The sequence below is a fragment of the Sinocyclocheilus grahami genome, unplaced genomic scaffold (genome assembly GCF_001515645.1).
Source record: "Sinocyclocheilus grahami isolate Dianchi unplaced genomic scaffold, SAMN03320097.WGS_v1.1 scaffold1340.1, whole genome shotgun sequence".
NCBI lineage: Eukaryota > Metazoa > Chordata > Actinopteri > Cypriniformes > Cyprinidae > Sinocyclocheilus > Sinocyclocheilus grahami.
The window spans coordinates 4,456-106,633 of record NW_015506519.1 but is presented as its reverse complement, the minus strand read 5'-3'; the positions used below and the strand labels follow the sequence as shown (position 1 = coordinate 106,633).

At 38.2% G+C, this 102,178-nt stretch overlaps 1 long non-coding RNA gene and 3 pseudogenes across 3 annotated transcripts; 3 read left to right on the top strand and 1 right to left on the bottom strand.

The window, feature by feature from the left end:
* The window catches only part of LOC107569370 (uncharacterized), a 4,850-nt pseudogene extending 4,636 nt beyond the window's left edge, over positions 1-214 (top strand).
* A 133-nt stretch (positions 215-347) lies between these two features.
* LOC107569369 (uncharacterized) lies at positions 348-2,879 on the top strand (annotated as a pseudogene).
* A 31,354-nt stretch (positions 2,880-34,233) lies between these two features.
* Positions 34,234-74,316, top strand: LOC107569376 (minor histocompatibility antigen H13-like; annotated as a pseudogene).
* Positions 74,317-89,261: 14,945 nt separating this feature from the next.
* LOC107569373 (uncharacterized) lies at positions 89,262-97,180 on the bottom strand. 3 transcript variants are annotated; one of them, XR_001606890.1, is made up of 3 exons: positions 97,033-97,180; positions 96,808-96,918; positions 89,262-89,298 (listed from the first exon to the last, which is right to left on the bottom strand). It is a non-coding gene; the product is annotated as an uncharacterized lncRNA (long non-coding RNA). The 3 variants fall into 3 exon arrangements; XR_001606888.1 differs by lacking the exon at positions 89,262-89,298 and adding an exon at positions 93,606-93,640; XR_001606889.1 differs by lacking the exon at positions 89,262-89,298 and adding an exon at positions 96,250-96,282.
* Between the last annotated feature and the right edge of the window lie 4,998 nt (positions 97,181-102,178).

The following is a 102,178-nucleotide window of genomic DNA, read 5'->3' as shown; positions in this document are numbered from 1 at the left end:
CTGCGACAATACCACAGCAGTAGCATATATCAATCGCCAGGGCGGTTTGCGCTCATCGAAACTTCACACTCTAGCTCACAAGCTTTTAGTGTGAGCAGGCGGTTTTTCCTGTCATTACACGCGACTCATGTTCCAGGCATTCTGAACAGAGGCGCGGACCTTCTATCGAGGGGGAACCCACTCTACGGAGATTGGCGCCTTCACCCTCAGATAGTGGGCTTGATATGGATGAGATTCGGACAGGCAACCGTAGATCTAGTCGCCTCGCGTGAAAACAGCCATTGTCCTATGTTCTTCTCGCTAAAGGACGTGGACGCACCCCTCTGGGTCAACACAGTGGCCCACCCATGGCCCAAAGTGCTGCTGTATGCTTTTCCTCCCCTGTGCCTGATAACTCCAACACTGGCCAGGGTGAGCGAGAAGGGCCTGTCTCTCATTCTGATAGCACCCAGGTGGCCCAAAGCACCGTGGCTGGCAGAGATAATTCCTCTGTTATGTGCCCAGCCATGACGCCTCCCCCTCCGCACAGATCTATTATCTCAAGCGAACGGGGAGATTTATCACCCACACCCGGACAGAGTAGCTCTCTGGGCCTGGCCCGTGAGAGGACAGACTTAAACATGCTAAGGCTTCCCCTGCGTGTGGTTGCTACTATACAGAATACCAGGGCCGTGTCTACTCTGTCCTTACATGGCTGTAAGTGGCAGGTGTTTGAAGGGTGGTGTGATGGGCGTAGTCTCGCATCATATCAGTGCTCAATTCTTGATATTTTGTGTTTTTTACAAGACCTTATGGATAAAGGCAGGTCTGTTTCTTCCACTATTAAGGTCTCCCTGGCGGCTATTTCTGCTCGTCATGTGGGCTTTGAGGGCTCAACGGTCAGGCAGCATCCTCTAATCCGCAGATTTATAATCCCCTATCGTTCTTTGACAGTTATCAGGAGAACTGTTCCTGAATGGGACCTCTCCATGGTGCTGGAGGCTCTGTCTCAATCCCCTTTTGAGTCCCTGGGAAGTATTTCCCTGAAGCTGCTGTCCTTCAAGACAGCTTTGCTCTTGGCCTTGGCTTCAGCTAAATGTGTCAGTGAGCTACATGCACTCCCGGTTCATTCCTCATGCACTAAATTCTCTTAGAGGAGATAAGGATTTTCTTAAGCCGAACCCGGCTTTTTTGCCTAAGTGCTTCCCTGCGTTTACATCGGAGATGGTGGAGCTGTCCGATTTTCACCCTCCACCGAGGATCAGAGGTTGAATGCTCTGTGTCCGGTTCGTGCATTACAGACGTATATGATCAGGACCAGTGCTTTCCGGAAGAGCGACCAGCTCTTTATTTCATGGGCACCCCCGCACAAAGGGAGTCCCATATTTAAGCAAAGCCTCTCACATTGGCTCGTGGAAGCTATTGCTTTGGCATATGATTCGATGGGTGTGCAGCCCCCAGGGAAAATCAGAGTAGAGACCTGCGTGGGATGGATTTTTCAGTCCCGCTCCCGCAAGATTCTGTCCCGTACCCGCCCGCAGAAATATATCTTATCTGGTCCCACTCCCGCCCGCGACATTCATGTTTTGTCCCGCTTCCGCCCGCAAAAGCCTGCATAAAAGTAATCTATATAGACTTTTTCAGTACATCAAAGAAATTTACATGAAATGGTTCTGTAAGCTCCACAACATCCCAGCATAAACACTCCCGATAAAATATTTGTTATTTAGGCTAAGCATCAACATTAACAAACCACTGTTATTTTTAACAGAAAAGCAAGCATGGGCTGCTGCGTGCATGGTTTGGCATGGCAGAATGCGAGCAGCGCTTCCTTTATTATCACTAAAAGCTGACATCTCAGTTAATCTCTATCTCAAAGTTATAACACAATAAATGTATGCATAATGAATCTTTCACAATGTCTACACTTCATGTGTTAAAATTAGAGGATTCATGAGCATGCAATTTCAGCACTGTGGTGAGTACATTCTAACTTAATAACCTCTGATTGGCCATTGTGTTCTAGAAAAAAAAATAGCTGAGTTTGTGATTGGCTACATTGCGCTACCCTTTAAACACGTGTTAATAGAAACTATGCCTAGCTTGCGCATATCAATCATTTTAATGTTAATATTAGTTATAACTTTTGTACAACAGATAAATAACAATTTATATGTTTTAGACACTTTATATTTAGATAATTTCTATTTTGCAGGAGTCCCGCGAATCATTTTATTCTCCCGCATCCCACACACACACACACGAGTCTCTTCCCGCCTGTTGCGTTGGGTCCCGCGGTACTCCCGCAGGAGTGCAGGTCTCTACATCAGAGCTCATTCCACGAGGGGCCTAGCCGTCTCTTGGGCCTTGTTCGGGGGAGTGTCACTGCAGGACATCTGCTCTGCTGCCAGCTGGGCCTCTCCCCATAGGTTTTTGCATTACTACCGACTGGATGTCACCAAAACTTCGGTAGCACATTCTGTTTTAGGGGTGGCTGTCTTCATAGCTCCTTGTTACCTTCCTCTCTTCCTCCCATTTACACATTGTAGTAAGGGAACGAAGGGTGAGTGGGCCGTCGGGCCATGCACATTCGTGTCACCAAGCGTGCATTTATTTTCCTGCCTGGGAGTTTCATATGTGTTGCTGGATTTATTTACATGTGTGGGCCTCATACATGTTTCATGTCCTGCCTGTGCACAGCAGTCATGTGTGTGCGCGTGTGTGTGTGTGTGTCAGGATTGTCAGGTGCATGATTATGGGACGTGTCAGGCACCGCCCCCTTGAGGTGACCGTCCTTCTCTGGCTTACAGAACCTTACTGTGAGTGTATTGGGCAATCAGGGAGCTGTCCATGTCTCTCCCATAGGTGAATCTCGAACACGAGATGATGAAAGGGAATAGGTTACTGTCGTAACCCCGGTTCTCTGAAACATCGAGTGGAGAGATCTACCAGCTTTGCCCCGTTTGCCGCACAAGAAGCGAATATTCTTACTGGAGAATAGCGTAGTGTGCAGGCCTTATATGCTCTCAGGTAAGGGGGTGGGGCCTTACCTGGCATTGGCTGCGCGCTTCTGTCCGTCTAGCCAGACTTGTGCAATTGGATGCTTCTGCAGAGGTCAGGTACGGGGATGCCCTTCTCATAGGTGGATCTCTCCACTCGATGTTTCAGAGTAACGACAGAGTAACCTATGGTTTTGTTGGGTGCCAGCGCATGAGGAAGTGAAAGTGCAGACAAACTAGCAAAAGAGGCATTACAAAAGGAAATAACAGTCCCAATTCCACTGGGAAAAGTTGAAGGAAAAGCATTAGTTAAAAAGAAAGGTATTGAAATATGGCAGAAATATGGTGGGAGGAAGATGGGAAAGAAAGGGGACACCATAAAATACAAAAGTCTGTCTGCTTTAAAGGGGTCATATGATGTTGCTAAAAAGAACATTATGTTGTGTATTTGGTGTAATGAAATGTGTTTATGCAGTTTAAGGTTAAAAAAACATTATTTTTCACATACTGTACATTGTTTCTCCTCTATGCCCCGCCTTTCTGAAACACTTTTGAGATGAGATTTTAACAAAGCTTAAAAGCTTTAGGGATCGGTCTGAAAAGCGAGGTGTGCTCTGATTGGCCAGCTATCCAGTGCGTTGTGATTGGCCGAATACCTCAAGCGTGTGACGGAAATGTTACGCCCCTCACCATACTGTGATGCCCTGTCCGGCCGGAGCGACGAGACAAAAGCATTCAAATCCATTATAAAAGAGGCATTTGTTGCATCCAGTGGGGACATAATTACGGATTATAATGACATACTTATAATGATTGCATTGCATCGCGCCGCATAAACATAAAACCATGTCTGCATTTGTAATCGGAGAAATGACAAACAACAAGTGCTACTCTACACTGCCCAAAACTCACGTTTGAATCATCAGTGGCAAATTCTTTAAATATAAAAAAAACGTACTTACATTCTGTGCATCAGAACAGCCGGCACTGTAGTCTACTCTCCCAGGATCAGGAAACAGTCCTCCATAAAATGTGCTGCACACATCTGAATATTTTGGTTGAACTGTTCTGGAACAGTGTTATAAATACAATTTAACCACTGATTTCTAGTCGTGTCCTCTTTTGGAAGACCAAACAAAGTAGCTTTCACAACGAAACAGCACCACACACGGCGGGCTTGAGTGAGCGGCGGCGGGATTGCGGCAACCACATGTGACGACCCCAGGCTGGATTCTGCTTCGTCCACGGTGAAAGCCGATCTGGCAATCCACAGCACGAAGTTGATGTATTTCCTCAGCGACCAGCACGGATAAGCTCTAGGCATGACGAAGCGGATATAGTCCTTTTTTGGAAGGCCAAACAAAGTAGTTTCTCTTTCACAACGAAACACACAGCTTCTTCACAGCATGGCGGCGGCAACAACAATACTACAGTGAGAATAAAAGTTACGCCTTCTTTCTTTGCGTGAACATTTGTGTGGCGTTATGCAAATCTTCCCACATCATGACATAGAAATGTGGGGGCGTTAGAATTAGCCATTTTAGGTAGGCGTGGCTGACTCTTAACTTTTATAAAGAATATCTCTTTAGATTTGAGACTTTAGTCTTTGCAACTTTACAGATCTTCTTTATGCACAAAGAGCTTGTAACACTCCAAAGAGAAAGGAAAACTTGAAATCGCACCATATGACCTCTTTAAAAAATATAGGGAAAGGAACAGGCATGAAGAAATTAATGGCAAAACTGAGAGTGGATAACACAGGACTGAATGACACCTTGTTTTTCATGGGGAAAAGGAATAATGAAAATTGTGAAAACTGTGGGGTTAAAGAAAGTGCTGAGCAGGTCATATTACACTGTATATTATATGATGTAGAAAGACAGGTGTTTCAAGACAGGGTTCAGGAGGCAGGGTGGGAGTGGAATACTGGGAACAGAAGGAGAGGGAAAGGGGATAAGGATAACCAGAAAGGAACTTTTTAAATTCAGTATTTCCCCTGCCATTATATTAGGGGGGGCGGCCCGCCCTCCCAACGGCACCTCCCGCCCCCCTTGAAGGTCAAGTTAATTAAATTTTATTTTTAACTTTTATTTCCTCTATAGCACCAGATCACAACAGAAGTAATTTAAAGTTACCTTTTCTATAGAACATGTCTATACCTTGTTCTTTTAATAAACAAACTAAATAGCCTTATGTTATTTATCTTATTTACACAACGGCATGTCATTTCTGTCTCTACGTTATGGTCACTCTCTCTGTATCGCGCACAAGTGAGCACACTCCCACTAGTATTTGTAAATATTAAGCCGCAAAAACAATATTTAAATATGAATTCTGTGTGTCTATGTGTTCTGTGTTTTGTGTACTACTCGTACTGAAGCACACACGACGCTTGCGGTGATATTAGCATCTGCCGTCTCACTAATGAGAACATAAATACATGAACAACATCTCCAGAACTGCTCTGAGAGTCACTTCATCATCATTTGACCGTTTCATTAGAGTAAAACTATCCTCAGATCACATACACAGAAATGTAAAGGTATTCACGGCAACCCGTCAAAAGAAAAGTTTGGTTTAACTTGAAGACATTGCGGCAGAAATATATTATCCCACTACTGTTCAGTAGAATGTACGTAATACTACTACTAAAATTATAGTAGTAGTAGTAGTAGTATATCATACAATATAGAATAATCATACAATATTTCTTCAATATTTTAATTGTAATATTAAATCCCCTTTATTTTCCCCAAAAATAAAATGTTTAATTTTCATTATTTAAAAAATAAAATACTGAACACAGAATTTCTGAGGGGAAAGAATCGTAAAGCTATTGTAAGAATAATTGAAACTTGTTTTTATGCTTTCAAATAATTAAGACATGCTAAAACAGAATTTAGTAAAAACAAAAAACCGTAAGGTTGGAAAAAAATAAAACATTTCATAGGACCCTAAACATGTAATTTGTGTTAAACTTTTAATAAATTGATGTTAAATTAAGTTTCATAATTTTAATTAGACATTTTTTTTGATTAATAAAATTTAACCTAAAGTCCAGAAAAATTTAAACTGAAAAAATGGAATCAATTGCCACTAATTTGAAAGTGAAAGTAAAATACACACGGCACTTTACAAGCCATTTGAAAGCGAAGAAAAGAGGGGAAACTCAAACGAACTAACACCCTACCCCCACCCCAACGGTGATACCGGTATTGTCACACGTCGATTAACCGGTGGGAAAATGTCCTCACCATCACAACCCTAGTAACTATATATACTGTCATACAACCCAGCCCTAATGGGTAGATGTGCAGACATTAATGAATAGCGATGGGTCTTATTAATTGGTAGTTGTTTGTGTGTGGGTTGTGAAATGCTGAAAACTAGTAGCATTATCTTTTAATAATAATTACGATTATCTATTTTTTTACATCTTAAGCATAGTTCTTTAGTTCTGATCAAGTTCTATCATTAAATGTACGCATATGTATGAATTGTACGTATTACATGCATGTATGCAATAGGGCTGCAACAAACGATTATTTTGATAATCGATTAATCTAACGATTGTGAGAATGATTAATCGACTAATCATTGATTATTTAGCTGATTAATCAGTAGACATTTATTGATTATTCAGCTTTTGCAATTAGTTAAAATATTGAGTTATACATATTCTAACAAATAAATTAAGGTAATCACTTCAGCTTTTGAAAGTCATTATGTAATTACAATTAAACAATTAATTTATACAAATAAATATATTTGGCACACAAAATGAGACAGCAGAGAAACTCTCTCATTCACCATTTAATTAGCTATATGATAAAGTAGCGGTATTACACATTGGGAAAAGGCCATGTTTACCACTGTGCGGCATCCCCTCTTCTTTTTATAACAGTCTGCAAACCCACTATTTTTTGCGCAGCATTGGGGGAATTGGTGATCCTCTGCCCATCTTGACTTCTGAGAGACACTGCCACTCTGAGAGGCTCTTTTTATACCCAATCGTGTTGCCAATTGATCTAATAAGTTGCAAATTGATCCTCCAGCTGTTACTTATATGTACATTTAACTTTTCCGGCCTCTTATTGCTACCTGTCCCAACTTTTCTGGAATGTGTAGCTCTCATGAAATCCAAAATGAGCCAATATTTGGCATGACATTTCAAAATGTCTCACTTTCGACATTTGATATGTTATCTATATTCTATTGTGAATAAAATATAAGTTTATGAGATTTGTAAATTATTCCATTCCTTTTTTACTCACAATTTGTACAGTGTCCCAACTTTTTTGGAATTGGGTTTGTATAAAACACAAAAAGGTTAAGTGATAAGACGTTTTATATTTGGATAAACCATTTTATTCACAACATAATCTCTCTTAAAATACCTTATAGGGTTATGATAATCAAAACAGTCCTGAGCTAGATCAAGCTTTGATCTCTGCAAACCAAACTATCACTTTAATGAAATGTTTTTTCCCACCAATAAAAAGATTTGAACATTAGCTTTAGCTCCACACTGGAGAGCTGCTTTATAACAGAAAATCAGGTTGTAATTCTAACCGAAAGCGATACTGACTCTGTTTTTTCATATAATACTGTAAAGCTGCTTGATTGAAGGCGATCTATTGCATAAAGTCAGTGCTTCCCCTAGGTTTACGGCTTGGGGGGATTTTTCTGGACTCATTTTTAATGGTAAAATTAAATTTTATTAATCAAAAAGCATTAAGTCTACTTAATTAAGATCTAGCGTGCTGGGAGAGTGCTGTAATGGTCACAAATTCAGCGAGAGTGGGATCAACAAGCCCCGGCCATCACACAGCGGCGCAGTCAGTGAGCGCCGTAACAGATGACGTCAAATCTTGCGGGATTCCATAAATAAAGAATAATGACGACTAATCGCTTCAGCCCTAGTATGCAGTGGCAGATTTAGGCATGGGCACCAGAAAAAAAAATAAATACAGAATGCTCAATCAGGTTTTTACTGCTCATTTGCATGGCACGTCAATATCATGTCACCATGTGGGTCAATAACTGCTCAGGACTTGTGCGCCCGGAGAAAAACTCTCACTCAGATGCATACGGAGGGTGAACCAACTCCAGGCTAAGGCTAAAAGTAGCCTAATGTTTACCCAAGGTGCATCATAAACCTGTCTTTTTAGCAAGTACCAGATATGGAGGTAATCATGTCATAAAATATTATAACACGACTGAATTTGTATTTAACTATATCAGTTTAATAAAAACATTGTAAGCTATGCTTTCATTTACACAGTTATTCAAACAGCGAATAAAAAAAATACAGAAAGTTAGGGGTGTGCCATTTTCAAGGATTCAAAGCGTTTATTGTCATATTATATAGTCATATATTGTCCAACTCATATCATACCATCCACGATAATACCGGTATAAATTTTTACATGATAAAAAAAAAGTGTCATATCGCGATATCAATGATATAGCGAAGCAATGACATATGGCGCATTTACGTTCCCTAGCGCGCACAACAACACCACAAACCCAACAGGTGTGTTCAACTTGAAGCAGCGCTGCACAGACTGATCGGTGTATGACATCAAAGTATCACTAGAGCGGTTCTAGAACATATTCGAGCGCACACTCTTACCTCAAAAATAGATGAGGCGCCTATCTTCAGCGAAGCGCTTCTGAAACGTGCTGTGGTTGGACCACCGCGTTGTCCAACTCATAAGCACTGCCATTTCTGTTACATATGAGAAACATCAAACAGCAAACGAAACTAAAGCGAAACTAAACCGCGCTGTTTCAGCTGCACAGCACGGAACGCAAACAAACTTGGCCAAGCTCAGAACAGCTTCACTCGAGAGCCAAAGTTGATTTCTCGACACTGTTACTACACAGATGCAACAGTGCTGCGAGATCTAGTGAGAATAATTCAAATTCTGCACAGAATTCTCTGTAATAAACAGCACTGACATACATCAGGAAACCAGAAGCGGTAACGCTAACTGTAACCGTGGTGCTGTGTTAGAAATAGTCGAATGCATTACATCATTCATTTCAGAGTTTGTACAACCTTTTGAGAGAGAAATTCAAGCACTTTACAATGGCTTTCAAGCATTTCACACAACTATTTCCAACACTTTTAAGCTCTAAAATGATCCAGTTTGAATGTTATTTTTAATGGGATGACCAAAATATACTTTGTGGTAAACAAACACTTATGTAAAATTAAAAAAATACATCAAATTACAATTATAACCAATAGACAGCAGCAGAGGAGCACTTATTGGCTTATTAGTCATTCATTTCTACTTTTTCTCTATATTTTGAAATTATAAAATCACTATTATAAAATATAAAATCATCAAGAAATCAGATTTTGTCAGAATGTTACACTTTTTTGTGTATGAAGTAAGAAAAGTCACAAAGTGCCTTGAAAAACAAACTTTTCTTCAAGTCGCTACTAAATCACACATAATCACTGAAGTTGGTCAGTTCCATATACCGTATTGGCCCGAGTATAAGACGACCCTGATTATAAGACGACCCCCCTTTTTCCAGATGTACCTTTTGGAAAAAAGCTTTTTAAAAACCAAATCTTGTTTTTTTCTCAGTAAAACACATTTTGTCAATTATTTTCATATTGCATATTTTTCCTATTTTAATTTTTGTTTTGAAAGTATGGTAAAAACTGGTAAAATGTACCAACAATCACATTTAAAAAATATAAAATTTTTGATATACCATTTTTTTTTAAAAACATGAATTAGGACATTTAGGCTATCCATCTAATAGTAGCCTACCAAAATCTTATTAACAGTAGAAGTTAAATCTTACTGTAGTCTTCAAATCTGGGTACTGTCTTACGTTTTAAAATCACAAAGAGAGTTTAGTCCCATCAGGCTAACGTGACCGTCACGACTACTTATTGGCTTATTAGTCATTCATTTAATTTAATTTCTCTATATTTTGAAACTATAAAAATCACTATTATAAAATATAAAATCATCAAGAAATCAGATTTTGTCAGAATGTTACACTTTTTTGTGTATGAAAGTCACAAAGTCACAAAGTGCCTTGAAAAACAAACTTTTCTTCAAGTCGCTACTAAATCACACATAATCACTGAAGTTGGATATACCGTATCGTCTTCAATTATTTTCATATTGCATATTTTTCCTATTTTAATTTTTGTTTTGAAAGTATGTCGTCTTCAATTATTTTCATATTGCATATTTTTCCTATTTTAATTTTTGTTTTGAAAGTATGGTAAAAACTGGTAAAATGTACCAACAATCACATTTAAAAAATATAAAATTTTTGATATACCATTTTTTTTTAAAAACATGAATTAGGACATTTAGGCTATCCATCTAATAGTAGCCTACCAAAATCTTATTAACAGTAGAAGTTAAATCTTACTGTAGTCTTCAAATCTGGGTACTGTCTTACGTTTTAAAATCACAAAGAGAGTTTAGTCCCATCAGGCTAACGTGACCGTCACGACTCATGCAGCTGTAAGGTTTTTGTATTCTTTTTTTTTTACTTGCGATCTTTACAACACGCATTACATTACGTATTTCATGGCACACTCGTTTTATGCGTATTTGGCGCCACCTATTGTTGTGGGTGTATTATTGACATATCAAAGTCTAAACCCTGAATATAAGACGACGCGTTTTTTCAGATGTATTTCCAAGAAAAAAAACATTGTCTCATATTCAGGTCAATACGGTACTAGAAGAATAATGGTACATTTAATAAGAGTGGAATATAAAATTTTTCGATATAAAAATTTGATTTTGCACCTGTTACTGTTGTTAATAAAAGTAAATTTTGTGTGTATCTTAACTCAAGCTTAGTGCTTTACTGTCAAATCTATATAAACAATAAATGAACATGGAATATTATTAGTAACTGCTCTTATTAATGCAGAACAATAGTAATTTTATGATTAAATTATCTATATTTTAATATTCCCGCACACCACCCCCAGCGCTACCAAATCTGCTCCTGGCGCCACGGTCAGCAGAACTTAGTGGCGCTGGTGCTACTGCTCTCAAATGATAGGGTGTACTCACACTAGGCACAGTTGCCTTGTACCGAGCCCGATTATCCCCCCTCCCCCGCTGGCCTGCACTCACACTATAACACTTGAAATATAACACTATAATAATATACTAATATAGCACTTGCATATTATTGCTGTTTTGTTGGTCTTGACTGCTTCTATTGTCCTCATTTGTAAGTCGCTTTGGATGAAAGCATCTGCTAAATAACAACATTTTTATATAATGTAAATAACAAAACTAAATTGAAATTTTAAAACAAGCCCCAAATCAAATAAATAATACAAATCAAATAAATATCTTCATATAAACAAAATAAGGCTTTGTCTGTGCTCTTTCCATTTAAACTTTGAGGCAACCACTGCATTTTATTCATGATCCAAACAAAGATGCTGCATACATGCAACATGAGCAGTTTTTAATCTAAATTACATTGTATAATCTCGAAATTTGAAGCAAAAAAAACAAATGGTTTGAGTTCAGTTTTGTGAAACTATACATAAAAATATCTGCATGAAACCGAAACAGCAGATGCACTCTCTGCCAGCAGGTGGCACTTAAAGTGTTTCCTGGTTTCCGCTGTAAACAAAGCAGCGCTGCACTTATGAACTTTAATATGCATTATACAGAGGCAAGATGAAAAGAAAAAAAGTCAGTAAGTTCCCCTCAGACATACATTCATATAAACTCCTACCCCTAATTGAATCATGATTTGTTTAGCATCTCAACCAATTTGAATCGTCACATATTTTAATCGATTTTCAACCGGCTCGCGGTTCATCGTTACATCCCTAGTAGTAATAGATTATGTTTGCGATGACAGTAGTAGTTCTTATGATGACAGTAGTGCACACAAAATAGTATCTGTTCCATGCTCCGGCGCGGTTAGCACTCACACTGCATGCATACCGCACCCAAGTCCAACTCAACCGTGCCCTGGCCCACCTCTTCCAACCGGGCCAGGGCGAATGAACCGCGCCCGAGTACGGCACGGAGCGCTCACACTAATCAAAACAGGCTTTGGGGATCAAACGCGCTCGGGCACGGTTCAAAAAGCCTAGTGTGAGTTAGGGGTTGCACCAACTAATCGACTTCAATGCTCTGCCATGACACTTTAAGCTTGACGTCGACTAGTCGTTGGTCCTATAGAGGGCACAACAGGATGAGAACTCTTTGAAGGAATTCCACATTTACGCTCCGTTTCCAAACAGTTCAAATGACAAATAAATGCATACTCTGAAAGCGCTCCACAAGACATGTGTGATTATATTACTGGATGCTCGAAATTGAACGGGAGAATGCACGTTTTAAACAGCTTATTGTACAGGTAAATTAATCGCTGTTCTAATCTAATGCGCTGCTGTACTGTAACGCACACACATAGGCTTCAGACAGTAGCTCGTACATCACACACACAGAATCATTCAGCGCGGAAATGTATGGTCAACACTGTTCTGTGATTTCTCAATAAAATAGCTTAGAAACTGAAAAGTTCAAGCATATATTTTTGAAATATAACACTATAATAATATACTAATATAGCACTTGCATATTATTGCTGTTTTGTTGGTCTTGACTGCTTCTATTGTCCTCATTTGTAAGTCGCTTTGGATGAAAGCATCTGCTAAATAACAACATTTTTATATAATGTACATGCAACATGAGCAGTTTTTAATCTAAATTACATTGTATAATCTCGAAATTTGAAGCAAAAAAAACAAATGGTTTGAGTTCAGTTTTGTGAAACTATACATAAAAATATCTGCATGAAACCGAAACAGCAGATGCACTCTCTGCCAGCAGGTGGCACTTAAAGTGTTTCCTGGTTTCCGCTGTAAACAAAGCAGCGCTGCACTTATGAACTTTAATATGCATTATACAGAGGCAAGATGAAAAGAAAAAAAGACAGTAAGTTCCCCTCAGACATACATTCATATAAACTCCTACCCCTAATTGAATCATGATTTGTTTAGCATCTCAACCAATTTGAATCGTCACATATTTTAATCGATTTTCAACCGGCTCGCGGTTCATCGTTACATCCCTAGTAGTAATAGATTATGTTTGCGATGACAGTAGTAGTTCTTATGATGACAGTAGTGCACACAAAATAGTATCTGTTCCATGCTCCGGCGCGGTTAGCACTCACACTGCATGCATACCGCACCCAAGTCCAACTCAACCGTGCCCTGGCCCACCTCTTCCAACCGGGCCAGGGCGAATGAACCGCGCCCGAGTACGGCACGGAGCGCTCACACTAATCAAAACAGGCTTTGGGGATCAAACGCGCTCGGGCACGGTTCAAAAAGCCTAGTGTGAGTTAGGGGTTGCACCAACTAATCGACTTCAATGCTCTGCCATGACACTTTAAGCTTGACGTCGACTAGTCGTTGGTCCTATAGAGGGCACAACAGGATGAGAACTCTTTGAAGGAATTCCACATTTACGCTCCGTTTCCAAACAGTTCAAATGACAAATAAATGCATACTCTGAAAGCGCTCCACAAGACATGTGTGATTATATTACTGGATGCTCGAAATTGAACAGGAGAATGCACGTTTTAAACAGCTTATTGTACAGGTAAATTAATCGCTGTTCTAATCTAATGCGCTGCTGTACTGTAACGCACACACATAGGCTTCAGACAGTAGCTCGTACATCACACACACAGAATCATTCAGCGCGGAAATGTATGGTCAACACTGTTCTGTGATTTCTCAATAAAATAGCTTAGAAACTGAAAAGTTCAAGCATATATTTCTTAATAACTAAATCCCACAGCTTCACTACTAGTAGAGAGACGCTTCCAGGTAGAATTAATTCACACACACAATCGCTCTCACTAATGCATTCATATTAATGTAATCTTTACTGTACTACTTTATCTGTATCTGATTTAGAATGAGCAGAAATCTGTGAGAAATATAACGACCCAAAGACAAAAGAACTGATAAAAATGAGCTGTTATAGGAGCAACAGCCATGTGGGCAGCGCTGTGTCGTATGCCATAGCTGTGCACAAGGTGTTTGTCACAGCTCCAGACTTATTTGTTCATTAATGACGTCATTAGTGACTAGTCGACTTCGACTCAACTTTCATCACATAAGAGTCGACTTCAAAAAATCAGAAGTCGTTCAACCCCTAGTGTGAGTACACCCTTAGTCTGGAGCCCTGGGGTAATAAGGTATTTTGGTCATACACTGATCGGTCTGTTTCAAGTCGAACACAGCTGCTGCCATCTTATGACAATAGATTTACACTTTGAATTAGTAGTCTGTCATCGATGACAGTAGCTCATTGGAAAAGGATAAACTCCCTTTATTTTGTTTGCACTAATAAATGCTTGAGGCTATATCGCCCACCCCTACTGAAAGTGAGCAAATCATGAGTCCGACCAATCAAAGCGGAATTCACTCTCACTCCGAAAGCGCTTGCTAACTGCAGCTGCTTCAGTGATCACGCATCAGTTATCTCTCAGAGGTAAGGCAGCAGCAGACGTTGCTTAAGGTGCAATGAATCACAATCCACAATCTAGTTGCAAAACACCTCAATACTATGATTTCCGCGATGCAGAAAACGCGGACGGAATCGCGGAATCCAGTCATATAAATGGAATTGACTGTATGACGCGGAATGTCACGGAATTTGTCAAAGTTTGGATGAATTAATCAAAAGTAGGTCAGTACACTTATAGAGTCACAATATGGACTAGTATCTGTAAATATTAAGCCGCAAAACTACTGTTTAAATATGAGTCCAGCATGTTCTGCGTGTCTCTGTGTATGTAAACGGCACAGACCAGTGGTTTTGTTTTCTACACATACAAAGTGTGCGACGCTCGCGGTGCTTTCAGCTTGTCGTCTCACTACATGAGGACATAAATACATGAACAACATCTCCAGAACTGCTCTGACTCCCTCTGAGAGTCACTTCATGAACATTTGACAGTTTCATTGGAGTAAAACTATCGTCATATCATTTACATATGCTACAGAAATGTTAAAGTTCCTCATGGCAACCCGTCAAAATATAAATTCGGGTTAGCTTAAAGAAATGATCAGAAATATACTACTGTGGTGCAGTATGATATAATACTACTCTGGGATGAAAGTTTTCCGTCGCTACGATGGATTTCCGTCAATTGGAAAAAAAGAGGGGAAAAGAAACATGTAGCACATTGTTGTTGTTCTGCCGGTGTTCTGACGATCTGTTGGTAGCATAATCTGATAGGTAGCATTATTTGTCAAAACACCAGCACACCAAAAATCCTCCCCGCCACTGCTGCAGCTTCTCACTGACAACATAATGTTACTCGCATCATTCACAGTCGGGTTATTACCAGAGAACACAGATTACAGAACTATTAATAATAATTATACTCATTCCCACAGGTTCCTCGTTTATCATTTGCACGTGCTTTTGAGTCTTGAGAACTCACTCGTGCACTCTCATTTTCTGTGGGCCCACAGATCACGATAAGGAGAGTGACAGATTTGAATAATTATTAATATTGATTTAACAGTTCAATGAACAAGTACTGCCTGATTTTGCTTTGTTTCATCAACGAAAATAGTTCCAAATAAAGTAACAGCTCAGCCGCTGCGCATCTCTAAAAGCAAACACAGCGGTGTTTCATTCATAAATGAACTGCGCTTTTGAACGAATCTAGTGAGTCAGTTATTCATGATTACCCATTCATAAAGACAGTCACTTGATTCATTCCTGAATGAATCAGCCGTTCAAACGAATCAATTGAATGAATGATTCAGTGATAAAAACATTGACTTGCCGCCACCTGCTGGTGGTTTCAGTTTCATTTTTAGCTATAATTTCAGTTAAATTTTTAGAACAAAGAACTTTTAAGGGCAATAACATTTAAACTGAATGAAAACAAATACTTAAAATAAATAAATAAAAATTAAATAAGAAAAGTTTTTAAAAAATCTCACGTCTGTAAACAAATTATTACATTTTATTCAAAGAATAGATTTAAGGCTTTAAAGTAATTTACAGTTGTTTTTGCTTTGTTCACTGTCCATTTTCATTTGTGAATAAAGAATTTTCCATATATAATGAGTAAATTCACAATATACCAAATCTTGAAGTCAACAGTATACTCATAAAAAAATAAAACATCATTTTCTTTGAGTTGCAATTCAATATTAATACTTTAACAAAAATAAATAAAAATCACACCAAAATAATTTTGTATAAATACAATCATAAAATAAATGAACAATACTCTAATTTTCCTCTTTCCAGAAAACACACTTCAAGTCAGTGTCTTTACAAAATTTTGCAACGAGCTGTTTTACAGGATAAATACGATGAACGATCTTGTATGATACTTCTCTAATTTTATTTGTGATACAAAAACGTCTGGAGATCGTAAAGCTCTCTTTCCAGTTGACATCTTGAAATTATGATCTCCAGAAACCAATGGCTAAAGGAACACTGGACATTTGGCAAATCGTTCTAAGATAATTATTATTACATTTTTGTTCTTTTATATTTATACCTTCCAGTTTTACACTGAAATCTAAATTAGGTTTTTCAACTATATCATTTTCTAATAATTTCCTAAGTTCTGAAGGAATGGCATTAATGACCATCATATACTCCTTAACAGGTATATAAAATGAAAATATTTCTAAAACCTCTGAATATGTAAGCGCATGACCATTACTACTATTCAGAAGTTGAGAAACCAACAAAACATTTGTTCTAAACCAATTAACTAAAAAAGAGACTTATTTTGGTGTGTAATGTATTTATTATTCCAGATTAAACATTTGTGAGGGGAAAAAATGTGAGGATTTGTATATAATAATCCATGATAACAATGCCTGTTTGTGAAAATTGGGAAGGTTACTCTTCTGCAGAATAGTTTTTCGCGTCCGTTGGCTTTTATTTTGAAACGCGTTCCGTTGAAATCCGTGTTGTGATTCGTACACTGCTGACATGTCTAACAGATGTGTTGTGGTCTGTGTTTTACTGGCAGGATTTTGCTTCATTTCGTGGAAACACTCGTTGATTGGTAAGACTCTATCATGATAATCATTGTTCTGGCAGAAAAATGAAAGCAGAAAATCCAGAATTTCATCATGCTAAGCTAAGCTCACTTTTAGGAGAGGAAGAAAAACATTGAAATTACTAATATTAACTTGGAATCATTACATCATCTTATTGTTTATCAAATTATGATAACTTTTTGATCCAAATGTCTTCATTTGGAATTGGATATTGTTCTTATTTTGAGATCATTGCTATAAATCTTGAAAATCAGCTTGGCTAATGCTACTGCAGTTGCAGTTGCAAGTGATAAAGTGAGCCAGGGCTGCTAAAATTCAAGATGGCAGGTGTTTTACATGTGTGATCATATTCACAATATACCAAATCTTGAAGTCAACAGTATACTCATAAAAAAATAAAACATCATTTTCTTTGAGTTGCAATTCAATATTAATACTTTAACAAAAATAAATAAAAATCACACCAAAATAATTTTGTATAAATACAATCATAAAATAAATGGACAATACTCTCATTTTCCTCTTTACAGAAAACACACTTCAAGTCAATGTCTTTACAAAACTTTGCAATGACCTGTTTTACAGGATAAATACGATGAACAATCTTGTATGATACTTTTCTCATTTTATTTGTGATACAAAAACGTCTGGAGATCTTAAAGGTTTCTTTCCAGTTGACATCTTGAAATTGTGATCTCCAAAAACCAATGGCTAAAGGAACATTGGAAAGTTGGCCAATCGTTCTAAGATAATTATTATTACATTTTTATTATTTTATAAGTATACCTTCCAGTTTAAAACTGAAATCTACATTTGGTTTTTCGAATATATCATTTCCTAATAAATTCCTAAGTTCTGAAGGAATGGCATTAATGACCATCATATACTCCTTAACAGGTATATAAAATGAAAATATTTCTAAAACCTCTGAATATGTAAGCGCATGACCATTACTACTATTCAGAAGTTGAGAAACCAACAAAACATTTGTTCTAAACCAATTAACTAAAAAAGAGACTTATTTTGGTGTGTAATGTATTTATTATTCCAGATTAAGCAACAATGCCTGTTTGTGAAAATTGGAAAGTTTTATGTGAAGCTTGCTAATATTAAAATTACAATTAAGAGGAAATTCAATACCAACTACTTTTTCAAAAATAATATTAGGGATATAATAACATAGCTTATCTTTTGAACGGATATAATTTTGTATCCACTTAATTTTAAAAATAGTGTTAGATATTTCAAAATCAAGCACATTTAGCCCACCTTGATTAAGTGGATTACGAAGTATTTATTTATCCAAATAATGATGTTTATTTTTCCAAATAAAATTATATATACATTTATTTATCTCATTAATGATACTTTTAGGAATATCTATAGCCATTGCGGTGTAAACTAGTCTGGATAAACCTTCAGATTTTGATAATAAAACTCTTTAAAGAAAGGTCTCTCTTCAGCCAAATGTTACATTTCTTTTGAATTTTGTTCATTATTGGGGTATAATTAAGATTTATTCTTATCTTTGCATATCGTAATTCCTAAATAAGTAATATAATCTTGTATTGGAATGCCACAAAATTCAGACAAGTTACTGGGTCTTTCTTTTAAAGCAAACAGTTCACATTGTTTTATATTTGTAGCTGATACTAAATAGAATTCATGAAGACACTCAAGAGCCACTTTTAATTCTTTTATGTCTTTTAGAAAAATTGCCATATCATCTGCTAACTGGGAACATTTAATCACATTATTGGCCAACTGGATACCTTGAAATGGATTGATTTTAATATGAAGATACAATACTTGCGCGAGCAATAAAGATAACAGAGGAGATAAAGGATCTCCTTGTTTAACACCTCTACCTATTGTGATGAGCGTCCCGAGGCTTCATCAGCGTCGCCCTGGAAACAAGCGAGGAGCACCTGACCATCATCATCACAGGCTGATTGGTCACAGCTGCACCTCATCAGGCGGCGGCTACATAAACCACACAAGCACTGCCATCTAGGAGGTTCCTCCATGAGACTGAGCACTAACTTGCCCTCTCATTTTTCCCCACAGAACGCAGCGTGTGACCGACCAGCCCCACAGGAGCACTGCATGGATCCTCTGCACTGGGAAGACGGAAGAGAGCACTCACGGCACCGGAGCACCCACCTGGACCTTTCTCACTAGCACCATCACCCCAATGAATCCACTCTCTGGGGTATTGATTGAGATTACTTGTCGTGTGATTCTTTACCCCGTTACACTATATTAAATCTAGGAGTGGTCCCGAAGGGTAGTTTAACAGAGCTATTACAATCCTTATATGTTCGAACTGCACGGATAGTTGTTGCCAAAACCAAAGAAATAAAGAACTTCAAATAAAAAAAATTGTGGTTTACAGTATCAAATGCTTTATAATAATCTATAAAATAACTCATCATTTAAAAAAATTGTAGTCAATCAGATCTAATATTATTGCCAATATATCTACCACGTAAGAAGCCAGATTGACAATCATCTATAATTTAAAACTAACTTTAATTGACTTGCAAATATATGTGAGTAATTTAGTATCATTATTGATAAGAGTCATGGGTCTCCAATTTTCTATATTTAATAGGTCTTCACCTGGCTTAGGAATCAATGTAATCAATCCCTGTAACGTAGTTGGCAACATTACTTTTTGCTAAATTTCTTTGAAGACATATAAAAGAAACTCTGAAATATCTTCCTTGAACTCTTTATAAAATTCACAGGTCAGCCCATTGTTGCCTGGTACTTTAAGCTTTTCAATGCTTTTATTAATTTCTTCAAGCGTTATGTCTTGATCACATATGTTTTTTTTAAGTGAATCTAGAAAAAAGCAACATTACCTATATTATTTTGGGCAAATAACTGTAGGAGAATCGTTAATCTGGAGTTTCTTTAAAGAGGAAAAATCTCAAATTCGATTCACCTTTTTCTAACCCCTTTTTCCTTGACCTTATAAACGCACCCTTAGCTTTATATTCATAGATTTGTTCTAATTGTAATTTTATTAAAATATTTTTATATTGTTCACTTTCTATTTGTTTGTCATTGGTGTGTGTGTGTGTGTATATATATATATCTATCAATTATGTTTTGAATTAAGCTGTTTCTTTTGGTTTTGGCTATTTCTTTACTACTTGAGACTGCAAATTTTCTTTAATAATTTCCCAATCTGTTCCATATAAGCCTGATATTTTAGCATTATTGTAACATCGCTTTATCACACTTTTAACATGATCCTTGAACTGAACATCTTCAAAGAGTGAATTTAATTTCCAGTAACTGAAATGAGATCCTGGAGTTCTTGTATCACCAAGGCTGATAACTAAATGGATCATTCTATGGCCACTGAAGGCACTATTTCAGTCTCCTGAATTTGATTCCCAAGTTCCTCAGATGTTAAAGTCAATTCTAGATTGTATAGATCTATCCTTATTACTCCTAGTAAAGATCTCACTCCATTCTTTATTTTACTGGCAACCACACTTAACAGTGCATTACTGCCATCATCAGGTAGCTTGGATCAGAAACGTTTCCTCTCTTAACATTTCTTTCTTAACATAGAAAAAAACAAACACTGGTGCTGCGTATTCAGCTCCTTCAGTTTATACCCCAATTCCTTTTAAATCCCAATATCCCACTGTATCCTGTATCCACTGTAATATATTCTTTCATGTTAACTTGTTTCCTTCATTCTTCCATACTACTTCTCTTAGCACTTTTTTTCTTTCTTCATCATAACCCTTACAATTAATAATCACATGCTCTACAGTTTCCCTCTGTCCACATTTCTCACACAATCCTGTTGGATGTTTAGATATTAAGTGTACTATTTCAATACTCCTTGGGACTAAATTGGCCCACTTTCTAGTATACTTTAAGTATAACAGTAGTAAACTGAGTACACAACTAGTTTAGATCAATGTTTTTAGCTTGTACTGCAAATATACTAAAAGTGAAACCCTTACAATTAATAATCACATGCTCTACAGTTTCCCTCTGTCCACATTTCTCACACAATCCTGTTGGATGTTTAGATATTAAGTGTACTATTTCAATACTCCTTGGGACTAAATTGGCCCACTTTCTAGTATATAAAAGTATACTTTAAGTATAACAGTAGTAAACTGAGTACACAACTAGTTTAGATCAATGTTTTTAGCTTGTACTGCAAATATACTAAAAGTGAACTTATAGGTATACTGATAGTTTACGAATTAAATACTTGTAGCATTTTTAGTACACTTTAAGTAGTCTCAGTAAACTACTAGTTTAGTAGTTTTATACTGCAAGTATACTCGTAAGTTTTCTTTAAGTGAACTTTAAATCATACTTTAAGTATACTACTATGTCCCTATTTAGGTATTCATTTGAATATATTTTGTTATATGAATATCTGAACATACAAACATCAAAAGAAAGAACAGGGTATCTGCTTGTAAACAAAAACATTTTATTCTAGCTTCATGCATTCTTCTTTTTAAACACTTGAATGTGGGCAAGTTTTATAAATAAATAAAAAATAAAGAAATTAACAAGATTGAGCTAAAAGCTGAAAAAAGACTATGAATTGGATTCAGAATGATAATCAAAACGTAGACAGAGTCGATCAACACCCCAAAGCTTGACAGTCATTACCTCTTCATTGGTCGACATTTTATTCCATAACGTTACTCAGTTTTGATGCTGTTTTATGTCTGATGATCGTGTTAGAATACATGTGGAAGCATCTGTTGTTTCGGTTTCTTCACTTGTGTTTGTTTGGATATTCTGTACAGAAGATGTGTACTAGCGCTCCCTACAGTATAACAATGAAAACACGGATTCTAGGGACACAAGTATAGCTCAAATATATTTATACTTTTTCCTCAATATAAGTATACTTAAATGTCATTTCAGTATATTTCTGAGAAGTACATAAAGTAGAGGTCTGCACAGGCTTTAAACTGAAGCCCGAACCCGACCCGGACCCAGGATCGTCTGACCCAGCCCGACCCGACACAGTTCAGTTTAGAGCCCGAACCCGAAATCTTTTTTTTTTTTTTTTTTTTTTCACAAAACGAATAGCCAATTTTTTTTTTTAAATGCTGTATTTCACGATTGCATGCAATGGTGAGTAAACAAATACATGTAAAGAAACAGAATCTAGAGCCTGAACCAGAAATCTTTCCCCCCACCCCCAACGAATAGCCAATTTTAAAAAATGCTGTATTTCACGATTGCATGCAACGGTCAGTAAGCAAATACATGTAAAGACACAGAATCATTAAGGCTCGGCCAGTTCACAAGGCAAAAGATAAAACACTTACCAGTTATGAAAGTTTATGAACATCAGGTGCCTCGGTCGCATAAATTCTGCCGAGTTTTTGAATGGTTGTATACGATAATTATTATTTGAAGTTTTACGGTATATCATTTATTTGAATTAGCGAGAGAGAGAGAGAGAGGGATGAAAGTTGCGTTTGTGAACCTGCGTCTGCGCGCCTCTCTCTACAAGCAATGAGGCATTACTTCAAAAACAGCGATTTTACCCCCTCATTGCAGAGAAATATAAAGTTGCGAGTCAGTAGCCTGTCGAAGCTATTTTACTAATAAAAGTTTCCGTGCTGTGTTGTCGTGTGCTATAATGTGTGTGCGTGCGTCTATGAAAGCAGCGTAGCCTAGGCTACTGCATATAGTTTTAGTTTAGCTATAAGCCCGAGCCCGACCCGAACCCAAAGCTGTTCATTAAACATTAACCCGAACCCGACCCGAAAGTATTTCGGGACCCGTCGGGCTCAGGTAGCAGACCTCTAACATAAAGCCCATTTCTGAAAAGTACATAAAGTAGACTAAAAGTATGCTTTCCTATTTTTTTGTTTAAATTAAGTATACTAACAGCACACTTGAATAAACTTCTTTTTCATAAGGGTAGTCTTGTATTTATACCAGGCCCGGTACTAGATTTTTTTTTTCTTCAAATCCTCGACTTTATTTTGCTGCGTCGACTAACCGGCAAAATACCGGAAGTGGCGCATTTCACGGACGAGAATCCATAAAACACATTATTAGACCGTTTCCCAAGGCTGCATGATATATTAAACCCATTTAAAAATCATTATTAAGCATAATTGTGAATTCACAACCGCTATGATTTAATTAAATGAGTATATGCGATGCAGTTCTAATACAGTATATGCACTTTAATTATGTTATGTTTTGTTTTTTTTATAATGAAGTGTCCTTTACATTTAGTCAGTGATTTTGCATGTCATTTTTCATGTAATTTGTCAGTTCGGTCAAATAATTGAACAAGATATAAATTTGCCATAAATGTTTGATTTCTGTCCTATAATCTCCCAAAAGTTCTTAATAACAAGATATAATTTATCTGTTAACATTAGGCTACAGAATACACACCTTTATTAAAAACATTACAATTTTGTCTGATTAGCCTGCTTATTCCGTTATTATTATTATTGTTATTATTATTACTATTTACACATATGAATGGATATGTACAACAAATTATATATAATTATTAATTATATATAATTTGTAAATGAAATTACTGACGGAAATGTTCGTTGACAGACATGGACGTGCAAGTCCTGCAGGTGCAGCACAGCTTATTTATAAATAGCCTATTTACAGACAAACAATAGCCCAGAATGAGTGCAACGGTTAAAGTTTCACATTAAGCATTGCCATCTCCCTCATAGAAAACCGTTAGCTTAAATAAAACACTTAATGTGGCTTAGCTATATGGACGAAGACAATCATATAAAAAGCCCAAATTTCGGTATGTTTATTAAAAATATGTACTTAACAAGCAGATGAGCCTAGAATATAAAGGCAACGCGCTGAATTGCAAGCATTTTCTTACTATAGAAAACCATTATAAAGAAAACTCTTAATGCGGCTTAATGGACGAACACCAAATCCTGTATACAGATAGTAAAAAATATATGTAGGCTACAGGCAAGCAGAATGGTACAGAATAAGAACGCAATGCGGTGAATTAAGCGTCCTCCCATAACCGTTATAAAGAAAACATTTAAAGGGGTCCTATTATGCTTTTTCAACTTTAGTTAGTCTGTAATGTTGCTGTTTGAGCATAAAAAAGATCTGCAAAGTTACAAAGCTCAAAGTCCAATTCAAAAGGAGATATTTTATTTAACAGAAATCCCTTCAAAAACTGCAACGAACGACTTGTTTGGACTACAACACATATTTTCCGGAATTTGTGATTATGTGATAGCTCTACTATTTCATCATCTACTGCTTGCTTAGCTAATTAACCTGCTTCTTCAGTTCCTTTAATTCCCACATGGGCTGGAACCCACATAACTCACACAAAAACAAATTCAGTATACAGTTTATTTAAAATAGGATATATTAAGTAGGCTTACTATTTATTGTAAAATTTTCCTTTGAACAAAGTGACTGATCCTTATTCTAATGCTTATTTTTTATTTATTTTATTTTATTTTATTTTTTTGGCAATTCCCACATGGGCTGGAACCCACATAACTTCTATTCTACTTTGTTTTAACTCAAAGAGATTTTGAAGGATTTCCATGATTAAATCTGGCATTGATTCTGACTTTTGGTTATCAATAATGACTATTGCTGAATATGAATCTGAACAAATGACCACATTTTGTATTTCCCTTTCCTTAATTAGTTGTACTGCTAGCAGAATAGGCATCAATTCACCTGTATATACTGACAGTTGATCACTTATTCTAGTTTTTTTCTTCATCAGTAACTTTGGCACATTAACATTCCTAAGGAATCTTAACTGATGTTACTAGTGCCATGTCTTTGTTATATATTCTTAACATCCATTCACTGTCTACTTTCTTCTTAGAAAATAAGGTTTGTGACTTCTCCACAGAAAACTTAAATCCCCATCTGTATGACCATTTAACTACCTCATCCACAGCCTTCTGCATTTCCCCATATTAAAATTATTGTTTCTTCCTCTATACCACAAAGCCCCATCATCTGCAAACAGTGACCTTCCAATGCTCCTATCCACCTTACTAAACATATCATTTATCATTATTATAAAATGCACTGGACTTATTACACTTCCTTGAGGAGTGCCATTTTCTATTATTCCTTGAGATGATATAGAGTCTTCTACTCTCACTCTTATTACTCTTTGTTTAAGGAAGTCCCTAATCAAATTAAACATTCTTTCCCCTACCCCCATCTCCTCCAATTTTATCATCAAACCCTCTCTCCATAACATGTCATAGGCTTTTTCAATATCGAAAAACACACCACTTTGATAATGTGATAATTTTCCTTCCTTTTCCAAAAAATAAACTAGTCTGTCCGTTATCATTCTCTCCATCACTTTCTCTACATGAGATGTAAGGGCTATTGGTCTATAATTAGCCGGCTTACTTGGATCCTTCCCTGGTTTCCTTATTGGCAATACCAGTGCCTCTTTCCAACTTTGTGGTAGTACCCTCATTTCCCAAACTTTATTGTAGAATTACTCATTACATTACTCTCAATGATTCCTCACTTAACTGCTTGATCATATAATAGCTGATTTCATCTTGACCAGGAGTAGTTTCTCTCATTCTCCTCAGCGCTCGTTTTAGTTCCGTCATTCCAAATGGGACATCCATTATATGATCTCTTTCCTCACTTTTGTCCAATAGATGAGGATGCTCTTTTAATATTTCCTCCCTTTCCCTCTTAAATTCTTCAGTCAGATTTTCCGTACTGTTTACTTTTATAAATGTATTACAACACATTTCTGCTTTCTCACTGTTTTCTAGTGCTATGACTTCCCCTTCATTTAAAACAGGATATTCTATCTCCTTCCTTATTCCAGTCATCCTTCTGATCAAATTCCATACCTCCTCTATTGATGTACTTTTCCCTATTCTGTCACAGAAATCTCTCCAATGTTGCCTTTTTGCCCTTCTTACCACCTCTTTTACTTTTGCTTGTTCTCTCTTATATTCCATTAAATCTAGATAGTTATGCATTCTTCTTACGTTCTTGTATGCTCTCCTTTTCCTTCTAATAGCTTCATCACACTCCTTATTCCACCATGGTACCATTTTTGTCTTTCTTCTTCCTTTACTCTTAGGAATATTACTTACTGCTGCATTTTTCAATCTCACTCCATTTGTACTCAGGTATTGCATTAAGCATTTTGTTACCTATAATTTATTTCAAATATCAAACAACAAAATGTGTGTGTGTTAGCCTGCTTAGTGTGTAATATGTATTATAGTCTAACCCTTTCTGAGGGTGTTAGCATATTCTCCATTGTGGACGTGTTCTGGTGTCAGTCCTACATTTCGAGTTTGTCTACACCATAACAGCATAAAGTTCTTAAAGCACTTAAACCCTGATAATGTGTATGTAAAGCCTACAAAATCGTATATCAATTGACACACTGTAAAATATAACAAGTTGAGAGAGCTTGAATTAGTAAGAACAAGAAAGGTCAGGTCAAGTCACCTTTATTTCTATAGCACTTTTAACAATACAGATTGTGTCAAAGCAACTGTACAGCATTAATTAGGAAAATAGTGTGTCATTAATGCAAAAAAAGGTGTAGAAAAATATACCCTATATTGATGCAAATATATGAGGAAAGTCGACTGATTAGGGCCCTATGAAATCTGTTTTATTTTTTCAAATTTTAAATTGTATTAATCAAAAAGCATGTCTAATTAATTGAAATAATGAAACTTATACAAGTTACGCAATTTATTAAAAGTTGAACAAAAATAATCTTTCGAGCCCTATGATATACGTTTTATTATTTTCTCAAACTGTTTTATTCTGTTTTATAACAAATTCTGTGTTTTCCATTTTAATGGTTTAATTAAATTTTAATAATCAAAACTTTTTTTTAACACTACTAGGACCCTATGAATGTATTTATAGGGTTGAATTTAAAGTGATTTATTCTTTAAAAAGTTTTTAATTAATGATTAGTAGTACTAGTAGTAGAAATAAGAAGTACATTCTACTGTACAAAAAAATCAGGGCTGAAAACACGGGGTTGTTAGATTTTTTTAGAAATGAAAAGGGTTTCTATATTTGATCCATTCAAAAGACTAGGAAAGCGATGTTGGCTTTTGTGATTAGCCATAATACCATCAGACTGCAGCCATTGAAAAAGGTGCGCATCCTAGTCCTCACAAAACAGATTGTGAAAGCAGACTGCGTCTCAAGTGACTCAACGTATCCATGGTTCCCTGAGGGGAGTGAACGAGACATTGCAGCTGATTAGCCACTTTAGGGAGAACTCCTTTTCTCAGAAATGCTGAAGCGTTATCCATATAGCTAAAACTGCAAATCTCTCAACTCCTTGTTACAAATATTGTAGAGCCATCACTTCTACAACAAAAGACTGCTTTTTAAATAATATTCCCGATTTGTCTCAATTCCTTAGCAAATCCAAAAGCTCAGAAAAACTTCATGGTGTAACAGAAATGATTCTCTCTTTTCTAGCACTTTAGACACGGTTTCTCCTTTACGCTTAAGGAAGATTAAGGAAAACAGTCTGACACCATGGTAAAACAAGCACACTCGCACCCTAAAGAGAGCAGCCCGGAAAATGGAGCGCAGCTGGAGGAAAATAAAACTAGAGGTATTTCATATTGCATGGAGGGAAAGTACTTCTACGTACAGAAAAGCCTTAAAAACTGCTAGATCTACTTACTTTTTGGCTCATTCATTCATTCATTCCTTTAGAGGAATACAAACACAACCCCAGGTATTTATTAAATACAGTGGCTAAATTAACAAAAAATAAAGCATCAGAAGCACAGCAGTAAAGACTTTATGAACAACTTTACTTCCAAGATCGATACTATTAGAGATAAAATTATAAACATGCAACCATCAGCCACAGTATCGCATCAGATAGTGTGCTATAGAACACGGTCTAACACTTGATGGCTGCTCTGTCAATTCCTCATCATCAGTTAGGAACCTAGGTGTGCTATTTGATAGCAATCTTTCCTTTGAAAGCCATGTTTCTAGCATTTGTAAAACCAAATTTTTCCAACTCCAAAATATATATAAATTACGACAATTTGATAATACCTAGAATATCAAAATCAACAGCAGATCCTTTTCCTATTTAGCGCCCAAACTCTGGAATAATCTACCTAACATTGTTCGGGAGGCAGACACACTCTGTCTAGTTTAAATCTAGATTAAAGACCCATCTCTTTAACCTGGTTTACTCATAATACACATTATTATATCGCATTTCTATAATTCAGATCCGTTAAAGGATTGTTAGGCTGCATTAATTAGGTCAACCGGAACCGGGAACACTTCCCATAACACCCGATTTACTCGCTACATCGTAAGTAGAATGGCATCTGTGACGGCTGAAGACTGTGACGTTTTAGTGGACAGCACAATCCAGGGCCCAGGTTATGGCGGGGCCCCTCTCTGACCACAAGAGTGGACAAAGGTTTGCTACATTTTGATTGGATCTTGGTTTACTAATATAGGCAGACTGTCCAATGCCATCAGATAAAGATGCAAGGACAACAGCCAGACACCTAAAGAAGAAGACCTCTAGCACCCAGCCTGGGAAGGACAGAACTTCTCATTGGTCAAAATGCAGTTTCTGCCCTTCACCCACTTATAGACTGATTCCTAAGCTTTTGGCCTGTGACTGCTGTGACGTCTGCTTAAAATCATGGATGATCATTGGGGTTTTATGTCTTTAGAGACCCCTCTTAGCCTTTTGACATTTGCATATAAATTACAGTCCTGGCCCCAGATTCTACATTTATATGGGTGCTAAATGACCAATGGTTCCCCCCACTATCAAGGAGATGCTAAACAGTTTCACCACTCTCGTCTCCCCATTGAACTTCAAACACATTCCAAATCTATTACCTCAAGGTTAGATTATTGTAATGCTTTATTGGGTGGTTGTTCTGGACGCTTAATAAACAAACTCCAACTGGTCCAAAATGCAGCAGCTAGAGTTCTTACTAGAACCAGGAAGTATGACCATATTAGCCCGGTTCTGTCAACACTGCACTGGCTACCTTAAATCTATTGTATAGATTTTAAAATCTTGCTTATTACTTATAAAGCCCTGAATGGTTTAGCACCTCAGTATTTGAACGAGCTCTTGTTACATTAAAGTCCTCCACATCCGCTGCGTTCTCAAAACTCTAGCAATTTCATAATACCTAGAATATCAAAATCAACTGCGGGCGGAATATCCTTTTCCTATTTAGCGCCCAAACTCTGGCATAATCTATCTAACATTGTTCGGGAGGCAGACACACTCTGTCAGTTTAAATCTAGATTAAAGACCCATCTGTTTAACCTGGCTTACACATAACACACTATTTTTAATGTTTAGGCTGCATTAATTAGGTCAACCGGAGCCGGGAAAACTATTTAAACTGAACTGAGCTGGATGATGACATCACTGAATTCAATGATGAACTGCCTTTAACTGAAAAATTAGTGTTTACTATTGTCACTTTGCATTATTGACACACTATTTTCCTAATTAATGCAGTACAGATGCTTTGACACAATCTGTATTGTTAAAAGCACTATATAAATAAAGGTGACTTGACAAAGAGACGTAAATGACCCCCGGAGCCAGGCAACAATGGGCCTGGCTGACCAGCAAACTACACTATGCTCACAATACACATAACACACACACATAAAGACATTTCTTTATTTAGACTATAATTAATCAGTTACAATTGTATCTGGTATATGCATGTGTTGTTTGTATGTTTCCCTATTGTATTAGCCTAGTTACCACTCTTTATTTGTATTAGTTAGACTCTCAATGCTTATATTCAGGTATATGAGTGTATCTCTGCTTTAAGATCTTCTAGATGTTTCGTTCTTGGTATCAAAATGATCTGCTCTTTATTCCTCAAATAATGATCTACACTATATGATCGTGAAATGCATTATTATTTTATTTATTTTATATTATATACTATTTGTAGCATATTTTGGGTAAAACTGCACCAATCCTCCAGACCAGCAATAAACATGCAAATGGGCCATAAACAGAGACAAATAAATTTTCTCCCGCTCAAAATTCATGCCTCTAATTGGCCATTCCACCCAAAAGGGGGGTGTGGATAGGAACTATCAAAAGTCAAAAGTAGCTCAGACTAATCTTGGCTCAGAAACCTCTTCTTTTTGAGACGGACACTATCCAAGACTCCTCAAAACTCTCCTCTTGAGTTTGATTTTCCGGCAGTTTTATCTTCAATTAATTTTGTTGAGTCGCTGTGGACTTTCCTATCTTCAGAGGAACCAGAGCAAAACCTCCAGCTCACTCCTAAAGAACTCATCAAGAACCTCCGTGTCTACCGCATCAGGACTCTTGTTCAGCAATCGAAGCCAATGCAAGTAACCGTTTACAACTATTTAGATGCGTGTTTAAGTTTGAGCCCCTTTTAAGGTGATTTTTGATTCTTTGATGATTCTCATTAGGTTGTGGTTAATTGATGTGCCATTCTTTTGCTCTTTTCTCTCTCTTCCTTCCTTTTCTTTATTCTGTATATATGTGTTTTGCTTAGTCTTGTTGTATATTAGCTGTAGTTTCATTTATTAAATCCCTTATATTCACAATTGATTGCTTCTGTGTGCTGCTTACAATTCGGGGTCACTGAATGTTGAACCTTGCTACATGCTAAATTACTGCTAGTACTGCATAAAAGTAGGAAAAGCTATTGTTCCTTGGCCAGGAAAATAATCTTTCCTTAAATTGATAAATGATTATATTGTCTGCTCGGTGGACGGACAGATCAAATAATTGTAATATTGATTCTACAGTTAATTCTAAGATCTAATCTAAATATTTATTATTAATTATAACCAGTTATAATTAATTATAAATATTTCCCTTTTGAGCTATTTGCTACACTGCTATAAAAATTCCTTAGGACCTCCAAGGTTTCAGCATCAGTGGGTGAAACACCCATCTTATATTTATTCAGAGAAATAAGTAATCTCCGTTACAGCGACGTGTAGTGCAACATCTTACACAAACTCAGCTGTTAATGGACAAATGAATGCATGCAGGACAGTTCAATCTTTTTCCATTATGTTTGGACTTAATGTGTTTGTAACATTGCCAAAGGTATTCTGGTTGTGGTTTGGTAAGTGAATAATGCATTGGTAAAACTTTAGTGACACTTTTCTAAATGTGTGTTTGGACTATGCAGATAAGTTCCACAGGAGGAAAGAAGGGTGGGCCACGCTATGCTCCCCTGCTCTGAGGGAAACGGAGCATGGAAATGGAGAATTGGTTTTACAATCACCTCCTCATCTGAAAGGGATAAATGTGCCCTTGCAAAAGACACTCCTTGTTCTGAGTCTCAGTCCTGTAAGGGGAGAGACTGAAACAGATCACCAACATTTTGAGAGTCCAGAGAGACAATAACAGATACCAAGTTCTGAGTCTCCAGCTTTTGAGGCAGCAACAGATATGACCACGTTCTGAGCCTGAAAGAGATACCCTGCATTCAGAGCCTTCATCCGGTGAGACAACAACAGATGCAGCACGTTCTGAGTCTCCATCCTAGTGAGACAAAGCAGATCGACCAAGTTCTGAGTCTCTAGCCCAGAGAGGCAGAAGACACACAGACAGCTGCAACAAGGTTAAGCTCCAGCAAGCAAACCTTCACTTCAAGTTAATTTCGTCTGTTTTTTTCCAGACTAAGGACCTTCTGCACCTACTCCAGGGCCACGTCTGAGCTCCAGATTCTAGGGCCCTTTGGTGCTCCAGGAGATCAGTATCCTCCAGCGCTTCGTGTTCAAGGCTGTCGAAACAGATTCCTGCTCCTTTCTCCACTGCATTGTTACCAGCACAACCAGTGGATGAAGTCACCGCCACCGGACTGCTCACTCGACCACAGAGAACGTAACTATCACTTATCCAAACCTCTTCCAGAGACCATGGCTGTTGTATATTATCAGTATATGATTTTTTCTAATTTACATTAGATGTGATATAGCTGATCAGTTAAGAACAAATAATCTCTCGATTTATTTGTTTGATGCATAATAGGGTTGTTCACCTTATTAGTTTCTGTTTATCTTTTCATAAGATGACATAACTTTGTCATAGGAACACCCAATTGAATCACTTGCATTTTATGCATCTTATGCACTTTATTCCTTTTTCCTTGATTGTATTCATTTAATAGAAGTGTTGATTACTCTTGTCAATCGTTTGTTAATAAAATCTATTTTATTACAGTTGTGTCTTCCTTGTATTGACAATACAGTAAGAGGTTCTACAAGTTAGAGATCCCACCAATCTTTCTTATCTGATGTACTCATAACCGCACCTTAAGTGACACGTGATCCAAAAATCATAATGTCATTGGTGACGTGAATACCCATCAATACACTATTTCAATACACCAACCCCCCTAGGTTGGTGAAAGCAGAATCACTACACTGTCATTGTTAGGATTGTTGATTGTGTTTGACCTCATGCCTGTTTGTGACATTGATTGTGGATTACCTGCGCTTGGATCCTCAATCTTTATGTCCCTGTGCAGTTCGTGACTCTGACCTGGGCAATACACACCAACTATATAGATCCTCAAGCCTGCTAACCAGGCACCAATTAATGACGCCAAATACCCACGCTATTCTCAGTTCAGGTAGATATGATTTTATCTATCACACCACATATACACTGTGAAATCTGAATGTTTTTTTTTCATGATTCATGATGACAAAATATGTTAAACAAGATAAATGGTGTATGCTTAATTTCACGATGAGTGTGCAATTAATCTATTGACAGCCCTAATAACAATATTAAAAATAAGGTATGTAAATTTGCCCTCAGCCAAATCTACTGTATTTGCTCTGGAACAAAGGGGAAAAAAAGAAAAAATAATTTCACGATGAGTGTGCAATTAATCTATTGACAGCCCTAATAACAATATTAAAAATAAGGTATGTAAATTTGCCCTCAGCCAAATCTACTGTATTTGCTCTGGAACAAAATCTTATCTAAATCTTACTGACCACAAACCTTTGAACGGTAGTGTAAAATGTTACAAACATTTCTATTTCAGATAAATGCTGTTCTTTTGAACTTTCTATTCATCTAATAATCCCCAAAAAGTACACAACTGTTTTCAGCATTGATAATAATCAAAAATGTTTCTTGAGCAGCAAATATTAGAATGTTTTTTGAAGGATCATGTGACACTGAAGACTGGAGTAATGATGCTGAAAATACAGCTGCGCATCACAGAAATAAACTGCATTTTAAAATATATTAAGATAGAAAACAGTTACATTAAATTGTAAAAATACTTCAAAATATTACAGTGTTTGCTGTATTTTGGATCAAATAAACGCAGCCTTGGTGAGCAGAAGAGACTTCTTTCAAAAACAAAAAAATCCCATTATGTAATTTGCACCCTGCATCCACAGACAGGAGGAGGAAGAGGAAGAAGAAGAAGATCAGGTTAGACCCCTAATAAGTATAATCCTTCTAGTGTTTAATTCATATGAAAACTCTGGCCTAAAAGCCTTCCGCTTGAGAAGCGCGCAGAACGAGTGGGCCGGCGCAGCGGAAGTGCTTCAGTGTAAACAAACCGTCGAGCGAGCCCTCGACAACGGAGAGATCACAGCTCGTTCTGATATTGTTTGCATTCAGGAAACCTGGCTTCGACCTCACCTTGATTTTATTATACCTGGATATGAGTCTGTCAGGTTTGATAGAGGTGGAAATCAAGGTGGAGGCTGTGCAACATTTGTAAGGGATGGGATATCATTTAAAAGAATAGCATCTTCAATAGAAATAGAATGTGTGATTATTGAAGTATATAAATCAGATGGGAACTTGGTAGTAATCAACTTTTACAACCCATGTAAATTATTAAGCCTAGGCGTTTTAGAGGACATAGTTAGGAGTCAAGGAAAAATATATATATATATAAATTTAAATTTTTTTTTTATTTTTTTTTATTTATATATAAAATGTAAAGTGCATTCACTGAGATATAATCCATGCTGCATCTTCCGATACATTAGGTGGCGGTATGCACCTGGTATGTCATGGTTGCAATCCGCCATAAAATTAACAAGAAGAAGAAGAAGAAGAAGCGCGCAGAACAGCGCCGCGGTAATGCTTCCTCCGGTCCATCGGGTGTCAGCACGCTTGTAAGTGTGTTTGTGTCCGAGCAGTGAAGAACACGGAGACTTCGCCGGGCAGAGATAGGAAACGTGGCCTTAAAAGAGACCCGAGCTCATCTCAATGAGAAGCACACTCAGTTGACAATCTCAGAATATCTATATATAAGGGTCACAGTATCTGAACGCGTGAAAACATGGCTGATGTGGAGCAAAGCGCAGCTGTGCCAGATGGCTCCAGTACCGGGTCGGATGCGGTGAACGGGACCGCGGGCCGCTTCGTGTCCGGCGCCGAGGGCACCGCGCTGGCGTACGGGAGCCTGCTGCTCATGGCCCTGCTGCCCATCTTCTTCGGAGCGCTCAGGTCCGTGGGCTGCTCCAAGAGCAAGGTAACGGACAGTTATTCAGACACAATCCAAATGAACGAATGTGCGAAGACGATGCACGTTAAAGTCAAGTCAAGTCACCTTTATTTATATTGCGCTTTTAACAATACAGATTGTGTCAAAGCAACTGAACAGCATTAATTAGGAAAATAGTGTGTTATTAATGCCAAGTCTTTTGGGACGTGACCTAAAGACAATGACGAGTTAATAATATTGAGAAGCGGTTCTTCTGCTACAGGTAACAACTCTTTTAATAATTTAGTGGGTACAGGATCTAATAGGCATGTTGTTGGTTTAGATGCAGTGATAAGTTTATTTACCTCTTCTTGTCCTATAGTTGTAAAGCACTGCAGTTTATCTTTTGGTGCGATGAATGAAGCTAAAGTATTATACGCTGTAGAATCTACATTTGTTATTGTATTTCTGATGTTATCTATTTTATCAGTGAAGAAATTCATAAAGTCATTACTATTAAACTGTGAGGGAATATTTAGATCGGGTGGCGTCTGGTTATTTGTTAATCTAGCCACTGTGCTAAATAAAAACCTAGGATTGTTTTGGTTATTTCGTTAAAGCCTCTTGAATATTTCAATCTTTAACTAATTACACAATCAACATTAACTGACGCTGTATGCAAACATAAATGCATTAGTATGGAGTCATTTGAAAAGTCTGAAGTGCTGCAGTTCAACGAGAACTTAACTTCTTGATTTGCCTTTGGTTTGAGAGTTGCAGGCCTGTTATAGTGCCATATGTTACCCAATACATGATCTGTTAAACTTTAATAATCGCATCCACTGATATGTTTTATGTCAATATTTACTCACCAGTGTAATTATGTAAATCCAACACCGTTTGGTTTCGCTGTGCTGTATTTCGTTCCCTCTGAGTCGCTATGATCGCTGTGCGAGAACAGACACACATCTTCCTTTCTGCTGCAGCGCTTGTTCGCAGGTTAAACAGTTACTATATGAAACGACCCGTGATGATCACCGTGGCCTCCTCTGACACTAACCTCATAACATCAGTGAGTGCTAGAAACAGGGTCATTCCTATCAACCCGACCAAAGCTCCCCTGCTCCAAGTCTAGATTTTGTCAGTATCTTTTTCTGAAGAAAGATAAACATGTATAGTGATGAAAATCAAAATATTAAATCTCATAGATAGATTTATCCACTATTTTGTAGAGGGGTCAAAATGAAATTTTTCACCAGAGAGATTGTGAATCAAATTTCAGGAGGGTAAAAATTACTTTAGAAAAACTGCAGCATATATATATATATAATTTTTTTTTTTTCCACAGGTTGTTCAAAATCTGTTAACTTCAGCAATCTTTGTTGCATTATGCCAGTGGTGACCATTCAAACATGGGGGGGAAAAGCACTTCAAGTTTTTTTTCTCCAAAGTTTGCATGCCTGTCACTCGAAATATTAAAGATAACTTCATGCCCTTCAAGAGTAAATTGTTGAGTTGTACACATGGTCAAAAACCAAATGTGGGTCACTTTGCATGCAGATGATACTTTTTTCTTTTAAAAAGGGATGTCTGAAGTACAAATAATGTTGAAACTACAAATGTATCTAATGTATCAAAACAGCTGCATTGAACAAACTTGTCTGAGTGCTATAAATATTATTTTTCCAGAGTTTGTATGCTTATAACTCGAGTAGTAACTATCATTTTAAATTCATGTTCTTAATACACTTTTTAAATTTAGTTTTCTTAATTTTTAAGGCCCAATATGGTTCAATCCCAGAGACACGAGGAGCGCGATGTGACTCAATGTCCAATTTATTGAATTTGACCCATATTCAGTAGTTGAAAACCCACTGCGATCTTTTGGCAGGGGCATGTGTGCGAAATGTTAAGCATGTTAAGGCCCCCAAAAGCTTCTAAAAGTCTGAAGAATAAAAAGCTCACTATGACCAAACATACAACTCCAGTTTGATCTCTAGTTGCCCAGATCTCAAGCCGATTGACAGGACACCTTATCTTAGGTCTTGGTAAAAGCCTAAATGGCCTTTAAAATAGTCATATGTGTGTTCATAGAGGTCAAAAGACCTCCATAGGAAACAAATGGAAAATGTATAACATTTTTCTTTGGTGGGGTAAAAGCTAAAATTCAGCTATGATACAGAAAAAAAGCACATGCAAAGTAGGTGCACACACTCTTGCTGAGGGCAGTTAGTGGCACTGACATCAGTGCATTCATTACATCAGCCCCCATGACCAAACATACAATTGCACTTTAATCTAACTCGATGCATTTAGAAGATATGAGATTCTTCCTGTTTCTTTTTTTTGGTTACTATTCTTTCTTTTTTTTTTTTATCTTTCAGAATGGTAACGCTGTTCAAGATATCCAAAATCTGTTATGTTACTGTAACGGAGCTAATTTTTTGCAATTTTTTTTAATCAATAATTGTATCTTTTTATGGTAACACTATTTAAGATAATCATTTTGCAATTTTACATCAGCTGTATCTTGACATCTCTCTTCTGGATTGCGAAAAAGTGTCAGTGACGAATGTCTTAATATCACAGAGGCTGCATTTATTTGATCATAATAACTATAGTAATAACAGTCATATTGTGAAATATTACCATGTAAAGGGTTTTCAGACTTCAGTTTCACATGATCGTTCAGAAATAATTCTAATATGTTGATTTGGTGTTCAAGAGACATTTTATTAACAATGTTGAAAACCATTCAAAAGTTTGGGGATATTTTTTTTTCTTTTAACAGAATTTAATACTTTAGCCAGGACACATTAAATGAATCAAAAGTGACAGTGAAGACATTAATATTGTTATAAAAGGTTTCGATTTCAAATAAAGGCACTTTTAAATTGTACCCTTTCACAATATTGTTGTTACAATACTGTTTTTTTAAGACTGATCTAAAGGGGATTGTGTGTCAAAATATTTTACACACAATATTAACCTTCAGAATTGGCTTTCTGTTTTTGAAATCACCCTTTAATTGTTATAATCATTACAACTTGGTTTCTTAATAATTAGAGATGCACCGATCGATCAGCCAGGGATCGGAATCGGCCGAATTTCCTCCTGATTGGCCCGGATCGGTGATCGGTCGGTCAGTCTCACTTCTTTCCGAATCGAGCCGATCCGTTTTGTTACCAGCGGCAGCGGCAATAACGTCAGCCGCGCATTCTCGCTCTCTTCTCTCCAACGACCCCTTCTCTCTCACAAACGTCTCATTCGCTCCGGTTAAATAGTGCTTGTATTGCGCATTATAGTCATTCCCGCAGATGCACCACCACTGATCTATATTGGTGGCGCGCACAATCCATGCTCGGTCTCAAACAGCTTGACTAACTGCGCTAAAACGTTCAAATACATACAAAATTGTCAAAATGCCCGTCTTGGCGAGTATCCAGTTAAACACAGTCAGTTTTGTAACGTTAAATAGTTGAGAAAGAGAACACATGTTTTGTAACAGTATATAGGGTCTGTGGATAAACTATTAAAGGGACCGCAGTCCAATATACCTGCTGCTGTCTGTCATGTTAATCAAAGAACAAAAGACAAAGAAAATCACTTTTTGCTCCTGACTGAATACGTTTTATAACTTTAATGGTAAGCATTATTCTGTATTTAAATTTTACAATGAAGACTACAGAATTGGAAAAATGTTATTTGAAACTGGATGTGTTATTTTACATTTGATTACTTTAATTTCTGTAGTATTTCTTACCTGAATAAAAACTTATTTAACCTGAAAAACTTAGTTTCATAGCTCTCTTTATTTTATTGCATTTATTTGTGCTGTTGTTTGCCCTTTTTTAAAATTTCTTCTTATTTTATTGCTGACTAGGGATGTAACGATGAACCGCAAGCCGGTTGAAAATCGATTCAAATATGTGACGATTCAAATCGGTTGAGATGCTAAACAAATCACGATTCATTTAGGGGTAGGAGTTTATATGAATGTGTCTCTGAGGGGAACTTACTAACTTTAGAAAAGTTTAGATGGTATTTCTTCTTTTCATCTTGCCTCTGTATAATGCATATTAAAGTTCATAAGTTCAGCGCTGCTTTGTTTACAGCAGAAACCAGGAAACACTTTAAGCGCCACCTGCTGGCAGAGAGTGGATCTGCATCTAATTCAGCTTTGCTGTTTCATGCAGATATTTTTATTTATAGTTTCACAAAACTGAAGTCAAACCATTCTGTTTTTGCTTCAAATTTCGAAATTATACAATCTAATTTAGTTTAAAAACTGTTCATGTTGCATGTATGCAGCATCTTTGTTTGGATCAAGATTAAAATGCAGTGGTTGCCTCTAAGTTTAAATGGAAAGAGCACAGACAACGCCTTATTTTGTTTATATGAAGATATTTATTTTATTTGTGTTATTTATTTGATTTGGGGCTTGTTTTAAAATTTCAATTTAGTTTTGTTATTTACATTTACAATTATATTTAAATTTAATTTAGCAGACGCTTTTATTCAAAGCGATTTACAAATGAGGACAATAGATGCAATCAAAACCAACAAAAGAGCAGTAATATGCAAGTGCTATATTAGTATATTATTATAGTGTTATATTTCAATTTCACAAAGAAATGGGCAGCATTTTGTCCAAGCAAAAATAGAAGGACACATTTATTTATAATTTGTCTTAAATCTCATTTTGTTAAAAAAAATTATAATAATCGTGAATCGAATCGAATCATGAAATCAAAATTGTGAATCGAATCGTGAGTTGAGTGAATAGTTACATCTCTATTGCTGACTTTTTATGTTTTTTTTTAATTTTTTTTTTAATGAAAATAAAACTTTGCATTGAAGAAAAGTAGATTTTTGTTTGTATATGCTGTCAATTATAGTTCTTAGAAGAAAAATAGGAATCGGCAAAAATCTGTATCGGCCAAGAAAATTGCAATCGGTGCATCTCTATTAATAATATTTCGCATAGGGATGCACGATATATCGGCCACCATATCGGTATCGGCCGATAAATGGTCATTTTTTCTGTTATCGGTATCGACCAAAATTTTCATATCGGTGCATCCCTAATTTCGCATGTTTCATATCCTATGTCATAGTACACAAGCTTATGGTGCACAAAGTAGACAGTGTGTGTGTATATATTGTGACCATAACCGTGTTTCTGTGTCTCTCTTTCAGAGTGCTTCAGATATGCCCGAGACCATCACAAGCAGAGATGCTGCTCGATTCCCCATCATTGCCAGCTGCACGCTCTTTGGCCTATATCTCTTTTTCAAGGTGACTTTGTGTGTGTGTGTGTGTGTCCCTTCAATCATAGTCACACTGTTACAAATTGCTTAATTTTGTGTTTAGGTTGAAGGTGTGTTATTCTCTGTGAAATGTAAATGATACAACCAGTATCTTGTTAGTTTGCAGTAAATGCAGTGTAATTCTTACTATTAACTACGATATTAACCTCAAACTCCTAATTTGCCTCTTATTAATAGTTAGTAAGGTAGTTGTTAAGTTTAGGTATGGGGTAGGATTAAGGAATCTAAAATATAGTCATGCAGAATAATCCATTAATATGTGCTCTATAATTACTAGTAATATGCATGCTAGTTAATTGGTCCTTAAAGGGTTAGTTCACCCCAAAATGAAAATTCTGTCATTAATTACTCGCCTTCATGTTGTTTCAAACCCGTAAGACCTTCGTTCATCTTCGGAACACAAATTAAAGGGGTCATATGATGCTTTTTTTAAAGATCATTATTTTGTGTATTTGGTGTAACAGAATATGTTGACATGCTTTAATGTTCAAAAAACACATTCTTTTTCAAATACCGTACATTATTGTAGGTCCTCTATGCCCCGCCTCTCTCAAACTCAAGTGCTTTTGCTTTCACCTAGAAACACACAGCGTCTCCCTGACATGGCTGCTTCAACACTTACTGAAACCACGCCGCCTTTCTTTACTGAACATTTGAGCGCATTATGCAAATATTTCCACATAGTGAGGTAGATATGTGGGGGCGTGTTGGAACGAGCCGTTTTAGGGGGGCGTGGGAGAGTCTTAACTTTTATAAAGAATATCTCTTTGGGTTTGTGACTTTAGCTTTGCAACTTCAGGGATCTGATCTATGCACAATCAGCTTGTAACACTCCAAAGAGAAAGGAAAACTTGAAATCGCATCATATGACCCCTTTAAGATATTTTTGATGGAGTCTGAGAGCTGTCTGACCCTGCATAGACAGCAACACAACTGAAATGTTCCCAAGTCCAGAAACGTAGCAAGGAGATCTGTAACATAATCCATGTGATATCAGGGGTTCAACCATAATTTTACGAAGCTACGAGAATAATTTTTGTGCGCAAAAGAAAAAAAATAACAACTTTATTCAACACTTCGTCTCCTCTGCATCACCCTGTAGTGCCATTTTGGAGAATATCAGCTGGAAGTAAACAACGTATGCTGTTCTGTGTCAGCTGCGTCACGGCGGATCTGTTTCCTACGTTGTTGTGATTTGATCTGAACGGAAACAGTGTATCTGTGTGACAGCACAGGTGACAAATTAACACAGTTTCACCGTAAAGTCAGCAAACCAATTAGGTCGCATTTTAAATGGACTGGACCATGGGGCTGGGTAAAAAAATATTAATTTCTTTATTTTAATCGATTCTCATTTTTACGAAATAATATCGATTCTTAAGTCCCAAAATTTGATTAGTCTAGCCTGTTTTCAGTTAATGAACAGAACATTGTAAGCACACCTCTCATCCAATAAATCACAGTAAGCTTTGTGCTTGCAGGGTTGCAAACTTGTCACCTTTCGGCAAAATTCGGGTTTTGAATTCAAAATGGGTCATTTGTGTGATACGTATAGATCCGGTGAGTTTTTAGAATTGTTTGGGGGAGGGTCTTTTTACAGTACCTGTAATACCAACTCAATCTTGTACCCGCTCTAATGGTACTTTTTTCAGTACCACCTCGGCTGAGCTTCCAAGCGAGCCGTACCATTACCAAAACGTGATGTGTAAACCCTGCTGATCACTGATTGGCCGGAGAGAATCGCCACTACCTGAACACTACACTGAACTTGTGACACGAGACACTAGACCCGCTAGATTAAATCAGCACAGCCAGCGAAGATCGAACGCAACTTTTTTTTTTTGAAAAAGCGCTCCTTTTTTAAACCACAAAATGGCTGTTTCGTGGTCTGTTGAGGAAGTACAGACGTTCCTCTCGTTGATAGCCGAAGAGCGGATCCAGCGAGAGCTTGATGGGATGATGTGGAATGAAAAAGTTTTTCAGGAGGTTGTGGCAGTAGACGAATTGTCTATAATACAGCCCACTCTAGAGCGGTACTAAACTGCAGTGGAAACGTTAACTGAGCCATGCCAAGCCGTGCTTTCAAAAACATTTGTGTGTTTTTATGTGTGTGCTCTGGTCTCAAATTCCTGAATGTCCCCGGTTACTGTCGTAACCTCAGTTCCCTGAGATCCTCGTTCCGAGGCATTGCGAGAATCACATGTGGGGACTCCTCCCCTTCTCCAAAATCCTGAAGTCTTATAGGATAACGCCAGTTTAACAAACTGGCCAATTGATGCTCAACTATGCAAATCGCATCCAAATACTGACCGTGGCAGGCAGTATAAATGCAGCGAGAACGGCAGTTGTGTCAGAATTGGAGACTGAATGCTGCATTACTGATCGAGCAACAAGCACGGCGATTTTCACAATGTCTCGTTCCAGCTCTCAGGGAACTGAGGTTACGACAGAGAGCAGTGAAGATCAGGGACCCGTTCTTTGTACGTTGCTTACTCGGTTAGCTGGATTTGATTGTTGATGATTTGGCATGATCTTGGATTATTTGGTTCTTTGAAGCTCATCCTGGACTTGCTGTCATAGCAACAGGTCCGTAAACTTAAACCTTCTCAGAAGCAGTTTATTTCATGTAAGAAGGATTAGATTGCATCTTTTTAAGTGGAATTAATATTTAAAATCTGTCCCAGCCACTGCTACTTTATTACAAGAGTACCCTACTAATCCAGGGACATTAATAATTTAAAATGATAATAATAATTAAAAAAATTGTATAATATTATAGTGTTGTGTAGTCTATAATACTATAGACGCAGCCAGTTTTACTCACTGAAAGATTTATTTGTGATAAAATCATTACTTTATAATTGTATTAGAGTCTTACACACATACAGTTAATCTGAGTCATGCATCAATTTGAGTGCTGACAGCTATTATGGGAGTGGATTGATGGAGCGCAGGAGATGCAGATAACTTTTTATTAATGCTGTCACATAACAAATCTGCTTCAAAGATAAAATTACATGAATTGCTAACTACAACATTGAAATAAAAACGTAATACCTGTACAAATACTAGAAATCGTGAATATAAATAATTGGGAGTCATGTAAAAAATAAAAATAAAAGTATTTATCTATTATTACATCTATTATAACATTTATGTAATTTTGTTCACTTGGCTGTTTCCTTTATAAAGGTCCAGAAATGTGTCAAGTTTTTCGTCAGGTGTCTTTAATTATATGACGTCATTATGTTGCTGTCTTGCCGCCAGCCAATCACTGCATTGCTGATCGTGGTTTCGAGTATCGATACATCTGCACTTTACGGGGAACACAAGAACGTGCAGTAATCTTAGACAACTTAATCCAGATATGTTAATCAGATCTGCAAATTCATTTGAAGAACCAAATTAGCCAGAGATCAGTTATCATGATTAAAAGATCAGGTATCTTTTAAATCATCTCAGATGTATTAAGCGAGGTACGAAGAATGGGCCCTAGGCCAGCAAGCTAAGGCTACATCAAACATGGGGTAGAACAACAGACATTACCAACCAATAGCAACGCTCACTAGGAAAGCTCGTAGCTGATAGGCACAAATTGGATACAGACTGGATCTGGTGGCTATGGTGACCTCGGAATAAGAAAGAAACGGACTAATATTAGCATAGATGCCATTCTTCTAGCGATGTAGCAAGTACATCGGGTATTATGGGAAGTGTTCCCGGTTCCAGTTGTCCTAATTATTGCAGCCTAACAATCCTTTAATGGATTTATTTTTATTTGAAATTATTTGAATATTAGAAATGTGTTAGTGTGTTGTGTGAGCCAGGTTAAAGAGATGGGTTTTTAATCTAGATTTAAACTGACAGAGTGTCTCTGCCTCCCGAACAATGTTAGGTAGGTTATTCCAGAGCTTGGGTGCTAAATAGGAAAAGGATCTGCCGCCCGCAGTTGATTTTGATATTCTAGGTATTATTAAATTGCTAGAGTTTTGAGAACGCAGTGGATGTGGAAGACTATAATGCAGTAAGAGCTCATTCAAATACTGAGGTGCTAAACCATTCAGGGCTTTATGAGTAATAAGCAATTTTTTTAAATCTATACGATGTTTAATAGGGAGCCAGTGCAGTGTTGACAGAACCGGGCTAATATGGTCATACTTCCTGGTTCTAGTAAGAACTGCTGGAGTTTGTTTATTAAGCGTGCAGAACAATCACCCAATAAAGCATTAAAATAATCTAATCTTGAGGTCATGAATTAAAATTTCTGCATTTGACATTGAGAGCATAGGTTGTAATTTAGATGTATTTTTGAGATAGAAAAATGCAGTTTTACAAATACTAGAAATGTGTCTTTCAAAGGAAAGATTGCTATCAAATAGTACACCTAGGTTCCTGACTGATGACGAAGAATTGACAGAGCAGCCATCAAGTCTTATGCCGAGTTTACACTGCATGATTTTAGCCCGATTTTTCACTCGCTGACAGGTTTTGTGAAATCGCAGACAAATGCTCCAAATCAGAGGCAAATCGGTGCTCGTTCACGCGAGTTACAATCACGCAGTGTGAATTATCAAAGATGCGATCTGAGGGAATTTGTCGACGCCCGCAATATATTTGGCATGCTAAATATCTGGACCTTTCGGCGATTCACAATCACGCTGTGTGCAATGATTTCTGACTGAAAACTACATCGGCGATGACCTACAGCCAATGAGAGACCAAGATACAGGGCAGAGGGAAGTTCGGGGAGGAGTTATAGACCAGAATATCAGTATTTTAATAGATGTATGAACAATTATATCATACAGAAAAAAGCACAAATATTTGCTTGACCAGCCACAATATCAAACTCTCTTTGCAGAAAACCCAATCCCTGTTCCCTGCATCTCCCTCCTTGCATAATGTTTTTCTTTTTCTCCTTGTAGCTGGAAATCAGATCAGACCATTTGAGGGCTATATATATATTTTTTTTTAATAATTCCAGTCTCGCTCGAGAACTCCGATCTGACGCACGCGGGTTCTCACGTTATTTCCTTATCACTTCTCGCGTGTGTTTTGTCGTGAAACGTAGTTTGCGGACCAGACAGAGCTGTCAGCGATTGTGAAGTCATGCAATGTGAATGTAATGTGGTGTTTTGTTTCATGTTCATGTTTTCCATGTCTTTTATTTTGTAATTGTTTCATGGTCCATGTTAGTGTCATGCTTCCCTTGCCTCATGTCTCTCTGCCTTGTGTATGTGTCATGTTCTGATTGGTAGTCTTAGTCATGTGTCTTGTTCCCCATTGATTTGTTCATGTCATGTGACCCTCCTTGTCTGCTATAAGTAGCCTTCATGTTCCCATTGTGCCTTTGTCGTGTATTGAATGTATTTAACCCACTGTTGGTGAGTCAAGTCTGCTTATGATATGTCTGTTCAAGTCAAGTCAAGTCTGTGTTTCTTGTTTGGATGTTTGGATATCACCTGTAAATAAACTGCACTTGGGTTCTCACTTACGCTCGCCTTCAGTGGATTGAAAGAAATATAGAGCTGAGTATCAACAGCATAACAGTGAAAGCTAACACCGTATTTCCTGATGATATCTCCCAAGGGTAACATGTAAAGCATGAAAAATAACGGCCCTAGTACTGAGCTTTGAGGTACTCCATACTAGGGATGGGCGATATGGGCTTAAAAATATATCACGATATTTCTGGTATTTATTACGATAACGATATCAAAGACAATAATTCAGGGAATCCGGTTTCTTTTAAGAAATGTATTATCATTCCTATTTTTATCCAAAATAGGGTGATCATTAACCTCCTGAGACACTGCATCCTCATATGAGGGTTTCAATATTCCTATGAAATATTATATATTATTATGAAAATCTTGTCAATTATTACTATCAATATTACACTTTTTCATTACATGTTGCCCAAAAAACACATTAATATGCAAATTCGATTTAGTTTATAGATACATTATATGTAATGAGAGAACCTGTTTGTCGCCATTTTACACATTTTGCATGAAGAAAAATGGTATATCAAATCAATCTGTTATAACATAGTTGAGAATTATCTTTATACAAAGTTTGGTTAAAAAAAATCCTAAAAACTAAAAATGTATTGGTGATTTTTAAAAAAATCTATTGTTCTGTCTATGCATGTTCAATCATGGGTTGTTGTTTTTTTTAAGAAACTGAGTCCAGATGTCCTCTACCAAGGATGTAGCATAACTTATGAATGAAATATGTTATTTTTTTTGTTTACATTTTTTTTAATGCTCTAAACAATGTAATGACATAAAATAAAAAAAATTTTCCTAAAATGTTTTGCTGGGTCTTAATGAGGTTAATGAGTTCACACGTAATGTAAAGACAGTTTAATTCATACTGGAAGCCGGAGGGCGCTCTTGCACAGAAACTCCACATATCCATAGCAGAAGAAATAATACTGATGATGCTCCAGGAACGTATCCAGTTATCGCTGAATAAAATGCACAACGGAGGTAGAGACATTTTAACTGATGAAACTTGATGAAAATAAACATACGACTGCACAAAATATATGGTTTATCTGTGTTCTTCAATCTTGGGTATTTTTATAAGGAAAGTATATTTACAATGCAATTTTAATCGACATGGCCTTTATCACTGTAGATAATACTATCATTCTGTAATATGAAACCACGTCTGGTCACAAAAAAGTATTTCAAACACTCGACTATGTCATTAAGTTAATTTGGAGAAAAAGCATGTCAATAAATTATATCTTTGTTGGACAACAGTTTTGTAAACGGGCTCATACACCTGCAAAACTGTATCGCACACGTGCTACTGTCGTACATTTATTCAGACCGATTTTTTGTGCACTGTACAGCCCTAACCAAACCAGTTACAGCTCGAGCTCCTCATTTAGCGATATAGGCTACTCCTCAATTTCACATCTGCTTTCCGTGATGTTGACGACTGCACAAAATATATGGTTTATCTGTGTTCTTCAATCTTGGGTATTTTTATAAGGAAAGTATATTTACAATGCAATTTTAATCGACATGGCCTTTATCACTGTAGATAATACTATCATTCTGTAATATGAAACCACGTCTGGTCACAAAAAAGTATTTCAAACACTCGACTATGTCATTAAGTTAATTTGGAGAAAAAGCATGTCAATAAATTATATCTTTGTTGGACAACAGTTTTGTAAACGGGCTCATACACCTGCAAAACTGTATCGCACACGTGCTACTGTCGTACATTTATTCAGACCGATTTTTTGTGCACTGTACAGCCCTAACCAAACCAGTTACAGCTCGAGCTCCTCATTTAGCGATATAGGCTACTCCTCAATTTCACATCTGCTTTCCGTGATGTTGCTTTGCACTGTCGCACACAGAAATATGTCAACAACTAGACTTTATCGTTATCGCAGGAAGACTCATTCTTATCGTGTGGAGAATTTTTACCGGTATACTGCAAACGATAAGATATTGCCCATCCCTACTCCATACTGCACTTGTGATCGATATGATACCTCTTCATTCACTGCTACGAATTGATGGCGGTCCGATAATGAATGCTAACCATGCTAATGCACTTCCATTAATGCCAACAAAGTTTTCTAGTCTTTTCAAAAGAATGTCGTGGTCAATAGTGCCGAACGCGGCGCTAAGATCCAGTAGCACTAATAGAGAGATACAACCACGATCAGAGCATGATAAGAGCAGGTCATTTGTAACTCTAATGAGAGCAGTCTCAGTACAATGATACGGTCTAAATCCTGACTGAAAAAGCCTAGCAATAAGAAGTTATAGACTCACCAAAAGCACTTGAGACGCCAAGAATGGCACATCCAGCTTGTAAAACCTTGCGAAAGTGTTCTGAGAAGACCAGCCAGCTGCAAAGCATATATCCCAAATAGATGTGCCTTTAGACCAGGGCCATGATGAAGCAATAGCCCGCATCATATGGGCTCTGACGTTAATAGGGCATTCCTGTCCCTGGCTCACATACCCCGACACAATAGAGTCCACTATCCAGTGAGAAAGCCTCTGCTTAGATAACGCTCGTCCCCTAGCACAGCCACCATAGCACACAAACAGCTGGTCAGACTGACGAAAGGTGGCTGAGCGGTCGATGGCTCCGCAGATAAAGCGAGCAAGGAAATGACCTTCACCTTAAAGGGGGTAGAAAGAGATTTAGGCACGTAGCCTGGTTTGGGCCAGAGAGTAACACTGGAGTCCCCAGGTCCAAAACTAATACAATCCTCATTTACTGAGAGTGCGTGCAAATCTCCTATGCGCTTAGCCGAAGCAAGGGCAATAAGCAGAGCAGTTTTGAGGGAGAGCTCCCTCATAGCAACAGAATCCAGGGGCTCGAACGGGGGTAGAGGGAGAACTTTCAGAACCAGAGCCAAGTCCCACAGCGGCACCAACGGTGTGTGTGGGGAATGTAATCTCCTCGCCCCCCTGAGAAATCTGACCACCAGCACGTGCTTCCCAATCGATTGCCTATCAACCGGGGAACGAAACGAAGCAGTAGCGGCCACATAAACCTTCAACGTTGATTGCAAGCTCCCGTTATCGAGCTTGTGCTGCAGAAAACGTAGAACATCCGTCACGGGGCAGACCGCAGTGTTGATATCTTCATCACAGCACCATTTCAACACTCCCCATTTAAATGCATACAAACACCTAGTAGAGGGTGCACAAGACTCCATGATCGTATCAATTACACAAGGAAGCAGGGCGCATAGCTCCTCTAGAATCCCTGAAGCAGCCACGTGCAGGCTCCACAGCTCCGGGCTGGGGTGCCATATCGAGCTGTCCGCTTGAGACAGTAAGTTCTTTCTGAGGGGAATCCGCCAAGGGGAAGCCACCAGCATCTCCCCGAGGTCCGGAAACTAAGGTTGTTTGGGCCAATGAGGATCACTGATGGTTTCGCTTCCCTGATTTTGCATACTACTAGAGGCAAAATCTTCACTGGGGGAAATGCATAAAGTCTGGATCTCGGCCAGTGACATCAGAGTGTCCCCCTTCAGCAGGGAGTGGGACAGTGAAAAGAACATTGGGCATTGTGTGTTCTTGCTCGTCACAAACCGATCCACCTCCACCTTCATGATCCCAAATCATCCGGACCGAGCTGGGATGCAGCCTCCACTCTCCGTGAGGAATTCCATTCCTCGAGATCATGTCCACTCCGCAGTTTAGGAGACCGGGGATATGCGCCGCTCTGATGGAGAGGAAATGACGATCCGCCCATAATAGAAGACTCACAGCCTGCTTGAAAAGGGTTCTGGAGCACACGCCACCCTGGCGAATTGTTCAAAACCACAGACATGTTGTTGGTGCGAATCAGCAGCTCATCAGCCACCAAGGACACCTTTAGTTCCAAGCGGTTTATGTGCCACCAGCTCTGAGACTCTGACCACAGGCCTGAAGTTGGAACGCCCTGGCACACTGCTCCCCAGCCTGTGGTTGATGCATCCGTCTTTACCACAGTGTGTGCTGTCACCAGCCCTAGGGGAACCCCCCTGCTGAACATTTATGGGTCGCGCCATTGGTCTCAGAGCGCTGACACAGCTGTGTGTGACCTTGATGCGCATACGCCCCACAGTCCATGCTCTCCACGGGACTCGATCTTTCAGCCACAACTGTAGCAGCCTCATGTGCAGAAGACCCAGGTGACAAACTGATGGGCTTGACAGGACCCTTGGCAGCCGAAGATGACCCACTATCACGGCGGGGGCTCTTGCTTGGTTCCGTGGCGTCTCTTCCCGGCCATTGCTTTTGTTGAACATCCGGCTGCAAATGTGGCACCGCGGAGGACGCAACCACCATGAAGCCCATTGATTGGCCGATGGCCTGGGCCGAGCACCTAAGTTGCCATCAGCGTGAAGTCCGTCGCTGCACGCACGTCCCTCATGGCTTGCAAGACCTGCAGCACTGCCATTTAGGGCTGAACGATTAATTGCATTTGCGATAACATCGCGATATGAGAAAACGAGATTTTTCAATCGCAGAGGCTGCGATTACACTCGGTCACGTGACACGCGAGAGTAAAGAGGTGTGTTGGACTTGAAGATCGATCGGTATATGACATCAAAGTACGGCGAGAGAAAGCATAAGGAGACGTCCATGCTCTCTTATAGCTCTCTCAGTACTTTGATGACACACCCATCGGTCTAAGCAGCGCTGCTTCAAGTCGAGCGCGGGCCATCAGCAGAAAAAGAAAATAAATAAAACGGTAAACAGCCAAAGGATGTAACTTAGAATGTGAGATGGATTGTTTTATGAAAGGGAAGAGAAAAGCCATAGATGAAGTCGCACAGACCCAGGCAGGTGCTGGTCATTTAAATGCTAAATGCAGAAAATATGACGTGGCATAGGCTTCACTCACCGTGTCTATACCGGACGCTGTAGTTATCGCGTCGCACCGCAACAGCTCTACACTGGACGCGACAAAGCGACCGGTGCAAATCATTTTAACTTTGTGTCAGTACGTCATAAATAGAACAAGGCATCGCGTCGCATCCAATGTAGACAGCGTCACTGATTATAATGGTTCTACTGTATTTTGCCGCTCGCATCCAGTGTAGACACTGTGTTTAATGTCGTTGGTGAGGAGGAAAGCCTGTGTGTGTCCTATGCCTTAGCGTACAGCATGAAACCCACAAAAAATAAATAAATAACAGAGAGAGAATAATAATAATAATAAGTTATTCTCTCTATGCTATTTTTCAATGTTTCAAGTGATGCAGGTGTTTTTTTTCCCTGTAGGTTTTTTTAATTTAAAGCATTAATTTTTCATAATGTTTAATGAAATTATTTGGTAGTCTGAGGTGGAATGGGGATTCGGGAAAGAGGGACAGATTTTTTTTATAGGTTTAAAGTAGGGCTGAACGATTTTGGAAAATAATCTAATTGCGATTTATTTTTACCAATATTGCGATTGCGATTTAATATGCTATTTATTTTTTAAGCTCTTTATCGTCTGTATTATTCAACTAAGACCGTTTTTATATTTCTGCAATCCACTTTAGTTTGTGTGATTTGTTACTGACTTTCATATTAATGTTTACTCCAGGCTATTTAAACATAATTATTACATGCTTACAAGGTTGGAAGTTCAACAAATCAGTCAATATATTGTGATTGTAGTTGTTAAAATAAAAATGTAATTCGTATCAATTCATGCATCACCTAATTTCATCGTAACATATAGGCCTGGCCTACAGAAAAGAACATTTGTTTAATCTATCTATAATAGCTAATAGACGGAAAAAAACTATCTGACAAGCCGATGTCAAAACAGAGCTGTGCTTTAAGTGATGCAGAGTAAATTCAGCATAGCAAAACTACAGCAGAAACAAGTCTGTGTTGCCTTTAGCAGCTTCTACAGGTAAAGATAACTTAAAACACTCTTTTTGATGTCGTTTTTTAGGCAAAGTTTGAAAAAAAAAATTTAATTCAATCTAAAAAATGTCAATATTTAATGCATTATTTAATTATTATACCATTAATAATTAACTTTAATTTGTAGTTAACTAAAGTATTTAAATAAATAACACTACTAGGCTGCTGGTGTCTGGGCTCAGTTTTATTTTTATTTTTTTAATGACATGAGACTTTGTGATTCCTGCACTTGCTATACTCAGTAATTTTATAATAAATCCCAGTCATCTTTGTCACCTTTTTCACCCATGATGAGTTTGCATCCCTGTTTTAATATGAAACAAAGTCTCAGATTTCAAATTCTGTCTTTTTGTTTTTACAATGTTCAAACAATAAAAACTGTTGCTCAATCAGGATTTCAACTGCTGAAAGACGTCAATATAACGTCACTGTCTCGTGAACGTGCCGGCGGATCTCCACCAAATTCGGGGGATCCCTTCAGCTCGAGGAGCCCTCTCGAACGCCACCCTCCACACGTGGGTAGCCCCCCCGAGATCGCTAGATCGGTCGGCACCGGACCGCGAATTTAACCATCCGTAACTCCCGAACCCCGGGGGCTATTGACGTGGGGGTGGTCTCATTCGAAAGCGGGTCTCTAGACGTACACTCGATTCGCGTTCGAGAGGGTTCCTCGAGCTGAAGGGATCCCCTGAATTTGGTGCGGATTCGCCGCGCTGTTACGGCGATATGGCCGTTCAAAGTTTCAATGGTTTTCCATAGACTTAAGCTTTAAAGTGTTTCATCCAGGTCACCAGTAGCAAACAATGGAGCGTGCTCTGCTGGACAAACTAAGTAATTACACCATTTCAAGCATTTTATCTGCGTTATATGTTCTGTAAAAAAAAAATTCATATCGGCGGCATATTCGGCGGCGGCGGCTCATATCGGCCGATAAAATCGGCAAAACAATATATTGGTTGGGCTCTAGTTTTTATGACAGCCACCATTTTAAATGTTCATAGCACCTGTAACGTATGGTTTCTATGGTTCTACGGTCTTGTTAGAACAATCAGCAAAAATAAACGCATCTGCTTGTGCTGTGCTGCCGTTTGAGCAGAGCTGATAATTGGTCTGTGTGGTGCCATTAACAATTATTCATTCCGCTTTTGGCGCATAAACATTACATTGAAAACTTATCAAACATGTTTAATGTAAGTAACTGAGTCCTAACTCAGACAGTCTGAATATTTCAATTTTACATAATTTTTTTTAGTATGAAGCTGTTACAATTTTTACAGATGTTACTATTTTTGTTAATGAGCATAAATTTACATCTCCATCAAAGTCAGGGAACACAAACCTTTTTCATGATGCACCCTTTAGAACATGCAGAAACTATGAAAATCATTACCTTAAGAGTTGTTAAGGATATCGGACTGAAAAAGATTTACTTAAGTTAGCTCATGCATATTTTGATGTAGAACAAATATTTTATTATAAATGTTTTTATATACTACCTCTCAGATTTGTGAAATGTGTTTGTCATGTTCTCACAAAAAAAAAAAAACTTTCACTCAGGAGAAGAAATCTGCCTTTAAATTTGAAAGAAATAAAGATTTGACATTTATCGGCATATGAAAAATGTTATTGTGATAATTTTTTTGGCCATATTGCCCAGCCCAAACCTCTTTAATTACAAAATACATTTTTTCTTATAACTGAAATATGCATATTTTGCTCCGTTACACTGTATAAACTTGGCTTAAATTCATTAATGTTTTTGGAATCATTTTTTTTCTTGTAGATTTTCTCGCAAGAGTACATTAACTTGCTGCTGTCCATGTATTTCTTCGTGCTGGGAATATTAGCGCTGTCTCACACAATGAGGTATGAAAATACGTAGAACTTCTAAAATGTTTCATGAGTTTTGGAATTGTGTAATGCTTTTAATATGAAATTATTTAGGTTAACCGTTTTGGTGTTGCTGTCCCAGTCCCTTTATGTGCAGAGTTTTCCCTGCTAACGTGCCAAATAAGCAGTACCAGCTGCTGTTCACCCAGGGCTCAGGAGAAAGCAAAGAGGGTGAGAAGTGTTGGGACATTTACAAACCTACATTCATGTGTATGGTGTATAAATACTCTTAACGTTCTTGTTATCTCCCACAGAGATTGTCAACTATGAGTTTGACACGAAGGATCTGATATGCCTGGGAATCAGCAGTGTGGTAGGGGTCTGGTACGTCCTCAAAAAGGTAGAGTAGATCGGTCTTAATTTAGATCAGCTTTCTGTAGAACTGTCTCTTATATATTAAATGTAGTTAATTTAGCTGATCACTGATGTTTTACATGGGCCAAATGGATTGTTAGGCTTGCACATGCATATTCTGTGTGAACATGTATAAATCCAGTAAACGGCAGTAGTTTCAAGTTAAGTACCTGCCCTTAAACTATATTTTGTCTTGGTCACACAGACCAAACTGATGAGCTTATTTCATTGTAATACATAGAATAATTATAGAAATATTTAACATTTATGCATGAAAGCTTTGGGCATCATTCACTGATAACTAATAACATGCTAATTACGTATTTATGTGTTTTGCATATGTATGCATATAAATTAGCCTTTACCCATATTATTTTAAGTGAGTAAGCACATGCAATGCACACAGCTAGAAATTAAACCATCTCCATATTTACATTGGGCAAACGCTTTTATCCAAAGTGACTTTGGATATCCAAATTTCCAAATTTTATGGAGATTGGGCTGTAGGTGACTCTATTCTATGTATACTGTATATTTCTATGGTAAATTTACTTGGAATTGCCAAAAGTGCTATTTTTAATAATTGATTTAAGTGGTTACAGGCTTGCTAAATAATACTTAATATAATTTCTGTATGTGCTTAAATGCTAGGGGTGTAAATTGGATGGTTCGTCACGATACGATATCGATTCTCATACCCAGCGAAATGATATTTGCCGATACTTCAAAAAATTCTAAGATACGATTTCGATACAGAAGAATATCTATCGATTATTATTATATTATATACCTATTTTAAACAACAATCTACATTTTTATTAACTCACAAATGCAACCAAAACATATATAACATGAACATTTATCTTACATTTTCACATCCTGATCCTCAGTTGGGACATTCACAACAAAAAAATGGGCTTACACTTTTTTTTTTTTTTTTTTTTTTTTTTATAATAAAGAAAAATAAATAATTGAAAGAAAAAAAAAATCAAGTCGCACACAAGATCAGTAATCTTAAGATATGACCACAGTCAAAACAGTCTTTCAGGTTTCTGTGCTAAAATATGCAATGTGTAAAATGTAAATCCTCATTAGGAAACAACACAAATGAGGTACTCCAGTTGTAGAAAATAAATAAAGCAGTTAACTTTATTTGATACTTTTTTTGGCTGCTACTATGGGCTCAGTACTTAAACACCTTTTCTACAGATAAGCAACACATGAAAACAATGACATGACGAGAGTGTCAGGGCTCTGTCACAAAACCATGAATTACACTAGACCGAAGTGACAGAACCCTGACAGCAAATTACACGCAATAGCAGAAATTAAATACAATATAACAAAGACACAAATTAAATAAACGGTGCTTTTTAGGTTTTTCAGGTAGATGTCAAATAAATTTTCAGGTACAGAAATGTAATAACCAAATGTAAAATAACACTGCATAGTCTTAACTGTATAGATTAAATATAGATTAATCCTTATAAAAGTTCAGTCAAAATCAGTGAGATTTTTTTCTTTGGCAGAAGTTTTCTGTTAGTCTGCTTTCACTTTAAGAACGAAAGCACGGATCCAATATACTGATACGCATGCGTTTTCTTTACGTTAAGACATAGGCCTAACCGACTGTGTTTACTAGGATATTCACCAAGGTGCACATGTTGATGTAATTTGGTCTGTATTTGTTCATCCATGCACGACAAAGCGGAAGAGAGCTCAATTAGGTATTGGCGTGCTGTAGATGTGTCTGTCTGTATGCATGCGCTTTGGATGTGTGTACGTGTCACTGTGCGCTGAAAACGTCTCACAAGCTCTCAACAATTCCGTCAACTATCTGCCCTTCAGGCAGTCTTATCGTCCCGACTCATGAGTTTGAACCAAGCGCCAACCTCCCGCTCTCTCGTGAAGCCAACACGGAATTGACTTAAACTGTAATTCATCGACTGGCCGCTAGGGTCTGGCTGCAAAAGGGAGTCCGTCCCATAGACTCCCCATGTTAAAATGGCCAACTTTACAGCAAAAAAAAACATGTTTACAGCCTGGTTCAAAAAAAGATTTTTGCCTATAAGCTAATTTTGCCCTTCATGACAACTGTGAGGGGGGTGAATTCTTTTTATAAGTCATCCATTTAAATTATATTAAAGGGGTCATATGATGCGATTTCAAGTTTTCCTTTCTCTTTGGAGTGTTACAAGCTGATAGTGCATGGATAAGATCTCTGAAGTTGCAAAGACTCAAAACCAAAGAGATATTCTTTATCATAGTTAAGATTCTGCCCCGCCCCCCTAAAACGACTTGTTCTAACACGCCCCCACATAGCTACCTCACTATGTGGGAAGATTTGCATAATGCCCCCCAAATGTTCACGCAAAGAAAGAAGGCGTGGTTTCAGTAACCGCAGTTAATGTTGAAGCAGCATGTCAGGGAGACGCTGTGTGTTTCTAGTAGGGCTGCACGATAAATTGCATGCTATATTTAACACGCATCTTGTCAGAAAAGCCGGTTCTGTAATCAGCGGTAAATCTGACCAGATGCGCATTAAATATCGCATGCGATTTATCGTGCAGCCCTAGTTTCTAGTTTCTGTTCCCCTTTCGGGCTCTGTTTTTACATTTATTTTGAAAGATGAAGCTCGCGATTATGTCAAGGAGCGTTACATTTCCGACGAGTGCTTGCGGTGTTCGGCCAATCACAATACACTGGGTCAGCTGGCCAATCAGAGCAGACTGGCTTGTCGGAAGGAGGGACTTTGTAGAAAACGAAGCGTTTGAGAGAGGCGGGGCATAGAGGACCTACAATAATGTACAGTATTTGAAAAAGAATGTGTTTTTTGAACATTAAAGCACGTCAACATATTCTGTTACACCAAATACACAAAATAATGATCTTTTAAAAAGCATCATATGACCCCTTTAAGCCTTAACGTTCTGCATAATTAAGGGCGTGGCCACTTGATTGACAGGTGAATTGCCGCTGCTGTCACCACCGTCGCGCTAGGTGGGCGTGGTTTCATCAACCAGCTCCCGCCTTTTTGCCCATTTTCAATTATCCGGGAGTGACGTGCGGTGATGCTGCCAAGGTGGCGATGGCCGGCTCCGCCCACTTTGAGCTTCAAAAACGCTCTTCAGAAACCTACGGGTGACATCACGGACACTACGTCCATGTTTTTATACAGTCTATGGTTTGAACAGGAATGCACACATTGGCAGTGATGCATAGAATTACAGTGTCAAAATAAGGTGCCTATTTATACTACAGATATCGATATTTTATGTTTGGCATCGATACATCGTATCGTTAGACATTTAATCGATGTATCGATCCATATCGATGGTCAACTTTTTAAAGTCTGTTACAAAAAGGTAGTTTGGTCTAATCCAGTGATTCTCAACCCGCGGGCCGCATGCGGCCCATCGCAAATGCGGCCCACGATGCTGACCACGTAAAAAAAAAAATAATAATAATAATATAGTTATTTTTTTATATTTAAACTTAGTTTTACAATTCATATTTTTTTCAAATGTATTTAAACAAATAAAAGTTTGAACAATCATTTTTGTCATATAAAATAATTTTGGTGATCATGTACTGTTTTCAGGTATGCGCAGTACTGACGCAACTATGAATATGGAGAACAGCGATAGATGGACGGACGCTGAAGTGCAGGCACTTGTAGCAAATGTAGCACTGCCAGTTGTCGTTGGAGATTCTTAGTCCTCCTTTCCATTCTTTCAATCGCTTTACGTATACGTCGACATTCCATGTCCATTATTGTGAAACCCGCGAGACACAACAAAAACACAGCTCCGATCACAGCGTCCTCCATCCTCCTGTTGTTAATGTTGTTCTTTGTTTCTGTTGTTGAACGAATGACGTTGCTGTCCTAAAGCCCTAATGTTACCAGCTGTGCTAAACATTCTTTCTGAGCTAGTGCTTGTTGCACAAATGTACATGTATTTTTGTGCTAACTTGGCTAATAGGGCAAATCTTCTATGGTTATCACACCACCACATCAAGGGATCAGATGATGCATCAAGTGCTTCTTCCTGGAGGAACATAGTCAGCTCCGCATCAGCTTGCACTCTTTTTGAAACCGATGCCTGAATCTGATGACTTGTAAGTTGGATTCTTCTGTTAGAAGGTCACACAACCTCTTCTTGGTTGCTGGCGGTTCAGATTCAGATCCTTCATTTCCCTCTGCAGCTTCAACGCAGCTCTCACCATTGGCACGTTCTCCTTTTTGCTTCTTCCCTGTTCATGTCTAGTAGTTCTTGCAAGAGCTTTTCTTTGACATCATCCAAGACCTTCGCATCCTCCATGGTACCACGATACCTTGGATCCAAGATGGTGACCTTTGTCAGAAGGTTTTGGATTTCATATGGGCTGTATTTCTCTGTCAATACCCTGCACATGTTTGCCTTTATGTTTGCTGTCAGTGCAGTGTCACTGGGGTCTGGTGATAAAAGTTAGCCTTTAAGAAGTTCCAACACAGGCTTTACTGAGGACACAGTGACATATTTTTCCCCTGAGAGGACATCCATGAAATCAGTCACTGGCTTGATTGCTGCATTAATGTAGAGGTCTGTGCAGGACCCTTTTTTTTTAGGCACGCTCCCGCAAGGTTCTATTCCGTACCCGCCCGCTCCCGCTATATATTCACTCTTTGTTCACCCGCTGTCCACTTAGAATAATTTTCTACCCGACCGTTCCCGCTAAATTTAGATCTTCTTTCCAGAATCTCACATTTAAATTTCTGCTACTCAAAGAAAGAGAGAGAGGCTAACAAATAAAAGTGTTGTCTGCACAAAATAATTTTATTCGTCTTGTCAAGAGTCTTGAAGTTATTGACTGACTTGAATTTATAGGAATTATCTTAAGACACAACATTAGTTTAATATTTTATGCAACACCGTAGGAAAAAAAGTGTCAAAGAACATTAAAATGTTGTACAAAAATTGTATTTCTTGTCAGGATACAATTCGTTTAACATTGACAACACAATAGGGAAAAAGTGTCGCAGAGAGAAAAAATATATAAATGTATGTTGTACAAAAATAGCCTATTAGCTATTTTTATTCCTCTTGTCAAAATACTAAATTCGTTTGACATTTTTCTGTTAACATGGTAGGAAAAGTGTCGCAGAGAGAAAAAATATATAAATGTATGTTGTACAAAAATAGCCTATTAGCTATTTTTATTCCTCTTGTCAAAATACTAAATTCGTTTGACATTTTTCTGTTAACATGGTAGGAAAAGTGTCGCAGAGAAAAATAAATAAATAAATAAATACCGACCGCTACCGCGTTTTATTCAGGAATTTAATCCCGCGGCGCAAAAAGTCGGGTCCCCATGGGAGAGCTGCGGGAATGCAGACCTCTACATGAATGGATTCCAACACAGAAACATCCTGCCAGGTTGGGTTGAGCTGGCCATGTTTTCGATCTTCAACCAGGACACGTCTTACGGCTGGGAGTTGCTCCAGCACCCTCTCTATCATTTTTTGCTTGGTGCCCCATCGTGTGGCGACATCCTGTGGAAAAGATAACATTTGGGGGTTTTTTCATTAGTTTGTCTATCCTAACATTATTCAACAAATACTACTTTTAAATTTCCTTTATTTAATCAAATAATTTTACATTGTTATTATAATGTAACCAATTATTTAATACATGCATACAAACAGGCCCGAAAGTAAGTCATAAATAAAAAAAACCTTTAAGTTTATATTAACCATTTAAATATTTTGTGTTGTGTAACGAGTTATCACTCACCAGTACTAGATTGTGTTGGGGGGGACCTTAGTTTCAGTCTGTGCCTTCCTCAGGTCTCTCTTCTTTAGCCAGCTTGGGTTGAAGGTGTTGACAAGAATCCTACAAAGTCCCATAGCACGCGCTGTGCGATCCTTGTCACTGTCCAGTCCATGGGAAATCATATTTGAGCTTGACCACATATCTGTAGTGGCAGAGTAAAAGGAGATGTTTTTTATCTCCTTCAGAATGTCTTCTTTTACTTTGTTGTACAAGGATGGAATGGCAGTTTGGGAGATGCACGTTTTCTTTGGCAATTCGTTCTGTTTGTCAAAAGTTTGCAGCATATTTTTAAATGCTGGTTTTTCGACCGTGTTTAATGGCTGCATCACTTTGGCTATATAGCGAGTTACGCTATCCGTGAGTGCGCCATTTCGCGCTGTCACGTTTATATTTACACTGTCGGGAAAAGGCTTCTGTTACAGATAACTGTTTGGAAGACCCCTCTCCAGCTCCAGCTGCGGTTGTTGTTCCCAGGTTGAAAAACTGTGTGGGATGGTTATGTTTTAGGTGAGATTTTAGGTTAGTTGTGTTGCCTCTTTTCGTTGCCACTGTTTTTAAACAAAGTCGACATACCGGCTCGTTCACGTTAATTGGCTCTCCTCTCTCATTCAGCTTAAAGCCAAAATGTTCCCACACCGGAGCTGAAGATTGAGGCTTTGAAACCAAGTCCATCGGGGCTTGTTCTTCCTAACTGGCTGTAGTTGTCATGAAACTCTTTATAACACAGTGGGTTCACGCCTTCTCTTCACCTGTCGCTGTCCGCTGTGTGTGTGTGTGTGGAGATGCAGCCTGAGCCCCGCCTCCGCCACAGAGAGCAGACGAGATGACAGAAGCAAGCGCGATCGACTAAAATGTTGGTGACATTCATTTTGATGTAAAAATTAATATAATCATTATTTTTAATTATAAAAAAGGATCAGTCGCAATATATCGTGGCACCAAAAATTATCGCGCGGTAAGTGAAAATATTGACTATTGCGACAGACCTAACTTTTGATGTTGTGTAATAAAATGCCTGCCTTTGTGTTCAGGTTTGACTGTAGTAAAATTCATACAAAAACTGACATTTCAAACCAACATTTCAAACAAAAAAAATCTAAACCTTTAGAAAAGGTTGTCTTTGAGTATCTAAATATAATCAAAATCCACAACTTAATAAAAATAAGTATTTGTCTAAAAACAACTAGAGAATTTATAAGCCTTTTATATAGAGCTCTATGGGAGTCTAGTGGCTAAACCACAGAATTTCAGATGTTTGTCTTTTTTTACTCCCACCAGATAGAACTAATCTGCCTTCGAAATTTGGATTTTAAAGGCATTGGGCCTCATTCATGATTTTTTGTGTAAATCATTCGGAAAGTCGTTCTGACGTAAATTTTCGGATTCATGAAAATGTTAGTTGGTACACATTTACCATGTGTAAATGGTGCATAAAACGTTCTGTATTCTTTTAGACAAACTGATGACACTGAATTTATGAACTATGTATTAGAATGATTTTTAACGAGTTAATTTGCCCTGTCTTTTTTTCGTTTTTTACTCTAACTTTGGGTAAAACGCAGAGCTCGTCATTGTCCCTTTTTACACAGCCGTCCAATCACAGTGGAGGAGGGACGGGACAAACATTACATTGATCAACCATGATCATACTTGTACAACACAACAATGGAGAAGTTAATATTGCTGGTTACTGCATTTTTATATTCAGTAATATTCTTCAAAATAAGATACTCGTAACGTTAGTGAATATTCCAAATCAAAGCAAACAACGCGTCACTCCAGAAAAATGCAGAGCTCTCTCAAGCACCACCAGCTGGTCATTTTCAGAAGAGCACGAGGCATTATGTCAGCTGGCTAAAAACGCTCTGGTGGACACACGTTAATTTATTCATATTATTAGGCATATAGCCTATTAGTCTCTTATGCATTTATGCTATATAACTTACCAAAACTCAGTCCAAGGATTCCACACCATTCCTAGATAGGTAATTTGCGTAGCTGTAATTCATAGGTGGGGAATATGCTAATTGTGAATGAGCGTGCATGCGCGCCCTATTCACGAATGATTGGAAATCATTAGCATAAACACATTTAACTATCAAATCTGACCTTTATGAAGTATTTGTGAATCCGCCAATATTTGGCATGACATTTCAAAATGTCTCACTTTCAACATTTGATATGTTATCTATATTCTATTGTGAATAAAATATAAGTTTGAGATTTGTAAATTATTTCATTCCTTTTTTACTCACAATTTGTATAGTGTCCCAACTTTTGGAATTGGGTTTGTAAATTACATTGTATAATTTCGAAATTTGAAGCAAAAACAGAATGGTTTGAGTTCAGTTTTATGAAACTATACATAAAATATCTGTATGAAACAGCAGACGAGCTGTCACTCTCTGCCAGCAGGTGGCGCTTAAAGCGTTTCCTGGTTTCCGCTGTGAACAAAGCAGCGCTGCACTTATTAACTTTAATATGCATTATACAGAGACAAGATGAAAAGAAAAAATACCATCTAAACTTTTATAAAGACAGTAAGTTCCCCTCAGAGACACATTCATATAAACTCCTACACCTAAATGAGTCGTGATTTGTTTAGCATCTCAACCGATTTGAATCGTCACATATTTGAATTGATTTTCAACCGGTTAATCGCTACATCCCTAGAATCCGGAGGAGAGTTTTTGGGAAGGTCCGTTTTACTCGTAAATTACTCAGAATTTACTCATATATTTACGAGTGTTTCATGAATGAGGCCCATTGGCTCTATTTTAACATGAAATACTGCTATAATTGAAAAGTAATTAGAAAAATATTAGAACAATTTTTTTTTTCAATGGGGAAAATGGATCATAATTATTGCATAAATATTAAATAGTACCATGAAATTCTCTAAAAATACAAAATAAAAATGAAAACATATTATCGAACAAAAATATATTACATTGATTTCACTGAAATTAAAAAAGTTTCATTTCAGGTGTCCGGTTACTTTTGACCATGAACAACACAAGTGTGACTCCCAAATGAACAATACTAGAGGTTTAAAGTCAGTTCATTGTTGATTCAGTGATGTCATCGTCCAGCTCAGTTCAGCTCATATATTTACGAGTGTTTCATGAATGAGGCCCATTGGCTCTATTTTAACATGAAATACTGCTATAATTGAAAAGTAATTAGAAAAATATTAGAACAATTTTTTTTTTCAATGGGGAAAATGGATCATAATTATTGCATAAATATTAAATAGTACCATGAAATTCTCTAAAAATACAAAATAAAAATGAAAACATATTATCGAACAAAAATATATTACATTGATTTCACTGAAATTAAAAAAGTTTCATTTCAGGTGTCCGGTTACTTTTGACCATGAACAACACAAGTGTGACTCCCAAATGAACAATACTAGAGGTTTAAAGTCAGTTCATTGTTGATTCAGTGATGTCATCGTCCAGCTCAGTTCAGCTTGCTTCCAATAGTGTCTGTGCAATCAAGTCGACAATGTTGCCAGAAATCCTGTCTCCAAATAAGCAAGCCAAAGGGGCAAGGAACCAAAACTCCCATCGGTGACAGAATGGAGAAAAAACCTTAGGAGAAACCAGGCTCAGTTGGGGGCCCAATTCTCCTCTGGCCAGACGAAACCAGCACGGCGTGGTTTAATTACAGGCTGCAATGCATGTCAGTTTGAGCAGTGAACTCATCTGGTTCCTGTGGTCTTGTCCCGGTGGCCGTCTAGGAGACTAGGTCTTTACTGGGGATCTGTATCTGGGGCTCATCTAGTTGTCCTGGTCTCTGCTGACTTTCAGGGCTGTAGAGGTCCTCTCTAGGTGCTGATCCACCATCTGGTCTGAATACGTAATGGATCCGGGTGACTGCAGTGACCATCTGATCTGGATACAGACTGGATCTGGTGGCTACGGTGACCTCGAAATAAGAGAGAAACAGACTAATATTAGCGTAGATGCCATTCTTCTAGCGATGTAGCAAGTACATCGGGTGTTATGAGAAGTGTTCCCGGCTTCGGTTGACCTAATTAATGCAGCCTAAAAATCTTTTAACGGATTTGAATATTAGAATGTGTTAGTGTGTTGTGTAAGCCAGGTTAAAGAGATGGGTCTTTAATCTAGATTTAAACTGACAGAGTGTGTCTGCCTCCCGAACAATGTTAGGTAGGTTATTCCAGAGTTTGGGCACTAAATAGGAGAAGGATCTGCCGCCCGCGGTTGATTTTGATATTCTAGGTATTATCAAATTGCCAGAGTTTTGAGAACGCAGCGGATGTGGAGGACTATAATGCAATAAGAGCTCATTCAAATACTGAGGTGCTAAACCATTCAGGGCTTTATAATAACAAGATTGTAAAATGTACACAATGTTAAATCGGGAGCCAGTGCTGACATATTTTACAAAGGTTATTCATAAATATAATGTGTGGCTCTGTGATTAACAAGTAAAATTAAAAATGGCCTTTTGACAAACGTATTCTTTGAATGTAGCCAGTATTTCATGTCATATTTATGCATTTTGTCCATTTTCCTCAGAATGAAAAGGCTAATTTTATGTCTAAGCAACAAAAAAACTTGAGTTGGTTTAGTTGTTTTTTCAATATACAGTGGGTACGGAAAACTTGTTGGGTCTTTCCCAAAAAGACTCATGGCTGTATTCGATCAAAAGGGTGCTTCTACTAAATACTGAGCAAAGGGTCTGAATACTTAGGACCATGTGATATTTCAGTTTTTCTTTTTTAATAAATCTGCAAAAATGTCAACAATTCTGTGTTTTTCTGTCAATATGGGGTGCTGTGTGTACATTAATGAGGGAAAAAAATGAACTTAAATGATTTTAGCAAATGGCTGCAATATAACAAAGAGTGAAAAATTTAAGGGGGTCTGAATACTTTCCGTACCCACTGTATATGTGTATAATTAATATGAACCTGTATCAACATGTGAATTCTTTATGCTTCGGTTATTGTCTATATTTTAGTGCATTGATGTAGAAAAAGAAGCATTCAAGCCAAGTACATGAGGCCCTTTTTGTGGACAAAAGTCTCTGTGTATTTCCTGACAGCATTGGATAGCCAATAACCTGTTTGGTCTGGCTTTTGCCCTGAATGGAGTTGAGCTGCTCCACCTCAATAACGTCAGCACTGGATGCATCCTGCTGGGAGGTCTGTTTGTTTACGATGTGTTCTGGGTAAGTTAGGGCAATGTTAGTACATTCAAATTCATTATTGTAAAGCCTGCTTAATATAGGGCCCACCTACAAGATTTGGCACCGGCCCTTGTACATACATGTCTCTGCAAAAATACATGTACTCTGTTTGTTTTCTAGGTTTTTGGCACCAATGTTATGGTGACCGTTGCCAAGTCCTTCGAAGCCCCAATTAAGTGTGAGTATCTGATTTATCCATCCATCCTTGTCTCCATTAATCTCCAGAACAGAAGGTTGTTGGTGGTTGGTTATCTGAAAACTGGCCCTGGATTTCATTAAGGAAGTATCAAATTAAAATAGTCACTTAGCAAATCATCTATAAAAACTGATCATGAAAACAATCGACAGTCAAACAAAATGCATCTGAAAATTATCAGAAGACACAAAGTTGAGCTGTTTTGGGAAAAATGTGACAAATTAAGAACATTAAATTGTTTTATATTAAAAGGGATAAGATCACTCAATTTTGCTCATGTCATCCATGTAATGAAAATGAATGGACATCAGTACTGTTTGGTTAACAACATTCTTCACTATACTTCTGTGCAACACAAAATAAGTCATACAGCTTTGGGACAACATGAAAGGGAGTGAATGATCACAGAACTTTCATTTTTTGGAACTATTGAACAATCTCTTAAGCGCTTTAAACAAACTCGTATACCATTTACCATATACTCGTATACCATTTACTATATAATATTTCCATCTTGCTTGAATCATCCTCAACACAAGCGAGTCTGTTAAACTTCGTATACCATTTACTATATAATATTTCCATCTTGCTTGAATCATCCTCAACACAAGCGAGTCTGTTAAACTTCGCAGACTGCACTGGACAGGCATGAGCACATGATGTATAACAAAATATAGCATGCAGTTACATTTTTCTTCTTGTTTTTGATTACATAGTGGTTACACATTTAAAGAAAGTTATTTTAAATAAATTTTAAAAAACATTTTAATTTTTTTTAATGCATGCAATATAATACAATGTACTTATATGTTAGTATAACATTTCATTAGCAATTAAAAAAAAACAATTTATCCAGTCATACTGGAACAGGTCTTGAAGTTTACTTAGTAAAAAGGCGTAGGAACCCTGATATTCACCTCTTCTGCTGGAAAGTACTACTCTTCATCTTCATTCTCTTCAGTTAATTCCCACTCCTTTCTTTTTTCTTCTAGTGGTTTTCCCTCAAGATTTGCTGGAGAAAGGTTTGGATGCCAGTAACTTTGCCATGTTGGGACTGGGGGACATTGTCATTCCGGGTAAATATATATATATAACATGTTTGTTTAAGACCGCTATTTATTGCACAATATAACCTGTAAACATTGAGCCATGAACATTATGCTCATTATTTAAAGGAAAAGCTTATTACTGAATGCACTCTTTCCTGCTCTGTCAGGGATCTTCATTGCTCTGCTCCTGCGCTTTGATGTCAGGTAAAGTCCTTTTGTTTTGTTTTTTTGGTTTTGTCTGACTTCAGGTGCTTGTAGTTTTGATTTACAGCTGTTGTCATTTTCTCGTCTTTCACTCTTAGTTTGAAGAAAAACACACGAACTTACTTCTACACCAGTTTCCTGGCTTACATCTTTGGCCTGGGTCTTACCATATTCATTATGCACACCTTTAAACATGCTCAGGTAAAAACATAACAAACACACTTATTGCTGTCCTTCATTAAAGAAATCAAGCCAAGATGGCACTGAATCAGGCTGTGTTTTGTTTCCCAGCCTGCTCTGCTGTACCTGGTCCCTGCTTGTATTGGATTTCCAGTGCTGCTGGCCCTGTTTAAAGGAGAACTGACTGAGATGTTCAGGTAACTCCGCTCCTGACAATGACCATGTTCAGAGCTTATGTCCAGGGTCAGGATGCTTAGAGGACATTAGCTTGGAATGTAGTTTTAATGAACATAGCACACTTCTGCTCTCACGTTCATGCATGCATGTCATTGTGTCTTTCTTGCACCCAAAACCAATGGTGTAGCACCTGTCATGATGGGCTGCCTCATTTCTACTGTTACTCTTTACGTTCAGTGTGCTTGATACATTGTGCTCTTTTAAAATACAGTCACGAGTATCACTTACACTTCTCACACAAATAACTTTTTAATTTCTTCCGGAAAGAAGTGGCACTGGACAAAGATAACATTTCTAGTATGCATGTGTGTTGACTGCCTGTGTTCGCGCACACTGTCAAATGCTGGAGTACTTTTAAAGGCTAGGTGTTTGACTGGAAGCATACACTAAGTGTTCGCATTGGTACACAAGAGTTTGACTTTAATTTGAAAACTCTTTCATTGACATAAAGCTGCTCAAAGTAAAGCCTGCAATACACTACACTAGGGCTGGGCGATTTTCCCGATTTTATCGATTCATTCAAATTTGTTTTGCCACGATTTTATTTTTTAGAAATCGAGGAATCGTAATTTTGAATAGAAATCTTGCCAAATATTAAAATAAGACACTTTGACAATATCCCGGTGATAACAGTAAAGAGAAAAGAACGAACCAACCGCATGTAGGCGCACGTGATTAACCGCTCATGTGTGACGCGCTCTGTGAAGGACCATAAATTTAGCGCTAGGCATCATTCACACTGCGCTTTTGTGTTGACAAAGATGCGACACGGGCAGTGGAACAGGTAAAACATGCTAGAAGATGGGAGTGAACTTCTTTTAACTTGAGCGCAGTGTTTATAGAAAGCCGTTTCATGCATGAGACGCTGCAAGAGACGAGAGCGCAACAGTCAAACACATCCATGTCTACACAGAAAAAAACAATGGAAAAGCAGCGCGATCGAATAAAAAAACCTATAAAGAACTACTACTGTGTGTCTGATATTTCATGTTTGCATCATGGTGACAGGCTGAAAGCTGCTGTTGCTTTTAAAGAACATTTATAGTTGATAATAGTCTACTGGTGTTATACCTTCAGTCATTTTGAATTTGAATTACCTTGACTTTTGAGATTTTCTAAAATTTTCCTCGTATTATTTCTGAACACTTAATATGTATAAGACAAGTTTGTACAATATGTAGTTGTAGTTTTTGCATATTTTTAACAATATTTTTAAGATATTTAACAAGTGATCTGTTTGCCATTTACATCATGTTGACAGCTTCATGTGTGCTGCACTTGGAATAGAATTTTCTTTAACTAGAGGGTTAATTAAAAAAAAGTTACTTGAATCATGTTGTAGTTACATTTTCAAGTTGACTAGTTAAAAATCTTTTAAAAAATCGAGAATCAATCAAACATTCTGGAAAAATCGAGATTTTAATTTTTTGCAAAATTGCCCAGCCCTACACTATACTATTTTTGCCCCGATTTACAGTCTGGAGAAGTTGACGCTAGTTGCCGAAATTCAGAGCCAGTCTGCAGATTTGCGTTGACTGATTTCATAAATCGTGTGGTGTGTGATGGTCACAGACTCCGATTTATTTAGCTTCAGACTATGATTCCATCCAGTCGGAGGATTCAAACATGATATTTTTAGACTGATTTTAGAACACATTGTTTTCATTTGTCATGCGCCTCCTAGCAACAAGTTTGTGCGTGAGTTTGTTGTGATCAGTCGTTTAGTGTATGATGGTCAGTTTTTTTCTCTGTGACTAATTACAAAGTATGATGCCCAGAATTTCAAAATCTGTTCAGATTTTAAAAGTTGTGTAGTGTATTCCTGCCTTAAAGTTTTAGTCTTAACATCATTCTTAGACTTTTGACACACTTAAGACTGTGACACACTCTCCTACGTGGAAAAAGTGTTTCAGACTTGCATAGTAGTCGAGTTTGGATAAATATGATTCAAAGTTGAACAAACAATTGAAATCCAAATATATTTATTGAATTTGTGTGAATTTATTTAAAATGATTATTGTGAATATAGTGTATAACAGCATTGGTTAAAATGATCATGATCATAAAACTTTTAAAAATGAATGATGAAGATAATAAAAAATGAATTTCATTATTATGACTTGGATCTGTGCTCTGCCCAGAGAGCCTTTCAGTGAAATCACTTTACAGTAGTCAAGTAAGGGATAATGTATATCCAGCCTAGGGCTGGGCGATATAGCTGAAAAATGTATCAACGATATCTTTCATATTGTTCGGTATCGATAATTATTGAAAATTTTTTTATAACCTTTTTTTAAAACAGAGCAATAGAATTTTTTTTTTAATTCAACCACTGTATTTTTAAATGAATCCAATTTATTGAGACAAGCAACACATTTTTTTTGTTTTAACAGTCAAACACAATAAAAATTAAACCATATCTAATTTCTAACGTTTTATATGTAGATTAAATAGGTTTTAAGGAAACTTTTGGCTTGTCTCCCGAGGCCACAGGAGGGCGCAATGAGCAAAATAATGCAGCACATAATGTCAACGCATGGAGATAGTGGTGTGAAAACGTTTTTGCCCCCTTCCTGTTTTTTTTAATTGTTTGCATATTTGTCACACTTAAAAGATTCAGATCATCAAACAAATTTTAATATTACACAAAGATAGCCTGAGTAAATACAAACTGCAGTTTTTAAATTATGATTTCTTTACTAAGGGAAAAAAAGCTGTCCAAACCTGCCTGGCCCTACGTGAAAAAGTAATTGCCCCCTAAATCTAATAACTGGTTGTGCCACACTTTGCAGCAACAACTGCAATCAAGCGTTTGCCCCAGTCTCTTTCTTATTGTTGAATCATGAACACTGACCTTAATTGAGGCAAGTGAGGCCTGCAGTTCTTTAGATGATGTTCTGAGTTCTTTTATGACCTCCTGGATGAGTCGTCGTTGCGCTCTTGTAGTAATTTTGGTTGGCTGGCCACTCCTGGGAAGTTTCACCACTGTTCCAAGCTTTCTCCATTTGTGGATAATGGCTCTAACCGTGGTTCCCTGGAGTCCCAACGCCTTAGAAATGGCTTCATAACCCTTTCCAGACTGATACATGTCAATTATTTTGTTTCTCATCTGTTCTTGAATTTCTTTAGATCGCGGCATGATGTGTTGCTCTTTAAGCATGCTTCACTTTGTCAGACAGGTTCTATTTAAATGATTTCTTGATTCAACAGGTCTGGCAGTAATCAGGCCTGCGTGTGGCTAGTGAAATTTAACTCCGCTTTCTAAAATGATGTGGTTAATCAGTTCTTTCATGATTTAAGAGGAGGGGCAAATAATTTTCCACGTAAAGCCAGGTAGGTTTGGACAGCTTTTTTCCCTTAATAAATGAAATTATCATTTAAAAACTGCATTTTGTATTTACTTGCATTATCTTTGCGTAATATTAAAATTGGTTTGATGATCTGAATCTCTTAAGTGTGATAAATATGCAAAAAAGTAAAAAAAACAGGAAGGGGGCAAAAACATTTTCACGGCACTGTAACTGTCTATTAAAAAAAACGTGCATTAAGTCTAAATTAACTCCTATAAATCAAATATAATTTAGTAAATTGCATAAACAATTATGAACAAAACAGTATCATGTATTTATGCATTGCTTAATACAAAGAACCGAAGCGCCCATCACGCAGATTGCATTTAAAAACATAAGAGACGCAGTGAAAAGGAATAAACTTCCACAAATTCGCGACGTGTTTTCTAAAAGTTTAAACTGTTTTAACTTTGCATGGCTACATCTCTTGTGTGAGACACAAGTGCAGCAGTCATATTTGTCCGTCTAAAAAATGCGCCGAATATGCATTCTGTGTGAATGACTTGGTTTCGGTTTTAACCCATTCAAGATCTTCTCCGCATTGAGCTTCTATATTTCTCTAATATTTTGAAAGCTTAACGCAGCAGCGCTGCGTCTCGTGGGCTAGACTAACAAAACATTAAACTATAATGTCACTTACATCATTATCACCGCATCTTGTGTGCCACTGATGACACTCCCTGATGCACACCTAACATTCAAATGCTGTTTATTTTAAATTCGACTAATATGAGTTTTTTTTATTCACAATCTCCTCATCACAGGCACAGCACTCATTTCAGCATGTGTTTGTGTGTGCTGTCTGCGTCACTCAGAGCACGTGCCTATATCGTGCGCTATATCGAAAAAAAATTTATATTGTTATCGAAGGTGTACCGTCGATAAATTTTCGATACCGTTTTATCGCCAAGGCCTAAGCCGCTTGTTATCGCTGCATAAACTCCGACTGGGAGATCAGGGTGAACAACTGGAAGCTTAGTCTCTCTGAATTTATACTTTGTATAAAATACAGAAATTCATAGTTTGAACAAAAACAACTTTCTAACAAGTTCTATGTGCTTATAATAATTCTACAAATTCTAACATTTTAGTACTCAAATTCTCTGTTTATTATAACATGAAAATGCATTTATATATTGCACATTTATTGCACACGATTCCTAGAGTAGGACATTTACATTTAGACTTTGTGGTTTTCAATATTAATAAATACAGAACAACATTCAGCAAGAATATTAATAAATACAGGGAATTAAAATAGATCTCATTTCTTTCATCAAATAATTTAACAAACTAACGTGTTACTAAAATAGCTAAATAAAATAGCTTCACTCGTACTGTGTCTGCTAGACGCATATGGGAAAAAAGCCTTTTTCTCCTGAACTGAAGCCTGTTTCATTCACGCAGTGAAACTGCACGGCCATTGGTTTGTGCAGGGCTTTAAAAACGAACCAATGGCGCGGCAGCAAAGCTGCACGAGCCTATGGCGACAAAGCCCGCCAGAATGGGCGGGGCATCTGGCTATATAAGCGGGTGCTCGCCACAGGATTCTCAGATTTCTTCTCCTTCAGCGACGACTCTACGTCTCAAGCTGATCCGAAGCCGCTCGCTGTTGACACGCTTTTGCAGCTGTAATCGGGACCTCTCAGCTCGGCTGACCTACTTCTCCAGCGACTCAGCAGTTCCGGTCCGGTTCCCCTGCCGCCATTCGGCGACTTCAAAGAGCTTCTAAAAGAGCAGCGGCGTTGTTGCAAATGCCACGCCGTTATTGCGGCTCGTGCGGGTCTCCCCTGCATGCTGATGACGGCCACACGGAGTGCGTTTCCTGCTTGGGGAAACCCCATGCGGAATCTGCGCTCACGGGAGTTAATTGCTCTCATTGCGAGAGTTTTAGTCTCGCCTCTCTCCGCTCACGGATCGCTTTCTTTTCAGAAGAGCGACTTCGCCCCCCGCGCCCTCCCGTTTTCTTCCTCCAAGGGACCTGTGAGGAAAAAACAGAGGGGCAAAGGAGTCGAGCGATCGGCCACGAGCGAGCTCACGCCGGCCTAGATCCCGTGTGCCTCGATCTCGCTGCAGAGAGAGTTTTCACCCGTCCTTTTCTCCCGGTCTGATCAGGGTCCCTCTGCTGATGTGGGCGACCTGATCTCATTCGAGGGAACTGGAGACGAGCTGCTCGATGACAGCATGTCACTGGCAACATCGGATGCAGAGGAGCTGTTGGGCTCGGAGAACGACCCCACCCCCTCGCTATCATCCGCGCCCAGCGCCACCAAAGATGGAACGCATACCGAGCTTCTCCGTATCCTCTCCAAGGCGGTCGAAGAGCTGGGTTTAGAGTGGTCCCCTCCAGAGGAGCCCTATCGCAGCAGTCTGGATGAATGGTTCCTGCCGGGGTGCCGATAGGCCCCTCGTCAGCATACCTCTCCGTTCTTCCCGGAGGTCCACGACGAGCTCACCAGATCCTGGCACGCCCCATACTCCGCCCGCCTCCGTACTACCTCTTCATCCGCCCTCACCTCCATCGACAGCGCTGAAGAAAAGGGGTACGAAAACATGGGATTTCCAAATCCAGATCATTCTGATCCAGATTAAACCTTTTGAACATCTGGCCCTCGGAGTATTCCTAGAAACCTAAGTTTTGTTTTTTGTTTTTTTCATCCATAATAGTTCATATAAGAAAGTAAAAGACCCCTGATTGGGGAAAAACTGGTTCATGCATCATCCTCAGATTCTTACATTTGAATAAATTCACATTGAATACAAATACAATATAGCAGGGTTCCTCAATAGGCGGCCCGTGAGAGAAAAAAGTTTGGCCCGTGCTAATTTCAAATAATGTGGCATGAAAATTCAAACGCAGCATCAGAAAGCTACATTGGCTTACATTAGTGTAACATTAGTAGTGTAGTGTAGCGCGAGCGGCGCGACGCAATAAAATACAAGAACTGGTTATAATCAGTGATGCTGTCTTGGATGCGACGCGACACGTCAAATCCCCGACAGTAAACTGCTGACTCGTTCTATTTATAATGTACTGACACAACGTTCAAATGATTTGCAATGCTTTGTCGCGTCCAGTGTAGATACCATGTGACAGCAAAAACATGGAGAGTGTGTAGTAAAGAAAAGTGGACACGGAAAATAGATGATTCAAATGTGAATGGACTTAACAGTTTTGAGTAAATGAGTGAGGGAGTGGCATCTTTATGGAATACACGTGTTGGTTCACAGTTTTAACGTATAAGTTTGCTTTAATTTATTTTCAAGATCTGAGGTAAAATATCTATTGTTGCTTTCATTATGGCTATAAAGATAACGCAAAATATTCAAACTCACATTAGACGCTTTTAACACTGATAATCTCAGGTAATGATTATGTGCTTTATTCAATGTCATATTTTGTATGTTGTTCCTGCTGCGACATCGCAGAAAATAAAAACCGTTCCTAAAATAGAATCCCATGTCACTTATCGTCACGGGTCACTGGTTGGTTAGGACACAAACTACATAGAAAAGATACTTTTTAGCGCATCGTGTCTGGTTGGGACACACAATGTTACAGTTTGATCCCCCAAAAAAATCTAAGCATAAAAATATTAATACTGACAAATCTAATAATTGAATCTGCAGTTAGGGACAGTGGAGACAAGAGATCGCGTCTGGGAATGAGCGGGAACAGCTGATTTGCATGCAGACATGGAGATCCAGATTTTTTTGTTTGTTCATTTGTTTTTAATATTCAACAGGCAAAGTTCTTCTGTATCTAAATGCAAAAAAATTTCATAATTGTTTGAATAAAATCAAAAGGGTTCTTTCTCCTTATTGAACATGTTTGGCATAAAGGGTTCTTTGGATTTGAATAAAGAACCCGATATAGAACCCCAACAAACCTTTTTTTCTCTAATAGTGTAGGGCTGTTTTGAATAATTTTTCCGGTCCAAATAGAGCACAGAAAATATTGTTCAAAACTCAACTAATATTAACTCCATATTAAAATCTTATTTATTGGAATATCAATGTCATTTTTTCAACCATGCTGATATTCTAGAAAAACAAATATAAAATTCAACATTTTCCCAAAATTTTTCTTTGTGTGCTAATGCCATTGGTTCTTTTCATTTGTGATGCTGTCTCAGAAGGTAGCAGCCTATGTCGGCGGTGGACAGCAAGGCAGCTCACTAGGTTTTGGAACATGTTTTCTCCACTTCTTATTTCTTATAGGAGTGAGCTGCTTCCATCTTACAGACCTTTTCTTCTCTGTGCTTTGTTGTTCATGTTACCTTCTCCTCCCTTTTTCTTTTTCTTTCTTCACTCTATCATCTCCCTTCCTGTGTTTTGTCCTCTGGCATACAGCTATGAGTCGTCAGACGAGGTTTTGCCCCACACGCCGCAGCTCACTCATTTCCCCACTGTGTTTGGCTCTCCCGCTAGTCTGGCTAACTCCATGCATGTCGAGCCCCCGCCGTCGCCGGTACACACCCTCCGACATGTAACGACTGAATTCTTTTCCATTACTGTGCAGGTATCGCCCTTGATAATTCAACTGAACTTTCCTGATCTTTTCCTCTCAACATCCTCACACAATTCAGGGTCATTTAAAGTACAGTACCTCCATGAGCTTCATTTTGTTATGCTCCTCTCTTATTGCGTCATGAGATTATGCACTGCCTTGAGTGGTTTCTCACCTGTATAAAATGACAGCAATGTAAGACCACATTCCATCCATTTACCTCTAGTTCGGTCTTCAGTGAGCACTGAACTTAGCCATCAAGAAGTTGTAAAAGTTGCCATGACAGTTTGTTTCCTGTCCTGCCTCATGGGTTTCCTTGTCATCAGTGTACACCTATCACTCATGTCCACTACAGCAGACATTCATTTATCAAAAAGGCACAAATCACATGAAATATAGGGACAGAGCAGCCCAGCACCTTTCTCTATTTTTATCCATATTTATTCAAATTGATTGCCTTCCCAATCACGCTTAACTTAATTCTTGTGTCTCCTGCAGATACGAAGAGTCTTCACCAGAAGAGGTGTCATCGAAAGAGGAAATAACAGAATCTGATAAAGACAAATAAAAATGCTAATTGATCTCTCATGTCCTACATTTGTTTGTCCTAGTGATGTGGTCATGTTCAGAGTCTGCTCATGGCAGTCACATGTTCTGTACTTTTGAACTTTATTTTAATGATGTACAACAGCTTTCTCAGTGCCTGTGTATTCTCCTTGTTCCTTTTGTTCATTTCATTGCCTTCAACATTCATATTTAAACATTTGATTGGCTATTTGCTTTCAGAGGTTTTTTTATTTTATTTTATTGTTATACAGTATTTGAACAGGGTAGAAGTTAGGCTCTCTGAATGTCAGATTGCTATAAAAATGTATTAATAATCTAATGTCACAATTACCTATTCCTGTGTAGCTGGTTTCTGTTATTAGTTTTACACTAGGATCTCATAAAAGATTCAATTTGTGAAACACAAGCAATTGTCCATATCTTATTACATGAAAGGGCAAAAAAATTCTGGATTAAGTATTTTTACTTTATGTAAGTGTAAACAAAAGTGGGACCAAATATCTCCCTAGCAAGTGATGGTAGTGTTTACATGTTTTCTGGATGTAGTTGAATGGTTCTGGGTTTAGTTTTCTGCATTTGCCATATTTGTTTGTACACCTCATGCTTCGCTTGGTAACCATCATTTTACAGTCGTCTCGTGTAATCTTTCTTTCCTCAATGTATAAAAGTGTAAAAGTTTAAGCTTATGTAAGGAGCATTTCTTCCTCAGTTTAACTTTTTATTTGCATTAAACTGTGGTGTTTACCACTGTAGAAAAGCATATTACCAGTGTGTACTTGACTATATTTTTCACACTGTAAAATGAGTAATGATCATAACTGCACATTTATGCTATGTGTATTATGTATTATATTTTTTATAGGCCTATGCAAATGTGAAATTTTGACCACCGTTTTAAATTCATTGTTAACCATAATTATATTTTAGCATTACAAATACTACTGTGACTAAAGAGCATACTCCTACTGGGAGATTAACCATTACAGAAACAAATTATGTTGGTAATCACCAATACTGTTCGTTTAGGGCAGCTGTGGCACAAACCTTACATTGGGTGGTGGTGGTGGTCTAATAAATTTTAGCACTGTATATATATATGACAGTATATAAACACAACATACATATTTTGTCCATTTTGTTTATGTACAAATGCAAAGAATATGTTATTAAAATGAGAATAAGAGGTATGGTGTGCCAGGGGGGAAAATGGTGTTGTGAATCACACACATTGGGGGCAGTTAACCGAAGTAGATGGCCTGAGGAAAGAAACTCATTTTGTGCCTGGCTGTTTTTAGTGCTGTGTAGTGCCAACCAGATGGCAACAGTTCAAAGAGGAGGTGGTCTGGATGTGTGGGGTCCAGAGTGATTTTACCAGGCCTTTTAAATCACTCTGGATATGTACAGCTCTTTCAAAGTGGGAAGGGATGCACCGATGATTCTCTCAGCAGTCTGGACTATCCTCTGTTGTCTTCTGAGGTCTGATTGGATTGCTGAGAGGATTAATTGGTGCCCCACTGCCCAACCTCCAGGGTCTTTACACTTCCAGAGTGAGGAAAGGGGCTGGTAAAATCACTCTGGACCCCACACCCAGCACACTCCCTCTTTGCCCTCTGGTCAGCGCAGCAGAGCGCCAAAACAACCAGACACAAGAACGGGGGGTATTCCAAAAAGCAGGTTATGTGACATATCCAGGTATGTTTGAGGATAAGCGAGCAGATAACCTCAGGTTTCGGTTCCAAAATCGGAGGTTACTTTCAGGGTAAGTAACCATAGTAACTTGCTCTCTAAAGATAACCTGCTCCGGAGCAGCTTCTGTTCCAGGGTTAGTTCACTTCAGCGCACGTGTGATCTACTGACGAGCCTTCAGTGGGCGTGACAGATAGCGCAAAACATTATATAATATTACAATATGTAATATAGCCTACTATATATATATATATATATTTGTATGATATGATAATGATGAAGCGCTAATATAAGTAATAAGGTAATATATTATTCTAATATGGTTATATTTATTTTATTGGCATATTTAACAGTTATCTCTATAAATTATAAAACATTATGACAAGGTAATGTTTATTATATATATTTATTACATTTTATATTATCATCTCACACATGGATCGGCATTTTCTATAATGTCTAAATCAAAATACATATCTGATATGACTTAATATATAATTAGCATCAAACAAACAATATAATTCATATTCAAGGATTAAAGATTAAACGGGAAAAAACAATAAAAATTATTGCACAACCAACGATTAGGTGGTGATAAGCACTAAGCATATAAACGACCATTGAACAAAAGAAGAAAGAAAGAAACAGCATGGCGCCCTTTTTCTTAGCGTCTGTTTCCATAGTGACTCGTCGATTCGTTGCTCTGTTGAGAATGTCTTGAGTCTTAACCAGGAACATACTCCCGGACGCGTTTTTGGAACCACATACCTCGAGTAAGCAAAATTTGGGGATAATCCACCGAAAGTTCAGGGTTTAACTAATGGTAAGTAAACCGTGCTTTCTGGAATACACCCAAGTTTTTCCCGCAGGCCATATCCCACCTGAACAACACAACACACCTCAGGACTGTACATCTGTAAATAGCACATATGCACATTCACAATTCTGTCTACTGACATTTTTTTCTTTTTCTCTATATTTTATTACTGTATTGTATATAGTATGCTTTCTGGCCTTCTGCACTGTTTTGGAGTCGTTGTTGGGCAAAAGCAAATGGGGCTCTCAAATGTCGGTGTAGTTCAAGGTATTGGTGAGTGGTGTAGGCGGTGACAAGGTTGGGGTCTCCTGGCTGTCATTAGTTCAAAGGGAGGCACACCTGTTGACTCATGTGGAGTTGCTCTGATGGCCATGAGCACCAGGGGAAGTTTTACATCCCAGTCCTTTTGGTTAGCAGACACATATTTTCTTAGCATGTTGACCACAGTCTGATTTGTTCGTTCCACTTGGCCCAAAGAGATTGGATGGTGACTGATGTGCAGTTGTGATTGTACTTCCAGGAGTTTCCAAATCTGCTGCATGATCTCAGCTGTGAAATGGGTGCCTCTGTCTGCGTTGACTCTCAATGGTAGCCCAAACCTGAAGAAGATGTGATTCATCAGGAGGTATGCTGTAGTTTGGGTAGTATTGTTGGGGGCTGCGAGGCACTCTACTCACTTGGTGAACTGGCACACAACTGTGAGGAATGGTGTGTCTCTTGTTGACCTGTGTAAGGGTCTGACCCAGTCAATTTGGAGATCTGACCAAGGAAATGTGACTCCTCTCCGCTGCAGTGGGGCTCTGTGGTTTGGGTTCGCCTGTTGGAATTGGCTGCAAACAAGGCATCTTTTCACATACTCTGCCATGCATGCCGGGTCAGTATGCCACTTGTTCTGTGTGTCTCATAAGTGGCTCTTGTGCCGTGGTGTCCCACACGTGGTGCATACATCAGCATCACCCCCCTTTGAAGAATAGTCTGTATTGAGGAGTCAGAGGCTTGCATGTCAGCAATGTCATTCGTGGAGATTTGAGGAGCCAGCACAAGTGGCTGTGAGGTGGGTATTGTGGTGGGATGAGTTTGTTTGCTGCGGGTTATGGCTGCCACGTTAAGGGTGGGAGGGTTGGTGGAAACCATAACTCACCGTGTAGTGCACCTGCTTTGGCAAGGGTGTCTGTTTGATTGTTGAGGTCTTTGGCTGGACCAGGTTGCTTCGAGTGTCCTTTCACTTTCTTCCAGTAGACGATCATATCATGTTCACTTGTGATGTCGTCGCATTCCTGGAAACGGTGTTGGTGTTTAACTGGTTTGTTGTTTGCGGTCTTGAAACCAATTTGCTTCCAGCCTGGAAGAAGGCATGTGAAGCCAAGTCTGGTATAGCTGGAGTCTGTGCAGAGGAGCAGTTCTTTGATGTTATGGGTCGATGCTATTTGCAGGTTTTTTTGGAGTCGTTGTTGGGCAAAAGCAAATGGGGCTCTCAAATGTCGGTGTAGTTCAAGGTATTGGTGAGTGGTGTAGGCGGTGACAAGGTTGGGGTCTCCTGGCTGTCATTAGTTCAAAGGGAGGCACACCTGTTGACTCATGTGGAGTTGCTCTGATGGCCATGAGCACCAGGGGAAGTTTTACATCCCAGTCCTTTTGGTTAGCAGACACATATTTTCTTAGCATGTTGACCACAGTCTGATTTGTTCGTTCCACTTGGCCCAAAGAGATTGGATGGTGACTGATGTGCAGTTGTGATTGTACTTCCAGGAGTTTCCAAATCTGCTGCATGATCTCAGCTGTGAAATGGGTGCCTCTGTCTGCGTTGACTCTCAATGGTAGCCCAAACCTGAAGAAGATGTGATTCATCAGGAGGTATGCTGTAGTTTGGGTAGTATTGTTGGGGGCTGCGAGGCACTCTACTCACTTGGTGAACTGGCACACAACTGTGAGGAATGGTGTGTCTCTTGTTGACCTGTGTAAGGGTCTGACCCAGTCAATTTGGAGATCTGACCAAGGAAATGTGACTCCTCTCCGCTGCAGTGGGGCTCTGTGGTTTGGGTTCGCCTGTTGGAATTGGCTGCAAACAAGGCATCTTTTCACATACTCTGCCATGCATGCCGGGTCAGTATGCCACTTGTTCTGTGTGTCTCATAAGTGGCTCTTGTGCCGTGGTGTCCCACACGTGGTGCATACATCAGCATCACCCCCCTTTGAAGAATAGTCTGTATTGAGGAGTCAGAGGCTTGCATGTCAGCAATGTCATTCGTGGAGATTTGAGGAGCCAGCACAAGTGGCTGTGAGGTGGGTATTGTGGTGGGATGAGTTTGTTTGCTGCGGGTTATGGCTGCCACGTTAAGGGTGGGAGGGTTGGTGGAAACCATAACTCACCGTGTAGTGCACCTGCTTTGGCAAGGGTGTCTGTTTGATTGTTGAGGTCTTTGGCTGGACCAGGTTGCTTCGAGTGTCCTTTCACTTTCTTCCAGTAGACGATCATATCATGTTCACTTGTGATGTCGTCGCATTCCTGGAAACGGTGTTGGTGTTTAACTGGTTTGTTGTTTGCGGTCTTGAAACCAATTTGCTTCCAGCCTGGAAGAAGGCATGTGAAGCCAAGTCTGGTATAGCTGGAGTCTGTGCAGAGGAGCAGTTCTTTGATGTTATGGGTCGATGCTATTTGCAGGTTTATGAGAATAGCCGCAATCTCAGCATTTTGTGATGATTGTGGACCCAGCTTGAAGTGTTGTGGTGGGCAAGGTTGATAATTTAGCCAGAGATCACCTGCACCCGCCTTTAGGATGCCCTCGTGGTTGTAGGAACATCCATCGTCGTAGGTAGTGGGCATGCCTTGGCAGACATATTTGTCAAAATACCTGTGGCAGGTAGGTGGCAGTAGTTGGGGCCTTTCTGCTTCTACCATCTCAGTCGTTATGTCATCGGAGCAGCTTTGGCAGGCTGCCAGGCCGTTACCCGGCGCCGACTTTTGGTTTTGAGCATATCGTGCTTCCATGTTGCACCCCTGGAGGGCCATTAGCCATGTATGCGTGCGTTTGTGACCACACCATCACGGATGCGCTTACTGTTAAGAAATGTGACAGGCTGATGACAGGTCTCTATGATCACTTTCTGTGCTCCGATGTAGTTGGAGAATCTCTGGATGGCCCATAAAGTACAGAGCAGGGCTTTCTCACAGTCAGAGTATTTGCACTCTGGGGGAAGAGTCTTTGCTGGCATATGTGACCACCCTTTTGTCCTGGTCATGCCGTTGGTATAGACCAGCGCTAGGGCAGTGGCTGGAGAATCCAGCGTCCAAGCAAAACTCCTTCTGTGGATCCGGGTAAGCCAGGCATGGAGCTATGCACAGATGTCGTTTCAGCTCATTAATGGCATTTTGCTGATCGTCTGTCCAGACGAAGGGGTAGCCCTTTTTCAGAAGGGCAGTGAGAGGGCATGCAATGTCCAAATAGTTCTCAGTGAACTGCCGTGAATAGTTGCACACGCCTAGAAAAGTTAGGTACGCAGGATCTAACCCATTAAGGGCCTTATAGGCAAGTAATAATATTTTGTAACTGATACGGAACTTAATAGGTAGCCAGTGCAGAGACTGTAAAATTGGGGTAATATGATCATACTTTCTTGACCTGGTAAGGACTCTAGCCGCTGCATTGACTACCTGTAGCTTGTTTATTGAAGATGCAGGACAACCACCTAGCAGTGCATTACAATAGTCCAGTCTAGAGGTCATGAATGAATGAACTAGCTTTTCTGCATCAGAAACAGGTAACGTTTCGTAGCTTGGCAATGTTTCTAAGATGGAAGAATGCGGTTTTTGTAACATGGGAAATATGATTTTCAAAAGACAATTTGCTGTCTAATATAACACCCAGATTTTTGACTGTAGGTCTTTACTGGGGATCTGTATCTGGGGCTCATCTAGTTGTCTAGTTGTCCTGGTCTCTGCTGACTTTCAGGGCTGTAGAGGTCCTCTCTAGGTGCTGATCCACCATCTGGTCTGGATACGTACTGGATCCGGGTGACTGCGGTGACCATCTGATCTGGATACAATGTAAACACCTTAATCGATCTGATTGAGCTCGATCGGAATGAAATTTCGATCGGATTGAAGGGGGTGGTTTATTCCTTTTCTAATACAATTGAGAGTGCATGTAAACACTTGATCGGATTGAACCCCGAAACTGAAAGGACTGCGCATGTGCAATGGCGCAGAAATAGTGTAATGAAGTATGACGCGTGGAACTAGCAGTTCTTCCTTTTGAATAAAGTGTTGTATAAATGCGTGTCCTGTCATTACAACTGTGAAGTGGAGCAGGACAACCTCCCACCAGTCCTTGTTTTGGATTCTCATCCACAGGCAACCCATTTTGGGCACGGGGAGGGGCATTTTTACTGCGTGATAAATATGAGCAGCACGGGACAGTGGTTTAATGTATATTTATCCATAAATTAATAAATATTAATTCTGCTGTTAAAAACAAATAAAGAAGCCGTGTAGGAGAGTGGTTATGTGCATTAACAGTGAGAAACTCTATAGTTGTGCAGTGTGTGCGCATGTCAAAAAAAATGTATTCCAATTTGAAGCTTGTGACATAAATGCACACATCAACCCAATCACTTTATTTAGCGTTCATTAATCATTCATCAATCAGAATGAATTCAGTCCGATTGAACCAAAAATTGTGCATGTAAACGTAGCCACTGACTCTGAATTGTGAGCAGCACACAGAGACAATCAATTGTGAATATAAGGGATTTAATAAATTAAGCTATAGCTAACGTACAACTAAACGAAGCAAAACACATATATACAGAATGAAAGAAAGAGAAGAACAAAAGAATGGCAGTATTTCACATCAGTTAACCACAACCTAATGAGAATCATCAGAAAATCAAAAATCACCTTAAAAAGGGACTCAAACTTAAACATGCATCTAAATAGTTGTAAACGGTTACTTGCATTGGCTTTGTTGCTGAACAAGAATCCTGATGCGGTAGACACGGAGGTTCTTGATGAGTTCTTTAGGAGTGAGCCGGAGGTTTTCCTCTGGCTCTTCTGAAGATAGGAAAGTCTGCAGCGAATCGACAAAGTTACTTTAAGAAAACAAACCGTTTGACAAAAATCAAACTCAAGAGGAGAGTCTTGGAGAGTGTTCATCTCAAGAAGAAGGGTTTTGAGCCACGACTAGTCTGAGTTAGGGACTTTTGATAGTTCCTAGCCATACCCACCTTTTGGGTGGAATGGCCAATACCAGGCGTGCACAGTAAAATCCTGAGTGTTAAATTAACACTGCTCGGAGCATATATGGTCCCACTCTAAAAGAGTGTTAAAGTAACACTGAAGCAGTGTTAAAGTTAATGAGATAATTAAGTGATTAATTAAGTGCTGATTGAGCATTAGTGATGAACAGCTGCTGTTAACAAGCAGAATCACTGAAGAAAAGAGAAACACAAGAACTACAACTGACTTCAGCCACAGCCTTAGATTAAATCAACTGAAATAAAAGACATTAAATCTCTCAAGATTTCAGTAGAAGATAATTAAACAACTCCACAAACAGCATCACCAGCTTCACACATTATTAACAAGTTACACTTTATTTCTGGAGTATCTAAAACAGAAGTTCTTTATTGAGAATTAAGGTTTAGATTTTTTTTTTTTTCAACTTACCGTTTTGGTGAACAGAGTTTGCTTTAGTTGCCTCTTGACCCTTGACTTTTTTTCGTGATTCTCTCTTTGGTTGTTATAATTGTGTTTATAAAGCACATATGTGATGGCAAGGAACTTATGAGAAAATAAATTTATTGAGTCTTTGATTGCATTTTATCTAAATCTGTAGTTTTTATGACTTCTATATTATTGCAGTTCTACGATATGAGGTGACAATGTGAGAAAACTTTATAAACCACTTTTAAAAATATGATTCATAAAGAGGTTTCAATTCTGGCACTCATAGACATGAAGATTCAGCATGTGAATCTCAGAAATTGAGACACAATATTCTGATAATTTTTATATGATTTTTGAACGTCACAAAACAAGGCAGTAAAAAGTCACAACAAAAATAAAAGAAAATAGTAAGAATAAAAGAAAATACTAAGACAATGCAGCGGCATGTCGTAATGCATGCTGGGAGCCATGGATGAGTTATGATTGGTGCACCCAGAATGCAATGCAACATGAATCTGTCTGATGATCATCACCATTGTTGAGATTCATATGCTAATTCTTGATGTCTGCATGTCTAAACAGTACAGATGTTCTCAACTGGTGTGCAAAGTGTTTTTAAAGTTATTTATTGTTTCTTTGAAATGCCATCATGATCAATAACATAAACTAAATTACACATCACCACTGATGACATCAGTGAATCAGGCTATACATGACAACTACATCATTATCAAAAATGGTCAATGTTACCTGATCACATTTTCGCTTTATTTTTCTTGCTCTAACAAATATGTTTCATAAACATGGTTACAACAACCAAAGAAAAACTAACGTTAAAAAGTCAAGGATCAAGAGCCCAACTAAAACAAACACTTATTTCCACAATGGTGACTTCAAATTTTATTCTTTTCAATAAACATTAACATCTAAAACTCTGTTAATTCTTAATAAGACATTTTTAGATGCATGACAAAAAAGTCAAACTGGTTAGTAATGTGTGAAGCTGGTGATGCTGTTTGTGGAGTTGTTTATCTTCTACTGAAATCTTGAGAGATTTAATGTCTTCTTTTATTTCAGTTGATTTCATCTAAGGCCTGTTTCACATATATTCCGTCTGCAGTGCATGTGTGTTGCGTATGCGGTACGTCTGCATTGCGGTAGCAGGAAGTGGCTATTGTGCTTTCACACATGACACGTTTGTAGTGCGGTACTGACGCCCGTTAGAGCCGTGAAATAAATACAATATTGGGTACGTAGTTTCCCATTCTGTGTATTGTAAATGTATATGTTTTCAAATTTATTGAAAAAGCTATATTATCATTATTACTCTCTTTATTTTGCATGTAGTGCATGTTGTTGACAGGAGAAAGGCGGTCACTTTCTATATGTTGCTAGGGAGATTAAAGAGAAGGACAAGACGAGTGTGGGTTCATCCACTTAATCAGCGTAGAAGACAACTTGGAGCATATTACCACCTTGTGTCCGAACTTCGACTTGACGGTGACCGGCACCTGAAATATCTGCTGAGCAAATGGATCAAGTTCTTGCTCTGGTTGGAGCAGACATCACAAAGCAAACAACAACTTATCGATTGTCCATCGAACCCAAGCAGAGGCTTGCTGTTACACTGAGGTAAGGACAGAATATGATGCTTTTTATATATTTTTTTTATTAACTTTTTAATTATAATTCTAAACTTTAACATCTTCAACCAGTGTACATATAACAAACATGTATTTTTTCTATGTATATATATATATATACAAATATTTTTATGAAGTGTACTATCCAAACAGTTTAACTCAGTCATGCATATAAGGTAAAACTTTGTGTAAGTAGGATTAATAACAACACTGTAGACCTTGAAAAGAATATCAAAGCAATTACTTATTGGCATAAATAAAATTATGCAAACCTATTAAAAATTCCCATTAAACCTTAACAGTAAACACAAAAAATTGTGTAGTGTACAAGAAGTTTGTAGAACTAAGGTAAGTGATGATAAATAGGAGGGGAGTCATGTTCAGCTCCATGCTGATGGTAGGGTGTCAAATGGTGTGGGTGATGGGTCTGGACTTCATGGCTGGATGTGGTGGGGTGGATTGGCTGAAATCCTGTTGGTTGGGTATGTGAGAACACAGGGCTGGCTTGTGTGGCTTGATGTCGCTGATTGACCTCCTCTAACTCCAAATTTGCAAGGTAGATTAGGATATGGATGTGTGCCCTACTTTGGTTCCTCGGATGAAGCCTGCTTAGTTTAGGCACTAAACTGAGGGCAAAGTAGTACATCTTGGTACATGTGGTGGAGCTGTAGTTGTTGGTTGAGTGATAATTTCCAGAAGCTGTTGTTCTATTGGACTTGGTGATTCAACTCTTCTCCTTTTTTGTCTCTGTCGAGCGTCATTCCTTATTGACTGTACTCTGAGATGTAGGGCGGGGTGTCAGGTATTTGGGTTGATAATGGAGGAGTAGAGGTGGTTGTGGGTAGTGTGGGGGTTGTAGATATTTGACTTTCCAGTGCAGGTGTTGCAGGCCTTTGTGTAACAGTAAAGGGACTGTATGATCTGCTTAGCTGGCATATGTCAGGATCCACATCCTCCTTAGCCACAGTCATATCAACTGGTTCATCTTCCAGCCTCAAAGTGGTTTTTGAACTAAAATAATAGCAGGTGTTATTATTGTACCTTTACAATTTAAAGTAATACAAAATTAGCTTTGCTTTTTTAAAGCGTAAAGTTATAAAATATTTCAACAAAATTAAATGTTTTCCATACCTAATTAGTAGGTTATAATGTCAACATTAGCAAGATACTACTCTACCGATGTGAAAGTACAACTGTATTGAATGCAGAGGACAATTTGAATTGTAAATAGTTAACTTTTTTGGTGAAAAAATAAATAAATAAAACAATAACACTTTAGTAAATATTTGAAAGAGAAAATAAATTAAAAAATAAATGTAACCACATCTCGACTCCTTTTTTTGCTGATGTAAGAGTACACTAGTTTACTGTTTTATTGGTCTTATACATCATGTAAACATTTATTGATTCAGATGGTGTTCTTTATTAATTGCTGTAAGAGCACTTCACTTGTCTACACCGAGTTATATTTTTCCAGTAATGTAGAAAAGGCTGGCTGTAGTGACAAAAGGTCCACACACCCACTGAGTGTTAATACCAAGATTTTCTACACAATTTAACATGTTAATAAGTATGTCTATCTATTGCTATGCCTAATAATAATTACATATTAACATTGAGATGTAAACAATATATATTCAGATATGCATTCATATAGTCAGGATTTTTAAATATATTTACTTTATATTTTCAATTATAAAGTTATGTACTGAAGATGTATAATTACACATTGCTATTTAGGCTACACTCGGACTTTATAATGATGTCATAATTATAATAATACAATTAAAACAAACTTTTTCAGTTTTGCATCTATATGTACATTTTCTGCAAATTCTGCCCTTCATAAATGACGTACTAATTATAAATAAAAAAATAATAATGTAACATATAGGCTATTTCATGTGCAAACGTAAATACACACAGCTGCGAATGGCACGAAGGTGTCACTCACGACCAACACAATTTCTAAATAGTAGTATTCACGAACAACATATTAGGCCCTACAGCGATAATAACTTTTTTCCCAGTTTAAACAAAATAAATATATAGCATAATGTTAGTCTAGGCTTATCTGCTGAACCACGTTTCAACATGTAAACACGTCACTTCATAAAATAAACATTTTAAAATTTACCATCGAGACCAACATCCGAGGAAACTGCTTCCCATGCCCTTTCCTTGGCATTCATATCTTTGTACAAGACATTCTGTGGGTCATAAAGTATTTTGTATTTTTCCACCTCCACAATGAGATGAGTGTCATCCATGTCACTTTTTCTGTTAATAAGCCTGTCACGTGATTGCCGGCTGAGATACAAGTCTCTCTCCCCTCTCCCTCCCCCTCCAAATATATATGTAATGTATTTCATGAGGGGGAAATTTTTTTTTATATCAAATGTACTTATGCCATTTTTGGGACTATATTTTTAGTTTTTTTTTTCACATTTAGGAACTATATAACATATTACATTTTAATTAGGCATATATCATGCAATTATTAAATTTCCGTGTCAATCCATGTTAATTTTTACCGCGAACAATGCGATGTCACTTTAGCATGCAGCACAGCAAAAATAGACTCGGTGCGTAAACGATCGCTGCCCTCCACAATGAGATGAGTGTCATCCATGTCACTTTTTCTGTTAATAAGCCTGTCACGTGATTGCCGGCTGAGATACAAGTCTCTCTCCCCTCTCCCTCCCCCTCCAAATATATATGTAATGTATTTCATGAGGGGGAAATTTTTTTTTATATCAAATGTACTTATGCCATTTTTGGGACTATATTTTTAGTTTTTTTTTCACATTTAGGAACTATATAACATATTACATTTTAATTAGGCATATATCATGCAATTATTAAATTTCCGTGTCAATCCATGTTAATTTTTACCGCGAACAATGCGATGTCACTTTAGCATGCAGCACAGCAAAAATAGACTCGGTGCGTAAACGATCGCTGCACTGCTGCAGACGCATCGCACCTGGAACGCACTGACGGACCGCAACCGCGTGCAGTGTGAACGCTCTAATCCGTTAACATGGGTGTGTAAAGGAATAACACAACGCACACGCACTGCAGACGGAGTATGTGTGAAACAGGCATCAGGCTGTGGCTGAAGTCAGTTGTAGTTCTTGTGTTTCTCTTTTCTTCAGTGATTCTGCTTGTTAACAGCAGGTGTTCATCACTTATGCTCAATCAGCACATAATTAATCACATAATTATCTCATTAACTTTAACTGCTTCAGTGTTACTTTAACACTCTTGTAGAGTGGAACCATATATGCTCCGAGCAGTGTTAATTTAACACTCAGGATTTTACTGTGTGAAATTTTGAGCTGGAGAAGTTTTCTTTGTCTCCCTTTATGGCCCATTTACATGTTTATGGCCGGTCTGGAGGATTGGTGCAGTTTTACCCAAAATATAGTACAAATAGTATGATGCATTTCACAATCACATAGTGTACATCATTGTTTGAGGAATAAAGAGCAGATCATTTTGATACCAAGAAAAAACATCTAGAAGATATTAAACCAGAGATGCATTCATACACCTGAATATAAGCGTTTCGATCTTAATTAATACAAATAACGAGTGGTAACTAGGCTAATATAATAGAGAAACATACATAAACACATGCATAAACCAGATACATTTGTAACTGATTAATTATAGTCTAAATAAAGAAAATGTCTTTATGTGTGTGTGTGTGTTATGTGTATTGTGAGCATGGGGTAGTTCGCTGGTCAGCCAGGCCGTTGGTGCCTGGCACCGGGGGTCATTTACATCTCTTTGGAATGTGTTTGAAGTCCGATGGAGAGACCAGAGAGTTGATCTGTTTAGCATATTCGTGATAATGGGGGAAAACCATTGGCAATTTAGCACCCATATAACTGTAGAATATGGTGCCAGGTCTGTAATTTATATGCAAATGTCAAAAGGCTAAAAGGGTCTCTAAGACATAAAGCCCCAACGATCATCAATAATCCTAAACAGATGCTACAACTTTTACAAATTATATTTAAAAGGGTGTCTTGGAGGGATGAGGTGTCTAAGCCACAACATCCAGCTAATGGGGTGCCTCAGGCAGAGCAGAGCACAAATGCAGAGCACAAATTCTGAGTGTGGGTTACCATACTTGGCAAATGTCACGACTTTCACTTTTCATTGATGATTCAGTGATGTCATCATCCAGTTCAGCTCACTTCCAATAGTGTCTGTCCAATCAAGCCAAACATATTGCCAGAAATTAAGCGTCCCAAAAGCGACAGTAGCAAGGAACCAAAACTCCATTGCAAAAAATCCTTGGGAGAAACCAGGCTCAGTCAGGGGGCCAGTTCTCCTCTGGCCAGAAAAAAACGACATGGTGTGGTTTAATTCTAGGCTGCAACACAGGTCAGATTGTGCAGAGGACTTGTCTGGTTACCTTGGGGTTTTCCCGATGGCCATCTAGTTGACAAGGTCTTCGTAGGGGATCTGTCTTTGGGGCTCATCTAGTTGACATGATCGCCACTGACATTCAGGGCTGATGAGGTCATCTCTAGGTGCTGATCCACCATCTGGTCTGGATATGGACTGGATTTGGGTGGCTACGGTGACCTCGGAATAAGAATGAAACAGACTAATATTAGCTTAGATGCCATTCTTCTTAAGATGCAATGAGTACATCGGGTGTTATGGGAAGTGTTCCCGGTTCCGGTTGACCTAATTAATGCAACCTAACAATCATTTAACAGATTTGAATTATAGAAATGTGATAGTGTGCTATGTGTATGCCAGTTTAAAGAGATGGGTCTTTAATCTAGATTTAAACTGACAGAGTGTGTCTGCCTCACTAGGTAGAACTAGGCGCAGAGCAGCCACCCAAATTTTTTTTTTTAAATAATAATATTATTTTAATTAAGGGTGCATTATATATCGAAATATAATCAATATCTCATTATGGCTTAATGCTATAGTCATATCGCGAAGGTTGCGACGATTTAATTAAATAAAAATACCTATGCGCTGCAGTTTTCAGAGTGCAGCAGTAATGTGTTCGAGTGCAGCCCATGACATGCAGCGCTTCACTCTGAACCATGCAGCACATTTATTTATTTTCTGGCAAACAGTGCTTGAAGTGGGCCGGTACCAGTGTTGGGTAAGTTTAAAAAAGTTATTAATTACTAATTATATCATCAATATTGTATTTAAATTACTTTTCTAATTACTCTGTCTGAAAAGTAACTTAATTACCAAATAAGTAACTTAATTATTCGAATTGTTAGTTACGTCATAAAATCCCTAAAAACCTTGATGCATAGAAATGAAACTTAATTCTTTCAGTTTGAGTTAAACATGGAATAGTTTAGCCTTTTAGCTTTAAAACAACTGTAAGACTTATTTTAATAAAAATTTTAACCTACTTTAGTTTACAAATAGAATTAATCTGCAAAATATCCTTAAAAAAAAAAAAAAAAGCTTAAGAAAAGTACATTTTTAAGTAACTTTTATAAATGTGCCAGAAGAAAACATTACTGATGCATCTTGTGATAAAACGATGGAACTGACATATTTTAAGGTATGTCAGTGCAAGTTTCTTTCAGTTAAAACAGCTCAGAAATGCATTTTAGTCTGGGACTACGCTTCAGCATTTTCTGTGAAACCAGGGGTACATGTATCAAGCTGTAAGCATTAGGACTGGGTAAAAAAATATTGATATCTCGATATTAATCGATTCTCATTTTTACAGAACGATATCGATTCTTAAATCCCAAGAATCGATTAGTCTAGTTTTCAGTTAATGGATGGAACATTGAAGGGCACTTCTCCTCCAACATATCGCAATAAGCATTGTGCGTTGGTACTTTTAATATGAAAAAAAGTCTTAGATTTCAAATTCTGTCCATTGTATTGAAATATTCAAACAATTAATGCCGTTTTGGCGCTGTTTAATGTGGAGTGACAGATCGCTGTAGCTCCTCAGTTCAACAGACGCAGCAGCGCGAGGCGCTCGTGAATTGATCATCTCCTCCGCTTTAATACCAGTTTCAGTACAAAATAATGATGACTAAACATCCGAAGGTAAGTTAAAAGAAAGAGTACAACTTTACAATCCGTATCCTGTCTCATGTATTCGCTCAATCAGTGTTTCAGCCGTGCAAAGACGTCAAAAATTGAAAAAAATGATATGTTGGGGGGTCTCAAAAAATATTGACAATGTGTTATTTTGACGTGCAATTTCAGTTTTGTGTAATGAGATCATCGTGGATTATTATGTGTAAAATTGCAAAAATATCATTCATTCATGCATGACGGCGATTTAAACCTAATTCACGTCAATAAAGATAACTATACGTGCTATTCTTGTCAAGGTGTGGGGGTGCTGCGGTGCAAACTCCACTCATGTTTAGTACATGTTAACTCAAAGATTCGTAGAAAAAATATAAATGCTGGACTCTGTGGTCGATTCTGTGTTAAGGTAAGGCATGTTATTCGCAATTATGTGTTGTGGCTGGGTTGTTATAGGTCTGCGTGACTCTCGATGTCTTAGGCCTAACTGAACGGAGGAATTATGGTATTCTTCTGTAGCCTGACGATGAGTAAATTTACGTTAACCGTTGTTCATGTGAACTCAAAGACAGCTGGATGCTTTGTATATAGACTATTTGCGGGTGGCTCTTTGTTGTTTCACCTATCAATTCGTGTCGATAAAGTATAATAGGGTAAATCCTGTATAGTGATTTATCATATATAGTGCTTGCATAAAGCAAGTAGTGCATACTCTTGTAGCTGTTATGTATCTTTGTAAGTCATTGTAAGCCCCCGCGCAAGCGCACAAACACCCCCCCCCCCCCTAAAAAAAAACAAAAAAACAAGTGGGCTCCCCCAAAGTCCACGGTATAGTTCGAACACTGTGTGTGTGCAGACTGATGTTTCGCTTCTGTTAGTGAGAAGAGGATTTTATTTTTCTAACTTATGTATTTCATTCGAAGGTATGAACGTAATTGGCCCCAGAATAATGTAAAGCATTTTTATTGTCAAATGAAACTATAGTAAATGTTTCTTTTTATAAAGTATGCTATGGGGGAGCGCGGGGCACAAAGTTACGCGGGGTTGTAACATAAGTGGTTTGAATATTTCCACACAAGCTAGCATAACAAAATTTACCAAATCAACATTATATAGAAAAAAGTGTGCCAAAATTCAAAAATCTTTTGACGATATCAATGAACATTTATTTTACCATAGTAAAATGAAAATTCTGGCTTAAGTAAATTTTTCATCTCTGTTTTTATTAATCATTTAAAATTAGACATCTGCTATTATGTTAATTTCCAATCTGTTATTTATCAGTTTAGTTCGTTGTTTTTTTTTTATACTTTAACTAGCAGAAGACAGCAACTGGTTTTAAACTCCAGTTGCGCAGATGGGGCACATTGTAACTGCGTTACAGTGTGCTATTCTATGACATTAGCGATGTAATTTACACTATTTACTTTAATGGATTTTAATGAGAAACAACGAGAAACAGGTGAATAAAGACTGACAGTCAATGTTTAATGTTTAGAAAGTATTATTTCAAGACATGTAAAGCATTTTTTGCTCGTTTATATGGGATGCTGACATATACAAGCATATTACAAGCATGATTGCAATGTGTTCATTGTCAAACTCCAAAATCAGATTATTTTTTATTCTTAAAAAACGCCATTATTTTATTTGAAAAAAATAATTTTATTTTATTAACAAAATATTTTAGTTACGGGGGCATGCTGTCACATTTCACTTCCATTTTTTGAGGGTAAATAAAGAAAAACGTATACACTGTAATCATGAAACAAAGCAACATATTTGTACTAGACAAGTGTAAAATTACTGTGGATAAAAAAAATTATATTCTGAACCCCATGTGGATTTACACAAACTGAAAAAGTCAAAAGTGTTACTTTATGCCCCGCTCTCCCCTATAATCACTGGTGCACTGGAGACGTTTTGACATTTGTGTTTTTCAGTATCTTAAAAATATATTAATGGCTAAAGTCTGATTATATTTGGGCTACGATAATATGTGAGCAGCGTGAATGTACATGTTTGCGAAAACAACGTTTATGCGTAGTTAGTGAAAAACTTTTTCATTTAAAATGTGTTTTATAAGTTCAATAAACTTAAATAATGAATCATTTGAATTAGTAGCATGGTAGTAAAACATGCTGTCATATATAATTATTTATTTCCATATTCTTTCAAATAGAGAAGTCTCTCTTTAGCTTGAAATATTTATGTGCATACTTGTTTATATGATTTATCAGAACACAAATTTGTATAATGACACTGATATAACAATGTAAATGTGTTTATGATGAAATTTCTTGAGTCCTCATAATTCAGATCGCTTAAAATAATATTTTATTAAAAACGTTTGTATGCAGAATTTTTGTGTGATGGTAGGAGTACAGTGTGTACAGTAAAAAAACATTATGTCTATGGAGTGACCCCACAAACCAGATGTATAGTAATACTCCAAATGATTATTGACCTGTGCGAAATTTGTCCCAAGATCATAACAACTTTATAAATTATACTATGAAGATATAAAAATGCAGAAAGTTTACTGTGATGGGTAGGTTAGGGGTATGATACTGTATTCAGTTCAGTTCAATTCAAGTTTATTTGTATAGCGCTTTTCACGATACAAATCGTTGCAAAGCAACTTTACAGCAAATTAAGTTTCTATAATATTTAGTGGTAGCTTATCAGTGGTGACTGTCAGTTAATGTACATATGGCAGAAATGTACGGAAAAATCAATTAAAGACGTAATCAAACAGACGAACACTATTAACAGCAATTATTATATGATGCAATAAAACATAGGGGGTTGGCATCATCTAAAGTCCTCTGAGGGGTTGGCATCATCTCTTCTCAGGTGTTCTGGATCCAGACTGAAGCTTGTGTAAATCCTAGTTACCACAGGATGTCAATCCCATGGCAAAAACAGAGAAACAAATAGAGACATAATTAGCGTAGCTGTTGTTCCAACCAAGCAAAATTTATTTGTTTAACCCAAACTAAAGAATAATAATGTGCGTTTGATAAGATATAACTGCAGTACAAGATTATGAGATGCATTATTTGAATGCTTGGCCAAAGAGATGTGTCTTTAATCTAGATTTAAACAGAGAGAGTGTGTCTGAACCCCGAACGTTATCAGGAAGGCTATTGCAGAGTTCGGGAGCCAAATGTGAAAAAGCTCTCCCTCCTTTAGTGGACTTTGCTATCCTAGGTACTACCAAAAGTCCAGAGTTTTGCGACCTTAGGCATGGATTGTAGTGTGGTAGAAGACTACTTAGGTACGCAGGAGCTAAACCATTAAGGGCCTTATAGGCAAGTAATAATATTTTGTAACTGATAAGGAACTTAATAGGTAGCCAATGCAGAGACTGTAAAATTGGGGTAATATGATCATATTTTCTTGACCTGCTACCTGTAGCTTTGTTTACTGAAGATGCAGGACAACCACCTAGCAGTGCATTACAATAGTCCAGTCTAGAGATCATGAATGCATGAACTAGCTTTTCTGCATCAGAAACAGGTAACATGTTTCGTAACTTGGCAATGTTTCTAAGATGGAAGAATGCTGTTTTTGTAACATGGGAAATATGATTTTCAGAATCAGAATCAGAATGAGCTTTATTGCCAGGTATGTTTACACATACGAGGAATTTGTTTTCATGACAGAAGTTTCCACAGTGTAACAGAATGACAGTGACAGAACAAAAAACACAGATAATAAAAAATAAAAATAAATAAAAAATAGAACATAAATATGGAATAAAAATATATAAATTGACAATTGTATGTGCAGGTACAGTATATTACAATAGACAGTTTTGTATGTACAGGTATATTATGTGCAAATTTGAGATGTAGACTGAGTATGAGTGTTAGATAAATAATGGCGCTTTTCCACTGCGTGGTACGACTCGGCACGGTACGGCTCAGTATGGTACAACATGGCTCGGTTCGGCTCGGTTTGCGTTTCCACTGCAGTTCACTACCGCTTTAGAGTGGGCGGGATTATTCACATGTCGTTATAGTTGCCTCCAGTGATCTGTTGAAGATCTGTGTGAAGATGGGGGCCAGCTGGTCAGCACAGGATTTCAGACAGACTGGTGTAACACAATCTGGGCCTGGTGCGTTTCTCCTTTTCTGCTTCCGGAAGACCTGGCGCACCTCATCTTCACTGATCTGAATTGCAGGTGTGGGGGAAAGGGGGTTGCTGGAGGTGCGAATGGTTGTGTGGAGAGGTGTTCAGGGCGGGTGTGGGGTGTTTTTTCAAACCTGCAGTAGAACTCGTTCAGATCGTCTGCCAGTTGTTGATTCTCCACAGTGCTGGGGGATGGTGTCTTGTAATTGGTGATTTCTTTCAGACTTTTCCACACTGATGCTGAGTCACTGGAAGAGAATTGAATCCTTATTTTTTCAGAATAATTCCTCTTAGCCACTCTGATCTCCTTTCCAGTGTGTATTTAGCCTGTTTATACAAGACATTGTCACCCTTCTTGTAAGCATCTTCTTTGGCTGACGGAGCTGTCTGAGTTTTGCAGTGAACCACGGTTTGTCATTGTTGTAGGTTAAATGAGTCCTGGTAGGAATGCACATATCTTCACAGAAACTGATATAAGATGTTACATTCTCCGTGAGCTCGTCCGATCTGGACGGTGGCAGCAGCTTCAAAAACACTCCAATCAGTGAGGTCAAAACAAGCTTGTAAATCATGCTCTGCTTCATTAGTCCATCTTTTTACAGTCCTTAATACAGGTTTAGCTGATTTCAGTTTCTGCCTGTAGGTCAGTATAAGATGAACCAAACAGTGATCAGAGAGTCCTAAAGCGGCCCATGGAACAGAGTGATATGCATTCTTTATTGTGGTATAACAGTGATCCAATATATATCTGTCTCTAGTGGGACATGTGATGTGCTGTGTATTTTGGCAGTTCACGGGAGAGATTGGCTTTATTAAAGTCCCCGAGAATGATTAAAACAGAGTCTGGGTGTTGTTGTTCTGTCTCTGTGATCTGATTAGCGCATTTCTGTAAAGCGGAGCTCACGTGCGCTTGCGGAGGAATGTAAATACTGATGAGAATGAATGAGCAAAACTCCCACGGCGAGTAGAAAGGCTTGCAGTTAATGAAGAGCACTTCTAGATCTGAACAGCACATCTTCTTTAACACAGTTACATCTGTACACCACCTCTCATTGATGTAAAAGCATGTCCCGTCGCCGCGTGATTTCCCCGTTGATTCTGCGTCGCGATCCGCTCTGAACAACTGAAAGCCCCTGGAGACTCAACGCGCTGTTCGGAATGGCGTCTTTCAGCCAGGTTTCCGTGAAACACAGAGCAGCAGAGTTTGAAAATCCTTATTTGTCCGGGAGAGCAGAAGGAGTTCGTCTGTTTTGTTGGGTAGAGAGCGGAGGTTCGCCAGATGGATGCTAGGCAACGGTGTCCTGAATCCGCGCTGCCTGAGCTTCACGAGCGCGCCGGCTCGCTTCACCCGTCTGCGCGTCCTGAAGCATCTGAACAGCGCCGCTGCTCCCCCGACTACAATGTCCAGCAAAACATCAGAATAATCAAAATCCGGTGAAATATCGGGTGGTGTGTACTGCCGAATGTCCAGCAATTCGTCTCTGGTGAAACTGATTGCAGGGATATAACTAAAGACAGGACAAACTAACAAAAACATAAAAACAACTGCGGAGCATGCCACGGAGACAGCCATCAGCGTCGGCACCATCTCACATATCTATCACTATAGATACGTGACACTATCACTTTCAAAAGACAAGTTGCTATCTAATAAAAGACCCAGATTTTGACTGTAGAGGAAGTAACAGTACATCCGTCTAGTTGCAAATTGTAATCCAAGAGATTCTGTGTACTGTCTTTTGGTCCAATAAGTAATATCTCTGTCTTATCTTAATTTAATAGGAGAAAATTATTGGTCATCCAATCTTAAAATTTTTTAACACACTCTGTTAGCTTAGATAATTTAGAAGTTTCATCTGGTCTTGTTGAGATATATATAGTTGAGTATCATCAGTATAACAGTGGAAACTAATCCCGTACTTTCTAAAACCACTACATATCGTAGTGTCCTGGAGATGTTGTCCGACAGGAGTTCCGCTTCGACTCTGGGGTGCTGGGGTGCAGGCCATCAGTGCGAAAAAGCCTAATTTACTGTATAAGAAAAATTTACTGTATAAGAAAAGATTCCAATTATTAACAAAGAGCAGTTTCTGTTCTTTACACCATGACAATAACCATTCATTTAAAGCAAAAAGTCTACTGAACCTTTCATGTCCTCGTCGATACGTGGGAAGCGTTCCTGACACGATGATCGTCGTCGCGGGCAATGTGCTGCGCACCATCTCAATCAGGCTCCTGAAGTCCCTCTTCAGTGTCTCCGTCTGCCGCAGCTTGGTGTCGTTAATCCCCCGCGTGAAGCACGACCGCTCCGGTGCTCTCGTCGCTCTCTTTTTTGGGTATCTGCGCAGAAACATCGAGAACACGAGCACCAGGGAAACAGTGAGTGTGCAATTTACCTTCAGCTAACGTAGCACGGACGTGCCGGACGATGGAGTCTCCGATGATCACAGCGTCGCGTTCCGTCTCGCAGAGGGGAGTGAAGCGGTTCCGGGTGGAGATCTCGAAGACCGGAGGCGGCAGAGGGGGATAGGTCATCGCCCGGGGCCTGGCTCGCGTCTTTTGCTGCGGGTGCACCCAGGGTCCGTGGTGTCCCGGCGCCGGAGTGAAGGACATCTGGGAAGATCACGTCCTGGGTACACTGGGCCTGTGCAGAGAAACAGACGGAGTAGAGGTGGTGGGAGAGTTAGTAGCGCGCTGTATACTTACCCTGGACTTGTGAGCGTCAGCCCGGGATGTTTCCAGCGCAGCTCTCCGCTCTCTCAGCTGGGTCTGCCTCTCCACCAGGTCGTGGATCTGCTTCTCCACGGCCTCCAGCTCAATGTACATGAATGTGTCCTCACCTGCACTCAAAGATAGACACACATCCGCCATCAAAGCAAGTAACAGTGAGTAAAACAATGGTAATGTGTGTGAATAGAGTATTAGCAATGTAAGCGAGATTAGCGGCAACCACGCTGGAGATGCTAACGGACTATATGCTAATAGCGGGCTCGGGAAATCTAAATAGAACTAGTGATAACAAGGCACTCTGATTGTTTTTGTTGTAGAATACGATAGGGGATATATAAAATTGATTTTATGATAAAAAATAGACAATAAAGAATTAACTTGATGGAGCTCAAACTCAAAATACACGGCAGCAACAAACAGGAAGTGACATAATTTACTGTATAATGTAAATATAATGTAGAAACTTAAATTTTCTGTGATACAAATACAAATATAAACATGAATTGAATTGTCTATGTAAAGTCTCCATAAACATGACCGGGGCCCCCCAATAGCCCTGGCCTAATATATATTTTTCCAGATCCTGGTAAAATGTACGACGTTTTTTATTTTTAGTGATTACTAAAACTAATGTAAATGTTTTGCTTTGTTTTATATCATATGCGATCGCCTAATTCATATATTTTCATTTAAAAGAAGATAATAATAATATTTGGACGATTGAATGTTGTGTTGGTGTACTTGTTTATCCTAAACTGCAGTGGCCAAGTGAGGAGCATGCACATTTTGACATTGCATGGGTCATTTTATTGAACCCCATGAGAAAATTACTTTAAATCTTACAAAATAAATAAATAATTGACATGATTTATAAGTTTTCTGCGATGGGTTAGTGTTAGGTTGTAAAATGTATAATTATCTGTAGATAAAAAATAAACGCTGAATAAACAGCTTTTTAGAGGAATCAGCTTATCATTTAATGAATTGACAGCCATCAGCTAATCTCCAACATGTTTTACACTAAACAATACTTTTGGATTGAACTATTTTTAGAGTTTACACTGAAATAAATGCTGTTTTATATGAGAAGTCACAGACTTTTTGCAACAGGTGGTATTCAGCTTACTGCACTTCTCATTCATTCCTATGGTATTCGTAAACAGCGATTGAGTGTCGCACAACTCTGACTGAAATTCAGTGACGGCAAGGCTGTACTGTGATTGGTTATTAAGGCACATGTGATCTAAGTTGACCATTACGCTTTCTCCAATAGTAAGTAATACAGACCCTCTCATCACTCTATAGTAAGACGATCTCTGGCATGAATGCAGCAAAAGAAACCAAACACAGAAAGGAAGAACACAAGGAAACTAACAATACATTTCAACATAAAAGCCCACAAGACACAAGTCACAGAACCAGGATTGTGACAATAACAATAAGCCAATATATTCGTAAAAAACTGCATTTGACGTGAGTCCAAGTATCGTGTCCCAAATCCGAAATTTGTGCTCTGCATTTAACCCATCCAAGTGCACGCACACAGAGCAGTGAGTAGTGAACACACACACACGGATCAGTGAGTAGTTAACACACACCCGGAGCAGTGAGAACACGAACACACACACGGAGCAGTGAACACACACACGGAGCAGTGAACACACACACACACACACACACACAAAAAAAAAAAAAAAAAAAAAAAAAAAAGCAGTGGGCAGCAATTTTGCTGCTGCGCCCTTGGGGCAATTAGGGGTTCGGTACCTTGCTCAAGGGCACCTCAGTCATGAATTCCACTAAAGGTGGAAGAGAGTGCTATACGTTCACCTACAATCCCTGCCAATACTGAGACTCAAACTCACGACCTTCGGGCTACAAGTCCAACTCTCTAACCATTAGGCCATGACTGCCTGATTTTACTACAAAAATCAAAATGGTCAATGCCCAAAATGGCTGAAATGTGAAGATTTGGAACCGTTTGACTCGGTGTGCCGTACTGAACCTAAGGATACCTTAAAATTGTCAGTTTTTCATATCTCTTGTCCGGTATGTGGTGCTGTGCCGTACCCTCAGGTCATGGTTGTTATAACCAAGTTTGATCTGAATAAGCTAAAGAATACTCGAATTCCTTGATGCACTATATGAGAATGGTTTTGTTTATTGAAAATCTTTTAATAACTTTTTAGCAGCATGGTCTAAATATGATCCGAGCAAATTTTGGTGAAAATTGTTTGAGCCTTCTAGGATGAATTTGAAAAGAAGTTTTTTTCAGAAAATTCAATTAATTCCCTTAATGGTTCAAAAGTTCTTAGTATAAACATTTGTGCAATTCTGGACAGTTGTTGGCACAAAGGGTTTGAGTGAGAAATTTCAGATCTGCTGTGGTTAATGTTTAGACTGTCCTCTTTCTGTTTGTGTTTCATGGGTGGTAATAGACTCGAGCGGAAAAAGAAAAAGAATAAAACTAATCAATAGATGCATACGCACCTTTGGTACCAGGCCCGTAATTATCAATAATTTAGCACCAATAATAATTGATATTAACTAAGCAGCAAATCGGCATCTTAGAATGATTTCTGAAGGATCATGTGACACTGAAGACTGGAGTAATGATGCTGAAAATTCAGCTTTGATCACAGAAATAAATGTTACATGTTAAAGTATAGTAAAAAAAAAATTTTTTTTAATTGTAATAATACTTCACAATGTTACTGTTTTTACTGTATTTTTGATTAAACAACTGCAGCCTTAGTAAGTGTATAAATATACGGAAGCATTAAACACAGTACACTGGAGCATTAAATAGTAACTACTATTCTCAGACTCAGTGGTCTGTCTGTGTGTCTGTGTGTGTGAAGAGCAGTGAACTGGACTTCAGTGAGGTGAACAGCCCTGAGGACACAAACCATCACAGTGTCAAACACCACTAAAACACACACAAAACAAACAACACAAAACTGTTTTTTTTATTACAAATACTCGCAAACTAATTCTAGTATTAGGAAATATCCTTTGTATATATAATTTTATTTTAAAGCATTTCACTATGCAATAAACATTCCTCGCTCTCTATTTGCATACGACTCTCACTTCTCACTTAAAAATACTTAATGAAGTTTTTATGAAAAATAGTTTACAAATATCTAAAAGAAAAGTTGTTACAAATGTTTTACAAAGAAGCGTTTAAAAAGTTCACTTGGCAAGATACATTTCTAACAGTGTAATTAATTGATACTTTTAAACAGATATTTTTACCTGATAATAAGACCACAGAAATAGAGTGAGGGATGAGACAGAGATGTTCCTTTAGACGTAAGAATTACAGCCTCTTCTCCGTCTCAGCCTGCTGCTCATCCATGGCACCCAGATCTTCTTCAGAGGATTTTGTGTAAGTTCAATTTGTGAGTGAAACATATTCACCAATGTGTCTGAGACAGCTGTGTCTGTGTGAGATTTATACAAGTGAGTATGGTAATTGCAGAAAGTGACTGATGTCTTCTATAAAGCCTTGTCTGCTTTAAAGCAGATGTGTATTTAAACTGGTGAACCTTGATGGAGGAGGTGCCTCAAGCACCTGACACAAAGTTACACAAAAACAGCCTATCGATATTCACCACAAAACAGGCATGATCTAAATAAATGAGAAGGGTCTGGCTGCAGACATGCACTTGCATTTTCAGACTTGCACTCTCAGACACCTGCACTTCCGCGAGTGACGTCACTTGCAGTCTTTTTTTATTTTTAATTTAATTTAATTTATTAATATTTTTTTTTAATTGAATCTCTTAACATTTTACACAAGTAGCCAGGTGGTGAAGACAAGAAAAAAAAGAAACTAAATCACGGTCACCTGCAATCGCCGCTTGCACTCTCAGCTACTTGCAATCCACACGAATCGTGCGTGTTGCCAATGGAGACAAGATGCTGTGGTGGTTAAATGATTAAAACTAATTTAGTACTATAACATACAGGGTCCTGCAAGTCATCTGTAGGAAAAAATGAATTCTTGTGTCATTAAGCGCTTTTAAACCTCCGTAGAAAACCATACACTTAATATGGCTTAATGTGTTAAGATAGTGCTATTAAAAGATCAAATTCGATATAGTTTAATTTAATGTACTAGGCTACTACAAAACAAGCATATGCTCATGAACACAACGAGCAAACTTATACTTTTCCTCCCATACGCTTAATGTGCCATAACGGACTAAGATGATAAAGACCAAATTCAGTATTTCTTATTGTTGATGCAAACTACATAGACCATATGAACACGCATTAAAAAATTCATTAAGTGATATTAAATGGACCAACTATATTCTGGTCTCACCTGCTTATCTGTACATATTGTGTTTTAATAATGAAGAGGAGCATATGAGGTCTTTATAATCTTAGACCGTTATGCCACATTATGCCACCTTTTGCGGTATGGGAGGAAAACACTATATACATACATTATATTAATAAACTTAATTTGATCTTTTAATAGCACTATCTTAATACATTAAGCCATAGCCTATTAAGTGTTTATGGTTTTCTACGGAGGTTTAAAAGCGCTTAA